We start from the raw sequence: 139,069 nt of genomic DNA on the forward strand, positions 1-139,069 counted from the left end.
TCCATCAGGTAGGTTCTCCATCAGAACCTGTGGGCCACCAGTTACTTGTACACTGAAAATTAACACATAAATTTGTGAATATCCTGCATGAAGAGGTTCCATCCAGATAATATATTTTATAAGGAGATTTACACTTTATGTATGTGGACTGAATAGAAAATAAGTATAAATAGCGTCTTCACAAGTCTGCCTAAAAAAAATTTGTCAGCTACAGATGATCCATATCGCTGCTGCTCACTTAACCAAGAATTTAGAGTACATCATCCCAGCTCTACACACGGGCTCCCTGCAGTTCAGAGAAGAGACTTTAAAATACTGTTGTTACTTTGTAAATCACTTAAAATAAATCGCTGTCGCTCTACCAGCCTTCCAGACCTCTCAGGTCTTCTGGATCTCCTCCTTTCTGCATCCCAACAACCAGAACCAGATATTGATAAGCAACATTCAGCTTCTATGCACCACAAATCTGAAACAGACCTCCAGAAAACTGCAAAACAGCCGAAACACAGAGGCTAATAACCCACCTGTTTAGAGTTGCTTTTGACTAATAACAACTGGAACATTGATCAATATAGTTGATGTGTTTTTGCTTGATGATATTGATGATGCATTTCACTTAATGTAATTTTGATTGTTTCATAATTGGTCAATGTATTATATTTTTATGACATAAAGCACTTTGAACTGCCTTGTTGCTGAAACGTGTTATACTAATTAACTTGACTTCACTCCAAGTTCACAGAAAGGGAAGACCCCTACTTGTTTCTTCACAAGACTGTCTATATATGCAAATTTTCCAGACAAATGTTTATAATGTGGGCTTTTTCTCTTTCAAAGGCTCTAGAGAACTTGCTGGGACACAAAATACCATGGATAATTAAATACCAAGGCATTTTAGAGGAAACATTTAGAGGTTGTGTTTTTTTAATCATAAAGCCTGAAAAATGGGTCATCATTGGGTCTTTTAGAACAATAAGGATGGAAAGCAAAAGGCCAAATAAACACAGAAAATGGTCACCAGTTACAAAATGACTTCTTCCATGAGCGTCTTGATTCCCAGTTGTAAATGTGATGGAAAACCTGTGCAGTGAGCAGAAGAAGAAAAATCTAAGGAACTTATGGGAAAGATTTTCTGTTGGTAAAAGAGAAAAGTTTGCGATAACTGTTGGATTAGTGACTTTGTAGAGATTAATTATTTCTTAATGTGAGAAAGTATTCCCTGTGATCAACAAAAATACTCAAAAGCTGGATAATCTCAAATTTTCAATGTGAGATTATTGCAAAACTACAGAAGATGAATTTATTTCCAAACATTTTTTGCATTTTTTTGCCAGTACATGTATAAACAAAGTATTGTATTTCTTTGAGGGGAACAAAACTAATAAGTGACTGCTGCATAGCTGATGGTTTAGAGTTCACTCAGATTCGTTGACTCAAAGCACAACTGGAGAAAGAAAGACTTGGAGAGCTGACTCATGACCTACCAGAGGCGCATTGCTAAAAGCAGTGACCTGCGTCAGAGTTGGTGGAAAACATCACCCACTCACAGCTTTCAACTCACACTTTCATCCAGGCTTCAGAAAGTCTTTGAGATGCTCAGATTATCTGTTTGCTGCTCTTTCTTACAGAAAAATGGAACACCTGAGGGCTGTTCGGCTGCATGAATCATAACTTAGTGTCCACTCCCTCATTAATGGTTTCTGTTTAATATTTTTACTGTTTCCACTCAGATTCATTGTTCACTACACTAAAGTGTCTCACTGTGCTGAGATCTCGTTGTTGGGGCTGCAACACAAGCCACATTTCAGTCTATTTCATGCATGTAAAGGTATTTCAGAATTTATTTAAAAAAAAAAATGCAAGAGAAAGCAAAATTATTAGAAGATAAAGACAAAATCTGTTATGATTGATGTCGCAGTGTTATTGGTGAATGAATTAATTAATTAATTAATTAATTAATTAATTAATACATTTGAAAGCTCATTTAAATTTGCTGCATATCCACTTCTATTCTAACTTCCTCTTAATATTTTACAAAATGGTGGAAAAATACAATGTAGAGACCAAAAGTTTGGACACACCTTCTCATTGAATTCAATGAGAAGGTGTGTCCAAACTTTTGGTCTGTACTGTATGTTCACATGCATAAATAACATGACATTTATTTATTTACATATCAACAGAAAATAAATTATTTGATAAAATATCTATTTAAGGGTTTATACCCCTCCTCTTTCAGTCTTCCGGCAAACAAGTATTGTGTAAAAATTTCAGACTCATTTTTATTAAAGCAGTTTGTGATTAATTATTAATTTGTTCAAAAACTATTCTGAGAAAGATTACTTGGAGCATTTAGAAACAAAGAAAAAGTTGACATTAGCGAGTTTATAATTACATTATTATAATAATTATTGCTAAAAACTATTTGTTACTACCAACAGCAATACATTTTTTTCTTGATTTGTTTTTATTGTTAATGTGACATATATATTTTGATGTAAATGTTTTTTAATTACTATCTCGTATCATTATTAATGTCTTCTTTATTTAAAAATAAATCCGTCACCTGTATTTCAGTAATTAACCACTAGGGGGCACTGTTCAAAGTCACAGCTCAGTCTGAATTGATCTCCGGTTTGTGGTTGGATTTTAAATAATGTTTATTCCTATTTTTCACCGTATAAACAACTGATGATGTTTACAGTTATTGTTAAACATTATGGAAATCTAGCAAACAGATTGTAGATGGTAAATAAGAACACAACGCGACAAATCTCGAAAACCATTTTGAAAATAATTTCTACTTAATATATATTCCCGACAATGTATGGTACAAAATGTGGAAGATGATGATCTGGTCAGATCGGACCAAAACATAACCTTTAGGCAAAAATGCTAAATATTATGAGAGAAAACTACCACTGCATCTGACGCTGAGCTAAAAACTCATTCATGTGTTAGTACTCAAGGTTCAGATCTTGATCTGAGAAAGGTTTTGACTAAACTTAACTTCTCATCAAACGCATTCGACTTTTTTTTCTCACCATTATTTTACCAGGAAGTCATGGGACTTGAGATAACATCTCTTTTCAGAGGAAAACCTGTTTTTCCTCTATTCGGACGCACACTGGAGTGCAGGATACAAAGTAAAAATTAAACATACACACTATTTAATCATCATGAATTTCACTTACACACAATGCAACTAAGAATAGAGCATAAGGTTAAGACTTAAACCAATTTTAAAGGGGATTAAGAATTGTAATAACATTTTTCAGTTGTCTCCTAAATGAAGTTTTAAATTCATTTAGGGAATTGTTTTTTAATGACTTTTGCAAATTGTGCATAAGAAAAGGGGCTTTTATATTAATTTCTGAACAAATTTTAGGGACGCTAAAGAATAGGTTTTCTATTCTGTTTAATGGAAGAACTGAAGCTGTCTTCTATTAAACAGCTTCTATTCTGTTTAATGGAAGAACTGAAGCTGTCTTCTATTAAACAGCTTCTATTCTGTTTAATGGAAGAACTGAAGCTGTCTTCTATTAAACAGCTTCTATTCTGTTTAATGGAAGAACTGAAGCTGTCTTCTATTAAACAGCTTCTATTCTGTTTAATAGAATAACTGAAGTTGTCTTCTATTAAACAGCTTCTATTCTGTTTAATAGAAGAACTGAAGCTGTCTTCTATTAAACAGCTTCTATTCTGTTTAATGGAAGAACTGAAGCTGTCTTCTATTAAACAGCTTCTATTCTGTTTAATAGAAGAACTGAAGCTGTCTTCTATTAAACAGCTTCTATTCTGTTTAATAGAAGCTGTATTAGTGAACAGTATCTTCACCTTATAGGTAGAACTTTACATTTAGCAAATTTCTTTTCAAATCATTTATAAAAATGCACAAACATTTGACATCCTTTTTCTCTGATTTGAAGACGATGGAGGGACCAACTTCACTCAGTTCAACAAAATTCATGTAATCGTAACAAAATCTGCAAAAGCTCACACTGTATGAACATGCCGCGTGTGCAAATCAAGCTGTAAATATTAGTGAGTCCAACTTCTTGGACTCATTTATGAGGACAGAATATTTACTGCCTGAATCAGAATAGATATTTTTTTTTGTTGATTTTTTGCAGTTATGTTAAAATGATTCCCACACAGAAACAATTTGCTGAAGTTTCTTTATTTGAAACAGTTCCCAGAAAGACTTAGAGATCAGGATACAGGTTAAAATAGATTCTGAAACTGCTTTATAAGTGCAAATGAGTACATTTCTCTACTGAAAAATACTACAGACGATAAAACACCATTCCTGCACAGGGAATGTGGTAGCTGGATGTGAAACACGTCAATGGAATGTCTGAAGTGTGCCGTGATGAACGCAGTTACACCGAATGTACTGACAGAAGGTTCCATGCACACCGTTTGGTCTACAAGACTACTGTGCAAAACATGTCGCATATTAAGACTAAAATGTTTGAGCTGATGGCAGCTGAATGCCCACGATGAGGTTGATTTGTTTTCAGGCACTGCAAAGGCTGATTCATACATTCTAAAATCAGGTAATGCTTTATTTTAGTAGTTACTGTAAATTCAAACCTATATCAAGTTATTCTCCTGCTAAAATAAATGATTTGGCACCAGTGAGATGTAGAACGGTTTCAATGGTTAGCAGGTGATCCAATTTAAATTACATGACATTTAAAATAAAGCGCTACCATAAAGCTCTATATTCAGTGCTGAGGCTTTAAATTTATTGCATCGACACTCAGTCCAGACATGCATGTAACTGCATGAATAAATACATCTGAATCCCTCAGAAATCTGATAACATTACATATATTGTGAAGCTCAATGGGAACAAAAAGGGCTAAATTGAAAGCTAGCTAGTCTTTAAAATGACAAACCAGGCTACAAATACTCAGAGGAATGGGAGTCATTTCCTTCCTCGCCAACACGGTTTGAAATGACAGCAGAGTTACGGTACATAAAAATTTCTAGAAATCATAAATTAATGTATATTTAAAAAAAAAAAGTAACAGCCTTCTTCTGCAGAAGTGACTTCAACATGTTTGCCTCTGAGATTCTCGTCCTTCCCTCTGGGATGAAAATGGTGGAAGATTTTCCCGATATGCAGCAGCAGCAAAGCGCGTGGAGATGACACTTATCTCCTCCGAGAACAAGCAGAGCAGAAGGGCGGGACAAAGCTGTAGAGAGAAAACGTCTTGGCTGGACGGCGGCTCGGCTCAGGGGACGCTGCCGGATCCGAGGGCGTCCTTCTCTGCGGACATGGACCTGAGCAGCTCCTCCACCCAGCGGACCTCTGAGGCCATCTGCTCGGCCAGCGCGTCGTAGCGGTTCTCCAGACGCCCAAACTTGCGCTTGAGGTTGTTGGCCGACTGCATGGTGAGCCGGGCGTCCTCCTGGCACTTCCTGCGCTGCGTCTGGGAGCGCTGCAGCTCCTGGCGGATGTGGCTGAGGTCGGCGGAGATGCTCTGGTTCTCCTCCTTGTACCAGCCCTCCTTCTCCTCGTAGATGGATAGCAGCGCTGCCACGTCCTCCTGGCAGGAGTGCTGGTTGCGCTCCAGCTCCTTCAGGCCCTCCTCCGCAGCAGCGATCTCCTCCAGCACCTGGGAGAAACGCTCAAAGTTCACGTAGGTGTTGTTGGGAGGCATGCTGGAGTGAGACTTGATGGTGTACTCCTTCAGCCGAGTGGTCTTCAGGCGACGGCGCTCCGTTTTGTGATCCCGGTCCTCCTGGCGCACGTTTCGCCTCTTGATAACCTGAAGAAATCAAAGATCGGAAATTGAGAAGACACTCCACAGATGTTATGACAGAATAAAACCTCCAGAGTCCTCAATTCATCTCTAAGGTATAAACTGAAAAGGTTAAAAATCATCTATTATCCTTCCCCGTTAGGATAGGTCTATGTTCAGTAAACTTTTGCACAAAATCGTTCATAGATTTTAGTCTGATCAGTTCTGTCTATTTTGAATTGTTTTAGAGTCTCTTGTCACTTTAAATCCACATAAGCTGCTGCTGGCCACGCCCCAAACTCACTATTATGCTTGCATGTGAAAAAGGCTGCAAAAAGATGTAAAATCATACACCATGCATCTTTGAAGAGCATAAGTAGAGCCTACTGCACACCAAGAACGCAGCTAGTGGTTTCTGGATGGCAAGTCAACAACAAAACACTTTTTTTTTTTCCAGCAGCCATTATTACAGTAGTAAAACCAGCTGACCAAATGTGCTGGAACTCTACTTGGGTTGCTAGGTAGCAGGATGGCCTTAGCTGGGGTTGCTAGGTAACATTCAGTGCCTGTCGAATGTGACGCTACATTGAAACAGCTCATTTTCCAGAAACCAAAAAGACATTAACTTATTGATAAACAGCTGGCTGTTTTATTTATGTTTTTCTTTTTTTTTGCTGGTGCTGTTTTCAGAAGCCGTAGAGACCTAAATGGAAGTACAAAAATGTGCAAAATGAGAACTTTGCACAATAGGTCTTATTTAAAAATAATTAACGACCATAGTGCTAAGAGTTCAAGTTTTAAATACAGAATCTAGAAATGTCAACGGAGATAAACACGTACTACATAACCGGATAGTTAGATGGACAAAAAGATGGAAGACTAACTGGATCACTGGTTACTTAGGATAACAGATAAAGAAATGGACTAGTGCACTGACAGAAGGATGAGCGGATAAATGGATGGAGGAAAGAAGGCATAAAGGATTGATCAATAATGGAGAGAGACAGACTAATTGATAATCATATTATAGGTTACAAGGATAACAGATTGATGGATGATAAGAGGAAGAAAGGATACATTTATGGATGGATAATAGACAAATTAATGGAATGATTAATGGATGGAACGGTGGATAAAAACAACAACAACTTTTTTTCTAATTTCTTAATCCATCCAGACTTGGAAAACATTTCCTGAATTTTTCAGCTGGCGTGAAAACCCCAAGAAAAACTCCCTGGACTTTAAATGAGACTCCAAACATCCCATAAACAGTTTCTGGTAAGCAGTACAACCTGCTCACATGAGGAGAAAACTACAACAATAATAAAAGCATAAAAAAAACCTGATTAAACAAGTCAGTAGATCTAGTAAGCACCGTTTCTAAGTTTTAATGAGAACAGTGAAATAATTAATAATTAAAATGCCAACCTTAATCCAGGGATGCTCCAGACTGTCATCAATAGTCATTCTCTTCCTACACAAACAGAAATCATTCATCAAGTTACCATTTCTTCTAAACTAAGGTCCAATAACTTAAACAATGTGAACCATGAGTTTTATTTATTTTATTACTTTGGGTCTTTGACCAGCAGGCGGCGTATGAAGTCCTTGGCCAGCTCGCTGGTGTTGCTGAAATATTCCTCGTCGAAATCGTAGTTGACAGCCGAGATGTTGGTCAGAGTCTCCTGCTTGGTCTCGCCGAGGAACGGCGACGCTCCGCTCAGTCTGGCAGACAAAACGTTTCCAGTCACTTTAGAAATGATTCGACCGAATGCTATGATGAGAAACTTTACTCACAGAATGTATGTGATCACTCCGATGCTCCTGCAAGCAGGAAGAGATGAGAACAGATAAATGGCAGGTTGGTAAACATCTCTAAATGAGGAGAGGAAAATAAAAAAAAAAGACTCCTCACCACATGTCAGCCTCCAAGCCGAGAGGCTCGTAGTTGACTATTTCTGGTGCTGTAAAAGCATGAAAGAATGAAGGCTTTAATTCAAACCAGATGTGATCTGAAGCCAAACATTTTCCACTTATGAGGCTTAAACTCAGAGCGCAGCTGTGAGGTCTTACCGACAAACTCTGGAGTCCCAAAAATGTTCTTGAACTCGTTTCCAGCTTTGATCTGGTGAGCAATCCCAAAATCAATCAGCTTGATCCTGGGGTTGGGAACATTCTTATCCAGCAGCATAATATTCTCAGGCTAAAAGATTAAAAAAAGAAAAGGATTTTTACATTTAAAGGTGACTTTCCTTGTTAGGATAGCTCTGTAGGATATACAGAACATGCTCATTACATCTTTTAGCACAAAATCATTCTTAGATAACGAGATTTTAGTTGCTCAGTTCTGCCTATTTTAGAATGAGATGATTTAAAGCCATATAAGCTGCTGCTGTCCACGCTCCCCAAACTCAACGTTTACCCTCACATGTGAAAATGGCTGAAAACAGATGCGCAATTACACAACTATGCATCTTTGAAAAGCAGAAGTGGAGCGTCCTGCACAACCAATAAGAATTCAGCGAATGGCTTCTGGATGGTAAGTCAGCAACAAAACACTTGTCTTTTCCAGCAGCCATTGCACAGAAGTAAAACCAGCTGAACAAATGTACTAGAGCTCAGCTTGGGTTACTAGGTGACGGGCTGGGGTTGCTAGGTAATGGTGCCTGTAGAACATGACTTAATCGAAACACCAGAAAACACAAAGTTATTGCCAGAAAATGGCTGGTTATTTTTAAGCGTGAGAATTAAAGCAATGCAGATCATTATTTTGCTTTTAAATGGAAAAAGTAATATAAACACACAATAACAATGATATCCCCAAATAGAAAACACATTGCATCACTACTAATTTGGCTAAAAGTGGCCAAAATTATTTTTGTCCAATTTCCATAATTTTCCACAAAGGTGGATAAACAACCTGCTTAATGGATAGAAGGAAGAATAGAGGGATTGACAGATTAAGATCTGCTGACTTAAATCCAACGATTCTTTCTTTCCCAGGCTACAAAGAAGCTCCGAAACGCATTGAGAAGGTAGAGACTTTGTGATAGAGCTAGTTAGGAATTTTATTTTGTCTTTTAAAACTCTTTGCACATTTACTCTACAGTATAATTTCCAGTATTACTTTTGAGCTTAGTTTATTTTTTTTCCAGGTAAAACTACCGGGGTTAACACCTGAAGCCCTCAGCAGCCTTTAATCTCCCACCAGTTCCCCTCGGATGGCTGACCTTCAGGTCGAAGTGAGCGATGCGTTTGGAGTGGAGGTAGTGGACGCCGTCCAGGATCTGCTTGAGAAACTGCGTGGCCTCCTCCTCGGTCAGAGACTCCTTCTCGGCTAGGAAGTCGAATAGCTCCCCGCCGGACACCAGCTCCAGGATCAGGATCACGTCCGTCTTGTTCTCGAAGATGTCGTGCAGCGTGATGATGTTGCTGTGCTGGATCTCCCGCAGGATGTTGACCTCGCGCTCGATCTCCTCGCGGCTCACCCCGCGCCGGCTGGACGACAAGCGCCGCTTCTTGATGAACTTAGCTGCGTACTCGACACCCGTTCTCTTCTCCTTGCACTTCCGGACGATGGCGAACTGTCCACTGGAGAGAGAGGGAAGACCAAACCTCTTGTAGAAATCTATTTAACAAAAATGCACCACACACTGCAATAGAAATGGTCAGAAGTCTACTGACCATCATGGTGCACATGAATATTGTACTGAATTTGGACTTTTAATGATGCATTCAAACTAGGGGTGGATGATACAGACTTTAAACTTTATTGTGTTATTTTTTGATACTATTGTGATAATGATAAAGATTAGGATTTAAAAAAAAAACTTATTCATTACTAATTTTTTATGTAACTGTATGGTTGTAACATTATGGCAAATATTGTTTAGAACAAACATTCTTATTTACAACAATCTTCTTGAGGATGCCAATTACTTAAAAAGTGTGATTTATATCAGTAAACTGCACACAGTAAGTAGATTTAATCATACTTTATAATCTTCTGACATTTATTGTTGCTCTCATGAAACAGTGGAGAAAATGGCAAAAATATAATTTTCTATCATAATGTCACTTTTTTTTTATTCACCTTCAATAACTGAAATTGATCATCATTACAATAAATCAAAATTCATATCATAAGACATTTTTTACTATATATGATACATACACATTCCACAGTATCTGTCATAATAACCAATTAATTGTTTGATAAATTGATTAATATTCTCTGAAGAGCAATTATATTTGTAGAGACTTCATAAATGGTTTTATTTACAGTTTCAGTTGTTTGTTTTTATTTTCTTTCCATTTATAATTTTTGTGTTTTATTTAGTATATTTTAAATCTCTTCCTGTTCCAATGTTAAGCATCACTGTAAAATTAAAGTTTATTGGTCTTGCAAATTTCTATTTTCAATATCAAAACAACAATATTATTGTTTATTGAAATAATTACTGGGACAATTACTGGCCTATACCTCCACTAATATTTGATGAAATGATCTTCAGGAAGTTGCACCTCAACCACAATTTACAAACTTTGGGGATAATTTTGGCTGGATTTGTCGTCCATTGCCCCATGGGAAACGGAAGAGTTCCTTTAAACGTGCTTATTTTTCTGGCTTTTAGCCATTTTCTACAAATGTTCAATCAGGGCGATGTCAGAGATTTAGGGGGGAGGCCGTTCAAGAAGCTTCAGATTAACATTTCAAACACAGTTTGATGTGGAACATTTAACTATGTGCAACTTTCCACCATCTGCCAGGTCAAAGGAAACTGGTTGGGATGTTTGGGATCAAACCAGTTTCCACAAACATGGAGATGCCGGAACACCAGTGGCTTCACTGTCTGGAGTGAAGCCACTTTAAAATCAACATAGACCGACATTAAATACTATTTTATGCACCCAACTGATGCAAGTTGTAATCAGTGCAAACTGAAAAGGCCTCTTTAATTATACAGTTGAGGAAGATTCAAGGGCTCCAATGCTAATGCAAATAGTGAATATTTGAATATTGATTAAGCCTGTACCTTACTGAAACTGTAAATTATACTAACAGATATTTTCTTAAAAGAGTGAGACTCTTTCCAGACAGAGAAATCTTGCAAACAAAGCTTAATATTAGCATCATTTCAGAACAAGTCCAACACTAAAGAACCATTTTAATTGTACTTAAAAATAACCATATGGAGTGAAATGTTATTTATAAAGAAAAAAAAATTTAAGTGAATCCGAAGTGGAAACATAACAGCAGGATCTCTCCCTGTATGACTGTTAATTCAAGTTTATTTCAGCAAACAAAAACACTCTGACACAGTCTCGATGTTTAGAAACACTCCACCACAGCAGAGGGGGAAAGGGACAGCGAGAGCCACTGACGTCACAGTTTTTGCTGCATTACTGCAGAAAGGGATTAGCCAAGGCGGGAAGGTGGGTCAATCTCTTACAAAAAAAAAAAAAAAAGATGACTCGTCTTTAAAAGTGTCCAGTGCAGCATAAAAGTGCATTCAATTATATTTTATGTTGCTGATGCAAACTCGTTATGATCTCTCTTTTTTTTTTTTTTTTTGGCAGCCTGGAGTTCATACTTGACAGATCAATAAACTGTGTGGTCCAGATACGCTCATAATTACAAGAAATAGATCACTGGAGTTTAGCTATACAGCTGAGGAAGCCTTATTAGACTTTCATAAAATGCTTTGCATGCATTCTGCCTGGCACTAAAGGGCTACTGTATTAAAATTAAACACCTGAAAATCATGTTTCTGTCACGTGGGAGTGGTTCCTACCTGCCCAGCTCCTCTCCCATCTCATAGTAGAGTTCAACATCTTCCTGTCTGAAGCCAGCCATGGTGCTGACACTAACGATGAGGGGAGAAAGTCCTGCAGGCGTCCTGCAAAGTAAAGAGAAAATTAACTATACAGATCAGTCAGTGAAAAATTGTAATAAATAAAACTTACATGACATATAAATGTATCACTGTCGTATTTTAATTCAACAGAGTATTAGATGTCTTATTAATAAAAAGGAGTCATAATAGAAATGTTTTGTTGTTTTGGTAAGTCAGATGTTCTTTGACAGTCCTTAATCAACAAAAAGGTGCATGCTAACAAAGCTGACTCTTCACAAAAAGCTGCATCCTAGTGTAATGATGGAAAAAGTTGCTTTAATGTCCATCTTGAAGTTCCACAGCCATACTATCTGCTGCTGTTGGTCCACTGCGACTTTTACATAAAAAAACAGCATGGATGCCAAACTTCATAATTTGCTCAAAGCACTAATATGTAGGTTAATCATGCTTGATTGGCCAAAAAAACTTGCCTGACTCAATTCAAATAGAAAATATTGTCAAAAAAAAAAAAGTTAACACTTTCAGCAACACAATTTTAAGAAATAGAACTGTGTACTGAATACATCTAGTATGAATTTTCCTTTTTGAATTTAAATACTAAAATTAATTCAAATTATCACTGGTTCTCTAAGTGCAAAACATTCCCTTATTTTAATAGTCCGAGTTATAACGCACCATAAGAGTTTTCTGTCTGAATGGACGTTCAGCTGCTCTCCTTGCCCTGCCTCTTGTCCTCCTTATTTGGTTGTAGTGAAAACAGAGCTTTAGTTTTCAGACACTTTGGGGCTGATGTCAGACATCTGCATACCAGTCTTACTTAGATCACCTCCTGATCCTGCTTCAGCAAACTCTGACTCAATTAAAGGGCCCGGAGCGACCTCACAAAGAGATGTTTTACCCTTTATTTCTTCACGCTGCACAAAATATACCTAACGCGTAAAAATGTTTATGAACGACACAATTTCTGATTAACGTTTTTGTTACGGTTTTAAAAAATAAAAAACGGGCTTTTCCTGAGAAATACAACCGATAAAACAGCCAAACGACGAACGTGTTACATATAGCATGAATCAAATTAAAAACCACACATATCTCTTTATTTTTATTCATGATTAAAGGGGTTTCAACGCAGAAACAAAAAGAAACAAACCGAATCCTAACAACGGAAGACAGCTAGCTTTAGCTCGGTACATAACCTAGCGTTAAACACTGGCACTCTTTGTTTTAAACCTCGCAAAAAGCTACTAAAACCCAAATTATGACAGCAAAATACACAGTTAGTCAGATTAAAAGAGAAAACATTAGAATAGGGGATACTCACCGTACGGTTCGCTACAACTACTGCCTTCCTCATCCAACTAGCTGAGTGGATCTCCTGGTTTATCAATGTATTGACGTCAAGACAGAGAACTTCCTGCGTGTACCTTCAAAGTAAATGTTTTAAAAGAATTTCATGGATTTTTATTTTATTAATTTAAAAATTACAATGTGTTTAACATTAAAATAAGCTCCAAAAGTGAGCGTATACGTATCAAGATAAACTGAAAAAGTAATAAAAAAAGCTAAAATAAAAACATAAAATAAGTACCGGTAATCTATTTGCAAATATCAAGGGGTAAGTGCCAAAATTTAACAAAAAAAATACAAATACTTTAGTTATATTTCTATACGTGTTAATTTAAATGACAAATGCATTTAATAGATAAACTAAATTCAAAACATTTGTTTACAATAATTTCTGAAGTACAGTTGGGCGTGCTGTGGTGGTTACATTTGGAGGCCTTCGGTCCTTGACGCGACGGTCACGGGTTCGATTCCCAGACCCAGCCTACGTTTTCTGCATGAATTCCCCCTTTTTTGTCAGCCTACTTTCGAATAAGGGACACTAGAGCAAATACAGTTAATGTTCTTAATGTGAAAATTGTTAAGAAGAATCTAAATTCACCATATTTTAAAAGATTATATAATCATTTAGGCATTTATTAAACTATTGCATAGTCCTCTGAGGCAAAGTACACCAGTCCACCTCTGGTTTGCTAAAAGAGATTATTTTTTATTTAATTAAATTAATGTTTTCGTCTGACCTAGCATCTCAATTTTTGCAATTGCAATGCCATGGAATGTCCTTAAATAGACTGCTCAAACTCATCGGCTATTTGTTCGCAATCCTAAACTTAAGTAAACTTGGGTAATGCAGAAAGATAATAATCCAAAATTTATTTCTTGATGGCTAAAAACAAAACATGTAGGTTTTGGACCGGCCTAGTCAAAGTCTGGACTAAACTGAGATGCAGTGGTGAGAATAGGCGTTGAATAATATTGAAATGTCTGCAATGCCTGGTTGGGTTGGTAACTATAAGATTCTTGCGTGACTGATATAAATAGCGTAAATTTATACAATGAATTTATATGATTTAGTAAAATATCAGATTCTTCTTAAAAAGTCACAGATTAAAAAGAAAAAGATTCTCGATTGCCTGTGAACGTATAACCTCTTACTGTGAAGTTTGAAATTCTTCGGGTTCCGCTAACGATGGCTGACTTGACACAGGTAAAATATACACCAGAAGGAAGGACATATGGAATGACATCAGGCTGAAAGTTTACTGCATCGTGTCTGAATAACAAGACCGAGCACGCAACAACAAAGATTATAGAGGGATTCTGCTATGAGCTGAGGATATGAAATAACAATGACTGATGAATAGATGAGGCAGAATTACAGCTGCCTGTCTTTTCTTTTTAAATTATTCAGGCTTATCAAGTTCTATTTCGCTTTGTAGTTGCACTGATAAAACGGTAACGGAACAGTTTGAAGCTTGGACTCTTAAACCTATTAATAAATGCAAACGCCCTTTCTCAACTAAAAAATATCCTCAAAAGTTGTTCCCTGACCGGGAATCGAACCCGGGCCGCGGCGGTGAGAGCGCCGAATCCTAACCACTAGACCACCAGGGAAGATGACGACTACGAGCAGAGCAGATATTGAAAACGGTAACAGCACAGTGTGGCGTTTCACTTCTGTTTGTGTTTATGGAAGGAAAATAACCCACAGACTGTTCCACGTTATATTTCCGTTGTAAAAGCTATACTTTACTTTACTTTAATCTAATCCAATCAGAATTGCGCTCTTGATTGCCTCCTGATGAAACCAGCCAATGAAATAAAGGCTAACACTGTAAAGGGCGTGGCTTTTGCCAACAGCAGCTGAGAGATCGAGCTGAGCGGTTGGTCGGTTGATGGGTTAAACAACAACAAGGTCGGAGATATGAGGGTTCCCGGAGCAGTGATTTGGGCCGCTTTCCTCATCCAGAGGGTGAGAGTGATTACATCTGTTTCACTATAAACGATATATTTTTTACAAACAAGTCTTCTAGTTGACACAGTTGGGCAGCTGTACTGTGATCATTTTTTCTGCATTAGCCTTAATGCTATGTGAACGTTAGCTTGCGGAGATCCCCGTGGGCCCTGGAAACCCACGGATTACCGGTGGATAGTACATAATAATAAAGGAGGGTCGCTGCTGATTCAAGCATCTCTGAAACCAACACAAATACAGAATAATCTGGAAGCGAATAGATATTTATTTGCTTATAATCTACAACGTGCCGTTGGTTTTAAAAATGGCAGCGGGTCTGAAATCTGAGCCGAAAGGTGTAAAATATGTACAGATGACTTGCGTTGCCTTCAGAAAACAATTATAAAGCTAACTCGACCCAGGTTAGAAAACAGCTGTGGTAAACTTTTAATTACTATTTCCGATTTTCCGATAGATTTTGTCAAATCTATCTGCTTTTAAACTTTTTTCTTCCTTTTTTTGCATTTCTCTTTTTGTTTCTCAGTCATAGGTTATTTGAACTTATGTTAAATTAAATTTAACATGAATCTTATAGTTAGAAAATGTCTTAGTTATACAGTAATAACGAAACTGCAAATTGGAAAATTGGGTTCAGAGGGGCATAAAACCCTGTTAATACATCTTACCACTACTACTGCCTAATATTTGTGTCATAATTTCTCAGTTTATTCTTCCTATCACTCACGACTTCAGCGGAAACAATGTTTTTCTGCCTACAGGTTGTGGGAGAGTATGGCATGGCCCATTTCAGTGATACGGGCAAAAGCAATGGGAAGGATTACTGTATATTCTTCAACTCCCAGTGGGCACGTCTACCTCAGGACCTTAATAAAGCAGTAAGTATCCTGATGGTACTTCTGACACAACATCATTTTGAAAAAACTACTCATGTATACCATTTGTACTTCACATTTTGAGATGTCACAACCACAAACTTCAATGTATGCTATGTGATAGAGCAATATGAAGTATTGTGAAGTTGAGGAAGAGAAATCTAAATAGTGTGGCCAGCAGTTTTATTCACAGGCCTTCACTCTGAAATGATATCCTCTGGATAAATAAAATCCAGTGCAACCAAAAGTCAACATCAGTAAACCAACTTTTGAAAAATGTAATCTTCGGGTTTAATGGGACGCCTTCATTGGCTTGTTAGAGAAATTTGGAGGGCAAACTTTTAAAGGAGAGCCGAGTTACGTTAGAAAATTCCTCATTCACATATCACATTACTCATATAAGCAACCAAGAATGGAAACTAACCCTCAAACTGAACACACCATTTCCAAGTTAAAACATGGTGGTGGTAATATCATGCTGTAGGATTGCTTTCTTTCCACATGGAAGCTGTTCAGAGTTAATTAATGGAGCTAAATTCAGAATAATCTTGGAAAATCCTTGTTAGAAGCTGCCAAAGACTTGAGGGAAAAGTTCAAGGCGTATGAAAATCTTTGCAAAATATTGTATTTACTGTATAGGTCCATCACATTATACTAACAAAAGTTACATTTACGGTGTAGATATTGGAAATTTCTGAGATTCCAGCAAAGAACTTGCAGAAAACCTCTAAATCCAAAATGAATACTTTTCTATCCTCTTGAGAAAGAATTTCATTTTTGGCTTGTAACTATCCGTATCCAAATTAATGAAGCCATAAGCTTGATGCTCTCCGTTTCCTGTTCTGTCCACTTGATGAAATAAAAAGAAAACCCAGACTGTACCCTTTTGACAAAGTCCAACTGTTTACTTAAAAAAATAAAACAATACAGATGCAACTTATTTACAAAAACAATAAAGTAAAAAAATATGAGGTAAAAATAAACTGCTTAATTGTCCGATTAGCAATTTCATGTGCAAATTTACAAGAGGGCCTTAGTATAGTGTCTAATAAAGCAAATGAGAAGTTTTAATTGGTAAATAATTTTTATTCTAATAAACCTAAATTATCATAAGAAGTATAAACTTGCTTCTTTATTTCTTAATAAAATCGAACAGCAGCTTTCACCTGTAGGAAATAAGAGGGTTTTTTTCTTTTTTTTTTGTTTTGTTTTAATCGCTCTGATCTTTCTCTGTCACAGTCCCGTCTTCAGATCTATGACTTGACGTCGTCGGTCCTTTGCTCGCCCTCCGAGGTCCCGGAGGGGGGCTTCCCAAACCGCATCCCCATGGTGATGAGGGGCAACTGCACCTTCTACGAGAAGGTCCGCCTGGCCCAGATCAATGGAGCCAAGGGCATCCTGATCGTCAGCAAAGACAGGCTGGTAAGATGTTCACTTAGCGTCACAGTGTGTTGTGCAGTTTCCAGTCCATTTTATTGATTCTGTGTGTGTTTCACAGACTCCACCAGCAGGAAACAAGACCCAGTACGAGGAGATAGACATTCCTGTAGCTCTGCTGAGCTATGCTGATATGCTGGACATAAGCAAGGTGAGGATTTTCCTGATGACAGCTATTTCAGGGTTTTTACAGGTGTTTGAATTTCATATAAAGTGTTTGCGAGATTTGGAAAGAAAGTCCTTGATGATCTTTCTGCACAGTTTTGAAATAAGGTGGTAATAAACTTTCAGGTGAAAAGATGTCTCACAGAAAGTCAAGTGATTATTTATGTGGAGCAGGAAGGTTATTTACTGTAACACAAACCGATTTGTTCAGTGTAGTGAATATTTATTGCTCCTAATGACTTAATGAGGTTTTGATCTGTGTAACTGCAATAATTATTTTCTTACATTTTATACGTTGTTGAGATTGTTTGTTAAATTTGTTGGTTGTATAAGGTGTGTGAGATTCTCAAACTGTAACATTTATATTGTTACATTTTAGTTCACTTTGTATGTAGAATACTAAGACAAGACATTATTAATAACAGAATAAATGGTGTCATAATAGTGAATTAAAACCAAAACTGTATGTCTAAAGTGTGGGGCTGGAAAAGTTTGAAAACTCAACCTTGAAAATGGTTGGAAAGTGCTTTACAGTAGAAACCATTAGATTTAAAAGATTTAGTAACCCAGACTGATCTCACTGTTTGTAACTCATCCAGACTTTCGGCCAGGGGAGGCTTGTTGCCATGTATGCTCCCAATGAGCCGGTGTTGGACTACAACATGGTGATAATCTTCCTGATGGCGGTGGGGACCGTGGCCATTGGAGGCTACTGGGCCGGCAGCAGAGATCGCAAGAAGTAAGTTGGATTTGCCCCCCTAACTCCTTTGTGGGAGAGCAGAAATATTTTTGCAAATACAAAATAGAGAAAAATGCAGCCTGTGTAGTTTATCTGAAGCTGAGAGCGACACAGGTTTGAGCCGAGACGACAGAAGGTCCAGTCAGATGGGGGTCTCTGACGCTCAAAACATTTAGTAAAATGGATGACCGGAAGCTGAAATGTCGACTCGGTTCGAGACTCTTCAGCTTCTGATCTTATTTTCAGGCGTTACATGAAGCATAAACGAGACGACGGCGCGGAGAAGCAGGACGAGGAGACGGTGGACGTCACCCCCATCATGATCGGTGTGTTCGTCTTCATGTGCTGCAACATGCTGGTGCTGCTCTACTTCTTCTACGACCACCTCGGTACGCCGCACAAACATAGGAATTCAGAGAGAGCGCAAAGAGATGCATCACTTCATTGCTCCTAGAAAGTTAATTTGAGTTAATTTTCTGCTGCTGATGTCTGATTGTTCAGCCATTTGGGTCATCGCCATCTTCTGTTTGGCCTCTTCCGTCGGCCTCTACAGCTGCCTGTGGCCTTTCGTCAGGAGGATTCCTTTCTGCAAGTGCAGGTGAGGCTGCAGCTGACATTATACTGATGATTAAAAATACTCCTTATTCCCAATAAGATGCATTTATAATATGTTAAAATAACATTTCTAATGACACTAGAGTCACATTTTGTTCCATTAAAACCACAAATTTCAGAATATTTTGTTTAGATTTGGTATAATAGACCAACACAGAGTGTTTTGATTCTACTTAGAAATGAAAATCTGAAAGTGTGGCCTGTATTTGTGCTGTGAGTCAGCAAATTTTACTTCAGTTACAGCTGCCGGTCTTTTAGTGCTTGTCTCTACCACCAAAGTAAGATTCTTGACCGTTCTTTACAAAATAACTTGATCTCAGTTAGACTATAAGCAGAATTCTTAATGCTTATTTCACAGATTCTTTGGATTTGACTATGCCGTCACTAAGCTTTTCCCTTTCCAGCCTCCAACAAGTTTTCTTCTTGCTTTGTGTTCAGCTCTATCAATCTTTCTTGCTGAAGAAATGGATTTGAGCTGTCAACATATTCCTCCAAAATGTATTTTCTATTGAATGAATTTCTTAAATTTGTGGTTGTGATGTGACAAAATGTCTCCAGTAATTGGAAGCGTGTAGATTTATAAAGAGAAACAGATGCTTGCATGAGTTGTGAAACGTAAACAGTTAAGACGGAGAAACAAGCAAATCCTGCAGCGACAGTGATTGTTAGCGGCAGGCTAACCGATGTCTAAATTATGGAAAACAGGATCCCAGAGAACAACTGGCCTTACCTGCACAAGCGTCCGCAGATCCGCGCACTGCTGCTGTCGGCCGTCTGCATCAGCATCAGCGTCGTCTGGGTGGTGTTTCGCAACGAAGACCAGTGAGTCTGAAGCCAGCAGTTGCGCTTCCTGTTTGACTAATGAGAGGAAAACATGGGCCTGGGTGATATGACTTAGACATAAAATCTGATATCCTTTAATGTAATATATATACCAGATCCTATATTAACTTTTTCTTTTCTAAAAGAGAAATTACAAATGACAGAAGATATTTTCAAAATGTGGCTTTTATTTCAGTCGTCACTGCTGTGAGTTGTTCGACGGAGTGTTAAGGTCAGACTGTGAGGATTTTTGTTTAACTACAAGAATCTACTCATAACAGCAGAATAAAAACGCAATTTTACCAGGAAAATATTAAAATTATTAGAAAAAAGTTTCTTTAATGAGTAAAAAAAACAACTTAATTACCACGATCTCAAATTACCAGCTCAGTTTGTGGTTCTTTATTTGATTTATAACTGTTGCAAATACAAATTCCTGCTACTGATGATAATTTCATGCTCATATGTTAAAAGATTTTGTATTTCTATTAAGTATGAAGTATTATTTGCAAAACCTACGCACACTGCAAAAACACAATTTCACTAAGTATATTTTAGTCTAGTTTCTAGTGCAAATATCTTAATTAAAATCTTAGTTTTGTCTTAGTTGAAATATACTAACTTACGAGTAATTTTGCAGCAAAATATAGCAGAATGTTCTAAGTAAATAATTCCTTAACACTGGTGAAAAATTGGTACTTTCTCACTTAGAGCAAGACATTTTTCCATTGTTATAAGTGAAAAATATCTGCCAATGAAACTAGTAATTTTTCAACAATATTAAGAAATTATTTACTTAAAATATTCTTTTATATCTTGCTGAAAATTAACTTCCAAGTTAGTTTTGTCTTATTTCAAGTGTGATAAGATATTTGCTCTAGAAATGAGACTAAAAATATTTGGTACCATTTGGTGTTTTTGCAGTGCAAATTCCTCATTTTAATTGTATTTTTTAGTTTTTTTGTGTTAGTTTTTATAATATTATGAATTTATTCTGGTAGTTAAAAAAAAAAAAAGTACAAAAATCATAACCTGGCTCTAATACTTTCAAAGTCAAGAAAGAGAATTTCTTGACTTTGAACAAGCAAAATGGTGGGCCTTAACCAGGCTGACATCACTACCAATTATGGAAACACAAGGACTTTTAATAGTTGAGAAAAAAAATCCACATTTTCAAAAAACAAAAATGTAACAAATCAGTTTTACCGATTTATCGCCCAGTCCTAGAAAAACCAAACGGTTTCTACTTTTATAATAAATTCTTAATAATGTGGAGACACTTGGGTCAGCTGTGTGTGTTGGTTCTGGTGCTGCGGGTTGACGGTGGCTCCTCTCTGCTCTGCCCTCCAGGTGGGCCTGGGTACTGCAGGACACGCTGGGCATCGCCTTCTGTCTCTACATGCTCAAAACTGTCCGGCTGCCCACGTTCAAGGTGACGGATCAGAACCATTTACAACATCTCAGCTGCCTAATAAGTCATAAATTTAACCCGTTTCTTTCTCTCCGGCAGGCTTGCACTTTACTACTGTCGGTTCTGTTTGTTTACGACGTTTTCTTCGTATTTATTACGCCCTTCTTCACAAAGGTACGATGACTCTCGGCTGGAGTAAAAACAAACCGAGTCGTAGTTTTCTGTCTGACTGTCCTGCTGCGTTGTTTTTCACAGAGCGGGGAGAGCATAATGGTGGAGGTCGCGGCTGGCCCCTCGGACTCCGCCCCTCATGAAAAGGTGAGCGCTCTGATGATTCTGCTCTTCCGGGTTTCAGCGGCGAAGCGAACACTGACTCTGTGTGTGTCTTCAGCTGCCCATGGTGCTCAAAGTGCCCAGGTTAAACTCCTCTCCTCTGGCTCTTTGCGACCGGCCCTTCTCCCTCCTGGGCTTTGGGGATATCTTAGTGCCAGGTGACATTTTTTAAATCTTTTTGCTCATGTTTTGCTGGTTTGCTTCAACCTAACATGGAGACGGTGTCTGTTCCCCTCTCAGGCCTCCTGGTGGCGTACTGTCACAGATTTGACATTTTAACCCAGTCCTCCAGGATCTACTTTGTGGCCTGTACTATCGGTAAGTTCATCTGCTAGGATTATGATGGGATGGTAAATATAAAACATTTATTTCATAGTCTATAATATTAGGATGAATTGAACGCCGACCTAAATCTACTACATTCACATTTTTTCAAATGCACGTTCTTTTAATTTTCTCAAACAACGTACCACAAACGTTAAAGCATCTTCTTGGGATTTAATGAGATCGACACAAAACAAAAAAACAGAATAATTATGAAGTTGTTATCCAGGGTTCATAAGGTGATTTAAATCCTGAAAATGCTTTAATTTCATTTGGGTGTTAAGGTCTGGAAAGAGCTTGATATTAAAGCTGCACAGTTTTATAACAAAGTACAATCTAATGTTTGATTAAAAGCCTAAATTTGGAAAACATTATTTTCAGTTGACAACATAAAAAGACACACATTTCTTACAGTCTGAAGGTAAATCAGATGCAACTTTTCTTACTTCAGACTAGTTAGGATTACCAAAATTATTTCTATTTGCTAAATTCAAGACAACATAGCAAGAAAATTTTTAGGGAATTTTTTTTCTTTAGCTTTATTTGTATAATGTGTTTAAACATTCAATTTGGTCACTAGGATTGTTCCAACATAATAAATATTTTCTATTTATAATGACTCAATTACTTATTAATCTGTGTAATTGAAATAAAGATTCCAATCAATCAATGAAACACCAATCAACAATCTGATGTGTAACGACAGCAAAATGTTAAGTTTCAATTGCTGACTTTGTTTTTTTGTAATTTTATGATGTGAAGCACTTTGAGATGCTTTGTTGCTGAAATGTGTTGTACTAATAAACTTGATTGATTAACATGGAGTCTTTATAAATGTTTGATTGTTTTAAACACTTTTAAAGCAAAGTTGCATTAAAAAAGTCATTATTTACCAAATGGCACTTCCTGACCATCATAAACATTCATGAAGACTCCTTCATGTTCATGACTTGGTCATGGTAGTCAGATGCACACAAAACATTATTAATAACATTAATAAATGTCTTATTTCCGTCTCCATTGTGTGGTACTGGAAAAGTTTGAAAACTTACCTTGAAAATGCTTGAAGAGTTCTTGAGCTTTACTGTTGGAAACCCTGTAAAGAGAACGATTTCTCCACAGCGACTGTACAGAACCGTTATTAAAAGTTGGATTTTCTCTCCTCTCCCCTCAGCATACGGCATCGGCCTGCTGATCACCTTCGTGGCTCTGGCCCTGATGCAGATGGGCCAGCCGGCGCTGCTCTACCTGGTGCCTTGCACGCTGCTCACCAGCCTCGCCGTGGCGCTGTGGCGCAGGGAGCTGCGTCAGTTCTGGACTGGAAGTGGATTTGTGGTGAATACCAGTTTGATATGACTGCCTACTGCGGAAGAACAAAAAGACTTTAATTAAAGAGAGAGAGAGAGAGCGACAAAAGACGATTTAAAAAAACCATTCTACTTTAAAAAAAGAAAAGCTATGCAGAGTGAAGTAGAATTTCAAGTTGAGTAACACCAGCCACTCCAACGTCTCTTTCTGTTTTGCTGTCCCTCCCCTGGCCTTTATTTGACTGTGGGTGTGCTCTAGTCTGCTGTCTGTGAATGTCACTGCAGGTATCTGGGCTTGGCTCTTTACTTTTAATTAAATCATGCTTACCTCTCTTAAAGTCCCTTCCTGTTGTGTTGATTTTTCTCAGCAACAGAGCTTTTACTTTTTGTTGAAGCGAGTGATCATGATCGTGATCCTGAAATAACCTGGCATGTTTATCTCAGTGAAACTCACGATCTCCGTGGGATTTCTGCTTTTCAGTCAACAGCAATACCTCTGACAACAGTTTGACCTCAAAGAGCTCCAGAAATTTAGCATTTTATTGTGCCAGAGGGATTACTGTAAATGTTTTTCTGTTTACCTTCAGGTCCTCTGTATCTGTTCTCATTGCATTTTTTTTAGTCTAATAACATTTCAGACGTCTTATTTTACACACATTTTCTGTTTTTGTCCCCCTCCAGCCTCCCATAGTCCTCGCACCGATCAACCCCACACAGACCGCCGAGCCGCAGACGGAGGGACTCCCGTCCGAAGCGGAGCAGCAAACCCCGGAAACCCCCGGCAAGAACGCGGAGGCGGCCGATGCCAAGGAAACGCCCCCAACGCCGAGCGACGAGAAAACCAGCAATTAGTACATCTTTAATTTCGCTACATATTGATTTGTTCTTTTTTTCCTGAGGTTTCTCAATGGAGATCCAAGTTCTCTTGAAACAAAAAGGGAAGAACTGTTCGGTTCATTCTTTTTTTTTTAAAACAATAGAAAATGTATTGAGACGGAGAAAAGTAAAGGTCTGTTTAAACTGCTGGTAAAGATGTGTGAAAAAAACACCATAAAATAAGTTAAACTTTTATTGCAGCAGAATGGATGAGAAAAGACTGAATCATTTTTTATCAAAATTATCCTTGAAACTGTTGATAAAGATGACTGAGATAAAAGAACGCTGATTTTTTTTTTTTCCACTTTAACAAAATAATAGAAAATGTCAACAAGCTTCCCAGAATTTTTGCAGGAGAAAAAAAGCCCAGAGCATCAGATTCTCCACCGTGCTTCATAATATTCTATTTTTACTTTTGATTATAACTCGTATTTGCTGTGGCTTTGTTTCCAAAAACCTCTGAAATGTCACAAGATTTGTTTCCATCCAAATCACCAAGATCAAGACCAACAATTTATTATTTTTCTCCACTAAAAAAAAAAGCACTTCAATTAAATGTTGGATTTATAAAAAAATAAAATCTAGATTAGATCATACATATGCAATATAATGAGTTCATTTCACTTTCTTTTAGCAGTTTTGTCCACATTTGTAATGAAAGAAAATTTAAACTGCTGACTCTGATCAAAGTGTTTTCTCTCTTATTATTGCTAAAACAATCGGCGACATTAGCAGGAGCTTACAGTCAACTTGGAAATCATGGATTCAACATAAGTATGTTACGACGGGGAACACATGAACATCTGGATAATTTGATTAAATAAGAAAATAAATCTCAGCTTCTCAACTGTGAAAATTTAAATCTGTAAGCAGATTTTTTTTTCTTCTTTTTATTAAAGAAAAAAAGAATCTTGTAAATAATCTCCCGTCGCTGTTGTCTCTAAAATGCCCCAACAGATGAAGTGTGGCTGGAAATATCAACTCTGAATATTTTGGTGGCTCTTAAACCAACGCCATTGCCAAACTCAAGTAGAACCCAAATGGCTTTTCTGTACTGCAAACAGGTTTAACTGGGCCTTACTGGTCTAATCAATCTGTTGTTTTAAAAAAAAGGTGTCATGATGAAGACAGAGATGATGTCTCCGTTTGGAAAGGTTGCTGGTTCTGAAACTTGATTGTTTCCTGTTTCATTATAAACTGCAGTAATGACAAACCCTTTGAAACTGAACCCAGAGTAAACAGTCTTTTTATTTAATTTTTTTTGACATATATGGTATATTTCTTCAAACATTTTTTTCTATTTATCATGTTTTGTAACATTTTATTTTGCATGCTATGGTTTTTAATTGTACTCTTTCTATAACACTAGTATCGGACGGTACAAAACGCCGCTCACTGCTGCAGTTTTTTTATGTTGTCTTAAGATTTGGCCTTATTGTGTCGGCAGAATGTGTCTCATGAAAAAACTGCTTTATAAAAACAATACTGGACTCTAAACGTGCTGCAGTTTATCAGTCAGGAGTGACCAGCTGTGTTAAAACTCATTTCATGCATTTGCACTTTTTTTTTTCTTTTTTTTTTTTTTTGCTCTTGTACCTTTTTAGCGATTATTATAAAGGATTTTTGGATGTGGAAACTAATAGTGAAATGTGTTCAGTGTTCCTCCCCTCCTGACCTGAGGTCATAACAAACAGCAGATCTCAGCAGTCAGAGAGAACAAACTGGTTAATCACAGAATAACCATCAAGTGTGTGTGTCGGTGTGTGAGGCTGAGTTGTATTGAGGTGAAAATATATTTCATGTGGGCAGCTGAGATGTCAGATTTACAGGACATGAATCACCAGTATACTTTCTGTTGTCACCAAGTGGTTTCTAATGCTTATGAGGGGAAATTATAATTAAAAAAATGCATTTAATGTTTGTTTCTGTGTTTCCTTACATTAATGTTGTTAGTATCTGTATACAGTATTGCCTTCAAAAAGGACATTTTAAATTGTCATGTTACCTCAGAAATTAATGTATATTGTTGGGGTTTTATATAGACCAAAACAATAAATGTTTAAGAAAGAAATCATTTACAAGGAAAAGTCTGTAAATGTGCCAATGCATTTGTTTGGGTCAGAAACACATTTGACTGTAAATTTTTTCCAGCAGCTACTCAGTTGGACTTTGACTGGACCACTCCAGCATATCAATACGCTTTGAGTTAAACTTTTTAATTATAATGTTTTTTTAAGAAGGTGAACCCTTGTTATGATCTCTGGACAAAATGAATAATATCCTGTTGACACAAATCTTCCACCTGAGCCTCTGCAGCTCCTCCAGAGTCACCATGTTAGAATTAAAATCGCTGCAGTGAATAATTAGAGCCATCTTCATCCCAACCAGATACTTTAGGTACATGGTGATTGCAGTTGTGTCTTAATCTTTCCAGTTTTGATTTATTGAAGAGTTTTTATAAGGTGATTAAAACTCAAGATTCTGTCGTGTAACCTAAAAAGATAAGATTCCTTGATCTTTAATCTTTGGATTTGTGCAAAGATTAAATCCCAAAGAGTTACATTCACACTGCAGCCCGAAGTGAACCAATTCCAATTTTTTTTTTTTTTTTTGCCAAATTGGATTTTTGGGTTGTGGTCGGTCTCACTTACAAATATATGTGACCTGTATGTGTTCTCCAGTGTGAACTGTAAATGACCTGAAAGTGTCCCGCATGCGCAGTAGAGGGCGCGCTCAGTGTTTTGCCAACTGCTATAAAAAGTAGTGCTCAGTGTTAGCAACATGGATGCTAATGGTGTGGCATAACTTACAATTCTGAAATTGTTGCTCGACCGGAGCCAGCACTTTAACAAGGTAATCCTCGCTATCATCCGCCATGGTGGTTATTTTTCTTCCCGCTTGCGCGTATCAGGACGCAGAATAGTGATGTTTGTCGAGTATCAGTGACGTTTAGGACAGATGAATGCGACCTGGCCAATCAAATTCAGGTCAGATTTGAAAAGATAAGTATCGGACCTGGGTCGCATTCGAAAAAAATCCGACCAGTGTTGTACATACTGTTATGAAAAGATCAGATACAGATCGCATTAAGGCATAAATAAAATTAAAATAATTGGAATTGGGTCACTTCGGGCTGTAGTGTGAACGCAACCTTAGACTCTTCAGAATCATATTGAAAACGTAAAACCAGGCTTCATTTTCTCTATTCAGCATGATTCGATTCATCGCATAAAATCCCAATAAAATACATCAACTATTTTTAATATGTGGTGGCACCGTGACTTTATGAACATATTTGTGGAAGGTGCTGTGTGAATCTAGATGCTAGCAGTGATTTCTGGGGCTGAATGAGTCTTTTCATGTGCAGAGACGGTCGGCAGCCTGACAATGAGCCTCTTGTGTCTTCAGCTGTTCTTCAAAGAGGACAGTGGGAGTCTCTGTCCAGAAGGACAGAGGGAGACAGAGGGAGTAAATGAGGGAGCCCATTTACTCTGGGTCGCTTGTCTTATTGACTGGCACACTGTTTCACAGAATGCACATACCGCCAACACTTAGAGAAATGTTTTCCCTGATAGGTTAAGTTTCTTGACAAAAGATAAAAACAAAGCGACTAAACCTGATTGTCAGGAAACTATGCAAAAAACATTTTTAAAGATTTGCACAACCAGTAAAAGATTTGAGGATTGACAGCTGCTCACTCGACCCAAAAGACATTTTAAGTGTCTAGAGTAAACTTTTACAGACTAGTCAACCCATTTTTGACTTTTTTTTTTTTTTTAAGTATGAATATTTCAGCTGTGGGATTTTTAAGCCATTTTACCTTTACAGGTTCTCCAAGCGCTGATGTTCTGGACCTTCTTCCAACCCTCCACTGGGCAACAACTCAGCCTTTGAATGCAGAATCTGCAAAAGAACAAACTGACAGACGAGCAGCTGATGGAGCAACAAATAGAAGGTTTGATTAGTAAGAATAAATTATAACTTATTCTTACTAGCTACTTACTAATAAATAGACAATAACTAAAATATAGAGGAATAATGAGTAATGGTGCATTCACACCAAACGCGTTTTGAGCATCGGGCGCGTCTGGTTTCCAATCAAAGTTTATGAGGAGGGTCGGACATGACTAACGCTCAAAACGGATCAAATCACTCCACACTAGATGCCCGAAACGCACCGCAACCGCCCTCGATGTGCGTCCACGTAGTCTTTGAATGTAAACCAGACACGCCTGATGCTCAAAATGCGTTTGGTGTGAACGCAGCATGAATAAGATGTTGGGAATGTTTGGAAAACAGTGTTTTCAATCAGAGGCTTCTTCAAATTTGTTGTAATACAGACTGCTACAAAAGATTTTTCCTGCCAAGAGCCATCAATAACTTGAAGAATTTGAATTAAGTGACATTTCATTTTTCTTTTGGAGCGGTAAAGTATTCTTGAACTGAATGTATGCAAGAATAAACGGATGGATAGATGGAAGGAAAAACTTTTGAATAATCACTGGATGAATAAATGATTATTGAATAAATACCTATATGGATGAAATGATCAGAGTGGATAGACTGTTGATTGAAAAACAGTGAACAGATAGAACCACAAGTTTTCCATTAAACTACATAAAAAGTTCAATAAAGCATCTGCGTTTGATTTCCCTGCACTTCTGACAGTTTAAATACAATGAAAAAACAAAACGCGAGACTGGCTTCATTGTGGAAGACAAAAAGGTGCATCCATCCATCCATCCATTTTCTTTACACCCTTCTTCCCTAAATGGGGTCGGGAGGGTTGCTGGTGCCTATCTCCAGCTGCGTTCCGGGCGAGAGGCGGGGTACACCCTGGACAGGTCGCCAGTCTGTCGCAGGGCAAACAAAAAGGTGCATAAAATATCAAAATAACACATTAGGAAAGCAGCTTCACATTAATTTGAGTTCTTCATTTAAAATGTTTTAATTGCATGACATTCAGTTGAAGTTTGACAATTTTTACACACAACCAGTTCATGTTTGCAAAGTTTCAACCAGGAACAGCATGATGTTTCACGATACCAAAACATGAACAGACTGTCAGACTCTCAAACACATTTGTTTGAAACTTTAAATATTTGTCAATACTGTGTGAAAACTCAGTCTGCACAAACTGTTGCCACTTACGTGGATTGTTCCTTTTCAATGAAAAGTCAGACCGATTCATACACAAACTGAGAAGCAGAAACCTGAAGATCTTTATATTTACAGACGTAAATTTGTTAAGCCAAAGTTGTACACACGTTATTACTGCTGTTAAAGTTAAAGCTTAAGAGCCGAGTGCTTAACGGTTTAATAAAAATAAAAAAAATCTTTGGGTCAGAGTCTTTATGTATTTAAATAATTATTTAAAATATTTTTTTTTTCATAATTACAAAAGACCAAACTTTTTGATAAGTTTTTTTTTGGGGGTGGAGGGTTGGCAAATGTGCAACTCTTTGAGGATTTTTCATCTGGATTAAAAATGTCTTCCTGCTGCTCACATCCAAACTCCTCCGTTAAAGAACGACACCATTATCTTGTTCTGTCGTAAGTATGTCTGTCGGAAAGGCAGGAGGCGACGGCGGAAGAGAACTGACGTTGTTCCACTTCGGTGTGATGAACGACTGAGACGGCTTCACGTTTTGGGCAGATCCTGGGGGCCTAAAGGTATCTGAGGGAGGAGGGGAGAAAAGCTTTAAAATACTTCCCATGAACTTACATCCACTAATGTAGTTACTGCTGAAGTTAAACTGGTGATTTATACTTTATTACAATAAATTATATTGTTGAAGCTACTTAAAGTCAAGCAAAACAGTTTAGGGTGACATCTCCTTTAAAGACAGAATATTAGATTTATTTATGACAGAATTTATAAAACTGCTACATTACATTTATACTTTTGGCAAAGTAAGATAAAGTTCTTGAGTGCAGCGATACCAAGTAAATTTGTAATTCAGTACATGTATGTTTTAAGTCTGTTTAGAAGTGTTTTTCTGTATCAGATCGTATCAGCTGTATCTGTATCGTATTGAAAGAGAAAAAAGTGGATTGGTGCATCCATGAAGATAAGTGGATAAAAAAAAAAACAATTAAAAAAGTGTTATTAATGTAAAAGAAAATGTACAAAAATGACATCAGAAGTTGTAGCAAAGCTGATATTTTTGGAAACATTTCTAACAGTTTGGAAAAGTTTCTCTGAGTTCATACCTGAACTTAAGACTCTTTTTGGACTTGTGTTTATTTGGGCTTTTAGACTGCCTCCGTTTTTCCCTGTTACCCGGATCGGAATCACCTGGGTTACGTCTATATTGGCTGGAGGAAGAAAACAAACAGGAATGACGATCAATAGACAGAAAGTATCTGCAGCTTATGGGCCGGTAACAACCCATAATAAACATTTAAAACAACTAACCCAAATGAATAATTTGGAGTTTCTGACCTGCACTGTGGGCTCTCTTGTGGGAACGTTTTGACTTGGTTTTCTCCTTCCCTTTGGGTTCGGCCGCCAGCTTCCTGGGAATCTTCTGTTGCACCTCCACAGGTTTCTGCACCTGGTTGGTGGTGCTCATCAACTGAATCGGCAGCTTCTGTCTGCTCATTCTGATGCTGGTGCTCCGGGGCGGAACCCGCGGGGGAGTTTCTGCTGGGTCACGAGAGTTACCAGTAAAGACCACCTCTTTGGGAACTGGGGTCAGAGTTCCTGCTCCGTTTACTATGCTGCTCCTGAATGATGGGAAAGTGGAGAGCGCCGAAGACTGGGAAAAGAAAGGACAATGTGAGGAAGATGTTAAAATCATGAAGAACACAACCAGAGTTGGGTAGTAACTAGTTACATTTACTTGAGTAACGTTTGGAAAAATTTTGAGGAGTATTTTTTACGGCGGTGCACTTAAATTAAAAAGTACTGTTACTTTTACTCACTGCACTGGAGTAAAAGTTTGGGACACTTTGAGTAACTTCACTGAATGAAGGAAAAATTCTCCAGACGTAAACACACCGGCAGCCTTTTCTAAGTTTTATATTGAAAGAAAATGATTGGGAAGTTGTTTTGCCTGATTTAGTCATTTTGTAATTATGTTATTTATAGAAATTATTTTCATACCAACATTCCCCAAATAACTTTATATTTTGATCTGTCTAACGATGTAACTTTTAGATATAAAATGATCCGATCAGTTATTCAGTACTTGAGTCGCCTTTTTACCAAATACTTTTTACTCTTCCTTGAGTAATTTCTTGGATGTATACTCTTAACTTTAACTTGAGTAAAAATATGTTGAAGTAGTGATGAGTTTACTTGAGTACTCTGCCCGCCTCTGTGCACAATGCTGAATAAAGATGAATTATATAAGATAAATGAAAGATGTGATTTTCTCTTTTATTCTCACCCATGTTGGATCGTCATAATGGTTGACAAGCTTTGCCTTCATCTTTTCCAAACGTTCCTTGTCCTGCTTAACCGCCTGGCGGTCCCTGTCCAGTTTCTGTGTGGACTCCCTCAGTCTCTCCAGGTCCTGTTGGTACGTCTCCCAAATCTGCCTCAGCTCCAGCTCTTTTTCTTCTAGTTTCTCCTCCATCTTCCTGCACTCCTCCTCCCGCTGCTGCAGCTTGTCTTTCTGACTTTCAATCAGCGCCTGCTGCTTCTCTCTCTCTTTCTCCCAGCGCTGCTGCTCTGCTTGATGCTGGACCTGCTGCTTCTGCAGGTTCGCCAGCTCCGCTTTCTGCTTCTCCAAGTTGCGCTCTTTCTCCTTCTCAAACAGCGTGTTGGTGTTGCTGCGGACAGGCAGCTTGCTCTTTGACTGGAAGACCTTCTGCAGTTCGATCCTGCTGTCCTGCAGGGCGATGACGGCCTGCACAAATGAAAGCACAAATATTTTGTTTGCAATAGAAATACAACGGCAATTTTAAATTGTAGATAATTCCATTTGTAGCTTTGTGAGGTTCGACTTGCCTGTAAGCTGGAGAGCTTCTGCGCCAGCGACTGAAGGCGATCAAGCACCTACAAAGCAGCAGTGAAACTTTGGTTTATGAAAACACATTCACATCTCCTAAATGCTTTCCAATCCTTCTTCTATTGCCACTTTATGTGACAGATTAAAAGTTGTGAAGTGAAATGGTAGTGTTGCATGTGTGGCAAAGTTTTGTACTTTGCTCTTTTATTCAAATTCCTCTTAAAAACAAACGGGAAAGAAAGAAAATCAAGTGTAACCAGTGGAATCAGAGAAATGAGCAAGAGGATCGTGGTATGGTTTGAAGAAATAAACTGATAAATATCCATTATAGTAAGCTTGTTATTTTTGTAGAACCATTTGTAGAACATGAAACCTTTACAAAAAGAGCAAAGCTACATTCCCTTCTATGGGATGTTAATATTATAAAAACCGATTTAAAAAACCCAAAACTTTCCGACCTAAAGAAAAGAAAAATAGATGTAATAAATATTACTTGTACTTTTAGTGTCATTTTGTTGTGGAAATTCAATAAAATAATTACACTAAAATATGTATATGTTTTTTTTAATCACTTTAAGCAAATTTGATGTGGGACGTCAAGAGAAACCTTAATATTTGAAAATTAATATTAAAAGAAGCTTTTCCTTCAATATGAAATCTGTAATTTTGATACAATATTTTCCACAAAGTATTGACTTAAGGCTGTAAGCAGAAGGACCCGACTTTTACTTTTATTATTTGTAAAAAAAAAACTGATGTAAATATATGTTTTTTCACTTTATAATTTTCCAAAACTTTTTGTTGGTTTATTATATAAACTGCCAGTAAAATACTAAAAAAAAAGAAACTTTAAAAAGGTATGGAAACAATTGCAAGTTGTAGCGCTAAAAATTTCTAATTTAATTTGGAAAATGTGTTAAAAACTGATCAGATGGTTTGTGTGCATGCATGTGTGTGTGTGTTTTGTTATATTATAGAATTTTATATCTATTTTGTAACCTGTCAACATAAATGGGAACATTTATATTTGAGCCGTACACTGTCCCTTTTTAAATACAGTTTATTATTGTCATCATGGTGGAGTTACCACTGTCACAGGGAAACCAAGCTTTGGGTGGGATCCACTTTCATGGTCATCAGTCTGGAACAAAGAGGACATTTCAGACAGTGTCTAAAAACTGGACGTCCACTTTTGGTCTTTTACATGCGTTTCACTTACAGACTTCTCCAGGTCTTCAGAGATCGACATGTTCTTGAACAGAAGGTCACAGCTGCTGTACCTGCGTTGTGCTTTCTCAGCTGCATCTTCGTCTGACAAAACGTTACAACACAATAATCAATTTAAAAAACTCCTGTAATTCAGTCTTCAAGAGATCTTAAGGAATAAGAAAAGCCTCAAAAGAAAAGTCACCAGTATGATAAAGTATATACAAATGTGAAAGGAAGACACTTTGTTGTTTTAGTCAAACATGAGAAATGCACATTTTCAAGGTGTGTTTCAGGAGCACTAAAAAAAGTCATAAGCATTACATTATTTGCTTTTGCTAAATGCCACAATAGCGTGGATATGTTTTAGATAATCTTTTATTTTCAGAAGTTTACAAACTAAAATCTCCATGCCTGTAAATAATTTATTAATTTATTACCCAGACGGTAAAATTATGGCCTTGTAACCTCCTGAAAGGTTAGTTCACAGCATTTATTCACTGATGGATGCATTTCAGGCACATTATAAACCAGCTGCTTCGGCCTCAGCATCATAAAAATAAATGAGATATGATATCAAAAACAGAGATATGTCCTGAATTTTGCCAACTCTGATATAAACCATGAACATTTTAATCTGATCTAAAGTCAGAAAAAAAATTAGAGTTTATAATAAACATCTAGTTTCACGTGAAAAGGTCTATCCTTACTAAAAACAAACTTACATTTCATGCTTTTATCTACCAGATTATCCAGAGAGCCTTTAAAGGTTTCTGCCCTCCTGACACTTTGCTGTGTCTCTGTTTTCCCCTCTGGAGCGTCTGGATGTTTTATCATCATAAAGACAAGATTCTGTAACTTTTCCACTGCAGACAAAAGAAAAAACAACAAGCAAACATTATTTAATCTCTCTACTTAAAGAGATAACTTTAACTGTAGTTTTTCTGGTCTTACCATCTTCACTGGCCCCACTCAAGAAGGCCTCCCCCTGCTGGAGGTCAGAAGCATCACCTCGCAGCAGCAGCCCGCTGTGAGGGGTTTTCTGACCAACCACATCGTTATAAAGTTCAGCAAAAATATCCTGTTTCTTCTCCAGACTTTTCTTTATCTGCTCGTCTATTTTCTGCAGCTTATCTGAAAAGTGGAACCAAACAGAACCTTCTTTAATCCGTGAAACGTAAACACAAAGCCCTACAGATTTTCTACTATTTAGGTACAAAAAACAAAAATAGAAGAATTTTGGATTTTTTTCAAATATTTACTATTTTAATATTCTTTACCAAAGTTAAAGAATATTAAACATCATACCTGTTTTTGGGTTACAGGTATGATGTGTGTGCTCAACCTAAATTCAGGGGTTTTACCTTGATACTGCTGCAGTTTAGTGATAATTCCTCTGTGCACTTCATTGTCTCTGCAACTGAAACACAAACATTTCACCGATATAGTTTATTTCAAAGCGACAAATAAGCAATAGTCATCTTTCCAAACCGAGGTGCTGTAACCTTTATCAGATCAAACAAAATTTGGCTTCTTCAATCATTTCACTGACAAATCTATAACTGTTATTTTAATCTGTTCAAAGTTATATTCGGCTTATTAATGATTCTTTAACAATACAGCATCTTAAGATCTACACTTGTCCCTCTCACCTTTCTACAACGTCATTTATGAGGTCCATCCAGGTTTTGCACTCCTCTTTGGAGCTTGTGTAGAGCTCGTACATTTCTGGCGAGCGGGAGGGACAATCACAGATGAGGTACATGCCTCTTTCCTCCTGGGCCACTTCCCTGACAATCACTCCCTGCAGGTAGATCACTGGCGGTTTGCTATCCTGCAAGAGACAACAATAATGTCCTCTGTTTACATTGTGATGTAGCCTTCATTATAACACCTCAGATCTGACATGTGGCATAGATTTAATAGATTCCAGCTAGGTTTTCTTTTTAAATGCTTTCATTGTGACTTTACATCTGCTCAAATTAGGGTCTTAATGTGCAGTGAAAAAGAATTTGACCCCTTATAGATTCCTCTATTCTTGTTTTCCTTTTACCAGTGGTGAGCACAACTCTGATAATCCACAGGCATATTTTTTTTTGATTTAGCACTTTAGCATTTTTGCCAACTTTAAAACTTTAATTTTAATGGATGAAGTCTATAGCGCTAATTGCTAATAGCTATTTTATAGACTTTTTGTGATAACCTTTTGGTTATTGACTGTTAAAAATTCTTCAGTTAATTAGACATTCACATACATGCTCTTACTTTGAAAACTGGACAGACAAATGTGGAACAGTTGTAGAAGATGTGTGGGTTCCTAACATAGTTGTTGTATAACACTGGGTTACAAAAAATTGTTTTTAGAAGTTGTCTATGTTTTTTTAACTGAATTAGGACTAACTTTGCACGACTGAATCCAAAAATGACAACCATTTTTTCCTCAATCATGTCAGATTTTTATTCTTATTTGACTCAGAGAAGTCAAATTCGATATTTTTGTGACATTATCAGTTCATTTCTGTTAATATTTCTCATCCAAAAAAGGTTTTACGAGAAAAAAAATACACTTATAATGGTAAGTAAATGTAAATTGAACATTACATCTTCATTGTGCAAAATTCTCCATCCGTTTTCTGTCCAGATGGAATCTCTCCCGCTGCTCATCACCCATTGATCCCAGATTATCAGGAAAACGATCCATATGTGAGAACAAGTCCTGCATTTTGATGCTCATGTTGCATCCATAGTTAAGAGAAGTGACCTGATTGAGCAAAAATAACTAGATTTTTGGATTCAGCACTTCAAAATTATCCTAAAACAGCTGAAAAACCGTTTCTTTGGCCGTTGACCAGTTTCATTATTATTATTAGTTTTATTACAAATTATTTGAGAGAAAAAAAAACATCTATCAAGTAAGACTCTTCTTAAATTAAACCATAATTTGTATTTACTCAAGGGATCTTTGACATAAAATTAGTCGAATCACTAAAATAAAATATACCTGAATACAATAATAACAGGTTTGAGGAGTGATTTTTAAAATTCGTTTCAAAAACAAAACAAACATGTATGACCTTGACTTAATATTCCCAAGATTGCCTCATGATTATAACAGAAAATGACAAATATTTTTATTTTCTGTGTATAGTTTTGGACTCACCATGGCAGCAAATACAAGCTTCTGATCTTTTTCTTGTAGCAGAAGGAACATATCTGACAGCAGCACAGCAAGGATTTCTGCAGGGGGAAAGAGGACAATATGAGAATTTAAAAAGATTCAGACAGTGCTGCAACTAGACAAGTTTCAGGAATGATTTCTTTACATTTTACACACTGCCTTGAATGTTATCTAGCAGAAAAAACAAACATTGTACCTGGTCAGAGACAGCAGCATATTGACCAGTAAACTTTCAGTTTAAAATAACAAATTTTCATACAAACACACGTCGTTTATTTCTAAGACAGAGGCCAGAGTCCATCACAAACCTTTTTGTTTACCGGACGACTTCCAGGTAAGGGGTCCTTCATGCAGCAGCGTCTTGTTGCCCTGCAGCAGATCCTCTCTGCGGAACAAGCGGCCATCTTTCAGCTTGACCTGAGTCTTTTGCTCCAGTCGATAGATGATCTCTCTGACGCGAGCGGTCTTCTCACATTCACTCATCTCGGTGTTCACCAGGGAGATGGTGTGCTTAATCAGCTCCAGAGCTATCTCCAGCTTCCTGTGCTCGTCTGTGTCAGCTGTAAGAGGCAGTACAAAATAAATTACTAATGGGTCAGAAGAAAAAACATTTTTAAAACTGAAGCACCAATAACAATCGTGTGGTTCATTTCTGATCTCTGGAATTTTTAGAGCTTGAAAAGACAAAGACTTCCCTTTAGGGCATACACTGAAAGAATATAAATATAAATATATAAGAACAGAAGTTCAAATAGTTTTCGCCTCAGGCGGTCATTAAATATTTGGATTAGACCATTTCCTTTTTAGTACCTTTTTTAATTAGTCTCTGTGGCAAAAAAATCAACTGGAATGAAGACGGATTACCACCAAAAAACTGGGAGTAACTCCGACTACTCCCAGTTACGACTTGTTAGGACACTCCTTGGTTAGACAGCAGTAGGTTATGGTGGAAACATGTTTATTTTACAAAACATATATGTAAGAGCAGCACCTACAAATTTCTGAGTATTGGATCTATAAAACAATGTTTGCAAAGGTCTGATGGAGCTGAATTTTAACTATTTCCTGTTTACATTTTGTCAGCGAAACTCTGGTTTTTACCAGAACTGAAAGAAGGCAGCAGATAAACGGATCGGGGGGATTCTTTACCGTCTGTATTCTGGATGATTCGCTCCAACAGAACCGGATATTTTGTGATGCGTTGAGTCACCAGCAAGAAACATTCAGGAATCGTTAATCTTCGCACCAGAGGCAGCTGATCAATTTTCTGTAAACAAAATGTTTTTCTGTTTTTAAACCAACTTCATAAAATGTATTATCTTATGCAGTATTTATTATTTCTTAAACCTGCCAACCATCTCCATAAGCTTGTTGATTGGTGAAGACTTTGCTTACTTTAAACATCATAGATCTATTCTGGTTAATTCTGTTAATTCTATGTTTAAAATAAGCTACTTAAAATCTGTATTTATCTTTCCTAATTTCAGCTCAACCTCTGCAGACTCTCCACCGGCTACATTTCAGACAAAAAGAAATAATCAAACTACAGTTTTAATATTGAAGAAGCCATTTGGATGAGAGGTCAACTGAATTTATTTTGTAAAGTAAAGACTGAATAGTGCCGAATACTCACTCTAATCAAAATTTGCAGCTTCTTGTTGTTCTGCATTTGCTCCTTGTAGTAGTTGACAGCTTCGCTGTGATGACTGCAAAAGTAGCCGTAACCCTCCTTCATCTGTTTTCCCAGATTACCTGAAAACTGACACCAAAAACGAGAGCTTACCGATTCCGTCTTAATCTTTGGGTTTATGGGAAATAAAAAAATATATATCACATAGAACCCCCGTCAAAAACATATTTTATTTATGCCTGAACAAAATGTAGTTCACACATTTTCATCTGCCACTCACCAAAATCACACAGTCTGCAGTTTGCACAGGCAGAACAAACAGCCACTTGAAATGTAAAGTCTACCAGCAAAATGTTAGGATTTGCTCTTCGTCTTAGTGAGCTGATGCTCAGATGTGAGGCTATTTTAATGTATTATTCACAGGTACAACCTTGGCAAGATGCCCAAGAGATGAGGATGCATTTATCTTTGAATGAGTACACAGAGAGCTAAGATGCTCTCAGCCTTTTAGATCAAAGTCAGAAATTCAGTTAAATATCAACGTCGCAAGCTTGAAAACCTGCTTGTATTTTTACAGAAAATCTGCAGAAAAAACCGAGAGGCTTCCATTATTACTACATTATTATGTCAATAGCTAAAAACTGTAATCAAAATCAACATGAAATCAATTTCACAGCTTTCATACAGAGTAGGGATTCACGATATTATTGGTATGGTATCAGTCAATATCAGCTGTAAAATTTAATATCGGACAAATTATCTGTCAAAATAATTCACAGTTATAAAAGGCGTTGTTTATATATGGCAAACCAGTGTCAGTAATGCCTGCAGCACAACGTCATAAGAAACTGATAAGTATTAAAGCACGACTGATGTTCTTTTCATCAGGTTGAGTTTAGTTTGATGAAGATTTACCAGTCTGCACTGTCTGAGTCTTGTCATTATCTTAGAGAGAGCAGATGTTATGAATAAATTTGACATTAAATTTAATGCAAGTTGAAAGTGTTGCATCATTTTCATCCTCCTTTTTAGCGTTTCCATTTGGCAGAAGGCTAAATTGACAAAGATAATGCAGTAATTTAACTCCACAGTAGAGAGACCATATAGTTTCAGTAAGAAGGTATAGGAAAAAATATTGGTATCGGTTATCGACCAAATGAGTTTTTGTATATCGGCATATCGGCTATTGACCAATAATCCAATATCATGCATCCCTAATACAGCCTGTGAAGGTTCCCTACATGTTCAGATTTAACCATGGCCCATGATTCACAAGTGGGAAACTCAAAAATTTGGCTTAAAAAGCATCAACTGTGAATTATTTTAAGGCAACGACCCAAAGACCGATTAGAAAAACAACAAAGCTTCTCATGTTGGTATATTAAAGGCACATCTCCAACCCACTATGGCAAAAAACTGAGGCAAGATATCAAAAAGAACAGAGCCTCCACCTGTTGTGGGTGTAACTTAAGGATGCCTGAAGGCGGCACGTTCATCGGTTCAGCAGGTTAGATGTAAGTGTAACGTTTAGTCATTATCCTGTTCAGGAAGGAGGAGCCATGTTTTCTGTCCTGTTTATGAATAATCTACAGTGTGAAATTATTTTCTAACCAGCAGAATAGAAAAAAAGATGCATGGAGAGAAAGAAAAATATGAAATATTGGATTGTTTAGAGACAACTATTGTTTCACATTGCTTTGAACATTTTAGTATGAACTTTTATGGCACTTTTATTTTGTAAACATCACATGGACAGAAAGATAAGGGTGGAAATGTGTAGGTGAGTAGAAACAGCATAGAGCAGATAAAAAATAAACACAATATATTTATACAAATTTTGCTAATAGACCAAACTCCCTGATAGATATTGTTATTTTCTTAAAGACATGTCCATGGTGGTTATTCTGGACCGCTCCTTCGCCCTACCTGTTCGATGAGGATATCCGCCAGCTGTGTGATGCAGTAGTTATTTCGATTGTCCTCATTCGCACTCTCAAATTGCCGGGATTTGAGGGAATTGAGGAAAAAACAGTGGAGGCCGAGCAGAACCTCCACGCCGGGGAAGAGCTTCTCCAGCCAGACGATGGAGTGGAACTGCTTCAGCTCGTATTTGTAGATGTAGAGAAGGATTTTCAAGGTTCGCACATGGTTCATCTCAGTCTGGATCAACTCTAGGGAATTGACAAGGGCTTTGTCATTAAGCAGCTGATGTTTGCTCAATATTTAGCCTGAATCTAAGGATAGAGGAGGTAGAAATGTTTCTATATAAACACGTTGTCTAAAACAATACATGACTCTTACAAATGCAAGACGATTTGAGGGTAATGAGGCAGTTAGTTTGACAGATGACTCCTTTCCAGGAAGAGTATGACACACCCCAGTTCATATGCTTTGATTCAACGTCTGTTTCAGCGTACCATAGATTACATCCTGCCTTTTAACAGCCTCTTTGTTCAGAGACATCAGGTAGTTCTGGTCCACAGCCGAGCTCCAGGACTCCGCCTCCAGACCGCAGGAGTCGCTCTCCAGATCAGCTTGCAGATTGGCATAATAGGAGTCTGGTGACACACCGACAAGACACATGCAAGGACAGTTCACACACTCTGTTCAGGTGACAGGGATTTCAATTTATTTGATGACAAACAGTTATGCAGAAGAAAAAGAAAAGGGAAGAAAACTAGATTTTTTTAAAGGGAAATATAAAAGATTTTTGGTAACACTTTATTTGACAGGGTGTGCATAAGACTGACATAAACATGTCATATCAACAGCCACGAACATGAAGGAGTCTTTATGGATGTTTATGACTGTTGTCATCAAGTGTCATTCGGTACATAATGACACTTTTAAAGCAAAGTTACACTAAAAGTTGCATAAAAAGTGTAAACTTTGCATTGTTTGGTCAATAACGACTATTAACACAAAGTTCTATTAAAATTAGCCTTAACAGTGTAAACTTTGCATTAAAAATGTCATTATTTACCAAATGACACTTCATGATAACAGTCTTCTACATTCATAAAGACTCTTTCATGTTCATGACTGTTATCACATGTTTATGTCATGTCAGTCGTATGCACACCCTGTCAAAGTGTTGCCAAATAACTTTTATATTGTCCTTATGAAAAAATTTTGCTTTCTCCTCCCCCCCCCTTTTTTTTTTTTTTCTTTCTTCAGCATAACTGTTTGTCATCAAGCTTAAAGAAACTGCATTTTGCTTAAAATTTTTGTAGCATTTTTGTGGGATTTTTTGGGTTTGAAGGAATATAAATCCACACTGCTGTAAAATCTCGTAACAAAGAAGACCTTTCTAAAGCTTGAGAGAGCATAAATTCATATCTGAAGAAAACTAAAAGAATCGGAATGAGGCGAGACAATTAAAATTTTTTTGTTAAGGTGATGAAACCTTTTAATAACATTTTAAAATTATATTCTATTGAAAGGGTAAATATTTCATGATGGTTGCCACATCATATGATATTTAAAACTAACAATTCTCTGATTAAATCAAAACAATACAGAAATCACTTTTTTAATTCTTCCCATCTTTATCTTGTATAAACTATTTCAATAAAGGCTACATAGCTCTTTCATAACCACGCCCTCCATCTGTTACCAACTGACCTTCTGGGTTGATTGGCTCGGCCAATAACGCAGATTCATCAGTGAAAGACTTCACCCGCTGGCCTTCAGTCTCATCCATCTGCGCCTTGCTGGTTCTAGATGGCAGGTGATGAGATAAGGCTCATCAGGTAAATTAAAACATGCCAGCAGTAAAACAAAGTACTTCAATAATGCTGCGACTAGTGAAACATGTGAAAGGTTTTTTTCAGTGTCAAGCAAAGTAAAATCCATCAAGTGCAGTGGAACAAAGCTGACTAAAACGCAGATGTTTTGGATGACACATCCACCCAGCCTGGAATACACATGGAAAAACCCAAGGTGCTGAAACATGAGGGGAAGTTGTTGCATTTCTGATGAAGATTTTTTTTATGTTAAACCAACCTCACGCTTACTAGTCAGTATGAAGAAGAAGCTGGTGAAGAGTTGGATGTTTGAGGAGGAAAACTGCCTGTCCAGCCATTAGAAGGTGAGGGACAGAAACTCTCTGCAGAGCTGTGAGCCAGAACAACAGAGACAAAAAAACTGTGAGAGCAACACAGGGAAAAAGATAAACACTGAAAGTAAACTGGTGAGACATTCACTTAAAAACATGAAATGTTCCAATGAAAAAAAAAAAATCCATGTCGATATTTATCAATACTTATATAACCTGTCACAACAATAACTGCCGTTATTGGTGTCATTATGTTTTCCGAACTATTCACTTCGAAAACACGTGTCTAAAGGACTAATACTCATTCACCTGCCTTGTGACACTTTAAACAGATAAACTGTCTGAGCCGAGGAAGAGGGAGTGTAATCAGAGAGTGAAACAAGCTGCACCAGAAAGAATCATGTGAAGGAAACTGGTTTGACAGACTGACACCACAACTCAAGTCAGACCAGCTGAAAGGGAAAACTGAAACAAGGAGCAAAGTTGACCTGTGGTAGCAAGCTGCAACTGAACAATTAGACAAATATGTTCTAGACTCAAAGTGAGAAAACTCCAATATTTATAAATGTGTTCTTTAAATTTAAACTAAAATATACATCTCTGTAAAAAGGTGCAGAAATAATCAAAGAAACATGAATTCTTAGTAGTTTGTTGTTGCTTTTAACCAATTTGAATGACTCACCCTTCTCATGAGAAAGTTTTCTTTTTCCTCTGTCTTCACAATGTTTCCACAGTCAAGCTGGGAAAAAAAAATAGGAATGAAAAACATGAAATAAAGGTGGGATGTTAAAATGCTGATCAATCTAATTCAACAGTAGCAAAGCATGGAACAAACAAAAATATTCAAACATAATTTATGTTTTAAGCTTCCTCTTATCAAAGAGCTTATTCAGGAAAACAGAAGCTGTGTAAAGTTAGACACACCTAGAATACACACTAACGTTTGACCAAAGAAATTGAGGAACATACACAATTGGTCACTCCAGAGCATCGTTTATCACGCTTTTTCTGAAAATAATTTCCAGGCACCACCATTCTGACCTTTTAAACACCAACACAACAAGAACTGGACTTTTTCAGCTTTAAAAAAACAACAAACACTTTCCTATACACTGGCACCGCATGACAGGAAACGCTCTCTCTTGTACCGTAAATGAGATGTTGGATCTCATTGGGACAACCTGTACAAATAAGGCTTAAATGACTAAATAAAGAAACAATTTAAAAGGTGTAGTTAAAAGGTGTAGAGTATTATTTCCTTAATTTACTCAGAAGTTGAAAGTTAACGATTAAAAGTTAGAAGGTTTATCGCCAAATTCAATCCAAAATGGCGGCCTTCCTTTGGAAACTTGGGGCTAGTTCAGGGGTGGGCACTCCTGGTCCTCGAGGGCCGGTGTCCTGCAACTCTTAAATGTCTCCCTGGTCCAACATACCTGAATCCAACAGCTGAATCACCTCCCAAGTGCAGTCAGGTTCTCCAGAGTCCTGATAATGACCTCATTATTTGACTCAGGTGTGTTGAAGTAGAGATACATCTAAAAGTTGCAGGAGACCGGCCCTCGAGGACTGGATTGCCCTCCGCTGGGGTAGTTTAAGTGAAAAAAAACAAAAAAACTGTTTAACTTCACTTTGGACAATTTGCCCCTTATATCTCCCACACATGCACAAAGCACTTTAATGTCTTTTTGAAAATGTTTCAAAAGTGTTTCAAGGTAAAAAAAATTAAAATAATAATAAAAAAATAATAATAACACCCGCAAAATACATTATTACCTCGATCTACCAAAAACAATTAGCTTGCTCCCAGACAAAGTGCTTGAAAACAGTATTTGACTCATTTTTTTGTCAAACTTAAATGTTTTGGATAAAACTAATTTTAAAGTAAGGTAAAGATATTAATATAAACAGCTATTCAACCCTATTTGAATCTATGTTAAAAAAGAAATTTAGAACTAACAAAACATTGCTCCACCCTTTACCTGAAGCATTTATGATTACTGGCAGTAAGTCTTAAGTTACAGTGAAACTGCAGAATTGTTTCAATCCAGTCTTATTAGAGTGCTAGAGAGCTTCTAAATCCGATGCAGGTCCAGACTTTGACTACGCCATGCCTGTTTGGTTTAAGCCACCAAAAGATGGACGTGGTGGTGAAGTTGAGTTTAAGGTCACAAACTGATGACCGGATGTTCTGCGGCAGAACAATTCATCCATTAAATTACAGGGAGTTTTCAGGTTCAGGAGGAAGCCAAGCCATCCCAAACCATCACACTACCCTCACTGTGATAAAAAAAAAAAAGATTGGAAGATTATTTAGGAAGATTATGGTATTGAAGCTTTGAGGATCTGGAACATTTATGCATTATAAATACAAGCTTAGATACTTCAATCTTATGGTTTTTTTAAACATAGGATTGTTTAAAAACAATAATTTATTTGGTTGTGATGTCAGATCCAGACTCTGACGTTAACGGGCCACAGCAATGAACACTCAGTTTTATGGTTTTCAGATTGTTCTGGGTGACCTTTGAATTACTTTTTTGTTGAGATGTTTCTGAAGAAATAAAAATCCATTTGCTTGATTAACTGATTGTGAAAGCACTAGGTGACATTTGTCCATATTTACATTGAAATTAATTGATACCAAGATTTATTCTAAAGATAACTAAGGGTAGTCCAAGTAACACAAGTGTTACCTGTGGCTCAGTGTGAGAACCAGTGAGTTTTGCAGAACATTATTTTAAAAAATCCTGCCATCAAAATTGTGGTCAACAGCAAACTCAAACAGGTTATAAATATAATCTACCAGAACCTTTATTTAAAACCGTTCTGATAAAGGCTTCAATAAGGTTTTCAAAGTAAAAACAAACTCTAAGAGTGTTTTATAATCTTTTGAAGAAGTCCTGCCCTCCAACAGCAAAGCAATGATCCATGTCCTGATGATGAGCGCAGTGCATGCATACATGAGGGTTTTCTCAGGGTTAGATTACAAATATAATATTACACATACTGTGAAGGAACCACACATCTTTATGTTTCTATGTGACAGAGTCCGTTTTCCATTAGTATCATTTTCCTTTCTTTAAAAGCATCCCTCCAAGCTTTATGCTAAGTCATTCTCCACAATGTTGTTGCTTCCAGTCCCTTGTTGTTTCTGACAGCCACACCTGCTACGATTCGCCCAAACTGGGTGGAGAAAGAACCAAGAAGCATGACTTACAAGTCATACCCTGCAAGAGAAAACTAGACTAGCGAGTCGGCCAAGTCTGCTGCAGAGGACGGACAGATGGTGAAAGGAAAAAAACTAAACAAAATACGCTACTAGCACAAAAGCAGTTTCACTGTCAATGGTCATAATCATAGTGTTCCCAGATGAATTAGTGCATGAAAGTGAATAAGTAACATCTGATGTCATGTCCTGTCATAGGGACACAAACCAGAAACACAGAAGCAACTTGAAGGAGAATCATGATGAATTTCCAAATTCAAACCAAAAATCAGAGGTGTTTCGTATGGAACATTATCACACTTTAATTAGAGAATTACATACATGCAAACTGTGTCTCTGCCGGAACCTCCAAAACATTCCTATAGGAATCACAATGAACAGAAAATTGACTAACACTAATTCACAAGCAAATCAGACATAACATAGAAAAACAGCAAGAGGTGGTCAGTAGGGTGATGATGCGGTCAGCAGTTAAAAATGAAGCACCTTGATCAGTGACGACATTCTACGCAAGTCCCTAAAAAACACTTATAACTGACTGAAATTATATAGTTCATGTAGTTCAGAACATGGTGTTATTTAAACAAAATTACATCTCTTTAAAATTATTTTGTCAGCTTGCAAAAATGCAAAAAGGAAATTATTTAAATTTGTAAGTTATCCACCACAAAAACTCAAACTACGAACCTTTGGGACCCAGAAGGGTACATGCAGAACATTGCAAATGAAATGCCAAAACTTAAGAAGTAATGTTGTCGAAATAGGAGAAAGAGAGCATTAACAGCAAAACAAAAGATGCACCCACTACATCACATAACTATGTCGACCTAAACTCCACCTCCATTTTTGTGAAGAGAAACGTCCATTTATAGTTTTCTATTGACTTCTGAAAGAGTTTGCAGAATAATGTGCATATTCACAACTGCACTATTCTATTTTAGTTTTTTTATTAAACATCTCAGAGTGTGCATGCAAATTTTACTCGTGATGCACCAAAACATTATGCAACCAATGGATCAGCAGTTATACATTGCACTTCTCCTGCTGCTTCCACCTTTAACAGCCTTGACCACAGCTTACTTATTAACCTCAAGATAAATGGATGAACACATTCTGTTATCTTTGGCTTTAAATGTGGTAGACTCGTAATGTCACTGAGCATCTGTGAGTGTCCAAAAGTAAAGCCGTCAATTCACAACTCCTCAACCTAAAGTCACAGGGAACCTTTGAATAAACGTTTGAGATTGACTGGAAAAAGCAATATTTCACACAGATACTCAAGAATTCCCCCAGAAAACTTGCTAAGCCTGGTGGTTGGGTGCTAGGGCAGTCATTCATCCAGCGGCCCGTTGTGTTTTTCAGTTAGAAAATGTTTAAAGCTGACAGGAAATTAGAAAATACCACTTGATTATTAGGTGCTACTGAAAGATTGGAAGATTAATATGTGAATACCAACTATAAGGTTTCACCAAGTGCCTACACTTTAAAAATACTTAAGTAAATAAGCAATGCTTAGCCTGGTGTGAGCACAAGTAAAGTCTGGTGACCCGCCAGGCTTATAACACTGGTGGAAACCTTGGGTACTGACACAAATGTAAGAACAAGATGAAAATGAAGGCTTGAAAATGTGGTTAATTCATTTGTTTTTCTATCAGTTTGTCTTGTTCAGGCTTGTTAAGCAGCAGGAGCCTGAGGCTGTCTAATTAGATCACATGGCTAACCATCAGGAATACACAAAATATTCAAGAGTACTGCAAAAAAAAAAAAAAAAAAAACGTTGACAGAAAAAGAATAAAACACAGGACTTTATAAATCTAAACAACAGTTAAATTAACATTAATCAGAATAACAAAACAAAACCAACATGGACGTTTTTGACTGTGGAGGAAAATAACACCAGCTGAAGCGGAAGAGGCAAAACTCTGACATACTGACGTACTACGAAACAACACAAAAACATGCCACATTTTACGGAACTAAAACGGCGAACAATAGCTGTCAATACCACGACTGGTATGTAAAGTGGTAATTGGATCCCTTTGTAGTGGCTTGTGGTAAAAGAGCTGCGTCTCAAACACACAGGAATGATATTGCCCTTTCTGACTTACAGAGATAAAACCGTTTAGAATTTTAACACTAAATGCTGGCCGATGGCGGCCATGTTGGATTCTCACGCCCTGGTAGGGGAGGAGCTTCCAGATTTTCCAGTCAGTTGACTTAGAGATGGAAATCCTAAGTTTCAAGTACAAACTGAACACGGTATCGTTTGGCTGGGACTTTGTAACTCTGTGTTCCTCTTATACAAAAATATGAGATCATTATAAAATTAAGATCTAGCATTTGAATTACACATCACTGCAAAAGGTAACACAGTGCCTAGCTAAAGTATTTCTTTCTTTTTCCACATTTTGTCACATCGCAACCACAAACTGTGTCTGAAAAGGAAAGCAAGTGATGTTTATACAGGTTTTCTAATCATTCTACAACTTTTACACATGTTGTCCATTTGCACAATGCAATTATTATTACAGCTGCAACTCAGTTGTATGTCTGTAAAAGCTTTCCATATCTTGACGTCTTTCTGTTTGAAAAATAGGTAAAATTCAGTCACGGAGATTTATCTGGATTTCGGTCTGAACCATCCTGACACCTGAATCCACCTTGACCTAAACCATGCAATGATTACAATAGCCTTTGCAATTTTCCCATACCTTTAAATTTCAAGATCACATTTTATGAAAAAGTACTTGAATCTTTTTTTACTTTATATAATTTGTCCAAATATTTATTTATTTGAGCAAGAAAATATACACAAACTTATTCTGTTATGATGTTGAACATGCGCAACAACAACAGAGGGAATGGGAAACGGCAGAACGAGATTACTGAGCGCTCCACTGGAATGGGAATGCTAGGAATGCCAAGGTGAGCGTATCTGACCTGGATTCATAACATTTCCCATCGACTGAATGTCAGATGAGCTCAGTGGACGCAGGTGATCTGAAGCATGTTTGGGAAACGGGAGCGGCAGAAGGTGACACTAGCAAACCAGTAGCGTGGCCCAACGTCTTCCCAACGGCTTCCCAACGGTTAAATGCTAACTTTACTAAAGCGGACACCCAACAACAGTGAAAATAAATTGAGTTTGATTAAATTATTAAATAGCTCCAGCTCATTTCAAGTTTGGGTAAATAAAAATAATAATTATTATTAGTATCACTCGATTTTATCCGTGTTCTTTAACTGAAAACACACAAGTAACGTTACGTTTTTAAAAATAAAATCAGCTGGCTTCGTTTGTCAGCGTTAGCTACCTACAACGTTTTAACACAAAAGCAGTCGCATAACTTTACCTGGAGGCAGAAAAAGAACTGTAGTAGGAGGAGGACGCGTTAAAGGCGAAACCCAACTTTCTGGTTACTTCTAGGCGAAGGTTAAGATAATAGGTCTCTTTACAGATCCACCTAAACAGAAAGGAAAAAATAATGAATATGTCTTCGGAGGAGCAAGTGCACAAATCATTACAAAAGGGAGGTTGGACGATGAAGGGAGTGTTTTAAAAGAAATCCCAGCCTCCTCTCCTCTCTCGTCCGTCCTTCTTTTTCTAAACACTCGTTAGGGCAGTGAACGCAGCACTTATGTCTGTCGAACAGCGCTTTTTACATTGATGTATGGCAAAACGATTGTCTATTTACTCAATATTCTTGATTTTGGGTGTCAAAGTTGTCACCAATTAAATCAAAATTCCATGCTAATTTTTACATTTTAAAACATGAAAAAGTACTGAAAGCATCGTAGCGTTTACTTTATATTCAATTTCTTTGTAGTTTTTTCCCCAGATATCTCAAAACACTTGCTAACATCCAAAATTTGCAAAGTCATTTAAAAATTAAGTTATTCACAACAACCTGATTAGCCTTAAACACACAAGCATTGTTTCACTGATCTTATCAATAGCCTATGGTAAAATATTGTCCAGGACAGGGAAAGTGATACCAGGCTTTCATTGTGATTGAATTAGAAGACTAGATTGTGTGTTTTCTTGTCCTTAATAATAATAATAATAATAATAATAATAATAATAATAATAATAATAATAATTTTTATTTAGGTCTTTTTTTAAACATTTACAATTTTTAAGATTTTAGAGTTGTTGTTCAGGTATTAGTCTTCCAGTCTTTTAATAACACACAATTATTAAGTGATATTTTCAAATTTCCTATCAACATTAAACACTTTTAAGTCCAGAGTAGCGTTGGATAAATGATGTTCTTCAAATATGCTAAGAAATTGAACCCAAAATGAGGTCCTAATTAAAGAGAGGTTCACTTTTATACAAAATTTACTGTGCGTGCTTCGCTGCACTGTGCTTTACTAAAATTTAGAGTGGTAAAATCTGCTATAAATGAAAAACATTGTGTCTTTTTTGTATATGTGTCACTTATATCTTCATCATATTGACGGTGTTTATTTCAGTTTTAAACAGCAGGTGGCACTGTTACACTTCTTAAAGCATTTCCTTCAAATCTCAAGTTCTCAAGTTCGTTAAATTGACAAACTTATTAAATTAAGTTCGTCAATTTAATAAGGGATACTTAATAAACTTTTGATTCCTCCTGCGTGTTTTACCATGTGCTATTACTTACTTTTATTCTTATTATTTTACTGTTTTTTTCTTCTTCTTAAAATTAAGGAAATTAAAAGAAAGCGTAAATCATTAAAGCCAGTTCAAAGTCCTGCCAGGTGTTGCTATTCCAAGAAATTAGAAATTAACCCCCCAGTCAGACCTCTTGCTAAATATTAAGACAGTACAAGCCCTTTAAGAGCCTTCATGATCTTGATTTGACAGCCCTGATGTAGGTGGTTGTTTTATATAAATAATGGATGAAAAAGTACTAGTTGTGAAGCTAGATAATCCAACAGCAAAACAAGACATTATGGCTTATAATATGGGTAAAAATAAATAAATCTTTTTCCACTGGCAAATTATTTGACTTATAAGAATGATTGATTTAAAGCAACCTCATATATTGTGCTGAAAAGTTATTTTTCATGAAACATCACTAAAAAGTACTTGGTAAGATTTTGTGTTTTTGCAGTGTAGGTTAATTGGTTTCCCTAAATTGTCCTTAGGTGTGAGTGCGAGTGTATGTAAATAGCTGCTTTGTGCGTCTCTGTGTTGCCATGGCAACCTGTCCAGGGCGTGTCCTGCCTCTGCTAGAGATATGAGCCAGCGGTTATTTATGGACGATGGATGATGGCTGTTTCTTTTGACTGGAAGTAACATTAGTGTTCTAGGTAAACCCAGCTAGAATCAACCTCAAATAAAACTAGAAAAACTAAAAAAAGCCTCACGATTATTATTATTATTAATAATAATAATAATAATAATGATACACAGGCTTTCCTCCAGTGTATTATAAGCCACCAGTCTTTACTTGTGCACCAACCAGGCTAAGCATTGCTTTTTTATTTAGGTTCTTTTTAAAATATTTGCACTTTCTAAGATTTTAGAGTTGTTGTTCAGGTATTAGTCTTCCAATCTTTTAATAACACACAAATATCAAGTGATATTTTACAATTTTCTGTCAACTTTAAACATTTTTTAACTCAAAAACACGACGGGTCACTGGATGAATGACTGCCGAGCGCCCCAACCACCGGGCTTAGCACGTCTTCTGGGGGAAACCTGGAAGTAATGAGGTAAAACCAGCCAATCACACATATATTGTAAAAAGTTGTGTAGCAAATTAATTCTAAAAGTCAAAGAAGAAAAAAAATGCACATTTGTCACAAATGCACCTTGCTGCATTATTTACAGCACTCTATTTTTATTTTGATCTTGATAAGATGGGCAGACATTTTAAAGCTGGAGACACCAACACTCCTCCTCCTGGGCATCACACTGTAAAAAGACCAAGTGCTGTTGGTTCAGCACAAGTCAGAAAAAAAGCTAATTAGTAAATGACTTTCTGGATTAGAAAAAAAACATAAGAGACTAACATGTATAAACATTATCTTACCGGAAATACCTCAAGAATGACAACATAACTGTATACAAAAACATCAATATAAGATTTATATATATATATATAGTTATATTTCTTAACTTCTATACCCACTAAAATATACCAACAAAGCAGCTATTGGTAAATCTGACGAACCTGTTTGCCAACATGTCTCTGAAAACAGTTTAAATATCCTTCAGCTGTAGATGTGAAAACTCAAATACATGAGAGAGGAAATAAAAGGAGGGAAAACAGAAATAACAGATATGTCAATAAATAAAAAACAAAACAGAACCCAAAATAAGTCCTGTGTTTTTATCCTGTGTGCCATTTTTGGAATACTGCAGTGTGAGGAGGTAAGCTACTTCAGCCAGCTTCTCCAGTGGATCAGAGTTTGTTCCAGGATGAGTCATCTTTTGGACCATCCAGCAGTCTCTTTTGTTTCATTTTCAGTTCATCATCCACATGCATTCAAAGATTCAGTTCCATGACGACCGATGTAGGCCACAGACAAAAAGAGAAGGGCACTTTTATTCCCCAAAACGAAGCAACCCGGGGGACAGATTGAGGGGGGGATGAGGGACGCGGCCTGGACGAAAAAGAGGTTCAGTGGGTTTAGCAGCCTTCTTGTTTGTCAAGAGTTTGTTTCACAGTTGAATCCAAAATCCACCCAGTCGAGCACAACATTGGCAATATACATATATATATATATATATATGTATATATATATATATATATATATATATATATATATATATATATATATGTTCAGTATATAAAGTACAATCTTGAACAACAGAGAAGCAGGAGGTTTGTCCTTAAATACAAAAAGTGTCTCGTGGCGTCCGTGCGTGGACTCGCTGTAGTGTGTTTGTGGCATCTGGAGAGAAAAATAAAGTCCTGAGATGTGTGTTGAGGGGTTTCTGAGGACAAAGTGATCAAAGTGTGATCTATCTATCTCTCTCTCTCTATATATATATATATATAAAATGAGAACAAAAATAGATTTTATTCTGTAGCATGGACGTGGTGTTAAGGGATGTGTTAGGATGGGCTGGACCGCGGCAGCGCTAATATCCGTCCGTTGGTTTTGCCCCCGTTCATGTGCGTGAAGGGGATGTGGTGCTCCTCGTAGCTGCCCCTCAGGCCCACGGAGGACGCCTCGTCTCTGTCCGAGCACTGCTCCCTCTGGGAGTACGACGACGGGTCCAGGGGGATGCTCTCCATGTTCTCCATGTCCAGGTCGAAGTCCTCGCTCTCTGGCAGCTTGTTGTCCTCGCTATAGAAGAAGGAGACCTCCCGGAACGAGGGGTGCAGGTCGTCCTTCAGCATCTCGATGATCTCCTGGAAGGTCGGACGCATCTTCGGGTTGTACTGCCAGGACATCTGCATCAGGTTGTGTCTGTGGGACGAGATGGGGAGAGTGAGATCTAGCTGATGTTTAACCCTTTATGAACCAAAGTTTCAAATCTCCGCCTGGATATTTTTGCTTATTTTAATTGTACGCAGTTCTTTAAATGTTCTGAGTAAATATATTTGCCCATTTATCCAAGTTATTCTCACAATTTACGGTCTATTAAAAGAGCGCCCATCAGACTAATTTCACTACCTGCTACGGCGGGGGTGAGATTACCGTAATAACCCGATATTGGCTGCAAAGTGGAACGTCTCCCCTTTCAGAAACCGCTGGCATTTTTCAGCAAAATATCACAAAGTTACGGTACTGCAAATTTGAACGGGTTACCAGCACTACGTCCGCTCTGGAAGGGTTAAAAATATAAAAAATATATTTATATTATCAAATGTGATAAAGGCGACGTACTACACTTCCTTCACCAGGATATACAAAACATGGAGCGTCTTGTCACTTTAAACTAAATAAGCTGCTGCTGGCCACATCCTCTCAACTCAACAGTTACACTTTCATGTGAAAATAGCTGCAAACAGATGTGCAATTTTACAAATGCACATCTTTGAAAAGCAAAAGTGGAGCTTCCTGCACAACCAACAAGAATGGATTAAGTGGATGGAAGGTCAACAAGAAAACACATTTATTGCCTAAAATGCCATAATAAGAATCCTTTAATGTATACTTGATCATTTGTAGTAAAGGATGAATTAAAAGAATGCAGCTAAAAATACTTCTAATATGAGTGGAAAATATTTACAGACAAATATTTCTGCAAATTTAAGATATACCATTTAATCTTAAATGCAAAATGCATATTTTTTTGTATAGTTTTGGTTTAATTACTGCTCTAAGTATGTTATTTATTCAGAAAATAACATTTTGGAGTCTGTTTACTCCTGTTAATTAATTGGCAACTAAATTAGTTGAAGATTATTTCAGTAACCGATTAATCGTTTCAGCCTTACATTCAATACTTTTCCACACTGAAACTTGCTACTGGCACCTGCTTTACTCTATATTAGCAGAACAACCCTGCTCTTCTTTACACATAAATAAAGAGAATATAAAAATAGCTGCCTTGCCTTAAAGTTAATATATTATTATTATAGAGATAAACAGGTTTTGTGTGTGTGCTTACAGTCTGTCTGCACAGTTGTCTGGCCGGTCCAGGAAGCCTCCGTCCATGACGAACTTGAGGACCTGTTCGTTGGACAGGCCCTGGTACGGCTGCTCGGCCAGGGTGCTGATTTCCCACAGCACGACCCCAAACGACCTGGTAAACATAGACATCAGCTGGTTAGACGTCTGACAGACTAACAAGTCTGTCTGTAAACACTCTGAGGCCAGAAACGGAGCCGGTGCTGGTGAATACCAACAGAGAAAAGGTTTACAGGTTGGTTTTCTGGTCTGGTTGGGTTGTTCTTGGTGAAATGTTTAAGAATAATCTGTGTTTTTACTTACCAGCAGTCTGAATGCGCAGTGAAGACGCCGTCCTTTAGGGACTCCGGTGCCATCCACCTGACAGGCAGCAGGCCCTTCCCTCCCTTCCGGTAGTAATCCGTCTCATAGATGTCCCTCGTCATGCCGAAGTCTGGGAACAAAACGTGATTGTAAGATTCAGAAATTAAGCTAGAAGGATTCAGATATTTCCTCTTTTTGACTGGTCTGTTTTATCTACTTCTTACAGGTGACCCATTACATCTTCCTTGAACAGGTTAGGATTGGTCTATGGTCTATACAAAACATGTTCATTACATTTTTGGCTCAAAATTATTCTTAAATAATGAGACTTTAGTTCAGTCAGTTCTGCCTACTTGAGCTTTTTAAGCTGCTTTAGGGTGTTTTGTCCCTTTAAATCCAAATAAGCTGCTGCTGGCCACACCCCCAAACTCAACATTTCACTCGCATGTGAAAATGGCTGCAATTAGACACGCAATTATACCACCATACATGTTTGAAAAGCAAAAGTAGAGCCTCCTGTGCAAACAACAAGATTGCAGAAAGTGGTTTCTGGAAGGTAAGTTAACAACAAAACACTTTCAGCAGCCATTGTACAGCTGACCAAGCGTGCTGGAGCTCAGCTTGGGTTGCCAGGCAATGGTATGGGGTCCACTGAGGTTGCTAGGTAACAGCAGAGTCCCCGTTGAATGTGGGTTTTTGAAGTGGCTCCTTTTCCAGACGCAAAAAATATTAACTTTTTGCCAAAAAAACCCAACAACAAACCAGCTGTTCTGTTTCTAGAAGCAGTAGAGATCCAAATGGAAGAACAAAAACATGCAAAGTATGAACTTTGCATGACAGAAGGAGTTGCCTGTTAACTGTGACTGGAGCTTTTCAGGCCATGTATTTTGTAAATCTTTATTTTCCACAGTTTGAACCAGTGAACAAATTTCAAAAAGCTCCAAAATGAAGAAAAAAAATATCATTCAACATCAGTCTTCATAACATGAGTGCCAGTAATGATTAACTGCTCTCAGAGGAGCACAGTTTTTGGCTGTGTGGTCCTGTTTTTAAAGCACAATAACATAGTTGTGCAACCCAGTGCTGACACAAGCAGGTTGTTGAATTAGTCAAGAATTGGCACACATTCTGTGGCACTTACAACCCTAAAAAGTGGAGTGTGAAACATTATGACACAACAAGTGGACAAATGACCTGAAAACTGTAAAGGTTCAGTTGTGCTGCAAACTGCAACCTAAATAATGACCCAATGTCACTGAAACAGTTCGCATTTTCCTCATGTTAAAAACTTTAAAGTATTTAATTTGAATTTTACATGCTAGGCTCGGCGTTTGTGACATGTAGCTCCCATAAATGTTAAAGAATCAACTGTTTTAAATATACATTTTATAACAAAGAATGGTTTGCGCTGTTTTTTAATATGATAAGTAGATTTCGCACAACAAAGTGACACAAAAATATCATTAATGTTGTTGTAGATATATATTTTTTTGCCATAAAGTTGGAAACTTTTAGTCTTTTTTTTTCTCGATTGTCCACAAATTTCACCACCCCAGAGAAGGAAATGTATTCGCTTCCTTTCCTGTAAACATTTTATATTCTTCTTTATTTTAAAATCTAAATACACAAATTAAACAGAGCTCTTTAAACCCGGCAGCAAATTTCCAGAAGTAGAGATTTATGACAATCTTTAGGTTTAATTAAGTGTTATTTAGCTACACTGAAGGCAAATGTGGCTCCAAGTTTAAAGACAGTAGTACTTTAAAGGCCTCAGAAAGACTGAAAAGTTTCGAAATGTTTATGAATGAGAAATTAAACGTCTTCAAGAAACAATGAGCTCAATGAGCTTTAGCTACATTGAAAAGAAGAATGGGTAAAAAATTAAATCTGTAGACGTATGAAAACCATCTACTTATCTTCTAATTTACAATGCATCTCCATTATATATACATCGTATAGGCATAATTAAGAAAGTACACTTTTCACAGATTTCATAAGAATGTGTGACTTCATGCTGCCACCAGAGGGCGACATCAGAAAGCTTTTACTGCTAAACCTACAGCCTCCAAGCAAAACGTACCTCCTATCTTGACTGTGAAATCATGAGCCACCATGCAGTTTCTGGCTGCCAGGTCTCTGTGGACAAACTTCTTGGCGTTGAGGTAAGCCATGCCGTCTGCGATCTCGGCAGCCATTTGGATCATCTCTTTCAGAGTGGGAGCTGGACGCCCCGGGTTATTCTGAGGGACAGGAGACATGATTTTAAACATGATCTATAGCAAACTGGCCTGTTTTCCTGAAATGCTTTCAGCTAGCGCCAGAGGTAACTGTTTAAATCTTCTGTCAACATCCCTCAGTCCTCTGCCCAATCCGATTAATATGTTTACAGACATTAAACCAGCGTTCCCTTAAACATTACACTGGCAGTGATTTAAATACAGATATTAAAACATCCAATGTAAATGTTTTTGCAAAAACTGTGGAAATAATCTTGTGTTTCTATGCGCAATCTTTCATGATGTTGCAGTCAGAGAGAACGCTAAAACGAAAAACTAAGCTAAACCCAAAGAACAATAAGGGTCAAATAAAAATAGTGCCTTAAAACAAAACACTGGGCCAGAAGAGGAGAGAGCAACACAATGATGTGTCAACATCACTACAAATAGATACAAAGTATCGATATGGCTTAAAAATAAAATCTCACATTTTTTCATACCAGATCTAATTTCCAGCCTTAACAGATTTGTTTTTCTTGCTTTTCTTTCTAAAACATTGCACTTTTAAAAAGTGGATTTTAGTTCAATTATCTTTTCTTTGAGTTTTACTTTTGTTATCAGAAATAAGAATGCATTTTTCCAGTGGTACGTCTTCAAATTAAGAGAAAAAAGTAGTTTAAATTAGAAAAAAATCTTCCAAATTATCAGGATCTGACGTGGTTCTTTCTTCGAAATAGTTTGAACAATCGTTTCACAGTCCGGCTACTGGTAATAATTTGATGCTGATGTGCTAAAATATGACGCGTTTCCTTATCTGTAAAACCAACAGTAGAACTTCACAAGATGCTCAACATTCCTCTCTTCATATTTTTTTTATCTTTTTGTGTTTGAGTTCTCATAAAATTGCTACTTCTTTCTCCGAATATGAATTCACTCTTAAAATATTAAAACTTTATTCTCATTTTATTAAAAAGAAAATCTTAGCCCTAATATTCTCAAAAGCCCAAATAAATAGAAGTTAAAGACGCTTGTCAACAAGATGACGGCACTGGGTGAGCTGACATGTAGTTCAAAAATTAATCAACATTTTATTGATTGATTAATCAATAAAACAGGTTAAGTACCTTTAGCGTCTGAATTCTTCATTAAAAAAGGGCTCTTAGTTCAGAGACTTTCAGTTCAGAAAATCTCATCAGTAGATTCCCCAATTCACATTCTTATCTTTAAAAGAAAAATTTTCATTCGGGGCTAAAAATAAAAAGAACTGTCAGAAATTTGAATTTGTACCTCCCGGGCCGGGACCGGTGGTGTATTTTTTCCACAAAAAAGCAGAAGTGAGAGGAAGAAACAAAACTAGCGAGTGAAACCAAGATGTGCTACCTCAGCGTCAGGCCGCAGAGAGCGCAGGTAGCTCTTCAGGTCTCCGTGGGTCATCAGCTCCATCACCACCAGCGTCGGCTGGCCCTTCGACACAACGCCCATCAAGCGCACCTGAGAGGAAACAGCATTACTTATTACATTATAACTTCATATGACGTATCTCTCACCTTAAATACTCAAATTTAAGACTTTTTAAGACCACAAAGAATAAAATTTAAGACCTATATCAAGCCTGTATTAGCTTGCTAGCTTGTTACTGGTAGCCTTAACTGTGTTGAGTGACACTAATGTAGTGACAAAAATGTCTGGGCATGACTCAAACGTTTGCCTGACAAAAAAGAAAAAAAACAACTAGATAGAATATATGAGATTGAATAGTCCTGCCATGACAAAAAGACCTTTTATTAGTAACAAATTTAAGACTTTTGAAAGGTGACCTATTATGCTTTCTTGAACAGTTTAGTATATGTTTATGGGCTGTAAAAGAAATATTTATTAATTTCTTTTCCACAAAATTATTCTTAGATAATGAGATTTTAGGCTAATTAGTTCTGCTAGTTTTGAATTTCTTACAGAATGAGCTGCTTTAAGGCGTCTTGTCACTTTAAATCCAGATAACCTGCTGCTGCCCACAATGTTTACACAAATGGCTGCAAACGATGTGCAATTACTTAACTGTACATGTTTGAAAAGCAGAAGTAGAGCCTCCTGCCAACCAAGAATGTAGCAAGTGGTTTCTGCATTCTTTTGTCAACAACAAAACACTTGCAGGATTCCCCACAGTGTATTATAAGCCTAGCGGGCCACCAGGCTTTACTTGATCCCCCACCAGACTAAAGGTTATTTGTTTATTGTACTTTAATACATCAGTAAAGCAAGTGTTGTTAATCTAGGCTTATATATAATAAAACATTCTATACATTTAAAAAGGATAATGGGATTTGATTATACATACAAAACCTACGGAAAGGCTAGTTTTATTTAGTGCACAGCTATATTCTCTGTTATTGAAGTTTTATTTCTCAAATTTCTCAATTTTTAGCCTTTTTTTAAACACAAAAACACAGTGGCTCGACTGGTGGACATCCCTACCACTGGGCTTAGCTCGTCATCTGGGAGAAACCTTGACTTGTCTTTTCCAGTGGCCATTATACACCATGTAAAGTGGTTAAAAACAGCTGACTAAATGTATTGGAGCTCATCTAGGGTTGCTAGGTGATGCTGGAACTTTGCTAGGGTTGCTAAGTAACAGGCTGTGCCTGCTGATTTGTTGCATTTTGGAGGTTTTTGAAAAGAGCACCAAAAGAGCATTTTTTTTAAGCACTTGGGCTTTTAGAAGCAGAAGATTTTTAGAAGCAGTAGAAACCAAAACGAAAGTACAAAAACATGCAATATTTGAAGATGAGTCATTTTAAGGCCTTAATTTTAAATAAATTAGTGTAAGACTTTGTAAGTATGTGCAGACATCCTGATGTATCAGTTTCTTTACCACATGGTGGCAGCTGAAGGACTTCATGACTGACGCCTCGTTCAGGAACTCGATCCTCTCCCTCAGGCTGGCTGACTCATTCACCGTCTTCACCGCCACGTACGTTTCGCCCTCGCCCTTCACGATGTCCTTAGCGATGCCCTCGTAGACCATGCCGAAGGAGCCCTGGCCCAGCTCCCTCAAGATGGCGATCTTCTCACGCGGCACCTCCCACTCATCCTCCTCATACACTGCAAACATATTTCAGGTTTTACAGCCTTCAGTTTCAGGGGATTACAGGAAGGCAGGTTAGAACAAGCCGAACAAGATCGTCTTCTGAGTTTTTATGAACACAATTAATGTCAAGTTCTCTGATGAAGCAGCCGCCTCGGTGTGATTTATTGGGGTTCAGATGCTTTGATGGCTCGAGTTTACGTTAAATATTTAAGAGATAAAACTGAATAAATACTTCTGCAAGCTATTGACTGGCAATGATGTTCTGCACCAACATCAAAAAATGTAAACAGATTAAATCAACTGAAGATGATTTACAAACAGGAAACATGTGGAAATTTCCATTGACAATGAAACATTTAAATGCCTCTTGAAGAACTGGGAATCTAACAGAAAAATGATCAAACAATGACGTTAAATACAAATACAATGAGTTGAACAGCTTGTTCTTCAAGGACCTTGACATTAATTGAGGGTTGTTTTTTTTTTTACATTTTTGTTATTGTTTTAGATAAAACAAAGTTTAAATCAAATACTTGGTGTTTTCTCTGCTTGGTGAAAACAATTTGACCTTTCAAAATCTTTTCCATCACAACCGGAAGTGTCACACATGGCTGTTTAAGGAATAAGAGGCCATTCCCTGCGTCGTTAAATAGCTTGTTTCCAGGCAGTAACTATTGATTAAATCCAGTTAGTGGCTTTTTTATTATTATTTTTGGCCATGCAGTGTATATATTAATTTAGCTGAATGGCTGTTTTTCTTTATCTAGTCTATGAATCAACTCCTTTGTTGAAGTGAAACTCTTTAGAAAACACAAGCAGCTAATGCTGTTGATTATTTCAGCTCCATTTAAACGGGATTCACTGAATGAGGCGCTAAAATCCCTGTGCAGTTAAAGAAACGTCTCAAACTCTTTCTGCTCACCATCATTAGCGCTGAGGTACTCTGGGTTTGAAGAGGCGTAAATGGGTCCGCTTGGTCCTTGGGTTTGACTGAAAGGAAGCGAACAAACACGTTGAGAAGACAAAGTGATAAAAATACATAAAATAAAAAACTGAAAGGAATGTGAAAGCTGCGCACTTCTTCCTGAACACGATGAATCCTGCCAGGCCCAGAAATATCAGCAGGACAAAGCAGACAATCGGCCCGATGATGATCTTCACGATGGAGAGAGGGTCACCTGTTCAAAACACACCGTCACATTTCAGGTGGGAAAGAAAACACTCAAAAGACAGGTTGCTAATTATACATGAACCATACCTGGATGGACACTAAAACAATCATTTTTATCTACATTTTGAAAACTTTTACTGATAATTGTTTAGTGAAGCTCTGATTTTAAAAGAATCTAATTAAACAGATGTTCTATAATCATAGGAAATGTAAGAAAACAGCACTTTTTAAGTTTAGTTTTTTAATTTGTATCTAAATTTGGCAGTAATCTTCAATTATCTGAATTTTAGAGAGCAAAATAAAAACAAAAAAATTACCTTGTTCTGAAGAGAAAAATCCCTTAAAATGTGTGTTTCAACAAGTCAAAAACCCCAAACACACCAGGAATCAAACCATATCTTTGTTTTAGTAGAGCACAATTTTCAAGCATGTTTTCAGTTTATGGAGTAAATATTTGAGTTTGTGAAGAAAAAAGCAGATTCTCTCTCTGTATGGTGATACGTCATTCATTCAATAAATATTTTCTCCATGTTTCACTTTAGATAAGAAAATTCCCAGTAACACTGTAAGAAATGTGAGCTTTACTCTCATTTTTTAAAAACACGCTGCTCCTATTTTGAATGCAGCTGTACTTTTTGTCCCTCGTCTCCTCCGGTAGTTTTCATGAAAAGTTGTCTCTGAGCTCAGTTTTTCTTCCACAGACACTTACTCGGATCCTGGACGTAGAAGTACGAGGGCTCGGTCCACGACCCGTTTCCAGCCAGCGACGTGGCTCGGATTCTAACCGAGTAATTCCCAGGATGCATCACTTTCAGCTTGCAGCCGCGGGACGCTTTGTACATGTTTCTGGACACGCAGTGGGGCAGCTCCTGCAAGGAGGTTTGGGAAAATTAACGGTTATTTTTTATTTTCTCTGATTTTTAAATGTTTATTTTGACTTTCATGTCGATATTTTATGCTTCAAAACTTCATATTTTGCTTTCCCTACTAGAAAAACAACGTGTGGTTACAAAAACATGTTTTTAACAGAAACAACAATTTATCCCTGAGATGAAGCGTATGTTTTTTCCACTTGTTTCCATGGATACTAAAACACAGCACAGCACTAAAATTACTCGCCCATTAGTTCTCATCAAACTACCATCAGGCAAATTTCTAAATAAGTCACGTAGACATGGCCTCTCCACACTGCTGCGCTCTGTGGATGGAGTTAATTTGTTGCTCATAAAATTGTTAAAAGTTGCTGTTAGTCATGAATAAGCCAGAAGACGCTGCTCTGTGTTGGAGGATCTACGTAAAATAAGTGAGTCTTTACCTCGGCGTCTCCGACTCTCTTGTAGTTCACCTCATACAGGATGATGATGCCGTTTGGCGCTGCAGGCTCCTTCCAGTGTAGGTGCACCGTGTTTTCTGTCACTTCATGCGTGATTTCACCCAAGATGTTATCAGCTTTATCTGTGGGGAACAAAATCTTCCAGAATGACATGTTTCAACTTCACAGTTTCTACAAATTCAATATTTTTCCAGAGTCATTTTTCTGAGAGGCTGCAGGTCACTTTTTTCTGCACAGAATTGGGAAAATTGGTTTTTGTTAATTATGTTGCAAAAAGACTGGAAATGAACTGAACTTATTTAATTTCAAGATGACTCCCATAATTGTGACGGTTTTTAGTAACTATTTGTGTAGCTAAAAAAATCTATTAAGCTCTTTTAACTATCCAATTATTAGTTGGTTCATCCAAATAATATACAACAGATCAGCTCAGCACTTTTTTCATGTTAAGTCGAGTAAAATGGGATGAAATCTTCACATACTTTTTTAGCTGCGGATGATCAATAGTTCACTAAAGCGATTATTTTGTTGCATTTTAGGCAATAAAATGTTTACTTTCTTATTAAAAAAGGGTTTGAATTGTTTATTTGCATCTTTTAATGTATTTCCAATATTGCATAAATGAAAAATTTCCATCAGAATAACAGATAACTAAAATAATCGCTAGTTGCAGCCCTAGTCAAAAGCTTACTTTTCCATTTGGAGGTGTTTTACCTTCAGGCATAGTGCGGGCGCTGACGTACGCCGCCATGCTGCAGCGGCCCTGGTCAGTGGGATGGTTGCAGGCGTGGACCTCAATCTGGTAGCTGGTGAAGTGTCGCAAGTTGGAAATGACTGTGGACTCCTTGGCGTGGACAACCACCATGGTCTTTGGGTATTCCTTGTTCTCGTCCTCGTCGTTGGGGACCCCCGTGCTCCCTGGCGGGCTGGCGGCGGTGGTGAGGAAGGGCTGCGTCCGGTTGGCGATGCCCATCACAGAGCGCCGCTGTCTCGGGCGCCTAGAAAAAACAGACGTGTTTAAGTAAAAAAAAAACCACTAGGGTTGTCAACTTTAACACGTGATTAATCTAAAATGTTTAACGCATTTATATTGATTAATTAAAATCTAAATGTTTCTCTGTTCCAGAGAGTTACTTAGCTCAAAGCAGCACGTTACCCGGTCTTGTACTGCGGTCAACAATGCAGAATTGCAAACGCAAGTGAAAAGATGAGCAAAGAGAGAAAATTTTGCTTTAAAAAACATGAATGCCCGGTAACAGAGGCTATAGACCTCGATTCGGGCGTCCAGAGTTTAAATCCTGTCAATGTTTCCTTTGATGGATTCCTTTCCTCCACTCCTGTCAGATTACTGTCAAATAAAATGCAGCAGCGCAAAAAAAAAAAATCTTAAAAAAAATAAACAAAACAAAAACACTGCAGTGGACATTTGTACAAATCCAAGGCAGTGTCTAGCTATTTATTGCGTTGATAAGTTATTATTCCTTTGAAGGACAACCTGTTTATAGTTTACGCTTCTAAATTACGTCTTCCTGAACATAAAAACTGAGATGTTTGGTTTGAGACATATCACTCATTTCAAGCTTATCGAGTGAAGCTGCGGTTAATTGCAGCGCTAGAATGTTATTGAAATTCACAAAAACTTAAAAAAATACGTCTCTGATGACCTTAAAAAAATAAAAACCAGCCCTTTGACTTACTTGACCTCGAAAACTTCATTGTGAAGGTAGTTTTCAAAGGTTTTCCTGTACTCCGAGTCTTCTTTCTCCTTCTTGAGTTCCTTGTCCGTTTTTGGGCAGGCGCAACATTTCTTCCCCTGGCCCTGGTCCTCCGTCTGGTTCCACTTCTGCTCCTCGTCACTGTCCACCTGAGTGGGCACCCGTGACGGCAGCTTCATTCCTGGTGGCAGGCAGACATGCGGAGCGGGGAACAAAGACAGACATGACAGGTGAAATAAACAGCATATTCGCTATATCCACACACTCCTGCAGGGATTGTCTGTCATTGTCAACCTCTGCAGTGGAGATAAATTAACCCTGACAGGACCTCCCTGCAGACTCCAATCTCTATAAACATGCAGGCATTATAGAATCGATGTGGGAGCGCAGATTGGCGCTGACGGCTGGAGGCTGACGTGAGCCGAGCCGGGCTCAGAATAATTGAACCAAAATAAATGTTGGAACTCCGTTTGAACCCGAGCCAGAGCCAAACGAGGGTCTGGACTGTCTGAAGTTTCATTTCCAGATTACATTCACGTAAAGGAGAAGGAGCTCATAAAAAGAAGTACAGGTGCTTCTCAATAAATTCAATTTGTTTCAGAAAAGTGCTGGTTCAGTAGCACAATCCTTTTCCACAGCTAATACAAGATCTTTCTTCAAATGGAGGCCTCAAAGATGGAAAACATTTTTAGAGATCATATAATAGTGTAAAAAAAAAAACTCCTATTCATCTCCAATTAAGTCTCTATCAGGGATTCTGAAAGTCTGACTTTTCAGAAAACTTGACATAAAACGCTGCTAATAGACGATAGTTTAGTCATCATCAATATGTTACTGGATACGACATCACCTGTTAGCTCCTGGCCACACAATCCTGCAGGTGCCGTTACTGTGCATTTAGCCAAATCATTAAAACATAATGCATAATAATGTGTGACGTGACGGCCCATCCAGTAACGTATATCAATAAAAAAAAGTACTAAAAATCTTTGAAGTGACATTAGCCATCATGCAAAGTCATAAAAAAACACTCTTTTGAGCCAGAAGGCCAGAAACCAACAGCGTCTCACCTTTCTGGCAGTAATCAAACTTGTAGAGCTCGCTGGCCTCAGGCTGGCGCTGGTAGAAGACCAGGTAGTGGGTGATGTTCCCGTTGGGATCGTTGGGAGGTTTCCACTTCAGGATGATCTGAGACGACGAATTGGAGGAAGACATGGGGTCCAGTGGTACAGAGGGTTCTGCACAGACATTGAGGAAAGAACTGTTAACCAGGAAAGATATTTAATGCTCAACAGAGAACAAATGACAACAACTAGGATTAAAAAAAAGACTGTGTTGCATATCAATTTATTTTTGGAGTATTTGGAGTTAATGTTCAGAAATATTCTCAAATTCTGCATGTAATTTTGCTGAAAAACCTGGTTGTATTTTCTATTTCTATTCATTTTGATTCTGATTCTCATTTGGACCAGCTGAACCAATACGCCTCTTAATCGCTCTAAAACAACTTTTAATTAATTACAGTCACACAATCCAATTTCCTAACATATAAACTATGACTAGAATAGAAAAAATACTTTGGTTTGTAAAATGGGTACAAAATACTTAAAATGTTTTACATCAACAAATAACAAATTATAAGAGATTTTACTCAGGTTTTCAACAAATCTCTTCTATCAATAGTAGCCTGAAAAATTTAGCTCAGAAAAAAGGACGTATTGTTACCGAGCTTCTGGTTTCTGTGGTCTAAGTTTCCATAAGTTTACAATGGAAATGCACTAAATGCACATTTTTCAGCAACTTTGAGATAACCCACTTCACAGATTTGGTACAAATCTAGATATAAATCACAGTTCTTTGTTTTAGAAATTACGAGTGGAAAATTGCAGTTTCGATCCACTTTGCATTTCAGATTGTTGCTCGATAACTCAGCGCTTACTGGCACGTAGCCGCCTGCTCGGGTTCTCCCCGCAGCGCGTTTTAGTGTTTGATGTTTGCATCATCAACGGCTTTGGTTTTTGGTCGCAGGCCTTCATGTCACAAGTGGAAGGAAAATGATACTCTGCTTTAATTTTTTTTACTTTTACAAATAAAAGTCTGAAATTTGTGCCTTTTTTTCAGATTCTAAATAAAAGACAGAATTTCCTTCATAAATCCGTTATTTGGTACGTATAATCCTACTGAGTGAGTTAAACTCAGTTTCACAGAGGTGTCTGCCAACCTAAACAGAGTTGAGGTTGAAACTCGGTGGCGGCAGAATAATGCTATGGGAATGGTTTTTCTCAACTTAGCTTAGATGGGGCTAAGCAATAAGACAGCATAGAAAAAAAACTGTAAATGTTGAAAACCTTTAGTTTTGGTTGGAGGCTCGCTGTTGGATCAGTGGCCCAGTCAAAGTCCAGACCAAAATCAATTAAGAAATCTGGGGTGGTTTTTAATTGCTGCTCTCCATCCAATCGGAATAGGGTTGAACAACTTTGCAAAACACTTGGAGATTCTACAATCATTGACCAGTGAGGGGACGGCATCAAAAGTACACCACACTTTTCAGATTGATCTATAAAAATTAAAAACAATGGATCTATTTCCTTTCACTTTAGAGCAGTTTTTCTCAAACTCCAGTTTGAGAAAAACCACCTATTGTCCGCGTGTAAACAAACGTTTATTTGCCATGACGTTAGCTCAAAGTGCGACGCTACCGCTAGCTTACCAAAGGATTGTGTTTAAAAGTAATAACGGATAAATGTCTAAAGAACAGGTCACTAAAAAGAAAGCTTGAAGATTCAGGGAGAAAGTTTCTCACAGTGAGTTGCAGAACTTTTGTTTTTCAACATTATTGAAATGTAGGTTCTCAATGTGACGGTGCCGAGGCGGTGAACAGTGCTGCGCCCCACACTGACTAACTGCATCTTAATACCTAAAATAAAACTATTTATGCTAGGCTATCTACTAGCTTGAAGAGAATATTTTTGCCTAGAAAAGTTTATATGTCTTTTATAATGCCTCTAAATTACAAATAGCCCTGAAACTTTATTAGTGCTCACAATACTTGTAGTAAAGAACTTTCATTGTTTTCTATCATTTGAAAGCTTATAATTCATACTTTCAGGATCTGTAAATAACTCAAAATGCTCGAGTTGACGTGTTCATGGTTTTATTGTGGTCAGTCACATTTACAAAACAGCCTCCCTTCACATTATGAGAAACAAAGTCAATGAGTTAAGAGTCTAGTATTTTAATTCAAGGTTGTATATATTAGGATTTTGTGTTATTGTGGAGGTATATCATCAAATCCAAAAACATACATTAAAGTTTGAGATTATAATCTGACAAAATGTGAGAAACAAAAGGATTATGGATAGTTTAGGGACTAAACAATGGACGTGTTTTACCCCTATGTGAAGCTGCCAGCATAGTTATGAACTGACTTTTGTTTTAGTTCAAGGTCATTTTAAGGACTCGGGTTATTGCATCAATCACTGTCAACAAGCTCCACATGACTAGAAGCTCAGTCAGTGTGAGATTTATGAAAACAGGGATTAAACGCGAGAGATTATTGGTAGGATTAAATACAAAAGACTTTAAGTTGATAATCTCTGTTTTTACTCTGTTGTACATTTATAGTTTAGATGATTTTAACCTGAATGATTTTACAGATGACGTGGGAAGTGTGTGTAGCAGCAGAATATGTAATATGTAGTGTGTGCGTGTGATAGATTAAGCTCTAGATGTCCTGAGATTTACTGCCCCGTGTGTTATGACGTTCCCCCATGACAATGCGACGAGCTGGTTCGACCGCATTGTCAGACAAGGTTTCATCAGCGCCAGCTTATACTTAATGACAGCTTTGCCCTTCCGATGAGGAATGTTGGTGAGACGCGACAGCGACCAGGAACCGGGAGCAGACGCCAAACGGGCAGAAAACAACGCTTCCCCCGACATGGCTGGCTGGCCGCGGCGTCTCGGCTGGAGATTTGTTTTGTGCGAGCGACGGCTGTCATGTTTGATGCGGTTTGCAGGGAAGGAAATACATTTTGTCTGAAAGGAAGACAGCCAGACAGGTCACAGTGTCTGTAATTAGGCCGAGCTGCACGAGGCAGGCTCTGTGGGTGGCAGGGGACATGAAGTTACCGAGGTTTTGGTTAGACACCTTGCATGAGGTGGAGTCCTGTCAGGTCAGCGGCAAAAATAACCATCCAGCTTCCTGTTCCCCGTTTGTCTTATTTTTGTTTTAAAGCAACAGACAACTGGATGATGTCCAGTTTGTGAGTTTCATCATATTAGACCTGCAACTAATGATTAATCTGATTTAAAAAAAAAGTCTGCAGATTTTTATTCAACCGCTTAAGCTTATTCTCTACAATTTTAGAAATATATTAAAAGATGTAAATAAACTAATTTGATTAATTTTTTAAATAAGAAAAGAAAAACGTTATTGCCTATAATGCAGTAGCAGCGTTCCTTTAATGATGATTTCTAGTGAAAAATGCATCTGCATGAACATGTGAAAATCTTTTCTGCTTCATTCAACATCAGTGCAGTTTAGTGATGATCTGTTGATAATTTTTTAGATTAACATAGTAATAATTAGACAGAAAAATAAGCCTAATAGGTGATTCTTTTTTGTTTATAGAGTTTTAACCAAGTGAAAGTAAAAATATGCAACTGCAGGAGTTTTGTGTAGAACATATTTACTGTCAAAGGTCTTTTTTTATCTCTAAAATGAAAAATAAGTGTATTATAAGCCTGGCGGGCCACCAGGCTTCACTTGTGCCCCCACCAGGCTTATCATTGATTATTTATTTCAGTTCTTTAAAAATGTTTGCTTTTTGTTGGTGTTCAGATATTAAGCTTCCAATCTAATCTTCCAATAATATGTAACTATCAAGTGATATTTAAAAAATTTCCTGTCAGCGCTAAATATTTTTTTAACTCAAAAACATGGCGGGTAGCTGAATGAATGACTGCCGAGCGCCTCAAACACCGGGCTTAGCAAGTTTTCTGGGTAGAAACCTCGAAAATGTTTACATTTTTACAGTTTTGGGTTTGTTACTGCTCTGAGTTTGTTGTTCCTTCATCAATTAGCCTTTTTTAAGTCAGTATGCTCCAGTTAATAGTTACTCAATTACTAAATTAGTTGATTATTTCAGGAATCGATCAAGGATTTCAGACCTACTTTTGATGTTTTGATGGTGAATAAAATTCTAAGAATTAATTTGATCTCAAAAATTACATCAAGACAGGAAAGAAAGGAAAATAATAATCGGAGCCATTTATTTCAGTCTTACTGGTGGCATTGGTGCGAACGTAGATGATATCGCTTTTGGCCCCGTGGACCTGATGCTCGTCGGACGCAGAGAGCTGCGTTTTCACCATGATGGCGTACTGCGTCCACGGCTTCAGCGGCAGGATGAGATGACCCGGCTCGACCTGCTCTTTGTCCCGGCGCGGCGGGTCGACGTCGGCGATCACCCAGCTGTTGGAGCCGCAGGCGTCCTGCCCGTCAAACTCTGTTACGTTCTGAAAAGGTCTGCACCGATTAAAAAAAAAAAAAAAACAACATAAAAATGAAGCTCAGTGGGTGTTTCACATGAAGAAGGAGGCTGGGATTTAATTTGCTTTACTGCAGTAAAACAGAGTTATTGAAGTAATTAGAAGAAGACATCTCATGACTTGTGTTGTTAAACTTTATATATTATTCAAGGGAGCTGAGTGGTGTGCAATTTGTATAAAATAGAGTATCTATTCAAAGACACATGACATCAGAAAAAATTAATGGAAGAGGATAAAATGAGGATTTTTATGTTCTTTGTCCAATGTGAATTTAATGCAGCTCTACTGGCGTCTTTTATTTAAAATAATACAAACCAGCGTAAATAAAATCCTAACACATCCATCTATACAGACTTACAGAATTATTTTTGTACAATTTATGCAGAGATGGTGAAGACGGCTTAGTATGAATGATTATTTGATATCTTAAGATAAAAAAATAAGAGAAAATTTCAAGGTTTCTTGACATTTCAAAGACAAAGTACTGCAACATATTATTCCATGTAGATATTCATACACTTTTCCTGCAGCAAAATTCAAGCGTTTTCAAAGTAAGTTTTTAAAATTTTTCCAGCACAGGACTTTGGAGATAAAAACTAAATAAATGAAGAAGAGAGTTTCAACTCACTATTCTATATGACCTTATTTATTACTGCTGATAATGTCTGGTTATAATAATCTAGACATTACAGGCAATATTTACTAAAATATAACAAAGGTTTTATGTTTTTAAACACGTTTCTCTCTGAAACACCCTGTCCTGGCAGGTCCAAGAACAAAACACTAATTTAACAAAATGAAAAAAATTATAATATATAAGCTAACCTTCGATTACACAGATCAAAATTGTGCAGTTTGAATATTCAGCATTTTCAAGGAGTTTATACCAAAATCAAGCAGGTTCCAAACCCTCAAAACACATAATTACAATTCAAGCATTTCCAAGGACTTCAAGCACTTTTAAAGTCCCCAGGCCCCAACATTTATTTTAAAATATGAAATATTATATGAATCCTTTAAACATGGAGGAACACAGGTGGAAGTAAAGAAAGAAGGAAACGAAAAAGGAGGAAAACAATAAATAGAAATGAAGGGAAGATGGAAGAAAAATCTATTATTTAAAACTCCATCTATACAGACTTACAGAAGTAAGGAGACAAGGAAGGAAAGTAGAAAGGTCACATGAGAGGTAGGAATGAAAAAGATAAAGCCAAGTTGGACAACAGGAAGGAAGGACACAAGTGTGTTCACTTCCATATTTTGGAGGTTTTAAGAATCAGAACTGATTTTAGAAATGACCGATTTCTACAACGCCAAGCTTCTTTTTTTTTTTACTACGGATCTGAAATAACAACTGTTCGGTTCTGCTCCCGGCTCGAGGTGGACTTACGCTTCTTTGTAGAGAACCATGAAGCCCAGCAGGTCTCTGAAGTCCGGAGGCCAGAACGGTTCCCACTTGATCATGATCTTATCGCTCATGGTTTTGACCTGGGTGAACTTCAGCAAGCGGTTCTCACCTGGAAAACAAAGTGAAACAACAATTAATCAGAAAATGGCAGCAAAGTCATGATTTGGAAAACATCTGGAGAAAAATATTTGTGTTTGTAGATTTATTTGACAATTGTCACCTGCAGATTTTCAATCATTTTTTCCCATCTACACAAATCATAAGGGTGCAGATTTTCTCTTACACACCGACGTTATAGTTTATAGATTAAACTGCCTTTCATAGGCTTCTAGAAAACATTCAAAAAATATGTAGTGAAAAATCATCACAAAAGTTTCAATACCTTGGAAAGTCCTACTTATTTCCCCACTTATTTTCAGTTTTGTTCCTGTTTTGTAATAAAATGTTACAGAGCTGAAGAATTATATCATTTTAGTATAAAAATATTCCTGTCAATTTTTAGGAACATTTCTAAGAAGACAAAACAAAAAATATGTTTTGTCTTCTTAGAAATCCATATGTTTAACAATACTCTAATAAAACAGTAATAAAGCTTCTTAACACCTCAACAAAGAAAAGAAAATGTCTTGTTATGTGCAGCTGAGTGGAAACATTTGCTCCAGCCTGGTGACCTTCAGAGCTCAGATGCTTGTTGACAAGTAAAGGTCAGATGGAAACCAGGAGTTTAAGAATTTAATCAAGCAAAGATTTGGAAGAAGAGGATCAAGACGGAACAAATTAAAAATACAAAAACTGTTTTGATTATCACAGCATCAGCCTGATGAAGCAAAAGCCTGTTCAGACAATTTATCCTGGTTATTTTCCTGTGAAAAAAGAAAATTTATGATTTATTTTGACCTAATTTAGCAGGCAGCCTCTTATAAACAACTCATTCTTTAAGCAAAGCATTTCTTTGGAGGGATTACTGTCAAAACTGTGTGGTGCAGCGCTGACTGAGTATTTTGTTGCGTTTTTCTCTCCCAGGTAGAACCAACAATCCTGCTGTCGTCGTCATAGCAACGGTGGAACTCAACATGTTTAACCTTTATTTAAAGCTTCTTTCACGGACAGAAACGACCAGGACTTTTTAATGTCCAATCATTTGTCGGACTGGAATGGAATACACTGAGATATATAGTGGTTTTTTTTCTATATGTACATAAAAAAAAGAAACATTAAGAAGGGATACAACAAAAATCTTAAACTTTCAGAGTGAATATTTTTTTAGTTTTGCCACAAGACGAGCACAAAATAGCAAATTTTATTGGGATTATTCTTGGTAGAACCATGTCTAATCCCAAATATTACAGCGGTCTGAGGTTACAAAATAATAACACAAGGTTTGAACATCTCACAGAGAGATGGTTTCATTCTCTGAAAATGGAAAGATGGTGGCACAACTGCAAAAATACCAACAGATGATTACCTAAACGGACAGAGAAGCATCTAGGAGATTCTTGGCAACTCTGGAGGAAGCTGCAGAGATTTACAGTTTAGGTGCAGAAATATGTTGTCATGACAACTATCAGTCATGCACTTCAGTGATATGGCCTCCAAACAAGTGCAAGAAGGTTCTCTGCTCAGACTGTAGCCAATTTTGGTTAAAATAGTAGGAGTAATACTTTTAGGTGGCGCGTCTGTGGGGGGAAAAAAACGCCAAAAACCAAGAGAAACCTATTTCTTCAAACACTGGAATAAGTGGGAGAAAGACTTCAAACCATATATGCCAGAAATAATTGAGAGCGTTTGTGCAAAATGAGGAAGAACAAAATGTAGAAATGATCTATTGTAATGTCGGTCTGTAGTTTCAATGCTACACCTGTTACAGTCCAATACTATGTTAGTTTTACTTATTTTTATGTGCTTCATTTCTGTTTTTACAAACAAAAACTGGATAGAGACAGAAGACAAAGTGTGTTTTGTGCAAATAGGCTGTGGAATGTGAACTGAATGAAACAAAATAACAAAAAATAATAAAAGAAGAGAACCATGTCTCATTATCTTTCATTTTCTTGTGTGACAGACTTGCTGGTCTGTCACATAAAATCCCAAAAACAATTAGTGAAATTTACAACATGCTAATATGTAAAGATGTTCAAGGGAAAGAAATAGTTTTGCACTGTTTTCCACTGTGCTTCTTCTTCTTAGAAAAACAAAATCAGTGTAAATGTCTCCAGGAAGTTATCTACAAACACAAGACAGGAAGTGACCTCTATAACAATAACAGCTGTGCCAGGCGTCAGTGTGTGCTGTCTGCTACAACAGTGACGTCTGCAGACTGTGGTTCCTTACATGAGGCCTGGTCTCCGTTGGTCTTAGAGGCGATTTCATTTTTGACCTGTCGCTCCTTGGTTCCCGTCACCTCCTCCATCTTGCGGATCTCGGACATGCAGAGCTTGGAGTTGTAGTGGAAAAACATGCGGCCCTGCAGGATGGTCAGCTTGTGTTTGGACCAGTCCCAGAGCTGCCGCAGGTTCTGGTTATCCAGGGCGTAAAATGAATAATTCCTGGAAAACAGCGCATGGACTCACAGTGAGCATTGAAGGCTGTTCCTGACTGCAGAGCTTTAAATAAGAAACATCCACCATAATTTCTGGATTAAAATTTGCTTTTTTTGAGAGGTCAAACCAAAAGCACAAAAAAAGACATTTTGAAAAGGTCAGACTGTCTGCTTTTAACTCATAATTACAGGAAGAGGTTCTGAAATAGTTAAGGACGAGGAAGAATTACCCGATTTCCTGTTCTTCTCCGTGAATGAGGCGGAGTTTGCGGAAAAATGAGAGGGACACGAGAGCGTAGGAACGTCGAACTGTGAGGTAGCCAGTGATCTCCTCCAGCTGGCCCAGGCTGGCCTCCAGCTCAGCTGCAATGTTGTCTGGAAAATAAATTAAAAATAAAAAAAACCCCATTGAAACAAATCCCAAAGCCATAAAAGTGAGTTTTTTTGTGGCACTAGAGACAATTATTCAACAGTAGCTGGACATAAAGAGAAGGGGAAGAACAACACATTTATTTTATCATCAACTGTATCTTTAATATTCTATTTCCATGTTTTGTTTTCTAGCTGCTTGACTGGATGCTCTTGACGTAGCCTCTTTGTTTTGCCCTGCAGCGCTGACGGGTCGCACGCTGTCATGTGACACCACCAAACGGGCCGCAGGTACTCACTTCCTCCCCGCAGGTTGATGACCAGACTCCCATTGAGGACGGTGCAGCCCCTCAAGGCCTGGGCAGCAGTGACAGAGTCCACCGTCTTCAGACCCATGCATACTTTGGGACAGGGCCCTGCGCAGGGCGTGCAGTTGAGACTAACAAGATAACAAAACAAAATAAAAGATCAAATAAAATTTTTTTTGAAAATATCTAAGAACAGAAGTGTATGCTAATCCTAGTACCTCTTTTAATAGTTCACTAACTAGTAGCTTGTTTACATTACAGCGCAAAGTGAGAATGTTTTTGACGCCGCAAAATACGCCAATTATTCATATCTGACTATAAAGATAACAAGAGTAATCTGTTGCAATAAAATTAAAATACTTTCAAATAGTGTTGTTAGTTTATCAATCACTGAACCGATCAGCACCACAAAGCATGAAAGATCTGCTGTTGTCATAGCAACCTTCCAGCCTACTCAGGTCTTTTGGTTCTGGTTCTGGTTCTGCTCTGCATCCCCAGAATCAGGACCAAACACAGGGAAGCAGCATTCAGCTTCTATGCACCACAAATCTGGAACAAACTTGCAGAAAACTGTAAAACAGCTGAAACATTGAGTTTCTTTGAGACTAGACTTATTTATAGTGGCTTTTGTACCATAATTAATGAAACATTAACCAACATTTCTGATTTGCAATCACAACACTTGGAAAAATACAATGTTGGTTTTTGTGTTTTTATTTTGTAAAGCAATTGTTGCTGAAATGTGCTATAGTTATAAACTTGACTGATTGATTAATTACTCAATTCATCACCTTAAAAGGAGCTTGATCATTTTCATTCTGATGATTAATATTTTTTTTAAAAGGGGGCAATTTTGTTTAAAGAGACAACATAATCCATCTTATGCTTGGTTTTCCTTTTTGTTAAATTTATTGTTTTTTTGTTGTGTGTTATTTTGGATATCTAAAATATCTTCCAGGTCCAGTATTAGAAGGGCAAAATTTAGTTTATTGATCTGTAAAAGAACAAATCTGCATTATTACACCATCATGAATATATCACTACCAAACAGCAATATTATCATTTATAACAATAATTACTGGGACAATTTAGCATTTGCTTTATGCTTTGTTGGATGGAGTTTCCACATGTTGGTTCAACTTCAGACTTTTACATGTTTACTTTTCGTTTAGTCCATTTTTATACAATACCAGAAATACATAAAAAGATGTAAATAATTAAGTCTCCTTTTGAACAATAAAATAAAACATTTTATTGTCTAAAATGCAATAACAGCATTTCTTTAGTTACCGTAATGCTTAATCATTTGTAGTAAAAGATGAATCTGCATCAGCGTGAATAACTCAACTCTTTCAGTCAGACTTATCAATAAAGTGTAGGATTGATCTGTAGATTATTTTTTTGGAATAACCAATTAATATTTGGATAACAAAAAGGTGCTTGGTAGAAGATTTATTTATTGAATTTTTTTTTACAGAATTTGAAATGGGTGAAGCTAAAAGTAGTACTAAAAGATTATTACTTGAAAATGTTCAAAAACAGTGGATTCGTTTCAACTTTTATTTTTAAATTTAATTTTAAAATACTTTATTTGTCCCAAAGGGAAATTAATCTGTGGCTGTAGATTGATAAAATATTGGTAAACGGTGGATGCAACATTGTTGCAAAAGTTGTTGCAACAATGAAAGTGAGCAGCAGCTGATCTGCGACACGCCGCCAGCCATAGCGATGTTGTAACAGTAGATCAGATTAACAAACAGCTTCCAACAGCAAAACAAGCAGCTCATGTGACAAAATTTTTAAAAAACGCCAGGCGCCTCGAGGGAAAATAAGGGTTTCTATCTTCCACATAGCAAGCTTTGAGCATAGTTTATTTACTTAGTGCATAACTTCCCTGAACCGTCTTGACCCTTGTTGCTTTTTTCCTTACTCTCTGGTGCCACATCTGCACTTTTACTGACTGCGGGGAGAGAGCCGCTCATCCTAACAGCGAGCCAAAAAGGGGAACAGAGACCGTCACAGTGCGAAAAGCCGAGGCTCTGAGTCCAAATGGGTTCACTACAGGTCGACAGTAGCCTGGAGGTTCAGATGTGCAGGCTTTGTTGATTCATTTCCCTGGCAAAGCGAGAGCAAATCTGCCCAGAGAGCGGCTACCTATGCTCGATTTTGAGCGGTTTTATTCTGGAGACAGAGAAAAATCTATAGCTTATCTCCAAAAACTGGCAAAAATAAACTAAACAAACACTTTAGTTTATTATCTTATCATTAAAAGAGGCTTTACCCAACATATATGTATGGGTTAATATAAAAAATTTTTATCCAAAGATGAGCTTTATCCTTCAGAAGCTCAAAGCTGAAAAGAATGAGCATCTTTTCTGACTGAAGAAAGGCTGCACCGGCGCTCAGTCTGCTCTCTAGCTGCTTGTCAGGTGTGAATAAGCGCCGTGTGACTTTTTAGACGTGAAGGTGCACACTGTTCAAAAGGGAGATTATGTACTCTGCAAATCCTCTGTGGATTAATAAAGGTTAAACACACATAACGTCACAAACAACCAGAGCACAACGGCTTTTCCTCGTCGCACCTCTGAGCGACGGCCTGTCTGGATTTCGCCGCTGCAATCAGCTCATTAACAAATCTTTTTATTTCCTGCAGAGAGCCAGAAGACCAAATGAGGACTGCAGTCAGACGCCTGTCACGTTCTGCTCAGGTCAAAACATTCATGGTTTACAGAATTCACACTGATTTTTTCAGGGCAAAATTCCAGATTTTCCCAGATTCTGATTTCAGGAATTGTTTTGGGTATGTATAGATGTATAGATAGATAGATAGATGTATAGATAGATAGATAGATAGATGTATAGATAGATAGATAGATGTATAGATAGATGTATAGATAGATGTATAGATAGATGTATAGATAGATGTATAGATAGATAGATAGATAGATAGATAGATAGATAGATAGATAGATAGATAGATAGATAGATAGATAGATAGATAGATAGATAGATAGATAGATAGATTAACAATACCACAGAATAAAGTTTTATAAGTTTTCCATATTTATTCCCACCAGGTGAATCCTTAAATCAAACTTCTTCCTTTCCTCTCAGGTAGAAACTCTGGTTTTCAGCCGCTGACAAACTGGCTCTCAAAACAGAAATAAAACCCCCAAACATGTCAGCATGACTCCTTACTGCGATACGGGGACAAACGTCTAAACATAACAGGCTACAAACGACTGATCCAGTGAAAGCAACCTTCACGTCTCAGTAGCTGCATTTGCATACCACTTGATCTCTGCAATGCAGACACCTGCAGACCAGAGAGCTGCCAAAATGAGGAACACTGAGTCAGAAACACAGATGTGCCAGCCTTCCTGCACTGCTGCAGCGCTCTGACCTCACTGTTGGTTTCTGCGTGCAAAAACAAACAAGGCGATGCCAGCGCTGTGGGGACTTTCAGGTCCTTCTGTTGCAAACAAGTGGATTTGTCCGTTGTTTGCAGACGTCACTTGTGCATCAGATTGACAGATGTACCAGAAACACGTTATATAAAGGTTCCAGTTCAGGACTTTCTATGTAAAACTTTGTATTTACAAATATATAAAAATCTATTAAATTAATCGTAATTATCTCATTAAGAGTCCTGGCCCTATTTAATAGAAATTTTACCATAAACTGATTAAAATTGTGTGTAAATTGTGAGACAGTTATTTTTAAGTATATGTACTGACTGATGGCACATTTAAAATTTTGTGACAATGACAATAAAGATTTATCTATCTATCTTTATCTAAAGACTTTTAAAGAACCTTAAGCTTTAATACAGTTTTTAAAACTCCCTCTGAGGTGTTTTCCTGGTCTTTCTAAAAATGGAAAATTAAATATTAAACATGAAAGTGATATGAGCTCAGTGTGGGAGTCAGAGGTGAGCCTTGTTTTCTAAAGCAGAGCACAAAAGGAGAAGTTTTCAAAATAAAAGCATGATGGCTTTGTTTCAATTTGGTGTTAATTTTCTTTTCATCCTAAAACAAAAAATGGAGAGATCTCTGTTGCTAAAAGAGAGAAGAGGAGAAACAGCATGGGAGAGGAAGCTGATGAGAGAACAGTGCGATCTGTTTCCACGCTGACCGCCGACCCTCAGATCAGCCGCAGCGTTGTCACTGATGCACTCACGCTATTGGCTATGTGATTTTGCGTCATCAAGGTCAAAGTTCAAGAAATTTCTAACAACACTGTGCAAACTTCACTGATTTGGGGGTGGACCAAGGCCAAGCGTAGTCTGAACGCTGTGTGGCGCATACAACATAAACAAACGAGTTTCAATGTTTCTTTCTTCCATCTTTCCTTCCCTCCCTTTTCTTTTTATCTCTTTTAATTCCCTTGTAGTTTCGCACCCTTCTGTTCATTTTGTCTTTCTTTCCAGACTTCTTTTGGCATCTTTGTTTTCCTTTTTCAGTCTTTCATTCTACCATTTTCTTGCCATCTATCCTTGTTTTACAATCAAACCTTTTCCTGTCTTTTCTGGATTTTCATCCATGTTTCATTGCATTTTTCATTGTTTTTCCAATTTCCTGTCTTTTGCTGTTTTTCTATTTGTCGTTTTCTTTACTCACGTTTATTTTCATTCCATCTCCTTTTTTGTTCTCTGCACTGTTCTTGATTAAAAGAATCTTTCAAAAAAATATAAATATGGGAAATACAAATTATGGTGCTCATCTCACAACCTGACAATCTTTGTTTTCCCTTTTCAATGGTTCCTTCTGTGATTTTCTTGCCATCTTTACTTTTTTTTTTTGCTTCGGTCTTTCTTGACTTGCATTCATCTTTCATTAAATTTTTTAAATTATTTTCCTCTTTTTTTCTCTGGTTCACCTTTTCAGCTGAAAAAACTGTTAAAATATTAGTGAAATATTAAATATTTGCTCCCTTTCAAAAAAAAATATTATCCACCTGACTCTTTACTTTTCCAATCATCCTATCATTTTCTTGTTTTGCAATTTTTTCTTCTTTTTTCTGTTCTTGACTTCTATCAATCTTTCATTGAATCTTCTCAAATTTCTTTTCCAATTTCGTTTCCTTTTTTCCTTCTATTTTCCTTTCATCTCTTGTTTTGCTCCCTCCTTCATTCCTTTTCCTTCCACATTTAATTAATGTATTTTTAATGTAATTAATTAATTTTTTTGTCCCACTTCTGTTCTTTTTGATTACACATCATACACAAGTGATGTAAAAAAAAGAAAAAGCACACATTTTGACTTAAAACAACAGAGTTACGGAGAAAAGATGCAAAATGAAATCTATTCTAAAGCAGCATACAATGCACACTTCACTGACTAAACACCTTTCCTGCAGGCCATCAAGCAGCCATCAGACCGTCTCGAGTGTCCACTTACGTGGAGGAGTTGCCTATCGAATAGCCAGAGGGACACTCTGGGATGCAGGCACCGTTGTGGATGACGTATTCGTAGCAGTCAGGGCTCTTTTCCTGCTTGCACCTGTTGTGCAGATCCTGGCAGAAGGCGAGGGAGACGCAGCGCCAGCCCTTGTAGGTGAAGTAGTTTTCTGGGCAGCGCTCCACGCAGCTGTCCTCGTGCAGGAGGCCACGGCAGGCCACGCAGTGCCTGGGCGAGTTGGGCCTCAGGCAGCCGCCCAGACACTGGTAGTGGCAGCAGTCGTCGTCCTTGGTGCAGGCCCGATGTGTGCAGTTAATAGGACACACTGCGTGGAGAGGGAAGAGACATTCAGTTTAGACGGAGCAGGTCAAGGGTAGATTTTAGATCTTGCAGGCCATAAATGTGCATGTTATATTTTTAGTTTAAATCAAAATATGTTACACAGGAGAGAAATTCGTCACACAGCATAGACAGAGGATCATCTGTCATGTGGCAACAAGCGTACCAGTGGTGGTCCCCAGATAGCAGGGACCCACCACTGGTCATTAAAGAAGCACATACTTATCCAGAACACTGGTGGTCAGTAAGAACAAACTGCAAACAGTATTTAAAGCAGAGGAGTCCAAAGTGACCCAGGGATAAATTGTGGCTCTCAGCATCAGGCTGGACGACAGACTTAAACGTTTTATTGCAATATTTTCATGGTAGGAGGAGTTTCTCTGGATTTTAAGTTTGTCCTAATTCCTGATTTGGGTTGAGTGAATATATGAAGTAGATCATCCTGTTATAAGTACAGGTACTCCATAATTTATAAGCTAGAAGGAGTTTCTAGGTTATAATATAATTACACAGCTATTATAGCCCAGCAAGCACAAATAATGCTCTTCAGAAACATTCCCATTTGTAATCACATAAATAAATGAGATTTGTTTCACTAAACTCCACACACCAACTGTATTTAATCATATTTTCAAATTCATTGAGATTTATTGATGCTCTTGTTGAACAAGCAGTTTTGGTGTAACTAAAAGAAGCCACAAACCTTTAAGACCCTTCAGCTTACTTTGCAGATGATTTCTTCTACAAATCTGGAGATAACCAGGCCTGAGTGGCTAACAAGACCGATCCAAAAACAATGTGGATCAATAACTCAATAACTTTCATTTGTGTGATTTATTGTTTTTCTTTTCTCTGTTTTTGGTAGAAACAATTCTACCAGAGCTGCATTTTTTTTGAAGGACAATTTTGTTGACAGAAACTTCATATTTTATCATATTTGTTGATTCTGTTCATTTAGTTTATAATTTTAAAATGTCTTCCAGTTGCAGTGTTAAATGTTCATCAGAATTTAAAGTTTATTGATGTTTGAGAATGTGTTCTTGCATTTTTATGTCATTACCATTATATCACTTGAAAATTGTCTCAGAAAAACAATATTTTCATTTATCGCAATACATTCTGGGACAATTTACAGTCCAAAAAAATTTGTTACCGTGACAAGACTAATTAGCATAGTTTTTTAGTAAATGTAAATGATCTTATGCAATTGCTGGAGATGTCACAGAAAACTCAAAACTGTACTGGTCTTCATTGGCTTAAAGCTTGACTGTGCACAGAGTGAAGCTCTACTGTTGCTTTGCCTTCAGGCTGATTTGCAGGTGGGTTTAGCTGCTAGCGACTGAATGTAGGTGAGGACAAATTGTTCGAGCGTAGATGAAGGATTCACCGACTAACTTGAACGCTGGAGATTAACCTCTCGTCCATGAAAGCCAGATTAAATCCGTTTTGCGGCGTGTTTGTGCGCGTGTGTGTATGTGTGTGGAGGGGCCGCCAGTCTTTGAGGTCAGAGACGGACAACAGGTCAAACCATACACACCAGGTGTCTTTGAGACAATAAAAGTGTAAGACACTAATTTTATGTTTTAAAAAAAGTGGTTTCAGCAGACAGTGTGTCACAAACTGACTCATCATTTGTCCATTAGAAGAAGAAAAAAACACAGTGTTCTCTTCCCCTATCTGAGGAGAGCATGAAGAGCTGCAGGAATATGTGCGTGTGCGTGTGTGTGCGTGTGTGTGTGTGTGTGTGTGGAGAGCAGCAGAAAGACGAGAATGGCAACATGAGAGGGCGGCAAAGGGGGGAACAGTGGGGCAACGTGGCTGTAAAAACAGATGATATAACCACTGTTCATTTTTCAGTCATCTTCTCACATTTTGAAGATTTTATTTCCCTTCCTATTTATTTGGAAAGCTGCTCTTAAAGCTATCCCCACATGCATATTTGCACACAAACATGTGGAGCGGAGCAGAGACTCCTGATCCTCGACCAGCGCTCCACGCCGCAGCACAGACCCAGCAGCAGATCCACCCTCAGTCTTAGCCAATGTGTTGACTAACTGCTGCAGCCAGCCATTCAACTGGCCTCTCCCATCTCCTAGGAAGACAGCTACAAATGTTAACCCTCTCTGTTCTTTCAGAGCGAGAGACGGAGAAGCTGTGAACGGAAAATCTGCCACGAGAGTTGCACAGAAACAAGACGGTGCTGAATGAAAGCACGTCTCGCTGCCTTCACTGCGCTGCACTCATTCACCGAGTTTAGGTCTCTATTTACTATGCATGGCTGACGTAAACAAAAGAAAGCTACTGTTGAGGAGAACAGAGCGTTCTGCAATAATGGGGTCACGCTCATGTCAAAACAATTATGGTTTGTTATTATGAGGCCGAGCAGCTCCATGCTTCAGTACATTAATCATCTCTCCTCTCATCCATGACTTTAGGAGATTCTTATGGACTCAAATGTAATATTTTCAATCACAGGAACATCTAAAATCAAAGTTTATTGGCTTGGATGGTGGGTTTTTTGGTTCTGAATTTGTGCATTTACCATTTAGTGGATTAGAGATGAGACCTTAATTTAATCTAGACAACCTTTTCATTAAAATAAAAAGTATATTTTACATTCAGTAGAAAACAGATTTTTGTGACATAAATCTATTTCCATAGCCCTAGATTTCCTTTTTAGGGAATAAATTAATTATTTTTATTATTATTATTATTATTATTTTTTTTCCAAAAATCCCAAATTGTGGTTTAAATAATCTGATCCAGGTTTAATCCCTTTATGAAGTTAGGTTGAAAATAATCTTTGTATTTTCACTAATAGGTTTGATGGTTTTATTATTTAAATAAATGTATTACTTAATTAATTAGAACATGAATAATTAAAATTGTTTAAAGTACTTTGACATTATTTTTGATCCAAAAATAAAACTTTTCAGTTGACTGGAAATCATTTTAAAACTAAATCTACAAGTGTCATGAATAATTTTGGATTTAAGTGAATAGCACAACTTAATACACTCCTCATTCCAAAACCATTCAATGCTAACAAAAATATTAAAATATTCCTTTTTTAACTTTTCATAAGGCGAAAATTGTTTCCAAAGCATCTCTGTTTACAGTAAAAACATCCAGTTCATTTTTGAGTATTTTTAAATGTTGCACTAGAATCTAATTATTAAAAAGGAAACATCCTTTTAGCTTTTAGCTCTGCCCCTTTTTTCAGTAATCCCAGCAGCATGATCTGAAAGCACGTATGCTCTCTGATCACAGCACATTGTTGTGTTTAAGAGGTGAAAGGGAAAAAAGTGTTACGGTTGATCTGAAAGGATCATTATTGGTGTCTTTTATTGCAATCCCAGGGGCTGTGTAGTGAATATATGTGTATATCGTTTTGAAAACTGAGTAAAATCAACAGAGCTGGGTTTCTGCCAACTTTAATGGAGTTGACCATGCAAAAGAAGCGCTAATTTCCACCATTAGCACTGTCTGTAAAACTAAAATCACGTCTGTAAGCCGATGCGGAGAAGTTATTTGCCGTCTTACAACCCGAGAGGCTCCAATAGTAACGAAAAGAGTGACCACACTGAAGGAGATGGACTTGTTTTCTTGTGTGCTTGTCAGAAATGCTTTCAGGGTTGAGACCCTGGGGACCTGAGAGAGTGGGGCCAACCCAAGCCAACTTTGATCTTTGTGAATGAGGAGGGGGGCCTTCTGAGGGAATTTCACATTCTTTCCTTTAAAACATGCAAATCTTTAAATACATGCTAACTTCCCGGATTGTTATTGTAATTAGGCCTGAAGCTGTAACGGTTTCAGGAGAACAGAGGTGTTTTTCCCAGCATTAGACCACTCCAGTTGGGCCTTGTCAGCATCTTCATGCTTTATCTTCCATTGGTACAATCATCAAGTAACAATAAATCAATGCAAGTTTTCAAAAGACAGTTGGACTTAGACCTGTTGTCTCTTGTCCTCCTAGTCAGGTTCCACTGACACCGGTCGGGTTCTGACCGATCTCTTGTTATGCAGTTTGTCCAAAGTACAGCAGGATCACATGAAGGCCGAGCAAAAAAGCTGCAGAAATGCCTTGCTCCTTAACGCATTAGCCGAGGCTTCGGTGGGAATGGAGGCGGGGTAGGGCTGCAAAACGAGACCCCAATCCCCGAGGCTTTAAAACAGGCTGCAACAACAAACCAACAGCGCTTCAGGCTCTGAGGTGACCGAGAAGAATACACACTGCTGCCAGCATGAGGGCGAATAAAGCGATTTGTGCCATGTGCCAATGTGAGTTTCATGAGTTGGGACAAGCAGAAAGGCAGAAGAGAGTGCTAAACAGCCAAAAATGCAAAAAAAAAAAAAAGCAAAAAAAAGCTGAATCTTAAAACACCAAACAAACAGCAACCTGTGCATGCAATCTTAGATAACTCTGAGCTGAAACTCCTGGATTACATCCATAAAAAATAGGGAGTCTGGGAATTTCACAAAACAGAATGTTTCTGGAGCGATTTTCCTTTTTTAGTTTTCTTGTAAGGCAGCGATGAAATAACAGCACACTCAGACTATTTGGGTTGCGATCACTTTGGATCAGAGTACATGGCAAACAGGGACGTGGTGGAGCGCTGGCTGCCAATTAAAATTCCACGGCAATGACAAGGGTAGCATTTAGCTTTTTATGAAAGAAACTTTTTACCGAAGGCCAGAAGGGAAAAAGGTTTTAGGGAGACACATGGCTGAAAAGTTAGAGCCAGTGTGAGAAAAGTAATAAAAAGAACAGTTCATGTTTGAAGCCTCATTCCTCACTGAGATGGGTGAAAACAAGACAGGTTAGCAGTTTAAACATTGAATTAAATGTTTAAATCCCAGTATATTACTCCAAATTTAGGAGATAATGGTGATTTTGTTAGTCTGCTCAGACAATAAATATTGGCACCTCACCTTGTAGAGAAACCATTAATTAAACTACAGCAGACTAAATCCAAATACAACACCTTAAACCACAGATGTCAAACTCAAATCTGGCCACTGTAGCTTTTTATGACTCCAAATTACATCAATAAATTCACACCAAATCAACAAATCTCCATTTTACTGCAGATTGTCTCAAAATTGGTCAAAGACATTGAGTTTAAGTGACTTCTGCCTCAGCTTTTCTTGATTTTATAGACTGTAATTGATACGAGTTAAAAAAAAGTCACATTTAACATCATATGTTAGTAAAAATTCCTTACAAACATTTCTAAATTAGCACCACAAAATCTGTAATTTTGATTGTAAACCACTAAAACAATCACAAAATCCTGGAGGAACAACTATTTATTGATATTTTAACAGTTTAATTGTTTTTATCAATATATTCTGGCACAACCAGCCCTTTAAGAACATTCAGCTTTTTGATATGCTTTAAACTAACACACAACAACTCCAATCATTTTTACTATTTTCTTTCATCAAAACATTCACATCTATTTGTACTGGCTCACATCTGTTCATAAAACCTAATTTTACTCAGATGAATGTCGTTTATCGCCCCATATACACTTTTCTAGCCCTCAACGAGCTGAAATACCTCTAGATCCTGTTGTTCTAATTGTTCGGTTTTCTGGTTGGCACAGAACTTGACTTTTATTTCAATTAAAAGTCAAGTTTAATTGAAATGTTACTTACATTTAAATGTAAGTAACATTTAAATGCTTAAATTTTACTTACAAAACCAGTTTTTAAGTGATTGTTCTGTTAGATCATGCAAATAAGCAAATTAATAGAAGGATTGTTGCGGTTTTTTTTGCTGGAAGTGGTAATGGTGTATTCCCATAAGCAGGGAAAAGTTTTGAAAAAAGATGACTACCCACAATCTTTTTAAACTTCACCTCGAATTACCAGCTAATTGGATTCATCACTCAAAATGTTCTTGCTGTGAGGCAAAATAGCCAGAACGTTATCTCATTTGACAATAATCCTAAGTAGGGAGTGAAACTGTGTTTTGGACTGGACACAGCTGGCTGACATTAAGCTGTTGGAGTGGCTCAAACATCAATCCTACTGAAACTCTTATCAGCTTTGTTTAAAAACCTGGTTCGTGCTAGAAAGCAAGAACTTTATGTCAGCTTGACCCATCACAAGACAAATGGGCAAATATCAGACCAGAAGCTTGTTAATAAGTGACATAACGCGAGTGTTTGAGGTGCAACTTGCTCCGACATTTAACCAGGTTTTATGCTTTTATTATAGAAAGTTTGTTATAAAGTCACAGCGGAGACCACATTTTTGCATTTTAAATGTATCATTCCAACCTAAAAGCAAAAAATAAATCATAATCAGCTTTATTGACTAAGTTTTTTCACACGTCAAAGAATTTGATTTTATTTCCACTTTGCTCTCAATGTCTAATGAAGATAAAGTTTGAAATGTAAGGAGATAAATACACAAAGCGTGATTCATTCTTTCTGAATAAGTCATCAGTTTCTGGTAAACATAGCTTTCTACTGTATCAAGTCGGCTCTCTCATCTCTGCAACTGTATCTTCACATATTCAGCAAACCCTCACAACGGATTGTTTCGTCACTGTAACCGTTTCCCAATGCCAAACACCACCAGCGACGGTTTTTCAGAAATATAATCAAGATTTTTCCACCCCTGCAATACATTACTGAACATTTATAATAGTAAAAATACTTTAAAAGTTGATTCATGCAGCCCATTTTTGCAAATAATAACTAAAAAAATTAAAGTGATAGAAAAAGATACCGCTTCAGACACTTAGAAATGTTGCTATCTTAGTATGTTCCAGATTATAATCCTTGTTTGACGTTTTGGTTAAAAGAAAAATTAATTATGGCATGAGATTAGATTAGCTTCTAGTTTAAGTCAAACTGTGCAAAGATAAAAATACAACTTTCTAGTTGCATCAAAGCTTTTCATGCTTGTTGTTGTACAACAGACAAATTTTGCATCTACCAATTCGGTATCATGTGAAAATAAAATTTAATTAGTCCATCAAATGTTTAATGTTTTTATTTGAGCTAGAACATTAACTTGCAAGGTTTCCCCAAGAAAATCTGCTAAACCCAGGGGCTGCGTGTCGGTCATTCATCCAGCGGCTCGTCGTGTTTCTGAGTTAAAAAATGTTTAAAGCTAACAAGAAATTTGAAAATATCACTTTATAATTGTGTGTTATTGAAAGATTGCTACCTAAACGCCAACTACAAAGTCTTAAAAATACAAACATTTTTAAAAAACTTAAATAAATAAGCAATGGTGGTACAAGTAAAGCATGGTGGCCCACCAGGCTTATAATACATTGTGGGAAACCCAACCTTTGATCATTTAACTGCTAAATATTTCCATGACGATACCGGTTGAGATTAGCTTTTACATTTAATTTTACTGCAAAATTCGTAAAGGAAAAAGCAATTAAAACATAAGATTAGCAGAAGTTAAAATCGGGCTTTACACATCTGCAGGTTTGAGAAAGTTGTTGCAACTAGAAGGTAAACTTGGCGGCTTGACAAAATGATTTTGTCTGAATTTACAAAACCTGACTGTGAGCAGAAAGACCATAATGAAGAAACTTTGGAAACTGAAAACCAAATTATAGATCATACAACAAACACAAACAACTTGCAAATAATACAATGAAGCATGAAGGCAGAGAAGCAGTGACTTCATAAAACCAGGGGCTGATAACCAGTTTTATTTCCACTTGTTGGATGGCCTGACTCAACGGCGACAGCAGGGCACCGTTAAGGCGACTCTGGGAGCAACAGGGACCGTAAACAACTTCATTAACAGGCTCCTGCCTCCGCTAATAGAACAAAAACACATCAACAACATGAAAAAGCACTTTTTGTTTTTAATGTCGGCCCGATGCCGCCGTCATCCAAAACGCAGGATACCTAGCTTGTCCGTGACCGGAATAGAAATGATAAACACCATGTTCTCATTGATGGGCAATTACGCCGCCCGTTTGGCAGGCAAATGACGCATGCCGCGGCCTTGAATCTTCATTTCCTTTCGGATATCAGCGTCAGGCTAAAATAATAAATAATGACTTCCCTAATGCTCAACTTTGTCTGGGTAATGACATCAAACACTGATTTGTTCTTAATGCAACATCAAGACATGTGGGTTTTTTTTTGGTTAATGTCAACTACTTTCCATTGTATTTAAACCTTTAAACAGACGGGGAGGAGTGGAAATTAAATTTGTGAGAACAAAGAGTATGTCCTTTATAATCTATTTTTGCAAAACATGTTTGATCTGGTAAAAAGATTAGGAAGGCAAAGAGGAAATAAACTGGGCACCAACACTCAAATTGATCAAAGCAAAGCTTTGGGACTTTTTGCTCTTCTTCTGCGACCATAGATGGATGTAAATACAAAGCTTTGGCCTTGTTGCTCCAACCAAAATCATTAAGATTAAATAAAAATAAAAAAGATTGGATGTTTTTGACCAGGGCTGGGCAACCAACTTTTCAAAAAGGGCAAATTGAATAATTGTTGTTCAGGGCTGGATTTATGTTAATCCAGGAATATATTTCATGATACATTACATATAAAGTTTTTTTGTTGTTGTTTACAGCTGGAGCTTAAAGTGGTTATTGCAACATGAAATACTGACAACGAACATTATTTTTATTACTGTGAATATTTATCTTTTAGAAAACGCATGTTTAGTCCTGGGATCTGCAACCTTTCCAATACAAACAGGCATTTTTCTTCTCAGTCATGTAAATAAAACTGTTATATAACCTTTTTTTAATAAAAAGACAACTTATAATTCTTGCTAAATACCAACTACAGCAAATTTGTTGTCATTTTTAGATTTAAAGTAAGAAGAAATAAAAAAAAACGTTTTCAAAAAGAGACAGATATTTTTAAAAAGTATTTGTTTCCAACCTGGTGGCAAGTAAAACACATAAAAAAATTATATTAGTTATATTTTTAGTGTCATGTTGTAGACATGAAAAGAAAAATAGCTAAAAAGAATCGGCAAAACAAAATCTAAAACACAATGCTTATTGTTGTACGCATTGTTATTGATAATTACATTTATACTGTCTACTTTAAAAAACAGATTCTTTATATCAAAACATCTGGCAACAGAAAGTGTACGCTGCTAATACAGTTTTCATGAAATTAAGCTGCACGTCGCTTGCACCAGCTGAAAAGAAACATGATTGTACTATCATCAGAACAGCAGCGATCCGTTTGAAACTGAACGGCTGCAGTGAGCGGGTTCATCGGTGGAGAAACGCCTGTCGGCTGCTAAGCTTTAACAAATGCCTGAAATGTCTGAGATTCCATGGGAAAGACTCCAATAGCTGCGCAGAGAGGGTTTGCAGGGTGCAACTCCACAAGAGCGAGTGCCAGAGCGGTTAAGTCAGCTTAAAGAAAAGAACTTATGTGGTGTGTGTGTGAAGGGAGCTTAGAGGCTAGCTTAAAGCTTGTAGAGAAGAGTTGTGCACACTGCTAAAGTTGGACAAGGGTGGGAAAAAACCAGGAGGCATATTGTTACAACTAGAATTTGTCTGATCTTGTCTGGGTGTCTTCTTTTGCAATGATGATTATCAACCAAAATTCCTGCAGCAGTAAATCAGTCCAACCTTTTAGCTATACGGCCCCAAAAACCGAAGCTCAAGTTACCTCTTAACATAACTGCCTCGGTGCTGTACATAGAATGACAAGTGGGTGACACACTTGGCTGGTGTGCATTTCAAGCGTTGCCAGGGACAATTCAAATAAGCAGCAGCTTCAAGTGAAAAGTTTAACTCATTTACAACCCTCAGATATGAACCGATCCTAAAGAATCTTGCCTCAACGCTGCGTTAGTGCAAAATCTTACATTTTCTGGGATTTCTGAGTTGACTCTTTCTAAAGTAAACAGATCAAATCCTAAAATTGTTATAAGAGTCTTTTTGATAATCTAAACAGGAAAAGCATGGAAGTCACTTAAGTCTGTATGGCTTTATGGAGCAGAGAGCTGAATCGATTAATCAGATTAATCGTAATTAATCGTCAACTAGTTAAGTAATCAGTTATATATTCAGATTCAAAAAAGGATATTTGGTGAAAGAACGCTACCCACAGGGCAGTAAGTAAGCCAAAGCTGTACAAAAATATATTTATTTTTCATTTAGGATAAAAACTAACACTTTGTTGTCTGTAAGTATGCTCTACCCAAAACTCACCTGGTTCAAATTCTGTAAAGGCAAAAAATTACCTTCTGCTTCACTGCACTGATGTTAAGTCAAGCTTTTCACATGTTGAAATTAAAAGTACAAAAAAAACAAACATACAAACAAACAAACAAGTGTACCGTACCTTGTGTTAACTAATTATTAATCAGTAAATAAATGAAAAAATAAACAAATCATTGCTACTCTATATTGATAAGCAGAAAACCCTGAGCTTTTTACATTTTGATATTAGAAGTATTTTTTAGCTGCAGATGCATTCCCTTTACTACAAATAATTATTGCATTTTAGACAGTACAATGTTCTTATTTAAAAAAGGAATTTAATTATTTGTTTATTTAATGTATTTCTGATATTCAATAACATAAGCCTAAGTGATTAGACGAAACATCTGAGAATGTGCCAATTTTTTTATCCAATTAATCATCAGAATACAAAAAGTATTAGCATAAAAGTATTATGAATCTGCGATATTGCAGCTTTTAAGTTTTTATTTTTTACTTGTACCGTACAGAAAAATGGTTAAATTGACTTGTTTTTTTCACCAATGACACAAACCAGGCCTTTTCACAGCAATAGGAAATGCTTCTTGTACTCCTGTACTTTGGAGCGCCCTGGGGAGTTAGTAATGGCAAAGGTCAAGGTGTTTTAACAAACTTTTGTCAGTCTGTGTCAGAAAGTGACAGCAAATCAATCTTGCAGAAATGAGCGGCGCTTATATCTGGAAAGCTGTTTCATCAGATTAAATATAACATAATTTACTTCTCACAGCAGCTAAAAGCAAAAACCTAAAAGTGACAAGAGTTACGTTTTGCATGGCAGCAGGTATTAAACCCACAACATCCACCTGAATATCTAAAATTGACTTCTTAGGTCCTGTAACAAGTAGGCCTGTCGCGATAACCAATAAATTAATTAATTGCCTTATAAATAAAACAAGCGCCCTAATTTCCATTTAATGATTTATTGTTTTTCTCTTTCTGACAAAAATTGGAAGACAAAATTCTTCAGTCTGGTGATTTGGTCTCAACTATCACTTTTTTAAAGGACAATTTTGTTTACGGAGACTTTATAATTCATTTTATTTGTTTATTTTGGATATTTAAAAGGTCTTCTAGCTACAGTGTTAAACGTTCATAAGAATTTAAAGTTTATTGAGTTTTGACAATGTGCCAATGTTGCCATTACCATTAAAATGGTCTTAAAACAACATTATCGTTTATCGTAATTTATCGTCCAGCAAAATTTGTAATTCTGATTAAAATATTGCTGTAGGTTCAAGGTACATTCCTTCCCACCCCTCCAAAAAAAAAAACAACACTATTTTCTCACAGATTGCTTCACCAGTAGCCAAATTTGTCCTGTTGACCTCCAGGGGTCACATACTAGTATTTTGTGCTACCGAGACCTCAAGTAAGGTCTCGGTGTCCATTCATAACTTCAGACAGGAAGCAGATCAACAAAGGCAGGAAACAATTGAAGAGAGCTCTTGGTGAACTTCTACAACCGCCATTGTTTGGAGTGGAAACGGACTGTGGCGCCAGCGCTGGCTGTTATGTGTGGGAGCCGCTGCAAGGTCAGCGGCGAGGTTGACCAAAGTTACACTACAACAGGTCCCATTCTGTCGCCCGCATGATGACCGGCCGCCACGCTTTTCCTTCCGATATGGCCTGGATGGATGACGGATGTGTTCATATCCACGATTACACCACAATGTTACAACCCCGTATCCCGGCAACGAAGACAAACAAAGGCCGTCGTCTGTCTGCACAGATGCGGAGGTTATGTCCCCCATGAGATTTATAGTGCGTGTTACTGGTCCACACATTCACACAGACGCTTCCAGACCCATCAAAGTCCCTCTTGTGATTGGTCGAGAGGCATGTGACATGTACCGAGTATAAATTTGGACCCTCCGTATGGAGGAAAGGTCTTGTCCTTACCCAACCTCACTCATTCACATCAATAAGCGGTCACAAAAACCCGAACCCTGCCAGATCGAGGAGCTACAAATCCTTCAACTCAACAAAATGCCAATCCAGTCAGAGAATCAGGACTCAACGGAGAGATGTTGATCATCTTAAGGGATCCTCATTAAATATGTAACGAGTCCAACAATCCCAAACACAGAGAGAGCTGCAGCAGGAAAGGAGGAGCACAAGCTCAATTGAGTGTCTCGTCTCCAGCTGAGAGCGGATAATTAAGCTCTCATTCAATAATGTGTGTAAAATTCGAGCCACCTCAGGTTCATTTGCTGGGTGTTGCTTGGTGAAAGCCAGTAGCAGAGACGTTTCCACGCAGGGCAGATTTGACAGGGTTCATTTACAGTTTTTATTTTGAGATTATGTGCTATTCCAAGTAAATTTGTCAGAGGTCTTGCTAGTGTTTTTAAAGTATGAGTATAATCGTAGCAACAGTTTATAGCAGATATTGCCATAGCTGTCAGCCAGGTGAATATTTGTGTTATTTGGGGGCAAATAAGACAAATAAATTAAAGTTTCATAATATTACCAATGTGTCAGACTATGGCTGAAAACCACATTACAGTATAACCATATCATATAAGTCAATATCAATAATTACTGATTTGTTTTTCTGTTTGTTTTAAATATCTGAAACGCTGCCAAACTGGTGTCATAACCTTTCCTGTTTTATCCACAATTTTCACTCCACGGCATTGTTTTTTTGTTGTTTTTTTCAAACAGTTATGAGGCACGATGGTGAAACTTTAAACTGCTGCTGCAGCAATTACTGAACAGGTTGTTGCTAGGCAACCACAGAGCGAGTCAGTAAGTTGATGCCACCAACATTTGCTTAACACGTCATAAAATATTGATCGACTAAAGCTTTTCCTCTGCCTACATCTCCCAGAATGCTGTGTGGTTCTACATTAGAGTTCAGTGAAGTTGACATTTTATCAGACGTAATTTCTATTCACACTGGTCACGTCTATCGCGATATATACCATTATTGATTTATTGCCCAGTTCTGTTTACAACTCCACGTTATGCCATAACAGCGTTTTAGTTAAATGTCAAACTCAGGTGTCTTTTGATTGAAGGCACAGATTAAGGCAGTTTCAATGGTAATCTAGGTTAAGCATTTCTTTAAGTTGATCGTTACAACAGGAAGGCTAAAAATATCTATTTTGAGTGCTGCTGTATGTGCCAATACAAAGGTTAGATAAAGGAGAATCTGCCTAATTAATAGAAAGTCTGATTACTAACAAACAAAAAAAAGCTGATTCTGTTTTCACTAGTCAAGACATATTCTTTGTAGGCCAAATACAAATGTTTGTAATTTAATTTATAGGAATAGCTCATTTTAAATCAATAAGGGTGTTTTTAAAACTTATTTGGTTCAGTTTTTTTCCTTTAAATTTAAAAACCAATAATCGGTGGTCTAAGGCAACGGTTGACATTGTAAGGAAGTTATTACTAAGATCTTTGACTGTGAAAACAAAATTGATCCTTTGGTATGTTTTAATAGAAACGGCTGTGAACTGGATCTACTGCTAGTCCAAGTCTAGTACCAGAACCACTTTGATCTAAAGACCCTTCTATATTGCTAGTTCTGTATATTTGCAAGTATTTTTGAGCTTCCTGGTCATCTAAGAGATGCTTTAACAGAAAACATCAAATGAACTTGAATTCATTTATAAAATCATGCATTTTCTCACATTTCATCCTGGAATCTAACACTAAATCTTGTATTTTCATACAATTCACCTTATTGTACATTACACCAATGAGGAGCTAATTGAAGATAAGGTGGATTATGCTATCTTTGTGTTTAGAGCAAAATAAAGCTTTTCCATCATGAAATTAATGAAAAATAAAAAATATTTAATGTGATGTTAAACCATTTAGGGTTCCTGATTTTTAATGCACCACTTTCATTAGGTTCTGAATTAATTTTGTTGTTTTGTTTTTCAAAAACAAAGGACACTTGCTGTGGCTAACCAGTACTTTCTCTCAGTCTCTGTAATCCTCTGAATCATTTTCTGAAAATGAGATGTTAATGTGAGTAGGTGTTAATTTATGTTGTATAATATATGCATATATGGTGCAAAATGTATTTTTTGTAAAGGCTGGAGATGTGCTAAAAGTAGCAACAGTGCAGATCAGAGGAGGACACTGTATGCTTCGCAGTCGTCCTGTGGTTCTAGCTGGTGCTTAACGGGTCTTTTCATGCTTTAGTGAAAGTAGGCAGAAAACCACAGGTCCCAGACCACAGGACCACAAGCCCTGCCTGAACAAAATCCCTCCCCATGACTGAAAGGCAGCACTTTCCCATCATCATCTGGTCTTAATTCCCTTTCATAAACTGGCACAACTAAGAAATCCTTCAGGGATGTTGCAACTACGAACAACAAACCAAGCTGTTCAAACAAAACCCTGAATAACTGTAAGTGTCTAAATTTCAAACAATAATAATAAGAGAACGAACAGGAAAGTTTGTGTTCTTAGCGACGTTTCAACCTTTCAGCTACATGACGCCAGTTTTTTGTTTTACAGTAAACACAGCGGCAGAGAAGAAAAATAAATATGAGTGGATGTCAAACCTCTTCACTCCTTTCAGCTGAGCAACAGGAAGGCTGCAGCCTACATGAAGAAAAGTTCACAGAATGACTGGCAAGGTGTCGCTGTGTGGTGCTGGGTGTAAGCTGCTTTGACACAGAACTTGGCCTCATTATTTATACCCACCACACAACACAGCTCTGACATTCAAACATCAAAAATAAAAGTGTTTTGTCTTGAATCCACTTGAAAGTTTTTTGTGACACACTCAAATTCAATTTGAGTCACCCACATTTTTTGTCGTTTCATTTATCGTCTTCCAGAATCTGTAAATAGCGGGCAGGAGCTGCAGCAGAAAAATTATAAATGCTCGTGGAAATAAATTGGTTTTCAGACACTATTTGATATAACTTTAAAAGTCCAAAATGTTTGGTAAAATTCGTCTAAATTCAAACGTCTTTTACTAGCCACAAAGAATCTGAAAGTGATCTGAAGAGCTGCAAATGCAACCCATATTTATCTAAAAAAAAGCTCACCCATAAACGACAAGAGCAAAAATACACGTTTCATCAAAATATACCATAAAAGTGTATTATGTTATTACATTATAGACAAGTTATTCCAAGTCTAGACAGGGGAATATCTCATCGTAACTTAATGATGATTAAATGTTTATATAAAACCTTAACTGCATTAAACACCGCCCTCCCCATTTGTGTTTATGGGACAAAATGTGCTTTGCCTGTGGGTGCTTTTTGATCAAAAGCCCAATCTCTGAGAACGTATTCAGCTTCCACGAGAACACCAACATGCATAGGCAGCATCTTAAAACAAGTATTACACACAAACTTGGAAAACAGGGTTCAAAAATGTCTTACGGGTATAAATAAGACTGAATAATGGTGCGTTCACACCAAAGGCGTTTTATGAGAAAATACCAGTGCCTGCTTGCTGGATGTGAATTTCCCAAAAGTCATTTCCATTCATTAAATTTGCAATTCTGACACAATTTACATTCATTAATTGCTCAAATTGTCCAAAATCTTGTCTCATAAATGTCTATTATATTAGGGCTGAAACGATTAATCGAATTAATCGCAAGGAGTGTATTATTGAAATAATCATATATTTAGTAACATATTAATCGTTCACTGGAGTATACACACTCAAAAAGGGCCATTTGTTGAAGAAACATCATAGTCAAAGCAATAATTAATTAAGTCAAACTGTACAAAATATTTATACATTTTACATTTAATATTAAAGAAAACCTTTGTAAATATTCTCTACCCACTTTAGAAATATTTTTTAATTGTAAAGCTACGTTATGGAATTTTATGCAATAAAATGTCTCTTTTTTTTAATAAAAACAGGATTGAATTATTTGTTTATTTGCATCTTAATGTATTTTAATATAGTATAAAAAATGCTAAAGTGGTTAAATGAAAAATCTACATTAATTGATTAACTGCCCAAATAATTGACTAGATAAAATAATTGACTAGATAAAATAATGACGAATTGCAGCCATGCATGATATAAAGCTCTACAATCAAGTCTGCCAAGACAGAAATAAATAATTTTTTAGAGATTATATTAATGATGGATGATATGAAAAGGCTGCTTACTTCTTTGACAGTGGCTCTGAGTCCAGCAGCGTTCGCTGAAATGCCCGTTGATGGTCGTTGACGGGCAGGTGGTCTTTCCGATCGACGCCCCTGGGCACACATCACCGCACTCTCTGTCGTTTTTGTTGGCCACGATGTAGTTGTCCTCCACCGAGTCAAGGATCTTAGACCAGTCCAGGGTGGACAGGTAGCAGAGGTCCGGGTTCTTCTCGATCCTCACGGCGCCTCTGGTGATATTCATCAAGCTATGGAGGCCGATTTCTCTGAGCTGGAGCATCTCGAATATCACCAGGGCGTAGTTGAAGAACAGGTTGTTGCCTCGGATGACCGTCAGGTTGGGGAAGAGGCTGCTGAGGCTCTCCAGGCCGTAGACTCTGAAGAGCAGCAGGTAGTCGGTGACCACTCTCAGCTTGGGGAAGCTCAGGTCTTGGAAGTCCTTTGGTTTGGTCCCAAACATGAGCAAGATCTTCAGGTGGCCTTCGATCACAGTACAGTTCTCAAGCTTTCGCAGGTTGGTCGCATTGTTGCGGATGTCCTTGCTTGAACAAACTGAAGAAACAAAAAAAAAATGGAGAAACATTTTTTTGTAAATTGAGCTTTAAATAGACAAAAACAAGGACAAAGGAGTACTGTGTGAAGCAATATTAACTAAACTGCCCTTTATTTTATAGGTTAAAGTTAAGTATTGTCCCCAAACGTAGGTTTTTCTTGTGCAATTGTCTGCTCCATTTCACCAGATGTCTGCTCTGCAAACAAGACAAGACCTCATAAGGGGAAGGAACATAAAAATCAACCTTCGGATAATTAGAGAGAATGTTTTATCTTCAAACATGTGGTGGTTCTCTGGTTCTGACAAAGAACAGACCATTGAAGATGACATTTTGTTTAGCAACCACATATCTGCCTGCGAGCTACTGTCAAATATGGAATGCTGTCATCAAGTACGCTGCGCTCATCCCTGGTTACGCTGTGTTGTGGAGCTTCTCCTGCAAATCACAACAACTATAAAAACCTGGAAAAAAAAAAAAAACAAAACAGAAAAACATTTGCTAATGCATTAAAAATATGTCTCTGTGTGGGCAGCTGATATACTAATGCTTGTGTATTTGCACCAGCTGTAGATTTGTAGTTTTGTCCATCCTCACCCAGACACACAAATCCTGCCTGATGAGAATTCCTCGACTGCTATTGCGCAGTTTGGCTGCATATTTTCTGTCTCCATTTCCAACTGTATTAAAAACATAATCCTGTGGCCAGCCATTATGAATCTGACAATCCCTCCAAACACAAATCACACCACTAGACAGCCTAAATATTTTACAAGAGAATGCTCCAAAAGCAACAAAAAAAAAGAAAAAAGGAAAAAAGAATCCTATAAAAATGTAAGTCCACAGTTTGATGATTCTCCAGATTCACATTTAAAGATTTTCATCCATCCATCTATCATCTTTCAATGTTCCATCTGGAGCTGTAACGATTCATCGAATGAGTCAAGATCCTCAGTTATTAAAATTCAGAGCTATGTTAAATTATGTTTTATTATTAGCACACTATGTTCTGATTGGATTATTATTTGTGTTGCGCAACACTCTCATTTTTGCCAATAACCTATCAATGAATGCTAAGAGCTATTAGCAGCTATGGAGGAATATGTGTGGGATCAACTAAATAGAAAATATATATAAAAAAAAGAGTAATGATGTGTAAAAAATAAAAAAATAGTTTAGAAATAATTTTTCAAAGTTTCTTCATACTTTAAACTTGTATACTGTAGTTTATTATTACCTCAATTTCAGTTTGCTTTGTAATTTGTAAGAGTTAAGTTGAAATGCTTTATTTCTCACTGTGTTGAGTGATTTTACACTTTAAAAAAAGGTTTTATACTTCAAACTTGAGACTAAATGTGATGTTTCAATCAGCAATTACATGTTGAAAACTGAATTGTTTATTTACTAGCATTTTCTCTGTCATACATTTCTCATACTAGCTTAAATAGCAACTGCAGAATGGTAGTTTTTTATTTAATTACTCAATTATTCATCAGACTAATTGATAAATTACTTGATTACTAAAATAATTGTTTACAACAGCCCCAGGATTTATTCTGTTTGCCTTGCCTTGTTTAAACAAATCCTAATTTTATGACGGTTGTCTTGCAGAAATAAAGTCCTGGGTTTGAATCTTGACCATAATATTTCATAGCTGAGTTTTGTTCTGTCCATGTACTGTGGACATGGACAGAATGTCCACAGTACATGGGACATGGGTTTATTTTATTATTTTATTTCAATAAAATAAAATAAATTCCAGTGTACATGCTCTGCATACTGCAGGCAGTATTGCCTTCAAACATTCTGCTAAATGTAACTTAACGTCTTCCAAGTAACAACTTAAAAAATTGGTAAAGATTAGCTCAACTTCCCCTGCTCTAAATCTCTCCAGCACATGTTCCCTCTGACATAACAACATAAACAACAAAGGCAATAAAGATTATTCCCCCTACAGGTGCTATTCAAGCCGCATTCCCGCCTCGGTTTTCCAGTTCATGGGTCCACACAGCTGGAGGTGTGTGACCCGGTGAGAACTCCAATGTGTTTACTGCCCGACTCACCGCCAGACTCCACTTCAGGCCAACTTGGCAGCCATGTGGAGAAAAAGGTGCAACAACTATAAGAAGCTCATTGAACGCCGTCTGCTCAGTAACATTACAAGGCAAACAACACAAAGAGTCTCTGAAGAGTGAGGATCTAATCTACTGCATGCGTTTTATTTATGACCAGCCTAATGGGATAGGTGGGATTTAGCTGGCAACACTGAGAAAGTCTTACAATCCCCCAGGTTTTGAAGCTCATTAAAAAACTTAAAACTTTTATCCCTTTTATACATCAATCATCAGCTCAGCTTTTCTGGGAATATGGTGTGATACCAAAGTATTCAGACTCCTTGAGGTTTTTCACATTTTGTAAGATTACAACAGCAATCTTTAATGTATTTTACTGGGATCTTATGTGACATAGACAAAGTAGAATATATAAACACATTAATATTCTAACCAAACAAAATATTTTATATAAAATCCTAAACAGATGTTAATTATAATTTTGAACATTTACAATACAATAAAGAATAAAAAACAAATTTTTTGACCACACTTTTCTCAGTTTGCTTTTTACTTGTAACACTGCTGCACATACTCCAGACCAGCAGTTGGCACTATTGCCCCTTAGGTTTCTTTGAGAGTTGTAAAGAAGATATAGAAAAATAGATAATCTGGACTTGTTTGTTTATTTGGATCAACAAATATTGACAGCAAAAGCCAGGTAGATTTGTGCCTGGGTATTACAAGCTACACTTTCTTTCAAATATTTTAGATATGCTCTACTAAAATAAATTGCAGCTGTCCAGTTCTCCACAAAAACTTGGAAAAATCCACAAATAAATCTCCGAATACCAATTTTGTGATTATTGAAGTACTAGTTGGCAGAGGTTCCCTGTATACAAGTTAGCCTGATAATATCCCATTAATAATAAACATGCTGCTGAAACACCAGTGTGTTACCCTCACATGATCTTCATTTAGTCTAGCTGAGATGGAGCAATTTATCAAAGACGAATGGTAGGAAAGGGTGTTGTGAATCAGCTTTGGCTATAAGCAATGAGACGCAAACATTACATTGTCTTGATTTGTCTGTCGGTATAAAAACAACAATAAAATAAAATAAAAATCATTCTCTGTGTGTGCAAAGCTGGTAGAGACATAGCCCAAAAATATGTGGAGCTTTAACTGCAGGCGTACACAAAGTATCTACAAAGTATTGATAAAGGATTGCTGAATACAAAAGACACATGACACTTCACAGATACTTGTTTGTAAAAACTTATTATGTAGCTACATAGTTGCTATATTAGCCTATAACATAAAATACAAGTAAGATACATTAAGGTTTAAGATTGACAAGTGACAAAAAGTGAACAAGTTGTAATCCATTTAACTTTAAACATTCACCTAAAAGAAATGAGAACAATCTGCTTGAAATCCCTGAACATTTGCAACCCTAAAGGAACCTCTCTCTCCGTCTGTCTTGTACGAGTGGAAAAAGGCGAATCATCACAGGGCGACGAGTCCAAGCTCCTATCGGTGTACACTTTCGGTCAGCCCTGTATTTTTAGCACCACATTCCCAATAGAGAATCTAATACACGGCAGTCACACCAATAGAGGCTCACGCTGCAAACTGGAACATGGCCACCCTGGTGTGTAAGTGAGGAATTTCAGAGCGGCAGCAGAGCTGGAGTTGTTTGAAGACCGTCGCATTTTTGTACATGTGATCAAAAGTTTGGCCGAAACAATTTTAAGCAAAACAACAATTAAAACTTGAATCCTTGACAATGAGGCACCAGTTAAATATGCCTCCCTAAATGTAATGATCCCTAGGCTGGAAGACAACACAAAGGTTACCATGGTGACAAGGCAAGGCCATACATCCCGTAATTTAGCCAGACGAGGCTGGAAACAGCCGAGAGGCTCTGAGTAATCGATAAGAGTGATTAGAGGAGGAGATTTTCATTGACTGCAGACACCAAAAGTCTAAAACAGCCTGCATGTATGAGAAAAAGAAACATGTAGGATTTATTTAAATTAAGTCTTATGAATACTATATATAAAAATTTAAATATAAATAAAATGTATGCTACGCATATTTTTTGGGAGCTGGTCGTGTCAACCTTTCATTATTTCATACTTTTGGAGTTTTGGCCTTTTCATGCAGAGCTGGACATTTTCATACCATCCTGCATTATTTTGATAACAGTTAAGCATGTTGGTTCAAAATGAATAAATTTGGTGAAGATTAAAGTTATCTGGAGCCATTTCTTTGTATTTTAGCTTAGTAAAACTAAAGACCAAAGCTTTACTGTGATGCACAAATGGGAATAATCCTGCAGTTCTTGCATTTTCTATTAGCTTTCTATCATCAGGGATTACCCAGTGTATTATAAGCCTGGTGGGTCACCAGGCTTTACTTGCGCCCCCACCAGGCCAAGCATTGCTTATTTATTCAAGTTTTTTTTATGTTTGCATTTCTGAAGAATTTATAGTTGGTCTCAACAATATTATCGCTTATATATATATATATATATATATATATATATATATATATATATATATATATATATATATATATATATATATATATATATATATATATAGACACACACAATATACTGTATAAAAATAATCTGCTAGTTGTGTTTCTTCACTGAAACAAAAACTAAGAAAATGAACTACAGACTAAGACTCTAAAACTTAATATCTTGACTTCATGGTGAGGAATGAAGAAAATATTGGCATTCACTTTTTTAAAATTGGACATATTTCTATGGACGTCTTTAAAAAAAATCTATCTCTGTTTCAAGGTGACACAGGTGCATAACTATGAAAGGACAACCAAGGATTAAAAAAGCAAGCAACGAATACCTAAAAGATTATACTTACCCTTCTTCAAAAAAATAACAAATGTTTTAAAGAGAAATCATCATTCTTTCATTAAAGATTATTATACTTTTTTTTTTTTTTACTTTATCAACTCATCAGCTTATCGCTCTAAAAGCTTTACTACGCAGCGCTGCTGTTGGATTCAGTGGGTGACGCTTGGAGGTGGTCTGGTTCACATTAATCAAGCTACAATCAAAGTCAATGAGGCATAAAAAAAATCCATAGAGCTTGATCACATTAGAGAGCAGGGAAAAAACAAATCCGCATACTAGATCTGACCTCTGTGACCCTGTTTAGAAAAGTAATGTCCCAGTCTGCGCAAAATCCTGACATACAAAATAAATAAATGCATGCACTCTCAGTTATGACACATTACCACCATCTAATGATTTCAAACAAATGAATTATATAAATTACTAAATGAAAATCGGTTTTCTGCTTGTACTTGAGCTGAAGCATTGGTTCAGAATTAAAAGGTTATTATGTGTGCAACAGCTGAGATAAGACGCTCGGTCCACTTTGATTTCAGCAGCACAAACTCTCACAGTCTCACTACGTCTGCGAGCACCAACAGGTCCTGACGATGATTTCTGATCTCATGATCTGAGTGAATGTGGGTGGATGGGGCCTGCGAGATGAGCAGGGTGTTAAAAGACATTGTATATTACTGCTGGACCCAGTAGAGAAGTGAGGCCTCAAAATGTATGCAAGAACGCAAACAGAGTCAGCGTGATTGCAACACTTCCTCTTTCAAGGTTTTACTGTTCTGTTATTTTGTCACCTAAAAACAAAACTAAACCATGAAAACATACTAAAGTACTCACTGCCCTGAAAACTTTAAAACAAGTTTAACTTCCTGATTTAAGCAATAATTAACTTGCAGTAAGAAAGAGATATAAAATATGCAGCTATATGTACCATAAATGTAATTTTAACATTCAGACATTACAATTTAGTTAACCGTGTATTCACCCTGGTAAGACTAATGAAGCAAAAACATTATTCCTCACTTTCTCTAGTTGGTTAAATTATTGCTGTGATGAACTTTGTTTATCTTTTCTGCAGAAGGTCCAGTACTATTCCCTGGATATATCATTGGCTGCTATATGTTGAGGTTTCCTTCAGTTTTTTATAGTATTTGTTGTTCACTAATTGTGTTTTTAGGTCTGTTTTTCGCTTGACCTATTGTTGCCATTAACCATTTGCAGTTTCTGATGGTTTTTTCCCCATTGAAAGTATTCCTGGTCCAATTCTTCTCTCAAGGTTTCCCTCAGAAAACTTGCTAAACCTGGTGGTTGGGGTCATTCATCCTGCGGCCCATCAAGTTATTAAGTTAAAAATGTTTAAAGATGACAGGAAATTTGAAAATATTATTTGATAATTATGTGTTTTTGGAAGATTAATATCTAAATTAATATAAAGTCTTTAAAAAATGCAAACAATTAATTAAAACTTAAATAAAAAAGCAATGATAAGCCTGGTGGGGGCACAAGCCTGGTGGCCTGCCAGGCTTATAATACACTGGGGAAAACCTTGTTTCTGTTTAGTTGTGTCTCTATTCTGAAAGAAAGACACACAAATCTACTTTAATTGTTCCATTGAAAACACTAGTCCTCCAGCAATTGTTTAGTAGTGTTTCTTTCCTGGACAAAGCCATAGATGGAAACATTATTGCCAATTACTATATATCTGTACTGGCAAACTTGAGACAGATTCTGTGCAGATATTTTTTTTTTCTTTTTTTGAAGCTGGTTTTTAAAACTGAAATTTCCCGTACTTCATGTAAAAGTTTATGCTTCAGATTCATGGACTTTGGGTATGGAGAGGTTTTTCTATCGCAGAAAAAAACAGAACTAAACTAAATCAGAAACAGAGGTAAATTTGAAATTGCATATTAATAATATTTATTAATGTGCGTCAGTGTTTAGCCTTTGAGTGAGTTTTAATTTAGTGAATAACATAAAAAATATTTAAAAGGTACTGATACTTGAGTATTAATGTTCATATTAAACGCGTCTTTTTGACTGCTGAGAAGGAAGTTTTTAAATTGGGGGCCAGTGATAAATCTTGATGTGTTACATCCCAAATAATGCTTCAAGTAATGTGTAAATTTTAACGGTCACCACCATACCCTCAATTAAGTAAATCTAAAACTAAGATTTTAAAAAATATCTTGCGGATCCGCCACTTTGGCTCAAAGGTTTTGTGATCTCTGCACGTGAATGAGTTTTTTTTCTACACTAAACAAGTTAATGCTAAACACTGTTCTGTTATTACTGATACACATAAGAGTTGATACAAGCAGGGTACAAGCCAAGATGCCATTTAGGTGTACCACTAAAACCTTAGGGACAAAGAAAAAACTGTTTTAGCACCTAATCTTGAAATTGCTGTTTGGCTCTTTATGGACGATGAGCTTAATTTGGGTGTTAATGTTGAACTGGTTCACCACCACTGCTAAATATACTCCATTTTACTTCGACATAGAAAAAAACAACAACAAAAAACAACTGACTCAATGCTCCAGTGTTTAGTTGTGTCTTTATTCAAAGACAAAACCACTGGTGGCACAAACAGTGCTCACTGATTTTCTGCCAAGGACTCCCTGTCCACAGATCGTTCCTGTTTGTCTCTTTTATGGATGAAGGCACTGATTGATCTATTAGTGCCATTTATTCTGTGTGTCCTCTTGTTTTATAAAACCATTGCTCTTTCCCAGGACACAGACATTGATGGAAGTTATTTCTGCCACTGTGCAAACTCTCCTTTGTCATAAAAAATTCTCTGTACCCAGTGACTGTCAATGCTAGCTGTCTCTGGTTTTCCTGTTGGTAGCTATTGATGTAGCTAAGTATAAACTTCAATAAAACCCAGGAAAGTTACAGTAGATCCCTGGAATTGGCAAAAAGGAGACGAAATCTGCAAATAATTGATTTACACTAGAGTCACATTCACCCATTCGCACTCACAAACACACACCCATTCATACACCGATATGCAGATTGGTAGGCAATTTGGGGTTAAGTGCCTTGCCCAGAGGCACATCGACATGTGGCAGGAGGAAGCTGGAATCAAACCTACAACCTTCCGATTGCAAGACGACTACTCTACCATAAAGCCACAGTCGCCCGCAAGGGAAAAAGATATGAGGGAAAAAGATAGATCACAAAACCCATTCTTGGGATTTTGTCATGTGCCCAATGTGGACCAAAGATCGTTTAGTTCTTCACTTAAAAACCAGATTTTCTCCTTGTTTTACAGTGTTTTTTAAAATAAAATAAAAACTTCCTCATCCCCCAACATAATCTGTTGTTTTTCTTATTGTAGATAACCACCACGTGTTTATCTGAAAGCACCGCGAGGCAGTTCAGTGACTTGACACTTCAATGTCAAGCCGTCATGCTGAAACAGCTAATGTCCGGGTAATCATCCACACTCTTGATGGCCATTTAAAGAACTTTGATTTTGTGTGGGTGTTGAAGGAAACACTTGCAGAGTGGGATAATAATTACCTCTCAAGTTTAAGAGTGCAATAACCAAAACAACAGAGGCACTGTGTCAAAGGTCTACGATCTGACACAACAAACCTCCCCTTGTTGGACACATTTGTAAACAAAGTGAAGGAAGGCAGGTGTGCCACATAATTATCATAAAGATTGTAATTTTTCTATAAGAACCTGTCATCCCGGATTGAGCCGCCATTGTTGGGTTTGACAAGCACAAAATCGCTCTTTCGAATCCATGTCAAATATGAGTTTGGTACTTGAGACCACATAGGGTGTTTACGAGTAGCGACAGTGTGATGATGGCAGTTTCATTGCTTTACGATTGTTTCCCTCGCCAGGGCGACTAAATCAGACCTGCCTGATTACAGAGCTCGTTGTGACCAGAGTGCTGCTCAACAACACGGTGCCTGAGGCTTCACAGCGAACTCCTGCTGCTTGACACTCCAGTCAGAGGGATGCGTTATCGCAAGAATCAACACAATCACCAGAGACTGCAAAGTAAGCTGCTGCTTTTATTGGCTTTCAGGGAGTAAAACACTGCCAAACAACGATGTCCAAACAGTTGCAGTTTGAAAACAGACTAAAATGTTAGACCTGTCACAATACCTAAATTTACTGGACGATAAATTCCCCCAGACGTTATTGTAATAAACGATAACATTCTTATTTTGAGAACATTTTCCAGTTGATAATAGTCTAATAATGCAAGTTTGCCCCGTCAAGGGCTAATACATTTTTATTTTATAAAGAACATAGCAAACAAAAACAAACACAATGGAAAAAAAACAATACACAACCAAAACCATAAATAAAATGAATTGTGAAAACTGCCCTTCAAAAAAATATTCTGAATAAAGAAGTAAAATTATTGCGCACAATTGCTTATTGTGACAAGCTTGTTCCTTGTTAAGACAATTTCAAACTTTGTTAGGAAAACCATGACACTGAACGTATTTACAAAGTCGAGCATAACTGTTAGAGGAAAAAATAAAAGGTTGCCCATTTCATCAACACATTTACTCTGACAAAATAACAGAATAAACTGCCTATAGAAGTAACTAAACTGATAAAAAGAGTCTACAGTAAATAATTTAATATTTTCTTAACCATCCAGTCAGTGCCAGTTCTGTAAAACCAGGTCATACTGCTACTGAACATAAGCTTTCATTATTAAGTAAAACTTTCCATCAAGCTGAGCTGGACAGCGACCAACAAGTAGCTCAGAAGCTTTTCTGACTTCGACAGCGGCCGGTCCAGCTTATGAAACCAACCAGTGTGACATCCAGGTTCCACTCTTCAAGTCTGTGGTTGACTCAAAACTGAGAAGACCAGGAAAGGGAGGGTGAAGCAATGCAATTACACAACTTTCTTTTCATTTTTTTGTCAAGATTCTTGTTCAAACTGGTTTGAAGATAACGCTATATAAACACATCTTTACAGAAAGGCAAAAGGAAGCTGTTCTCTCCCTTCGAAACATCGAGAAAAACTGAACCAGTGGAGTGAATTTCAACACTATGATGTCAAGTTCACAAGGGAGGAGACTTTCTTAAACGATTATAAAGAAAATCAAAAGTAATTTCACATTTTTACTATGCCAAATCCATTCAAATCCAGCTGAAAGGGACTCATTATGATCAAACAGTTTTCTGTATGTGTTAATTATCTAACAGCTTGTTCCTAATCATTACTTTAAGAGTGAAACTCAGCATGGTGTAAAAAACTAAGTTAATGCCACTCCATTTGGAGCAGAGCCACTGCTGGTGTTCTAATAAAATCCAAACAAAATTTCCGCAAGTTGTGACACAATTACAACATCGTTCCCTGCTAATAAACATCCTCGCTGTACAGTAGGTTACACCAGCAAGTAGGTCCCACAGCTCTGCAACTCTCTTCCTTGGAAGAACAACTAATATTTGCTTTATGTAAAGACTCTTAGTGGTGTAAAACAGCGAGTGTGCGCCAACATGAAAATGTCTCCGGGCGACGTGCAGATGGATTCATTCACTCCTATCACCTGAGTTGGTGAACACAAAGGGATTGTCAGGAGCTGTGAAAAGGGCTCATTGTTGCATTCTTGCGCTGACCACAGCGTCGACCCAAAGGCTTTCCATTTACAATAACCGGCGGCTAATTCTGTCCAATTCTCAGACTACTTACTTAATTGGGACAAAACATTGTGTTTACAGTTACTGCACAGTCACACACACAGCCGATAAGTGTCAACCTTTGTCCCTTCAATGCAGTCATTGGATACAATACCGCCGCCACTGCTAGCATACCTTTATCAACCCACCATCGCTAACAAAACAAAAAATCTGGACATGCAATTTTTCTGTTTAAGGAACACAAATTAGAAGAGGTTTTGCAGCAAAAGGGCATGAAAATGAAATACTATAATTTACAAAGGAAAATATTGTCCTAATGTAATCATTTTTAATGTGTTATGTGGTGAAATGTATCCGGATGAACTAACAAAATTAAACAGTGGGTTTCAAAGAGTAGGTAAAAAATTAAAAATGTTTTCCTCAAGCTTCTGCCCAGAGATCTCCAGTTCCGTTCAACACTAGGCTTTTCAGTTTTACCCTTATTTATGGGGCTCCCACAGTAAGAGCCCGTTTATATCTGCAGTCTGGTTTCATTTATAAAATTTGATTGCTAAAAAAACCCCTCCAAACAGTTTTTCTTCTGGCTGTATTATTGAGTGGTAAAATATATCCAAATGCTCTTTCAGTGAAGGAGTGAATACTGCACAAGTCCAGGGAAATATTTCCTACCTGTGGCCGTCAACCTGCACAACTCCTCCCTATGACCATAGACTGTCACTTGCCCTCGTGCTATTTTTTTTTTGCAGTACCACAAACTTAGGTTAGGATAGAGATTGATGTACATACTATATATTTATAGTACTCATTCTTTACAGACATGTCTGCATGAACAGAAAGAAAAACATTTGACTGCAATCAATCAACAAATATAAACCACAATTAATGAGGTACGCTCTAGGACACACAATCAACAATTGCTAAATTAATGCTTTACTTCTGACTAAATAAAATGCATCGAAATCAACTTTTAGCAGACAAATACAATCTTGGCAATACAATCCTTTTACGTATTTTAACTTACTTTTTCTATATCATTTTAAAAAAAAAAGTAGGATTATAATAATGATTAGAAAGCATTTTATAATACGTCTATATATCCATTGCAGTACAGTGGAACAAATTAATTTGTTTTAGGTATTTTTAATAATAGACATGTCTCATTTTTAATCATTTGTCCTTTTTAATACTCTGAAAAGCACACCAAAATTTACAGCATAATATTTTTTATAGCTTTTTAACATATTTAAACACTTTTTCTGTCTTAAGAAAGGTAATCTGTCTAATAAAATGTTTAGATTCATTAAATACAATAAACAAAATAAAGCAGACATTTCACACTAAAGTATGACGACAAATCTGCAGAAAATATTTTAATACTGTCAAATGTGAAGTGTGTTTTCTAACTCGTTCATTCATATATTTTCCTCTAACATTTTTATTTGACCTTTACATTCCACAAAAATTGTCGATATTATTATTATTTGCATAATTGAGACGTTAATCTTTTTTTAAATGAATTTATACAAAGCGTGTTCCTTTTATTAGTTTGTATTTATTTTTAACTTAGGTAATAATTACCTCTATTTTAATTTATCAAACTTTAATCTGCAAATATGCAGTTTTAAAATCATCTCTGGGTATTGCACAACTTGTGTTTTTCATTGCACGTTCACAAAACGACAGACGGCAAAATACTGCAACATTTTCACGCAAAACGAAAACACCACAATAAGTCGATGTTGGTCGAACTGAAGTATAATAATAATCGGTTTTCACTTACTTTCTCCATGCGCTCCGTGACAGCTCATCACAAGGCAGACAGCGGCCAAAACACAGCCCAAAGTCCGGAGCCACATAGTTGCTACCATCCAACCACCGCTCCGGCCAAAATACACGATAATCCCGTGCGAAAGGTGTGGGGGACAGTCCAAAACCTCAAAAGATATGCGCTCAGGAAGCGGGGTTTGTTTGGCAGCGTGGGCCAACAGGTAAACAAAAATAAATAAAAGACATCCCGGAAGATGGGCGGAGAAACGAGTTCAACGTGTTCACTCAAACACAAGCTAAAGCAGCAGCAGCGGCTACAGCTAGCCGCTCCATGAAAAATATCCCCACACTAACGCCAGTACCACGCATGAGCATTTATGTTGTGACTTAAACGTTGCGCCTACATTAAACCAGACCAAACGGAGCTTATGAGCTCATTCGTGTCCGCAAGGAGGAAATAAAAAGTAGACTTGTTCAGCTTGTTTTAGCCATTGTTGCTGCTAGCTCGGGAAGCTAGCCTCTGGCTGCGCCGCTCTGGTCCAGGCCACAAGTGAAGTTCAGCAACCTCCCCAGTCAGCTCAAACTTCAGAAAATGTCACAAGTAAGCCACTTGCTTGCACTGCACCCAGTTGTTTTAAAAGTCCATAAAAATGCATGGATGAAAAGCAAGTTAAAAAAAAGCCGACCTTTATTGGAATTCAGAGGGATTTGTGCCGTAATGTTAGCGAGTCTTTCGTAGAAGAAACAAAAAAATCCAGACAGAAAAAGAGTTCAGTCTGCTTCGCTTTCTTATCTTGATTAATATTTTGGTGTTCGTTAAGAAGCTTGAGGGCTCCTCGGGCTTTGCAGAGATTTCACGTCCACTCTGAAAAAAGCTGACAGGCAGACTTGGTCGCGGATCAGAAGCGCTCCACTCTCCTTTTTGTTTGAGAGTTACAGATAACGAGGGGAAAAAACGCTCCAAGTTGGCTTCACACTCTGCACGTGTCTGCTACAAAAACTGCACATGCATGTGGATAACTAAGAAAGAAATAAGAGTTTTCAGTGTCTTTTTTTCAGTTTTTTCCCTCCACAGACAGAGTCTCCTGTAGGATCCCCTTCTTCCCAGGCTCTCCGCCAGTAAACAAACCCTGCCAGAGAGCCAGAAGGGCTTGAGGGGAAATACGGACTGGAGCTTAAAGGATTACAAAAACAACTCAGACAGCCTTTAACGCGTTTAGTTGGGTACAAGTACTCCTACAAGTCATTATATGTAATTTGATATAACGCTCATCAGAATATGTAATCCAAAATATGTAATTTGTTTACTAGAAAAGTAATCGCCAGGTAGAGTTGGGTAGTAACCAGTTATATGTACTAAATTACATATACTTGAGTAACGTTTTTGGGGAAAACGTATATCCAATTCACCAGACACAAACACTTGCAGTTTCTTTTTAGTTTCTTTTTTCATTATTGTAATAAATTTATTTGGGGAAAAAAAACATGTTTCTTTTGCCTGATTTTGTTATTTTGCAATTATGAATTATTTTCATTTTCCACATAGCTTTAAATGTTGGTCCATCTGATGATGGACTTCTGAAGTATTTGATCAGTTACTCAGTAGTTGAGTAACCTTTTTGCCAAATACTTTTTTTACTCTTACTTGAGTAATTTCTTGGATGGCTACTTCCTGCTTTTACTTGAGTAAAAAGTGTTGAAGTAGTGTTACTCTTACATCAGTATACTTTTTGACTACCTCTGGCAAAGGTGGTCAAAAAGGTAGTCAAGTGTAAAAGTACAGTTTTACACCTGGGTAAAAGTGTACTTTCACTTTTACTCAAGTAAAAGTACAAAGTAGTAGTTCAAGAAATTACTCAAGTAAAAGTAAAGAAGTACAACTGTAGTGCTGAGTAACTGATCAAAACATCAATTTAATATTTAAAAATTACATAATCACAATGTAAATGTAACTCAAATTTACTTTAGTAACTTTTTGGAAAACAAAATTACTTTTATAAGAATTTTTACTATGCTGAAATTATTTTTACTAGAGTAATTTTACTATGAAGTATCATTACACTCACTTGAGTAAAATTTCTGAATTTTCTACCCACTGGATGAAAAACAAACAGGTTTTAACTAAGAATTCACCAAACACAGAGACACACCTGTAGTTTTAGCTACAATTTCATACGTTTTTTATTGAAAAAAAAAAGATTTGGAAACATTGTCTTTTGCCTGGTTTTGTTATTTTTGTATTACTTATATTAATTATTGTCATTTTGGTCAATAAAACACCAAAACGTCAACTTAACTTTATATTTTAGTCCATCTGATGATGCATTTTTAAATATTAAATGATTGATAATTTGACCAGTTACTCAGTATTTTATTAAATACTTTCTTACTCTTACTTGAGTACATTTTTTGGTTAAATCATATAATTTTTGAATAGTTTATATTTGGATATAAATCCCATTGAAGGTCCAACCTGGAGCTGTAAATATGAGGCTTATTTTTAAAATTAGGCTGTTATCTTCCTTCCACTTTAAATCCGGATAAGATGCTGATAAAATAAAATAAAAAAATGCATCTTTGATTCTCATCCGGACTGCTTTTTTCATGTTTTAGCTTTACCCAAACCAGCTTTATTTTTAGTAAACTGTTGAGGGGGAGAAGAAGGGGAAGGAAAATATGTGTATGAATGAACCATTGTTTTTTTTAAAAAAACACTGAACTTGATTGTCCCTTTCAGGTCCTCTGTTGTTCTCACACTCGGACGGGGAGAAACACAAGGATTACGTGATTCACTCTCTTCTCACCGCTGAGCTCCCAGAGGCTGAAAATATCCCAGCACGTTCTTCCTGATTTGTTGTTCTTGTGCCCTGCGCTTGTGCCAAAATGCCATCTCCGTTGCCACTGCTAATTCTGTTTACATCCTCCATTAGGGCTGAGACGTGTTTGATCGCAGATCGTCGCGTCCTGTTTTCTGATCACTGGACGGAGTCACGTTCAGTTCTTAAAAGTAGACGAAAACGTTCTTAAACAGTCAATTCGGGAATCTTGTGTATTATTTAGAACAGAATAAGGAACCCTGAGCTCAGAGTTTATGGTTATACCGGAAGATAGTTTAGCAATAGCTCTTGTGTCTTCATTGAGTTGACTGGAAAACGATCGTCAGGGCTAAATTGCACCGCTGTGAATTTGACATCTTAAGCATTAATCCAGCATAGATTGTGCCATCTGTAGGAGAGAGCGGTCTTAATGAGATTAAATTTTACAGTGAGTGGCGGGACAAAGCCATGCCTCGCTTCCCATTCATGAGCTGAACTCTATTATTAACTTTATTATCTGAGGTCCTCAAATAATTTAGACATTTTTAAAAAAAATTTGACACACTGCTTGGTTAGAATGTCATGTTTTTGTGATGACCATGATATGTAATTTCATCATTTTGTCCTTAAACAACGTGACATTTACCTATAATGTTCAAATGTTTAAAAGAAACAAGTATTTTAGATTGAAAACACACACAACAAATGCAATAAATCCCTAAACTAATACTTTGGTACACCACTGTTTGGTTTTATTTGGTAGGAGTCCATCTCTAGAGAACTTAGCAGCTATATTCAACAACTAAAATGGCCTACTCAAAGTCCAAAGTTACGGACTATGGAATGAAATGGGATCTATTGTGTCTTTGTGACAGACTGAGATCAAAAATAAATTAAAACACAACTGTTCAATCTCTCTGTTGAGGTTTGGACTTTTTGTATATCCCTGATTAATTGGCTTCACAAATATAAAAATATTCCTCAGCAAATGCAGCCAAAACATCCAAATAAAACTCTGACAGTTAACACAACTGCTGCACTAATAAAAGATTACAAGAAAATCCCAATCATTGGGAAGCAAATAAATTAATTTAACAGATTTACTTTCAGTATTAAGAGCTCCTGGTGGATATCATGATCAAAAAACATCACATATGATCAATATTGTTTTGATTTATTGAGAAATAAATGAATTAATTGCTCAACTGTTCTTTATAGTAAATATTTTCCATATTCCTGATGTGATTCCTTAAAATTGTGGATGAAATGATTGCTGATGTGTTGTATTTTAAATAGTCTTTTAATATTCAATACATCATTTATATTTATATGAAGAAATCATCCTACTCAGTTGCACATCCTTTGGATTTGAGTAAGCTATTTTTATTTCTGATAACTAAACCGTATTTTATTTACTGTATTATCCTGTACAGTATATTATTATTAATGTTGGCATTGTTTATCATGATCTTTCGTTTTCTATTCTATTCCAGTCTGCTGGAAGTCATTGATTGTCTCTCTTGAATTAGCATCATATGCTAACACTTTAGCTTACTTCATGTTGACAAGCAGATTCTAATTTTATGATTTCTAATGAATCACAAAAACGTCTAAATGATATCCGACTTTCACCCTTTGAAATAATAATTTTCAAAATAACTAATTTTGTCAAATGTTTACGTTTGTATCCCATGTTGCGGCGCTGACCGGATAAGGTCATTAGTCGCAGCGGCTCAGACTTATTGATGGGCTATTGAGGGGTGAGAGGAACAAAAAACAAATGACTCATAAACACATGATCAGAATGTGCTAAAACCCCTGTAATCCTGAGCGCCGGGTCGGGTCAGTCTGCTAAAAGTGGAGCAGAATAACATGCAAAACATGACTGGCGTGGGCTGCTGTTTATCAGGTAGCGGGCTGTCGAGAGACGGCTGAAAATACACACTGTGCTGCTTTTATTTTACGTAAAAGGCTTTATCATGATTTAGGTCGACTAATTCTTCTTATTTGATGGGTTAGAATAATATTTGGCATGTTTTGCCAGTTTAAGGATAGCTATGAGTAGGCCTATTCATCGTCTGACTCTCAACATGGTGAGAACGTTAAATTTAGTTACAACCGCAGATTGTCAAACGTCTGCTTAAAGAATATAATTCAATACCACCCCAGAGTTTGTTATATTTATTTTATACCATCTAAACACCTTATTCTGTTGTGCAACTTTCTTCTGTTAATTCATGACTTAATTGTTGGCGCCAATTAAGTCATAAATTGGATCTCCATAATTGCTACCAATTAAGCACCTCACCAGAAATCAGAGACAGTGTCAAAGCCACATGTGAAGCAATCCCCTCAGCAATCTGAGCTTTACTTCCTGTTTTTCTTGGCGTTCCAGTCAAGAAAATGTTGCTGCTTATGACCCAACATTGATGTCGCCATCTAATCTGAACGTTTGTGGCTCAGAGGAATAAAAGGAGCGACTTGGCCGGAACACAATCCATGACAGAAGAACTACTGTCTTTAAGAAACAGGAGATTAAAACCACCAGTTTTTATAAACAAGGCAACAAGAGGCAGTAAATCAAAATATGTCATGTGTAAAATAATTTGATTTTGAACTTTAATGCATGTCATTCCACCCAAATTAATCGATTCACAATTTATTGTGCCAAAGCTCTTATCTAAGAGCTAAATAAATATCAGTGCCTGGATAAATATCCTGCATTAATTTATAATTACATAAAACTGAAGCCAGCAAGAGTACAAAAAATCTCACCATATCACAATTATGATTTTTTTTGTTATTTTCTTATTTATCTGATCAATTTCTTTCAAAATAAAATAAATGTTTTTAAGGAGTTAAGCATGTCTGTAGGCCTGTCACGACAAAATATTTTGCTTGATGATAAATTATATTTATTGCGATAAACCATAATATTGTTGTGTTGAGATCATGTTTAAGTAATATAATGGCAACAGCAAAAATAATAATGCAAGAGCACGTCCTAAAAGATCAGTAACACTGGAACTGGAAAACCTTTTAAAAATCCAAAATAAATAAACAAAACAACAAATAAAAATTCATTTTGAAATCTTTGTAAACAAAATTATTCTTCAAAAAAGGGCTAGTTGAGACAAAAGTATCAAACTGAAGACTTTTATCATCCAGTTTTTGGTAAAAAGAGAGGAAAAAAGAGCTAAACAATAAATCATGTCAATGGGAATAATTGAGTTTGCTTTAATGTATCATTCGATTAATTGATTTATTGATTATACACAGAGTTCCCCACCAAAGGTTAGCTGCAGGACTTTAATCTCACTTGTGGCATAAAGAGTCTTCCTTTGCGGCGCCTTTAAGGAAACTTAAACACATCCGATATTTACAGGTTGGCTGTTGAAAGCTGCTTCTCTCACAGGATACACCGCCTGGAAATCAGACCTGGAAAATCAAACAATGAGCAAACATGGATTTCCTGAAAGAGATTGTGAAATTCTCTCTGACATCAACAACAAAAAGAAAACAACACATGACAAAGTTCACATAACACCATGCAGACTTGGCTGTTGTGAGTTGAATGGTCTGGAGATGGAATAATCTGATCCAATAATATGACAACATGAAAAGATGTTTTCCTTCCTGCAGCTGTTGGACTTTACAACCAGATGTGGCACCAACAAATTAGATTAAGCTGGAGTTATGTGCAAAGGAGACTGTATTCTTGTGCAGATGTGTGAAAATAATGGCAGCTTTTTTTTCTTCTTAACTTCTTGTAGGCTCTTGCTGTTTTGTGTGCACAAATATACCCATCTGGCAATTTTTTTAACCCTTTAAAAAGTTTCCCACCATAGTTTTCTTATATTTTGTCCCATTTCGCCTGATCGATCTGCTCTAACTGAATCTGGTTTGTAATTTATTTGGAGGTTTTATTCATTTGGAAATCACATTGCCTGAGGTTCAACTTCCTGTCTGATGTCTTGAAATATTTTATTTCTTTTCAGTTTAACTTTTATTTAAACCAAGAAGGGCAAATTAATAACATTTACTTTTATTTACAACAATGACTTTTGAGGGAAAAACAGTGCAAACACCAATGAAATGAAGGACATTTAAAAAGACAAGACTAAATCAACAAAAGGTCAACCGTAATTACGCCCAGTTATTAAGGCAATACATCAAGTTCTGTACAATTACGTCACGTCTTTACAGGATCAGCTTGTTTGCAGAAATGCTGCAGGTTTTTCTGTACAACATGATGTTGTTGTTTTTGTTTTATTTTTCTGCATTGTCAGAATCCTGTTTTTAGTGGAAAGCTCTCCAGGTTTGATTTTTTTTCTCTGCAACTCACAGTATGTAACAACTACAGTAATTGGATCAACTTTCAATAATTATAATATGCAGCGAGACAAATTGATCTGATTCCTGTCAGGCATATCAACGATGTAAAGCAGCAGAGCAAAACTTTCAGAATCATAAAGTGCGAGTACATGTTCATTTTTTAGAAAAAAAATGACTTTTTCTAAAAGCCTTTAAAAACACATTTTATGCTGCAGTTATTGTTCTGAGGTTTCCTGTTTATGAAAATATTGAGAGGTCAAATAATGAGGTTGAATCTTCATGTCAATAAACTTTTCTTCAGATTAAAATGCTACATGGAGTAACAGTGTTAGAGAAAAAGAAAATCTCAGACTTCAGCATAATTTGTGAAAGTAAAACTTTAGTTTTTACTAAAATATCTCAGAAAATTCTAAAAATTTTGAAAGCTTGTGTTCCATTGTGGACGCAGTGTACCAAGATAATTCCAGGGATTTATTTAAGCTTTGAAATTTAAAGCTCTAAGAAAACAAGTCTTTGCACAAAGATTATGTAAGTAAACGTCGGGGTCTCTTTTTCTATTTCTAGAAAGTGTGCAGAATTATTTTTTTGCCCACTTTAAATTTTTAATTTCAATGTCTTTGGAAAATATATTCAGTAACTTACTTTATACAGTTTTATTTTACTGGGATTTTATGCAGTAGAGCAGCACAGATAATTTCATTATTCCATTCTGGTTGAACCCAAATCTATTTTTATAAATAAATGGGCAAAAGTCATTCTACAGATGTCGAATGAATACTTCTGAATACAATAAACTGTAAATGTTTTTGTTTTGTTTTTGGTCCATAGGGATGAAAAGCAGCCATTTTAGTCAGAATGCAAAAATTGCAATATTTTAATACTTTTAATGTAGGTTTTGTTTTGTTGTGTATTCTTTAGATTTATCTCTGAAGTTCTGCAGGTGTTTGCTGACAACATATTCACATAAAGCAGACGCATTTAAACAGGAAAACAATTAAATCACGTGTGTCAAACTTAAGGCTCGTGGGCCAAATCTGGCCCACTCTATCTTCTTATGTGGCCCTCTAGAGTCCAGAGAAATGCATAAATACAACCATCAAGAAACAGTGGTGTTATTAAATATTATTTTATCAATAAAATCAAAGCTGTTTTCATCTTTATACTGCAAAATTTCAACCCCTCCAGTTTTTATGAACTGGATAATGCAGTCTAAGTTTAAGAATGCACAATTCTAAGTTTATTGCAGATTAATGATGATGCTAACTCCCACCTGTAGGTGGCACTATTTTTTACACACTGCTGCGCCAGCCTTACTTATAGACCGTAAACATTTACCATCAGACATAAGCATAAATATCGCAAAAATTCTTGCAAATATTTCTGAATTAGTTCCACAAAATCAGCGATGAAGTACTCATCACATCCCTGATTTATACCAAGTTAGAGTAAAACTGGAGCAATAAAGAGAGAGGTTTTTAGGACAAGACGTGAATTTTGATTTCAGGAAGAGTTTAAATGCAGGTTGATGTGACTGTTGATTGATGTGGCCTCTTACTGCACAGGTGTGTCAGTTCATGTAATTTAAAATCACATAAAAATGTTTGAAATGATCACCTGAGTGACCTTAAATAAAAGCTGAACCTGTACTGTCACTTCCTGTAACACACAGAGAGGCAACAACAAACAAGGTCAGAGTGCAGGGTGATAAGGCCGCATGCTATCTGCAAAAAATGTGGAGATGCCTGCGGAGAAAATACAAGGAAGTTAAAATATTTTTAACATTATAAAGAAAGAATTTATATATATATACATATATATACCATTCATGTTGAACCTTGGATGTGAAAGCATCCAACGCCAGCAGACCCACACCCAGCGTGTCCCCGAGTTAATCGTCAACCTTGGTTTCCAGGAAGTCGTGTGAAAATACGTCGCTGCTGCTTATAGATCATGGGAAAGCAGGCAGAGGTTAGAAACAAAACCGGGTTCAAACAGACAAACGTGACTGGAGGAACAATAAAGTCCTCACATGATTCATCTCAAGGCTCTTCCTAGACGCCAACATGCAACCTTTACGCCGCAGGAAAAGATGCTGTCGACTGTCAGGACATCCACTTGTGGGCCCGTTTCCCCTTCCTCCAGTCCAGAGAGTCAGCTGAGTTATTCTGAAGGAAGATTTCCCCTCGTCGCTGCTGATAGATTTTAAAGAAGGCTTTTCCACGAACAGAGGCCTTTTGGTGGATGCTCATGTGTGTTACTGCAACAGGAGACAGCAGGAGATTCATCTGGCAAAATCTGAATTTTTCACACTCAGAAATTTCCAAATTGTAGCTAGAAAATTTATAAGATTAATCACTAAATTTCTGGTGTTTTTCTGGCAAATTTTTGACTTTCCAAACTCAGAAATGTTCTTTTTTTTCCCTTAGACTTTTTGGCAGCAATTTACTACCTTTTTTCCCCTAACACAGAGTCACAGAACTAAATCAATCTATGTGAAAATCCAAATAAATAACCAAAAATTCTTAGGTGTATGTGATTTATGTTGTTAGAATGTCAAAATAATTAAATATCTGTTTCTTCTTTGGTATAGGATTTGTAAACTTGCACTTTCTCCACTCTGAAAGCTTGTCCCAATTTAATTGGTCGATCTGAACTTCAAGTCAGAATTTTGAGGAAAAACTGAATTTTGAGATTAAAGTCAGAATTTCATTTAGTATTTTTTGGCATTAATTGTCTTCCGTACAACGGCCTCTAATTGAGGCTTGTTAAGCTAATATGCAATGACAGCAACTGGGCATGGCTACACATGGCAGCAGCTCACCACCAAGCAGTCACATGGTCCCTTCTTCATCCAAAACATGAGCACAACCCAAAGAGAGACTCCTGATCTCACTTCTGCCAAGAAGGTCATTTAAGAAGCTACTCCAAAGCGATCAGAAAAAGTTGCTCTTGTTAAAACACGCCCAATCCTTTCCCTGCAAGAGAGTCGCTGCTAATCCCGACGAGGCTGCGTGCCCTTAATTCCCAGAAACCTGCTGCTGTGCAGCTCCAAGCACCGGAGCCTGCAAGTTTAAACATTTCTCTTCTATTTTAAAAAAAGAGAAGTTATAAAACATGTAAACTAAAATCTTTGCACCTTAAACTTAAAGCTTTTATTGACACTGAAACATTTAAATCAATCAGTAAAAAAGATTAATCTTTCACAAAGACAACCTGATTAAATGAGAAACAGGATCTCTCATGTAGTAATTTAATAGACACAGCAACTAATACTAAACTGACTCTTTGTGGAGCCATTGTTAAATCATGCATTAACTGTGATTAACCCTTTTTTTTCCCCTCGTGGAAAGTTGAGGGTAATTTCACTTACAGCTGATTACTACCTGGCCTGTAGAATCTAGAAATCTCTAAATAGAAGCTGTCTTTGGCCTACTTCAATAAGTAGGCCAAAGGTCTCAAAACGCAACACATCATACTCTGACCTAAAGACATTCAAGAAAAGATGAGAGTAAAAAACAGAAACTGATATACAAAAATTACTGTAAGACTGCATCAACATTTTATCCAGGAGGTGACAAAGCACCCAAATCAGGGTTCATGACCCCGACCCAATCGCAGGGGAGTTAGCAGCTGCATTTCCATTGAATATACAGCTCTGGAAAAATGATCAGTTTCCCTGATTTTACTTTTTATAGGTTTATGTTAGAATAAAATGAGCATTGTTCTTTTATTCTCTGAACTACTGACAACACGTCTCTGAAATTCCAACCGAAACTTTAGTATTTATTAGCAGAAAATGAGAAATGGTCAAAACAAAGAAAAAGATGCAGTGCTTTTAAACATCAAATAATGCAAAGAAAACAAGTTCATATTCATTTAGAAACATCAATCCTAATGTTTTAACTCAGGAAGGGTTCAGGAATCAATATTTGGTGGAATAACCAGGAGGTTTTCAATGGGGTTCAGTGCAATGGTCTCTTCATTTTTTCTAGAGCTGTTTTTGCACAAATTGGAATTACAAAAAAAAGTTCTTAATTTAAGAAAAGTTGTTTGATAAAAAAAATTGAGTTGGTTTTTCAGCTGTATCGAAGCAAGTGTATTTTAAAGAACTGCAATGGAAAAACCTTTTTTGCATCACACCGGTGGAAAAGATAAAGAGGACGACAGGAAGTGGTAGGATAATGGTAGCGCGACATGTTTTTTTCAATGACTTACACAGTGAACACACTTACTTATTTGTGATAATAATTATCTTTCTTTTTAATAGAAATACCGCAACTTTAAAATAGTGATTTTTCAACATAACAGACAAAGTTTTGCACACATTTGCAGTGGAAACGCAGATATTGACGGACCAGCATCGCATTGGAAGAATTATGCTTGGGAATGCTTTCTTTTTCTTTTGACAATCCAGATTGTTATCCAATTCTTCAAATGTTTTATTTGCAAACACTCTCCATCCAATCTGACTTATCTTGCGGTGTTTTGCAAAGGCTAAATATTGATTCACGAAGAGTGAATGCAAATAACATGAACATGCATTATTTGCTTTGATTTTACCATTTAGGTCCACCTGGTTTCCTAATAAAGTACAGTATCCTGACAAAGCGAGGCATGGTGCAGCGCCTGGTGCAGCAACAGGTTATGTGAGGAAACAGTGGGCATAGATTATGGTTAAGAGCCTTATTATTATCTCTTTCATCCCAGGTTAAGACCACGTAACACCTGCTACTCCACAGGGAGAACTTTTCCCGTAGCTCATCATCTTCCTGCAGAGGGAAAATGCTACAGAGGTGCAGCTCAAGCATATACAGAAACAGTATTCTGTAAGCAAAGCAGGAAATGTTCCTGTAAATCTACAAACTCTCACTGCCTGTTGGAGCAGGTTTGTGTCTCAAAGGCACAGGCAAAACCGATGCAATAGCAACGCTAGGCTCATGTAGCAGCTTGTTAGCTTGTATGGAGAGCTTGAGGAAAGTGTGTGAATGGAAAGAAAGGGTTTGATGTGAGAAATCTGTCCAAATCCCCATTTAAAGTCATGTGATTCTGAGTATTAAAGCTTCTCAAGTATTACATCAGCCTGAAATGGAAGCAAACCCCACTGTCCTCATTCAGTTACTTACTAAAACCAGCTGACTTTATTCCGTAAGAGCTGGACAAAAACGAGGGCAGAGAGAGAGAAATGGAAGACATGAGGAGCCGGGAATCACACCCAGGTCAGCTGCATCAAACTGTGATTGGATTGGATTTAAATGGTGCTTTTCTAGTCATACGACCACTCAAGACGGTTTACAGTGGAGTTTACCCAGTCACGCTCTGACGCTCACGCATTCATACGCTGACACTCGGATCTGTAGGCAACTCGGGTTTAAGTTCCCAGGGGCCACAGACTCCTCTGTCAAAACCTGTTCACACACTGGGCCACATGGTGGCCTTTACTGGGATTTTATGTGGTGGACCAACACAAAGTAGAGCACTTTTGTGAAGAGGAACAAAAACTAGAGGGAGTGTTGATTATATAAATGGGAACTATAATGAAAAATTCATGTTTTTATACTTCCATTTGGGTCTCAGCTGCTTCTAAAAACAGCACAAACACTTAAAAAACCAAAACACCCATCAGTTTCAAAGACCTTCCTGATGTAAAGTCACAAATCAAAGCACTGCACCATTACCTAGCAACCCCATGGAAGCCCAGTCTGTTACCTAGCAACCACATGGAAGCCCAGTCTGTTACCTAGCAGCCCCAGCAGAGCTCCAGCACATTTGGTCAGCTGTTTTTTCTGCTGTATGTGCTGCACAGTGGCTGCTGAAAAAGACAAGTATTTTGTTCTCAACTTCCATGGGGTTGCTAGTTGACCAGGCTGGGTTCTGATTGGGTTGCTAGGTGACAACAGACTTATCGGAAGGCTCTTGAAACGGCTCATTCTAAAGACACCAAAAAATATTCAATTATAGCTAAAAAATGGGTCGTAGTTTTTTTATTTTTTTTATTTAAGCACCGACTCCTTTTACACAAATTCTCCCACCTGAGCTCTGGATTTCTGCTCTAGTTTCTATGCTGTTTTTATGCTAATTTCTAGTTACTATGGACGTCATGATGCCGTTTGCCTTCGCAGAACAGCTGCAGTTACAGAAATTAAACTTACAAATGAAAACTACTTGCTAATTAGGTCACTTCTTATTTTATTTAACAGTATCAGAGTAAAGGGGGATAAATAATATATGCACAGTCTGCTTTTAAGGTCTTTGGTAGTGAAAAGAAGCTCCATTACATTGAAGTTGGTGGTTGTAACATGAAAAAAATGTGAAAAAGGGTATGAATACTTTAGCAAAGCACCGTGAACATAAACCCTATGATCATAAAATGAAAGTAGTCCTACCAGGAACCCTGAAAAATAAACAAAAGCTGTGGGATTAAATAAAACAGGCATTAAAGACAGTAGATAAATGCCAACAGGAGTTCTGTTTGGAAAGAGATTTACTTCAGATTTAAAAACCATTAAATGTGGCTGCCTCGCTTTTAACCAAATGCTTCAGGAGATCAGAAAAAAAGACACACTAATCGCTCCTGTGCAAAAAACTGAGGCAAATATTTCATTGTACAATAAACCTTTAATAAATAGTTTATCATTAGTTTCCCGTATTTACATAATAACCACCGTTTACTTACGTTGCCATACACATTTCTTGGCTAATTTTAGGCACACAGAGAAGGGGGGGTTCAGGCCACAAACCACGTTGTACTAAAATTAAAGAGTGGCTAATAACAGGTACGCGTTGAGAAATATATAACTGCACCGTACGACCAAACAGGACCAAGAGGCGGCCAGCTCCTCGAGCGACAAGTATATATTTACATTTGCTGCATGTACAGGTGATTTTTGTACCTTTACAGTCGTCCGCTTGGAGTATGAGCGCACATGGAGGCTGGTGCAGATTCTTACCAATTTACAGAGGATCAGGGACGTGTGTTTACCTCTGTGCTTCGTCCAATAAACTACGAATTGGGAAAGTCTGAGATTAAATTAACTTTAAAGACCGCCTGGATGAATAAAAACTGTGACAGGCTCAGTTAAGTTATGTGGTCAAAATGATGTGGAACATTCAGATATCAATCTGGTAAACACACAAATACACTCAAAACAGAAAAAAAAAAACAGTGAAATGCTTGTCATTAAATGAAGACCAAGGCTGAAGAAATCTAAGAAAAACAAAACAAAATGGAAAAGTTTCTAAAAATGACAGAATCAGGACTTGAATAGCTATAAAAATAGAGCCTTAGAAGTTTCATCTTCTACCAGAGATATTAAGACAAAAAATGAGAAGAAACCAATAATCAAATTACTCAAGTGCATACAAAGTACAAAAAAGAAGCAAAATCAAACACATTTGGCACACATGTGAGCTCAGTTATTAAATAGCAGTTAGCTAGTAGAGGTATGATTAAAACAAACAAAAAGAAAATAATAAAACCTGCAGGGGAACAACTCCCCAAAACAAGCAAAAGAAAGACTGGGATGCCACCTACAGGCAGCAAAAACAGACTGTCTCGATTTGTACATCATTTGAGTCCATTTCAGGTGTAGCATCTTCAAATGAGGTTTTATTCTCACAGAAAAGGAAGAGAAGGGTTGTTAACATCCTTTTTTAAATCATATTCCTCATTTATAGGGTTTATTTGGAAATGCAGGACCAAAAGCATTATTATTTCTTTATCAAAGTTTGAGCAGCTTCAGTCCTTATGGTGCAGCAGGTTCAACTTCCCTGCAAAACTCAGAGAAAAGCAGCAGCGCAGTTTAAGGTAGGATGGTTGGAAATGTTTAGATGGATTTTGGAAAATAAAATCTGCTTTTAGAAACTCCTCCCTCGTCATGAAGGCTCAAGCTTCTAACAGATAAAGATGGAAAATGTCAAACATGCTGCTCACACTCCACGTAATGTCCTGGATTTTAATTAGTCTTGGTAGGATTATCTCTAATAGAGTTGAGCGTTTTATTTTTCAAATCTGACCTTTTGTCAGACAAGTTTTTCCACTCTTCACAATGACATTCACAAAGAACAAGATTGTATTTACTTCTGCAGATTATGTCTGAACATCCTCAAACAGAGCGGCTGAAACTCTACCCTTTAAAATTCAAGTTCAAGGACGAAGCTGAAGAACCTTTTTGTTTTCTGTACGTTTTGTCCACACGGGATTAACTGCAGCCGCGTGAAAATAAGTAATGAGGCGAAATATTAGTGAGTTGCATTAAAGCGAAGAGTAAAACATGTTTGCATTTAGATTACTGCTCCGTTTGAAAGCAAAAACAGGATCCTGCTGCCTCTGGAATGTCACTGTTGAGCAAGTTAACTGGGATTTGTACTGGGAGGGGAAAAAAATCCTGATCTGGAAGAGATTCTTCTAGATGGTAAGACCCAATCAACTCTTTTTACACCATACTGAATCACTTAATTCAGTAACTGACCCGACTGAGCAGAAAAATGACATTAAATATAGAGGTCCAATGCTAAAGGTAAGCAGTAGACTGGGCTCAGGAAAGCAGAAGCAAGAAAGAAGATGAATTTGTAGATTTAAATTGCATCCTGAGGAAATTTTACAAAATTTTACAAGATTTCTGCAATCAAATCTCCAGGATATTAAACACTGAACCATTAAATGCAGAGTTCCTGCAGGCTTTTCACATAAAGATGTTCAGACTGAGATCTGCAGGTTCTACTGAAATATCAAAAAAACAAAATTATGGCAGATAAAATTCTACAGGTGGGCGACTTCAAACGAGAAACTAGCAAAACAAAGTGAAAGGAAGAATAAGAGGTAGGAAGGACAAAAGAAGAAGAAATAAAGGAAAGTAATGGAGGAAGGATAGAGAAAAGGTAGGAACAAGGAACTCAAAGACAGAAGAAAGAGAGGAAAGACAGAAAAAATTTTATATTTAGACATTGGAAAAGGGAGAAAAGGGAAAAAATATTTTTCCATCTTCTGCTTTCTAACGGAAGTCAAACTCTATTCTTCAGGAAGTCTGTAAAGAAGAGCAACCAGAGCTGAACGAGGCGATGCAGGTTGGAGAAAAGCGTCATGTTTTCAGTCGGCCAATTAAACATGAGGGAACAAATGAAACTTTCAGTTTTTAGTGAAACTGTAGAAATTAACACACCACAAAGTGAAGAGACTTAATGCTGCAGGATTGCTGCACTGCAAAAAACATAAAATCTAACTAAGTGTTTTTGTCTAGTTTCCAGTGGAAACGTCTTAGTACTTAAAAATACTAACTTACAAGTTACTCATCAGCAAGATACAGGAGCTTGTATTGAGTGAATAATCCTTAATATTGATGAAAAGTAAAGGCTCAACTAGCAGATTATTTCACTAATAAGACATTTTTCCAATGTTATGAGTGAAATAATCAGATAGTGGAATTAGCACTTTTTAAAATCAATATTAGGAAATTATTGACTTCAAACAAGCTGATTAGTTACTTGTAAGTTAGTTTTGTTTTATTTCAAATGTACTAAGATGTTTGCGCTAGAAACTAAACAAAAACACTTGGTAAGATTTTGTGTTTTTGCAGTGTGATATTCTGTATTAATGATATTCCCAGAAACTTTGTGTTAACAGTCAGCGTCGACCACTGATCTGCTAATCGATAGCTCTACGTGGTCCTGATGCTTTAGAAATTAAAAAACAAATAAAAAAAACAAAACGTGGTTCTGTAAGCCTTAACCCTGATGCTGATACACGTCAAGAACCGAGACAAACAGGAAGGGTATGAGTGCGGAGGAATAAAAAGTGTCTAACAGCTCCGATGGGAGCGACAGAGTAAGATTACAGAGCCTTCTCAGACCTTGGTCTTCATACAGGTTATGTCTATTTTTTTTATTATTATTATTATTACTTAAATGGTAAGCCACTTCAAGGCAACGTTTGTTTCTTGAATTAAAAACTTGAAGCACAACTGGACTTCAGTTTGAACAGAGAAAAATATACAACCCAAATTGTACTATGAATCTAGAGAACTGCAAGTAAACACTGGAAAGGGACTTCAACTAATGAAGTGGTCTCTTTCCTGCACTTCTCTCCGAAGGAAGTCTGATATCTGAATAAATCTGTGGTCCTGACGTTGAGGCCTTCATCATCTGAACGGGTCGGCCATCCTAGCTGAGATTAGGCAGCGTTTCCTCAATGCTCCTCTTACAGTTCTGAAAACGACGACGAGCGTTGGGACACAAGTTAGCTTTTCAGTACGAGAGCTCGAGTGTTTGTTACACTCCAGCTGGACAAAAACCAATATCAAGACTCACACAGGTACGTAGCGACATTTTCAATAAACACCCCCTCTCGCACTTGATTGGGTTCTACGTGCCACACCTGCAGAGAAAACGGAGTCCAGCTGAGCAGCGTCTCTCTAACTTACACCCAAAAAACCAAAATAAAAATACTAAACGCTTCCTCCAGAAAGTCCTCATAAACCCGCCTTTAGACGAAGAACAGCTTGGTGGAGCACCCACTCTTGTGCTGTGGACAAACTCCTCTCCACGGCACTCTGATGCGTGTCCTTGTGGTTCAACGTGTGCGTCTGTCCGTATGCTGAGGGTCTTTTTTTTCTTTTTCTGTTTTAAATGGGGTGTGTGCCCCACTTAGCTGAGGTTATACGCTGCTGTCCTCCAGCAGCGGCTCCTTGCCCTCCGCCCCGCTGCCCTGAGGACTGTGGGAGTGACTCTGCGCCCCGTTGCTGTGCTTTTTGTAGGAGCCGGGCCGCATGCCGGGCCCCGTGTGCTCTGGGATGAACAGCGCCACCAGCAGGGACAGCAGCACCGAGCACGCTCCGAAGAGGAAGGGAGGACCGGGGATGATGGCACTCTGATGAGAGAGGAACAAACGACTTATTAATTAAAAGAAAAAGTTCCCACTCTTATGTAAATCAGAGTTTCTGCAGGTTTGATATCATGACATATTTTGCTGGATGATAAATTGTCCCCAAATTTATTACGATAAAAGATAATATTGTCATTTTAACTATTCTCACAATGAAGACATAATCAGGGTTTCCCACAGTGGATTATAAGCCTAGCGGGCCACCAGGCTTAACATTGTTTGTTTATTTAATTTTTTTTTTTTTATTATTGCCTTTTTTAAGACTTTATAGCTGCTGTTTAGATATTAATCTTCTAGCCTTCCAATAACGCATAACTATCGGGTGATATTTTGAAATTTCCTGTGATTTTCTACCTCAAAAACATGGCGGCCACCAGGCTGGGCAAGTTTTCTGGGGGGACCCTGAAAATGGTACCAGTACATCCTCTTAAAGATCACTTTATGTATATTTCAAAGAAAATTTAACACTGTTTGGATATTTAGCTTAAGTATCAAAACTAAATAAACAAATTACTTAAAACAATCAATAAAATACATATTGAAGTTCCAACAAAACATACTAATCATTAGGCTCAGACACAGAAAACAGGCAAAATTTCCAGTTTTGCTTTTTTGTAAAAGATAAAAATGTAAACTGTGTTGCACTGTGTGTGAAATGTTTGCAACATTTTTAAAAATGACAGCTTTTTTAATAATATTAAAGGGCCGCATCACGTAAACTACAAAAACAAGTATGCAAATGAAACGTAGCACTTATTTTAATTTATCATGTGATTAATTGACAGCTGTGATGATTCAGGACTTAAAAAAAAAAACAGTAAAATTAAAAATTGTAATTTTATATGTAAAAATACACCTTACCATTTAGTCAAATCTAACTTTTTCAAGCAAAGTGTTTTTACAACGAGCCAATCACTCAAATTCCACTTTTCAAACCAGGATTTTCCTACAATCAAGGAGCTGAAAGTTATTTTTATTTCTTAAACATGTCATACATTAGATTCACTGCTTTTGCAGTAGATCTGGGTAATTTCTTTCAATTTAATAAAATATACAAAGTCGTCTGATTAATTTGTCGGAAAGTGGTTGAGAAATAAATCCAAAACATGAAAAAGCATGTCACATTTGTTTTACTAATAGAATAGCATAAAATTTCTTCCCTTTTCTAATTTGGTTTATAAATATATTTTTTGTCCATTTTCAGAAACAGAAAAGTAGATATAGATCAATCACCAAATAATATTTCTATATTTGAGCAACATTGTTGATGTTTGTGGTCCTGTTAGCTAAGAAAAGAAAATGAAAGCAACCCAAAGCATGAGTAAGTTGTTTTATCCAACATTATGAGAAGATTTTAATTTTATCAGTGAAAAACTCAAATATAAACTAATTTAATAAGAAACTCTCTGCACTAAATTTGGCTACATTTGTACAATTATTGAATCGTGCAAAGCCTTGGCAAGACTTTCCATAGCCTTGCAGACGGCAGTGGTTTGTACTTTGGATTTTAAGTTTTTAACCTCTGAAAAGTCTTCAGAGATTCGTTGTCGCTCACCTCGTCAGTGGGGTTGGCCATGTTGGATTTGGCACCTTTGTCAGAGCCGTCCGAGTCCGTCAGCTCGACGTGGAACAAGTAGAAGACGAAGCCGTAAAGAGCCGGACCCAAACCGTTACAGAGTCCGCGGATGCCAGTGATCATCCCCTGGACAACACCTACACAAATAACAAAGTTTAATTTAATTAAAAAATACATAAAAAAAACAAACAAACAACAGTGAATCTCTCCTCCCTCCCGGAATATGAAAACCGTTTCTCGTGTTTCAAAAGACTAATGATGGATCACATGATGAACCACTGAGAGAAAACTGACTAACTTGTGATCTGATGATCTCAGATCAGAGTTAATAGGTTAATATTTAAAAATTTCTAGCTTTTAAGTACTAATATTTTACTAACTTTTAGATATTTTCTATAAAATCCATTCTTTTTAGTATTTATTTATATACAAATGAGTATACATTGGGAATTTTCTGTTTTGTTCCTATTGATGCTCTGTCTTTAAACAATAATTTCAGATATTTTGTATGAAAGACAAACGGATTTGCTAAAGTTTAAAAAAAATAACAAAACAATAATTGAAAATAAACCACAATTGGAATCGGCTGGGCAGATTACAAAGAAAACTGGAAGTGGTCTTGGCCAGTAAAAGTCTGAAGTATCTCCTAAAAAACTAATTAATAAAGGAATTTTACCAGATTCCAGAGAACATTTTTATAAAATATGTACAAATACAACCGAGTAAGAAAGCTCACATATTCTCAGGGTTTCTGCAAAATTTTAATCCAAACGTTTTTACTTCTCCGGACTCAATTTTTGAGTCTTGAAAGAAACAAAACAAGGAATAAAAGAAAGAGAGACTTTAGCAGGCTGTGAAGAAACCGCACAAACTGTGATAATTGGCAAAAGTGCTGCTGTTATTTGCTGTAAACACACAGAGGGCATTATGTAACCCGAACACGTCTGTCCCCTGACAGCAGGGAGACATCAGGAAACATTTGAATAATTCACAGGAAAGTATTCAGTAGCAAAACAAACAAGAAAACATTCGTCTGAGCACTTCTGTGTCTAAAGAAAGACTTTAAAGGGCTAAGAAACTATTGTTGAAGGCTACTTATATAAAAAATAGTAAAACTAAACTTATGGTTTGTTTTATTTATGTTGATTGCCAATTACACTTAATGTAAAACTATCTTATTCTAGCTAACTAAATGTCATTATTGTGTTCTACACCAAGTTTAATGCTAAACAGCACTAAAAAGAGGACGTTCAATAGAAATACCTCAACATCAGTGACATTTAGATCTCAGAAAATATGAAAACAGAAAGTGAAGCTCACCTTGCTGGTCTGGATCTGCATTACGGGACACGATAGCGCTGATGGCAGGGAAGGTGATGCTGGACATGGCCGCCACGGCTCCAGCTGCCCACATCATCCTGCAGTCGGTGTTAAAGAGAAAACTCTCTTATTTCACGTCCACCAAATTAATACAAATCAACTACATGGAGTCTGGAGTAAGAAACTGATTAAAAACTACACCAAAGAAATCATCACTAGACTGTCCTGATAAGCAGAGGAGGGCAGAGTACACAAACATTTTACTCAAGCAGCACTACTTCAGCCAAAATTACTCAAGTAAAAGTATTTGGTAGAAAATCTGATCAAATGATCAATCTTTGAATCAAATTAACAGGAATATCAATCTTTTAAATTTACATAAACAAATACAAAGTTAAGTGGAAATGTTGGTATTTTAAGACCCAAAATTATAATAATTAATCTAAATAAGAACAAATAAAGTCAGGCTAAAGAAAAATGTCTCCAATGTGCAGGTGTGTTTCTGTCTGGTGAACTTTTGGTTAAAACATGTTTGTATTTCAGTTGGTAGAGAATCCAGAAATTTTACTCAAGAGTAACAATACTTCAAGTAATAAGTACAGTGAATTAAAAACACTCCTAAATTTTTTTCAAAAAGTGATTCAAGGTAAATGTAATCGAGTAAATGTAACTAGGAACTACCCGACTCTGCTGATAAGTTCTGAAATGCCTTATTAGTTTTCATCCTTTGAAAATGGATGAATCTGATTTTATCCAACTCCACCTTAACATTTTCTGTGACTTCTGGTGAATTTACTGCATCCAGGGTGACTCATATTGAAAATATGTAGTTTCAGAATTGATGCATTTTATTTTAGTATCCTGCCTCAGGTCTAAAGCAATAAGACTTGGACGACTTGGAAAGAAGCAACAAACAAAAACAGTTTATAAAGTAACAATTTTTATCTCTCCATTAAATAAGAAATTCTTTTTAAAATTTCCTCCTACATGTTTTACAGGAAAAAAAAAGCATTCGGTTTTTAACACTATTTGGCATATTAAAGCACTTAACGCGATATTTTACTGGGATATACTTCCCTCTAGTGGTGGATTGGGGTAAAGACAGTTAGAATACAGGTGCATGCGCACAGCTGACTTCAGTGTGTTTTTGCAGCAGGGATGTTTTTTTTCCAGTGTAACACCAGCAGCTGCATGTCTACGTGTCGGTGGGAGGAGACAGCAGCACAGCAATTCAAACTGTTTAAACTCGAACATTTTAAGAGGATCTCATCTCTGCTCTTTCAACAGCTAATCATTAAAATTTCCCTTTGAGATAAACTGCTTTCTTTTGGTTGTAATGGTTTGATTTATGACAGCATCTCTAACCCAACTTCACTTTGTTTATCTCTTGACTTGTTCTGAACTGAATAAAAATGTATGAGATGTTTAAAAAGTGTAAGATTCACTGACCAGGGCTGAGAGCCAAAGCCATACCAGGCCAGCTGGAGGATCTGGAAGCCGAGGCCGAGTAGGATTGTGTTTTTATTTCCTATAGAACGCATCAGGATCCCCAACACCACCGTCTGATTTGTGCAAATAAAAGAAAAATAAACATGCTGTGTTGAGCTCTATAACCAACACACTGCAAAAACAGAAATGTGATGTCAGCTTATTGTTTTATACCTGAGCCAATATGGAGAGGATCCCTAAAACGGCAATAAAGGCTGCCACCATCTCCGAGGAGAAGCGTATGACCTGAGGGAAAGAACGCATTCATGACAGGTTAGCACACGACTGTGGAACAGGCATGCATCAACACTAACACCTTTATGCATTTCACACCCAAGACACAAAAACAAAAGAGGCTGGCATGTAATATTTTGTCAACAAGCTGCATGTCCCACTTCCTTTCTTAGAAGCAGATTCTCTTTGTGGACTCTGAAGCCTTTCAGACAATTAAGAGGAGCAGGGAAGGTAATGTGAGGAGTTTGTAAACTGTGACAATGAAAAAAGAAGGACAAAGACATTACCAGAACAATTGTAGCCTAATACTTCAAGTGCTTTTTCCCCCCCTACAAGAGGACAGAAGAGTTACAGGTGCAAGTCTGACTTGCTCAACAGGTTTACTCTGAATCTGTTTATCAACCATCATTTAAAAACGTTGCTTAAAAAAACGATCACAGCCTCTGGAGCGTAAAACTGTCCGCTGGCGCTAGCAGCACTGAAAGCAGGAAATCTATTAACAGTGATGTTTTTGACGATGTGGACTTTTTGCTCCAGCCCTGTTAGTAAATCCATCCTAATGAGCTAACCCTTCATCCAAACACTGAAACGGGTCGCTCAGCAAACTCGCTCTGCTGCACTCAAATCAACCTCGGTGCGTACTGCAGTTTTTTGTTGCAGTTTTTTTTTTTTTCTTGACATTCCTGGAGTTTTCCACAAACTATTCTGAAGTTAATAGGCAACTAAAATAGTAAAAGTATGAGGTTTTTACTCTGCAGTTTAACATTTAACAAGGAGGAGTCGTATGTTTTTAATTTTAAATTGCCCTTTTTAAAATGGATAAATTCATAAGTAATACATATAGCCAGTCATTTCAAAGTTTCCAGGGAATGCAACAGGTTTCATAGTCATAATTTTGATAAAAACTACTAATTTGGAATTGCACTCATGAAATGAGCTCCGTTTTATTTTTTCTGACCAATTAAGTCTTGTCATGTTGGACAATAACAACATGCTGAATGATCATAAACACAGTTTTGGAAAAAATAAAGAGCCCACTGCACTGAACCCCGTTAAAAACCGCCTGGTTATAATACCAAATATTGATTTCTGAACTCTTCCCGAGTTAAAACATTAGTGCTGCTGTTTCTATATCAAAATAAACTTGTTTTCCTTGCATTATTTAAGGTCTGAAAGCACTTCATCTTTTCCATTATTTACTCAAACTTATATCTATAAAAAGTAAAATCAGAGAAAGTGATCATTTTAAATCATCTCTTAATTTTTTTTCTGTATGTCATAAAAATAAGAGCATAATTTTAGGCATTTTTATCACCACACTTTGTTTTGCTCTCACATAGATTTTCAGGAAAATGTAATCTTTGATGGCCTACAAAAATGCCAAAATTTGCTTGTGAAGTAAATAAATAAATAAAGTTACAATTTGGAATAAATATGAAAGGAAAGTTATGGTTGGGATTGGGACACGGCGATTTTATATTTCAGAAAAGTTAATGGTGCTTCCAGTGGAAGTACATCAGATCTGCCTTTTGCGGTGCTGCACAGCTGCAGACCTCATCATACTGCTTGTGATAATCCCTGGAGCATGAAAAAATAAACTGAACTGCAGAGCAACAGAGGAATTTAGGACGCTCTGATCAGGATTTCTACTAATTCTCCACATCGTAATGTCTAACTCTTCTACATGTTTCAGGTTTTACAGCATCCTGGACATTTGAGGACAAATCAGTGACCCATTTTTTTAATTTTATTTTTATCTGTGTTTATCAAACTGCACAATCCTAAAACTTCTGATTCAGTAGCTTTCACTGAGGGATCAGGTTCACCTTTTACTGCTTACGCTGAGCAGGTGTCGGCTTTATTCTCTGAAGGACATTTCTGTGATATCATTTTTAAAAACTGGTGAAAAAAACTAACAATGAAATTGGATTTTATTACTTTTTAGACAAGTCAGCTTATATCTGTGGGTTCTCTTTCTGCAAAAACGTAAAAATCCAAAATGATCAATGAGAGAATTAAACTAACTGTGGAAAATCCAGATGAATTGTAGTGCTGCATCTAACAATCAGGTTAGTTATTGATAAATTACACATTCAACAGATTTTCATTGAACCACCTAAGCCTAATTATACAATATTAGAAATAATATAAAATATGCAAATAAACAATTTAAACACTTTTATAAATAAGAAGATAAACATTTTCTTGCCTAAAATGCAATAAGATTGCATTCCTTTAATAAATCTGAACCTGAATTTAAAACTCTGCCACTTGAGGAGTTTTGGCTACAACATATTTACAGACAAGTGTTTTTATCTTGGATGCAAAATGTATATTTATTTTTTTTGTACAATTTTGGTTTAATTACTGCTCTGAACATGTTATCAGCCATTTGTTTTGTTTTTTTAAATTGGTTTCTTTTGCCTGTATATACTCCAGTTAATGATTAATTGATTACCTTATTAGCTGGCAATTATCTGAGTAATCGATTCATAACTATTAATCATTTCAGCCCTAATTAATTGTCAGTTTTACATTGATTCAAATAAATGTGACAAGATTATTTATGTTTTATCAATTTAAATGTTCATGTTTTAGACAAATAATTATGTCTGGACATTTTTAATATTTATGCAGAGTTAGAAAATGCTAGTTATCAAACTCTTTGCCTCTCTAGTCTATGTAGGAGTCATATCTGAGATTATTTTATTTTTTCTTTATCATTTTGTGCATCCTGCAGCTCTGGTTAGATTCTTTCTTGGGAAGATGTGACACCAGGATAATTAATAGTAGAAAACAGTGGTGGATGCAGCATGATGCAAGCCTTGCATTTCTATAAATGTTACTTTAATACCTGCGTCACAAGCTGCTGAGTAAAACTCTGAGCTTGCAGCAGAAAATTGCAGCTTTGGGGTTCACTCACTTTTCCCCACAGAAAAATTCAAGAACTTTAAGCATTTTCAAAGTAAGTTTTCCAACTTTTACAAAACCACACTTTGGAGATAAAAAAAACAGGATATATTATTTATTAAAATATGCCATATTTTACTATTATTAATAATGTCTTGTGATGGAATTTTGTTTTCTACAGCAGGAACAAGTAAATTAAAATATTTTAAAAAATTATGTTTTATATCAAATAAAGGGATCAATAAGTAATTACGAAAAAAAAAATCAACCCGAACAAATGGTGCGTAAATGACCGTCCTGCTAAAATTAAATGGTTAAAAACAATATACAAGAAATAATCCTTAAAAAAATTAAAAATATTCTCCACAAGTCTTTAGAAAAGAAAGAATTTTGGTAATTGTATCTGATCAGAATCAAGAAAAGTTTAATCTGATTTAACTTCAGACAGCAAGAAAAAAATTTGCATGTTTCTTTTTTTAATCAGGTGTATGAAAATGTCTGGTTTCAACTTTAAATTTAGCCTTTTAATCAAATGTTAGATTACACTTTAGTACAAAACCGTGCGGTTTGAATATCAAGCACTTTCAAGGACTTTATACAAAAATCTTGAAAACACCTTATTTAAATTCAAGCATTTTTAATCCTGCTTCATTGTAAAACAATTCCCAGAACCCACCGATTAATTTATCTGAGACTTCAAACCTCAGTTTTATCGACATTTAGCATGAACTGTAGGAGGAACAACTATGAGCCTCAAACATTCACTTAAAGGACCTGAAAGGATTTTCAACAAAAAGCCCCAGGCTAAAAGCATAGCATACAGCTGAATGTGGACTTACTGTAAATAGTCTGACTGCTTTTATGTTTCATAATACCAAAGAAAGTTCTGGAAGGAAATGAAAAAATGTTACCTGTCTGAGATAGAGGAAGAAACTGGAGTACTGCCCAGCTTCGGGGAGGAAGGAGAGGAACACTGTGATACAGATGAGCAGCAACGTGGAGTCCTGGCCCACTTTACGCAGAGACTGAGCCGGAGAAAAACAACAACAGTTCAACACAAAGTATGCTACATATTCCTACCTTCCAATCGCTGCACATTTTCAGACTCTAATTTTAATTCCCACAGAACTAGTTCAGCCTGATGTCTAAAAAAAAAACATGTAGGTAAATCTCTATTTTTGTATTTTTAAACATGTTAGGATTTGAAATGCTGATGGGTGTGTCTTTTCCTTCTTTCAAATAATTTAGTTTATTTGACACAGTGTGAAAGCGAACTGCAGCAGCTGAAAATGTAACAAACGAAGCGATTTTAGCTCCCAAACTGAGTTTGCCAGACTATCAGGTGTGAAACTCCCTTACATCTCTGTAAGTCGACTTTAAATAGTGTTGTACTCACAGCAAAGGGGTCTGCCTGTTCCCAGGAGATCGGTGCTCCCCATGACGCCGGCCTCATTTTCTCCGGCAGCGACTCCGGGACGGCCACCAGGATGAAGCAGATGTCTAGCAGGGCGATGGCGGTGGCCAAGATTACCACCAACGTGTCACCGTAGGCCACCGATAGATAGGCTCCGATGGCTGGACTGGTAACCAGGCTGGCTGCAAAAGTAGCAGACACCTGGAAGGAACAGGAGAAAAGAGGTGATCAAATGGAAAAACAAGAAGGTCAGAGGTATCAGTTTTTATCTCCAACACTGTTTTCTCACCAAGCCATATGCTGTGCTCCTCTCATGCTCTTGCGTAATGTCTGCCACATAAGCAAAGATCACAGAGAAGGTGACGGCGAAGACGCCAGACATGGAGATGACTGCAAAATACCACCTAAAAGCAGAAGAACCGACGCACAAGTCAGATCCAATAAATCAGTCTGTAAAAAAACATGACTTGCTGTGATTTTTTCCTCAGATATTAAATGTCAGACTGTTTTAGATGGGGGCTTATCACAGGAATCAGACAATAAGAAGGACTTGGGAAAGCGACACAACGGGCAACAAAAGAGCCTGGAGGCACAAAAGGGAGGGAAAGAGACAAATCTTGCAACAAAGAGAAAAATGCATTTAAAGTATTTTCAAGGATCTTGCAGTTATGCAAAGAAAAGAGTGATTTCAAAGATCTTTAATATTACTTCAAATTGAAAAGTCCATTAAGATTTTGGCAATTCAGATTTGGCAAAAGGCCCAATTGTTTGGTTGAATTTTGCTGAAAAAAATACAGCAAAAAGTTGAAAGCTGGCAAAAAAACAACTGCAAACATGAAGGACATGACTTGGTGGTCCAGTCTATCAGTCAAACTTCAAAAAAGGATGGTGGTTATTTTTAGACCATTAAATAAGATCCACACATTTATCTGAAAATAATCAGCAAAACATGGCATTTTTTAAATCATGTATGTGATTATTTGCACTAATATTGTTATTTGTTTTAACAATTTTTCATTAATAATCAATGATATTTCAAATAACAAATTTGTGAACTTTAAACCTTTTTAAAAAATTCAAAATGAAATGAAACACAGCAACAACAAATACTTATTATGAAGTTTTTTTAACAAACATCAGATGAAGATTTTTTATCATTCAGTTTTTGGTAAGAAGAAAAATGAAAAGAAGAAACCAAATGAAAATTAAAATTATTTCTTTTAACTTACATGCAATTAATGTTTATTGTTTGTTAATTTTAGGTTTTTTTATTTAAATAATGTCCCATGAAATATTTTTCTGAATTTAAAATTTCAATGACGTAACAGATTTAATGAAAACAGTGTCCCATATGAGATGTTTTCTGCAATTATGCAGGTGATTGCAAATCATCAAATGTGTTGAATGATAAAGCTGAGGAAAAACACAAAACAGGAAACGAAAACAATCTGTTCTAAGAAAAAATCCTGAAAAATTTACAACAGCAACAAATGTTTTCTGTTAATTCAAAACTTAAAAAATTCAACTGACAAAAACTTTAAAAGTTCATTTATAGTTAAATGTAAATCTCATCATGACATATGAACATTTATCAAGCACAACATTGTTTGAACTTTTTTTTTTGCTGTGAAGGATAAATTTTCTTCCCAGAACTTAAGTACAATAAATTGAAATGTTTTGAAGACAATAAATCAGTTTATTCAATGATTAAAAAATGCAAACATTTATTAAACAAACAAATAAATAAAGAACAGCAAAACAAATAAAAGATTACATAATTGTCTAAAAGAAAACAGATGTTAAACAAATTTTAAAACAGTTTTGGAAAAATAAAAAAAGCAAAAAGATAAAATGAAGTTGATTAATTTATTTCTTTTAACTTATCATAGCTTGAAATGAAGTATTTCTAAAACAGCTTTTAAGGAACAGTCTCTACCAGATGACGGAAAGTTATTCTTCCGTTTTGTGTAACTTAGGAAGCCTCTGCATCAAACGCTACATCACAGCTGCTGGCGCAGTGCTTTGAGCCAATTAGAGTCTGTGATGTGGGCTGACAATACGAGGCAGTGACCCCCTGATAAGTTTTCAACAAAAGAATGAACAATAAAAGTCATCCATATCTGTTCAGCATCTGCTGAAAAATCATTCTTAGCAACTGTGTTTAATGGTTCTGAACATTTGCAAAACCTTTCAAATAAAATTATTAGCTTAAAGATGGAAATGTTTCATTATTTGAAAATACATTCTGAAAATGAGTGACATAGACTTTGAATTTTATCATAATATTTTATGGTACTTATTGTAATATTAATGAAAAAGATGATGAAAAACTGTTTATTACATCAGGCAAATTGGTATAAAATGAAATCTATTGAAAAGCATTTTAAATTGGTTACTTGAATGTCATTCACAAAGACGCACGTTGAGTTTTTGAGTTAGTTCTTTGTTTTTAGAAACCTGTTTAAAATAAATAAATAGTACAAATACAACATGATGCTATCAGTTTAAGCTGTGTTTTAGTGAGCTTGGTGAAGGAAGACCCCTGAAAACTAGGAAAATGACAAACAGCATGGTAGACCTCTCATTCTGAGGCTAAAAAGAGAAACACATGGACGGTTGTGACAAATAACATAAGCTTAAGTGTCTGATGATGGAAACATAAAAGTAATGTCAGAATCTGTCGAATTATAAAACTATACGATCACATGAGAACCTGCGAAGGCTCTGGATGCTAACCAGGAATACTTGCATAAACATGTCAAGTCTAGATTGTGATCTCAACTGTTTTAAGGTTGTTTTGTTGTCATGGTAACAAATTTCACTGGATGATAAATTGTCCCAGAAGTTTTTGCATGAGACAATAATGTTGCTGTTTGAAACTATTTTTAAGTAATATAATGCAAAGGCTCAAAGATTAATAAACATTAAATTCTAATGAAGATTTAACACTGAAAGACATTTTAAATATCCAAAATAAATAAACTGAAACAACAAATTAAATGAATTATGAAGTCTCTGTTAATAAAATTGCCCTTCAGAAACAGGCTGGTTGAGACTAAAACACCACACTGAAAGTTTTTGCCATCCAGATTTTGGTAGAAAGAGAAAAACAATAAATCATGCAAATGGAAATTTAGTTGTTTTAATTCATTATTGCAACAGAAATATTTACTATATACCAACACATTTTACTTATTTTTCTTAATTTTACTCATCTTCTTTCAATTGGGTGCAAGAGGACCAGCGTAAAATGGGTTTGATCGGATTTTTCTGCATGCACTACAAACTAGGTAGACTACACTTGAAACCACAAAAGTTCTCTTAATCGAGAATGATTAATTTAAAAAAGAAAACAAAAGAAGCTGTTACCCAGGTGGAGTCAAAGTAGTGCAATGATCTCTAGAGGCACATTTGTAGGTCATTCAAAAAAACAGATTCCTCTGTAATCAGAGAAATATGAATAGACATCCTTATTATCTCTAATAAAACC

General features: G+C 36.8%; 5 protein-coding genes, 1 long non-coding RNA gene and 1 other non-coding gene across 11 annotated transcripts; 1 reads left to right on the top strand and 6 right to left on the bottom strand.

The window, feature by feature from the left end:
- Positions 1–4,164: 4,164 nt before the first annotated feature.
- On the bottom strand, positions 4,165–13,035 carry dapk3 (death-associated protein kinase 3). Of its 2 annotated transcripts, none has more exons than XM_044135080.1 (9): positions 12,933–13,035; positions 11,549–11,653; positions 8,984–9,344; positions 7,827–7,956; positions 7,669–7,717; positions 7,551–7,577; positions 7,326–7,478; positions 7,182–7,227; positions 4,165–5,780 (listed from the first exon to the last, which is right to left on the bottom strand). In XM_044135080.1, exons 2-9 carry the CDS (start codon positions 11,608–11,610, stop codon positions 5,244–5,246), a joined length of 1,365 nt encoding a protein of 454 aa, XP_043991015.1. In that variant the 5' UTR covers positions 11,611–11,653; positions 12,933–13,035; the 3' UTR covers positions 4,165–5,243. The 2 variants fall into 2 exon arrangements, with proteins under 2 accessions (XP_043991015.1, XP_043991016.1); XM_044135081.1 differs by lacking the exon at positions 12,933–13,035 and adding an exon at positions 12,287–12,406.
- A 1,462-nt stretch (positions 13,036–14,497) lies between these two features.
- trnae-cuc lies at positions 14,498–14,569 on the bottom strand. Its single transcript has one exon. It is a non-coding gene; the product is annotated as a tRNA-Glu (tRNA).
- Positions 14,570–14,783: 214 nt separating this feature from the next.
- sppl2 (signal peptide peptidase-like 2) lies at positions 14,784–24,024 on the top strand. Of its 2 annotated transcripts, none has more exons than XR_006372411.1 (15): positions 14,784–14,927; positions 15,689–15,805; positions 17,042–17,224; positions 17,301–17,390; positions 18,004–18,143; positions 18,390–18,532; positions 18,645–18,741; positions 19,464–19,580; positions 20,931–21,012; positions 21,091–21,165; positions 21,247–21,309; positions 21,383–21,482; positions 21,565–21,642; positions 22,823–23,130; positions 23,637–23,770. XR_006372411.1 is itself a non-coding variant. In XM_044135084.1 (15 exons), the coding sequence occupies exons 1-15, from the start codon at positions 14,880–14,882 to the stop codon at positions 23,805–23,807; spliced, it is 1,665 nt and encodes a 554-aa protein (XP_043991019.1). In that variant the 5' UTR covers positions 14,784–14,879; the 3' UTR covers positions 23,808–24,024. The 2 variants fall into 2 exon arrangements, 1 of the variants encoding a protein (XP_043991019.1); XM_044135084.1 differs by having other exon boundaries at positions 22,823–22,983; positions 23,637–24,024.
- A 4,730-nt stretch (positions 24,025–28,754) lies between these two features.
- Positions 28,755–48,747, bottom strand: arhgef18a (rho/rac guanine nucleotide exchange factor (GEF) 18a). 2 transcript variants are annotated; one of them, XM_044135083.1, is made up of 21 exons: positions 48,440–48,747; positions 42,543–42,599; positions 41,820–41,919; positions 41,428–41,522; positions 40,221–40,361; positions 39,730–39,974; positions 37,807–37,932; positions 37,323–37,440; positions 36,482–36,733; positions 36,156–36,232; positions 34,648–34,829; positions 34,360–34,415; positions 33,950–34,129; positions 33,721–33,861; positions 33,009–33,100; positions 32,877–32,930; positions 31,789–31,836; positions 31,226–31,687; positions 30,277–30,592; positions 30,045–30,149; positions 28,755–29,508 (listed from the first exon to the last, which is right to left on the bottom strand). In XM_044135083.1, exons 4-21 carry the CDS (start codon positions 41,504–41,506, stop codon positions 29,354–29,356), a joined length of 2,829 nt encoding a protein of 942 aa, XP_043991018.1. In that variant the 5' UTR covers positions 41,507–41,522; positions 41,820–41,919; positions 42,543–42,599; positions 48,440–48,747; the 3' UTR covers positions 28,755–29,353. The 2 variants fall into 2 exon arrangements, with proteins under 2 accessions (XP_043991018.1, XP_043991017.1); XM_044135082.1 differs by having other exon boundaries at positions 41,809–41,919; positions 48,440–48,725.
- A 2,136-nt stretch (positions 48,748–50,883) lies between these two features.
- insra (insulin receptor a) lies at positions 50,884–109,761 on the bottom strand. Its single transcript, XM_044135086.1, has 21 exons — positions 108,624–109,761; positions 95,740–96,288; positions 79,063–79,387; positions 73,655–73,794; positions 73,217–73,361; positions 72,779–72,993; positions 70,430–70,556; positions 68,775–69,016; positions 64,557–64,724; positions 63,469–63,667; positions 62,486–62,769; positions 61,754–61,893; positions 61,148–61,307; positions 60,346–60,445; positions 60,190–60,257; positions 59,052–59,281; positions 57,563–57,673; positions 56,047–56,206; positions 53,967–54,096; positions 53,644–53,778; positions 50,884–52,496 (listed from the first exon to the last, which is right to left on the bottom strand). The coding sequence occupies exons 1-21, from the start codon at positions 108,709–108,711 to the stop codon at positions 52,139–52,141; spliced, it is 4,074 nt and encodes a 1,357-aa protein (XP_043991021.1). The 5' UTR covers positions 108,712–109,761; the 3' UTR covers positions 50,884–52,138.
- Positions 109,762–114,760: 4,999 nt separating this feature from the next.
- Positions 114,761–120,965, bottom strand: LOC122841622. 2 transcript variants are annotated; one of them, XR_006372413.1, is made up of 4 exons: positions 120,885–120,965; positions 117,791–118,018; positions 117,582–117,698; positions 114,761–114,864 (listed from the first exon to the last, which is right to left on the bottom strand). It is a non-coding gene; the product is annotated as an uncharacterized LOC122841622 (long non-coding RNA). The 2 variants fall into 2 exon arrangements; XR_006372412.1 differs by lacking the exon at positions 120,885–120,965 and adding an exon at positions 118,583–118,783.
- A 1,391-nt stretch (positions 120,966–122,356) lies between these two features.
- On the bottom strand, positions 122,357–136,082 carry mfsd14a2 (major facilitator superfamily domain containing 14A2). Its single transcript, XM_044135087.1, has 8 exons — positions 135,869–136,082; positions 135,562–135,780; positions 135,077–135,190; positions 131,196–131,267; positions 130,983–131,095; positions 129,534–129,631; positions 128,193–128,350; positions 122,357–126,622 (listed from the first exon to the last, which is right to left on the bottom strand). The coding sequence occupies exons 1-8, from the start codon at positions 135,959–135,961 to the stop codon at positions 126,410–126,412; spliced, it is 1,080 nt and encodes a 359-aa protein (XP_043991022.1). The 5' UTR covers positions 135,962–136,082; the 3' UTR covers positions 122,357–126,409.
- Positions 136,083–139,069: the final 2,987 nt, after the last annotated feature.

The sequence above is a fragment of the Gambusia affinis genome, linkage group LG12 (genome assembly GCF_019740435.1).
Source record: "Gambusia affinis linkage group LG12, SWU_Gaff_1.0, whole genome shotgun sequence".
NCBI classification, from domain to species: Eukaryota; Metazoa; Chordata; class Actinopteri; order Cyprinodontiformes; family Poeciliidae; genus Gambusia; species Gambusia affinis.

Coding starts and splice junctions, on each gene's coding strand:
- arhgef18a (XM_044135083.1), bottom strand. CDS start 41,506: ATGGATGAGACTGAAGGCCAGCGGGTGAAGTCTTTCACTGATGAATCT. Junction 39,975..40,220: donor AAGGCAGGATGTAATCTATG/GTACGCTGAAAC, acceptor TCAATTCCCTAG/AGTTGATCCAGACTGAGATG. Junction 36,233..36,481: donor GTCGTCCGGTAAACAAAAAG/GTTTGTGATGGA, acceptor TTCCCCCTGCAG/AAATCCTTGCTGTGCTGCTG.
- dapk3 (XM_044135080.1), bottom strand. CDS start 11,610: ATGGCTGGCTTCAGACAGGAAGATGTTGAACTCTACTATGAGATGGGA. Junction 7,957..8,983: donor TCGCTCACTTCGACCTGAAG/GTCAGCCATCCG, acceptor TTAATCTTTTAG/CCTGAGAATATTATGCTGCT. Junction 7,228..7,325: donor CTGCTGGTCAAAGACCCAAA/GTAATAAAATAA, acceptor CTGTTTGTGTAG/GAAGAGAATGACTATTGATG.
- sppl2 (XM_044135084.1), top strand. CDS start 14,880: ATGAGGGTTCCCGGAGCAGTGATTTGGGCCGCTTTCCTCATCCAGAGG. Junction 21,013..21,090: donor TCCGGCTGCCCACGTTCAAG/GTGACGGATCAG, acceptor TCTCTCCGGCAG/GCTTGCACTTTACTACTGTC. Junction 22,984..23,636: donor GGACTGGAAGTGGATTTGTG/GTGAATACCAGT, acceptor GTCCCCCTCCAG/CCTCCCATAGTCCTCGCACC.
- mfsd14a2 (XM_044135087.1), bottom strand. CDS start 135,961: ATGTCTGGCGTCTTCGCCGTCACCTTCTCTGTGATCTTTGCTTATGTG. Junction 135,191..135,561: donor AACAGGCAGACCCCTTTGCT/GTGAGTACAACA, acceptor TCTCCGGCTCAG/TCTCTGCGTAAAGTGGGCCA. Junction 131,268..135,076: donor TCTTCCTCTATCTCAGACAG/GTAACATTTTTT, acceptor TCTTTCCCTCAG/GTCATACGCTTCTCCTCGGA.
- insra (XM_044135086.1), bottom strand. CDS start 108,711: ATGGTAGCAACTATGTGGCTCCGGACTTTGGGCTGTGTTTTGGCCGCT. Junction 61,308..61,753: donor AGAGAGTCGGAGACGCCGAG/GTAAAGACTCAC, acceptor ACCTCCTTGCAG/GAGCTGCCCCACTGCGTGTC. Junction 60,258..60,345: donor TTCATCGTGTTCAGGAAGAA/GTGCGCAGCTTT, acceptor GCTTCCTTTCAG/TCAAACCCAAGGACCAAGCG.